We start from the raw sequence: 124,724 nt of genomic DNA, 5'->3' as shown, positions 1-124,724 counted from the left end.
TGGCTGTGAGAGTGACGGCTGTCTCTGTTGGTCAGTGAGGCCCTTCCTTGCTGTGTGTCTCTCTGCGAAGCTTAGAACCAGCTTATGAGTCTGTTCCTCCCAGTTCAAAAGAAAACCCTTCACGTCCTAGACTGCCATGCCTTTCCTTTCCCCTGATGTCTCTGCTTTTCTATACAGCACTTGCATGGATTGGGACTTTCATGGATGTTTCTTCTTGAATTTCACATCTTTGGTGGCACACACACACACACACACACACACAACACACATTGCCTAGTATACATGCTGTGACCACATAGAACACACACCATGTGTACAAACTGCAAGTAGCACAGCACACACAAACTCTACATATATGCATCTTCATATTAATTTTACTCTGTTTTAAAGCTCAGCTTCTGCCAGCTAGAGGTGGCGCATGTCTTTAACAGCAGCACTTGGGAGGCAGAGGCAGGTGGATTTCTGAGTTCCAGGCCAGCCTGGTCAACACACTGAGTTTCAGGACAGCCAGAGCCACACAGAGAAACCTTGTTTCAAAAAACAAAACAAACAACAACAAAAAACCATGACCACCACCAACTCCACTCTCATCAACTCTTTCAGAAAACCTCTCTCCTTCACTCAGTGGCTGACAAATGACAGTCCTCCGAGCTCAGAGCTGGGATCCACAAATGACAGTCCTCCGAGCTCAGAGCTGTGATCCGTGCTGTCTGCCAGCTCACAGCTTGTCCCAAGCTGGAGGTCATATGCCACGCTGCAGTTCTGGAAAGCTTTAGATTAAGAGCTTCTGCTGTAGAGTCAGACAGACCTGGATTTTGCACACTGGGTGCCACGAGAGTGGCATTCTCTATTCTCTCCCAGCCTCATTTCCCATCTGTAATGTCAGGAGAACAGAGTGCCTTGTGGGATTTGATGAGGACCATGCTACCTCCAGGGAGAGCTGTGGCCCCTCCCTGTGGTGCAGCATAGGCCCCTCCTCTCACTCAAGCTCCCTTTCACCTTAGCACACACCCAGGCACTGCTGGGTACTGGGAACATGATGATGACTAAGACATTGTACTTGTCCTCAGAAGCCTCATTAGCAGTAAATCTCACTGTCCCCAATGAGAAAAGGAGGCATCGTTGGGAAAGGAAGAAAATAAAACAAAGTATGGAGAGTATTGCACTTGGAAGGGATTGTGTTTGCTTCCCCAAGGTAAAATTCAAATGAGGGAATCATCACAGAAATGATTGACTAGATGTGAAGAGGCAAGCTGGGCTTCAGAAACTTGCCTTCCATGGTAGTGGGGCATTGGAGAAATGTTTTGCTTACCAGCACATGCACTGTTGAATTCAGGAAAGGAGGAAAGCTGTAAGAAATTTACGCAGTTAAAGCCAGTGATGGAGTCCATGCCTGCAATCCCCGTGCTTGGGAGACTGAGGCAGGTGCACTGTGAGTTTGAGGCAAACCTGGACTACAGAGCCAGAGCCAGAGCAAATAAAAATAAGTAACTTAGCTGCTTTTAAGGTACCATGGGGGACACAGGATGCAACAAAGCAGCTTACCCTCAAGATTACGGTGTGGTTCATAATGCTGGGGAGTGGGCATGATGGTGATGGACAACAAGGGCTCAAGAACCTGGAGTGTGATGTGGAAGAGAGTAACAGATGTGAGACATTCGAGTGCGAGCCAGCCAGCCAGCCAGCCAGCCAGCCAGCCAGAGGCAGACAGAGACAGAAACAGAGACAGACAGCCATAGACACATAGACAAACAAACACACACACACACACACACACACACACACACAGAGAGAGAGAGAGAGAGAGAGAGAGAGAGAGAGAGGCATATCGGCAGAGAGACACATGCACAGATAGAGATAGGTAGATAGATAGATAGATAGATAGATAGATAGATAGAGATAGAGAGAGAGAGAGAAAGTATGAGTGACCTTGATTCACAGAGAAGGTGGCCAGAAGCGGCTGGGACAATGAAGTTACATATGGAAGACTACTTGGAGTCAGCAAAGCTGGAGGAGCTATGGAAGGGTTCTCCCCTAAAGACTTCTCACACAGTGTGTCTCAAATGACAGCGGTCCAAGTTCTAGTGTCTAGGCCTGCAACAACACTACACTGATTTCTGTTGTTCTAGCCACTAAGCTATGCCAGTCCCATCACTGCTAGAAAACCGAGAACCCTGGGTCATTTAGAACAAGGGTCTTAGATGACTGAGCCCTACACCACTCATCTGAAAGGTGACATCCCAGGAATGTCACGAGGCCTGACATCTTGCTTACTTATTAATTCATCTTCTAAGAGGTGGGGAGGGGACGGACTGGACAGATAAGCTGGGTATGTGGAGCTTCAAGCTGGGAATTCAGGTGACTAATGTTCCCAAATAGGGTGTGCCCCTAACACGGCTTCAGGACGCCTCAAGGGCTGAGGAAGTTGGCTGGAACGGAAGGAGAGCTCCATGTCAGATGAACGGCAGGACGCCACTGCCTTGGACTGGACTGAGTGAGGTGGTTCATGCAGAGGGTCATCCTTCAGGGCAGATGAGGCTCTCTTAGGATGTGCTCTAGAGAAGATACCGAGAGCACGTGTGCATGGCAGCAGTCACCCCCCAAGTGGAGTACTAACAAAGCTGTAAGGCCTGGTCCCCACAGAGAGGCTCAGGGCCAGGCAAAGACGCCGAGCCAGCAGGCCAGGCGCATGTCCAGCATGATTTCACTGGAGTAAGGTTATAGGTAGGGAAATGCCTAGAAGACAGTCACAGAAGAGCAGGTGCCCCTAAGCCTTCAGAGAGCGGCTGAGTCAACCCGCAGAGGTGGAGAAATATGTACAGGGCACCTGTTTTTGTGCTCAGAGAGGGGAAACGAAATATATGCCAATCAAGGACTTGGGGTTTTCTGTGAAGGAATATACAGGCGATTCTCTCTCTCTCTCTCTCTCTCTCTCTCTCTCTCTCTCTCTCTGTGAGTGTGTGTGTGTGTCACTCTTCATGTTGGAGAACTGAGTACAGAATAGCTTCACATGTGAATGAGACAGCCAGACTCTTATCTTACTCCACATTTCAATATTTATGTTCCCCCAAATGGGGAGGCTGTCAGTAGCAGAAAGCATTTCAGAACACAGCAAGGACACCAAGCATCCTGGAGGCACACCCCCTTTCCACCTTCACCTAGGCCACCGGTACTTAGGGTTAGTGTGGCAGTGGTCACATAAGTAAACACCAAGCTGCCCCCTGCGTCTTTTAGACTATCAGGAGTTTAACCTCCAGATTTCCTGCCAGGAACATCACAGTGTCAGAAATACGAGGATTGATCCACTAGCATCATCCAGAGGCCCCGCGCTGGTGGCTGACTTGGAAGAGAAAATGGCTGGCTTTCATATCATTTTGGTGGATGTCCTTCTGGGGAAATGAACATCACCAAGGAAGGGCACATGTGTGACTACCAGAAAATGGACCTGGAACAAAGTGAGAGAAGACATTCAGCTTAAGCTATTGGCTTTCGCTTGGCTAAAAGACAAAATCAGATGTATCTGAAAGTAGTTGTTTCTTTCTCCATAAACACTAGACCAGTCAAAGCAACGAGGGGGGGAGTGGAAATCCTATTTTAAAAAATCCAAAGGAATTGCCTGTGATTCATATATTTGATTATAAGACGGGGCTGGTGGCCTGCATAATGTGTTTCAGTATTTGGAAACAGCTTGTGAGGACCTTGGGTTATGGGAAGAGTTAGTGAAACCAGGGCCTCAAGGTGTCTTTGGATGAGAACTGCAAACATCTAAGAGCGGAGCCAAGGAGGCAGGGAGTCCTGCATGGCGCTGCAGCAGCGGCACGGGGCGCTGGGAAGGGCACATGCGAACAGTCATGTGTGAGTTATCTGAGTCACCGCCAACAGACAGCTGATGGGGATGGGAGTGGCTAATGTTTATTTTGGGCTCTGTCACGTGGTAGCACATGTCCGTCTCTTGACTCCAAAAGATGACTCAAACTTAGAGGTTGAGAGGCCTTTCTATGCAAGGAATTATCCTGAACCTGACACCAAGTGTTATTTGCTCCAGGTACCTCAGTAGCCCAGTTTGCTACGGGTGTTGGATCATCATGGAGACCACAAGAGTCAGTGCGTTGTCACCTGGGTGCACATGTGGCAGTCACTCCATGGCATGTGGCATTCTCTAGCATACCCTTAGCGAAACTCACTTGCTTCAGGCTTTTGGCTTCTGCCAGGTGAAAGGATGTTTTTACAGAAGTGCTGTTGTTCCGTATCAGAGACCACTGCACTCAGAGTGGGAAGTCTTAGATGCCAGTCCAGGGGTTTTGCTATTAGTGAACTCTTAAACTCCTGACAAAAAAGAACGATGTGAACTCGAGAGAGTTTTTAAGATGACAGACTGGGGTAAGCGATAAAGAGTGGGCATTTCTTCTCTACAGGGTCATCAACACCCTGTGCACTTCGATTGTGTTGATGTTTAAGGGAGAGCCCCAGGCATCTCATTGTGTGGGGAGACCCGTGGGTTAGGAGGGTCTCTTGCTGACCACCTCCAGCTTGTCCAGCCTTGCCTAGCATAGAGACAGACACTGTTTTTTTTCTTTTTGCCTGCATTGCCCTGGCCTTGATTACTATCCCGCAGAATATATAAAGTCAGTTAAAAACATTAGCTGTTGGAAAAGTGCCAATGCCATCTCTTCTGCCAGCTGAGGAAGGGAACTCTTAATTTGATTTCCTTTGTTATGCCTTTGAGAGCCTCCTTACAGACTGTCAATTAGGACGCTATTTTTGGTCCTTAAGACAAGGATATTTGACTGATTAAAAACCCCAGTTTGAGGGTGGTCTGGTTCATTCCTCTGCTTTTGAAGAGAACAATGCATTATCCCGGAGACTAATGGACCCTGGGGTCTCACAGGTGTTTCTGTGAATAGGGCAAGATGTTTACCACAGAAGGCAGATGCAGGCTGTACATCTGTGTGGCAGGGGTGGTCAAACTTTCCTTTGGGCTGTCAGCTCCAAAATAACAACAGAGACTTATTATTAATTATGAAAACTCTGAGCTTAGGCCTGTCCCACTAGGTCTTATAATTTAAATTAACCCACACTTTCTAAACTACATTCTACCACATAGCTTTCACGTCCCTCCCACTCTGTGTGTCTGACTTGTTCCCCATCTCCAAGGTGTCTCCCTGTGCCCCTCAATTATCCTCTTTCTCTCTCTGCCCAGAAGTTCCACCTGCCTCTCCTGCCTAGCTATTGTCCATTCAGCTTTTTATTACACCAATCACAGCAACGTATCTTCACCGTGTACAGATATCCCACAACATTTCACCCCTTTTGTTTAAATAGGAAGTAAAGGTTTTTATTCTAACATAGTAAGACTGCATATAATAAGAATAATTATCAAATAAGGATTACATTCACAATGTCCAGTCTACTTGTGTTTGGCAAAATTGGAGAAATTACTCTATTACCTATTTTATCTGGATGAATCTAACATTTTATACCTAAGCTATTGTTTATTATAACTTGTATTACCATCCTAAAAATATTATTTTAGACCTTAAAACATTTTCTTAGATAAATAACTCAAGCTTCTGTATTTTCCAACCTTACAAACTTTACAACTCTTATGTAAGTTTCTTTTCTGAATTTGATAACAAGGACAACTATAACTATAACTATCAGGTTGTCAACCCCATTGAAGACCTGAGATGGATATAATATTACCTGAGTAAACAGGAAGTGCAGAACATGACCTACAGGTCTGGGATATCTGACAGACTTGTTTTTGAAGCAGGAAATTTTTGATGGATTGTCCTATCTTATCTTGGCAAAGTTTAGCAGTTGCCTTATTTTGTGTCCTGCTTGTCTAATTTGGGCAGATTTCTGTCAGCAGTGGAGGCAAGGGCAGTTTCTTGCCCAGTGGCTAACTTTGCCATGATAAAAGCAAACTCTATATGGAGGGTCTTTATTGGTGCTGCCAATAACAGATGTATCCCCCAGTTATTAAAAGCCTCAGATTATTAAGACATCTTAAATGTCATATTCTGTAGATCTCTGAAGTGTTCAAGGACCATCTGTCTTTTTAACATGTATCTCTGTTTGACCTTGGAAACCTACCAAACATGTCCACGATGACTAATTACTAACTGTATTTCTTAATTAACCTAAATAGTTGGTAAACATAACTTTCAAGGACTAGAAATTTACATTACATTGTTAAATGGGCTGCACAGGTACAACACAGTAAAGGAAAGTAGAGATATGCATATATATGCATATAAAAGAACAAAAATAACCTTAAATTTGTATTAATAACAAGATATCTTTTTTTGTTTTTGTTTTTCTTTTTAGACAGGCTTTCTCTGTGTAGCTTTGAAGCCTATGCTGGTACTCACTCTGTAGACCAGCCTAGTCTTGAACTCTGACTCCCAAGATTTGGGATTAAAGGTATGCATCATTAACGCCCAACAACAAAACTACCTTAAACAAGAGCAGAAACATATTTAGAGTATTTTCTAACAAAAATAACCTTAAATTTGTAACAATATACACAAATGAATACCAGTGTAAAATATTTGAGATTAATAGTTTGTTTTTTAGTTTAAAGTAGATTCAATACTCTACCCTTTTAACCTATCAGTCCTATAGCTCCCACTTTCCCACCTTCAGAAAGAGATCCCTGAATTTAATCTTCTTTGATTGACTTTTTTCATGACCATGACCAACAACTTGTAATAAACCTTCCTAAATGATGTCAAAAATTCATAATCTCCCAAATGAGCCAAACCTACCTACCCCACCTCTTGAGAATGTGGGTGTCATGTTCTCTAGACTATTATCTGTTTATTTGTGGGTTATGGAATCTTTGGGGACTCTGAGAAAATTAAGGTAATGTCAAGTCCTGAGAGAGCTAGCTGTATTATTTTTTGTTTAGTCTCTGTGTGATGGGAAAGTGTAGAGCTTATCTGAAGTCTTGACTGGATAATCTGTGGGGCTGGACCATCTCAGCTTGCAGCTTTGAAGTTGTTTAGGATGCAGAATTTTGAGGACACTGTAACAGAGGCATTCTGAAAGGCTGGATCACCTGGGCTACTTGTCTTTATTAGTGTCTGGTCGTTTTTTTTTTTTCTGAAAACACAAACTTTTAAAGATAACATATATATATCTGCATTAACACAAATATGGAATTGCAGTGTGCACAAGTCAGTTAAACATGATAATTTTTTGTTTTATGTTTGAACAGGTAAAAGCCATCTGTTAACTGTATAAGTTTGTTTGGATTGCATAACCAAACCCATAGGAAAGGATGGCATGTAATAATAAGTCATCAGGACTCTATAGCCAACAAGATTCATCCTGTCTCATTTAGCCTCAGAGCTGTTTCCATAGTAGAGGGATCAGCATACATGTCACCTGTCCTGTAGTCTTTCTTGGTTTCTTTCTTCATGTCTGTAGCCACAATTTTCAGGCGGTCTCCCCTGATCATGTTTTGTTTCCTGTAGAAGAAAGGTGTAATCTCTCCTGACTTCAAAAGCTGAGACATTTCTAAAGCACATAGGTTGGTTTAATTCAGCAGTCCCTTTCATAATTCAATGTCTCTCAGAAGTTGCTATTTGCTCATTAGCAGTCAAAAAATTCAAAATCAGCACACCACCATACAGGATCCAAATGCGTGTGTATTTCCTACCTTCATGTGCTTTTTTCTTTTATATTACTTTACTCTCTTTTTAAAGACTTTACTTTTAAACTACTAAGTTTTTATGACTGTCTACATTCAGTTTTTACTGTAGCTGTTTAAAGGTTTATTTTTCTTCAGTCTGGACTGCTTTGCTTCCTACCTGCAGCCTTCTCTGACCATGTGAACCAAGCCTTAACCCCATTGCAAGGCTCCACACATGGCACAGTTTAGCTCAAGCCTGTAGGCAACAGCTAGGAGCTACATCTGTGTATGTTGTGGCCTGCCTGAGGGACTGTGGGACTAGGAAGCTCCATGTTTGTGTGTTTGAAAGTTCTTTTAAACCTTTCTCAGGTCCTATGTGGAGATATGTGGCACACATTGAGCACCATATGTAGTAGGACTTTCCTGTGGCTCCCAAATAATGACAGAGACTTATTAATTATGAAAGCTGGGCTTTAGCTGAGGTTTGGCCCACTAGTTCTTATAACTTAAGTTAATCCATGTTTTAAAATCTTCATTTTACTACATGGCTTTTATCTCTTTCCATTTCTGTGTTTCTGACTCCTTCTGGGTCTCCATGGCATCTCCTGTTCTCCTGATTATTCTCTTCCTCTCTCTGCCTAGCTATTGGCTGTTCAGCTTTTTATTACACCAATCACAGTAACACCTCTTCACAGTGTATAAATATCCTACAACAGCAAGGTGGTTTGAAGACATGGGTGTAATGAGTTCATTAGACCCAAGATAAATGATAAATGGGCATTTATTGGGGAACACTTACACAGAAAAATACAAAGGACAGCCAAAGCACTTCTCTGCCTTTCCTACCAAGAGAAAGAGTACAAACAGAAGCTATGCCTCAAGCTTCCCTCCTTCTGATTCCATTCACTGAAGCCACACCCAAAGGGGTGTGGCCACTGCTACAGCTTCACAGACAGACCCTACAGTGGTGACAAGACCAGATGAAGTAGCTGAGATGGGGCAGGTTCAGAAATGCAGCCGTGTCCTGGCTGTCGTCATTCCTATCTTGGTAACTGGGGTAAGTAGGACCTTCAACTTTCTTTCTTGGGGTTGTGAGTGTGCGTGCCTGCGTGTGCATGTGTGCACATACAAATGTGCATTCTCCAGTCAATGTGTGCTTGTGAGGGAGCCACAAATTTGGTATTAAGTGTCCTCACTGATCACTCTCCCCTTTGTTGTTGTGAAACACGACAACTGAACTTGGAGCTTACAGTTCAGTTAGACTTGCCGGACAGTGGCGCCTCAGCATCCTTCCTTTTTCTGCCTACCTCCCAAGCTGGGGGAACAGGCCTGCTCTCCAAACTCAGGTCCTCATGGTTCTGCAGCAAGTGCTTTACTGACTGAGCCTTCTGCCCAGCCTTCTTCAGCTTTCTTTAGCCAGACTCTTACATCTTAATGAAGAAATTAAGTACACACATTGAATATGTTCTGTTATTTATATTTCTATTCTGTGGGCTTTCCAGAAAACATAATCTTTGGTCAAAATGTTCTCCCTCAGCAATTGAGAACAGGTCAAAAAATTACAAAAGCCTTTGGAAAGTTCTGAGATGGCGAGGTGTCCTGTGCTCTGTCATGCGGCAGGTCAGCAGCCTCTGCATTCTTGAGGCTTGTGTTGGGGCAATATTGCTAAAGGCCTCTTGTTAGGGTTAGGGTTAGTAATCTTGTAAGGTTGTGCCTAAGCTTCTCCACTCTCAATAGAGGGTTAGCCCTGCATGGCCCAGGCGTCCCTCAGGGCTATCTGAGGTGTTGGCGGTTGACTGCAGGACCTTGCATGTGCTGACAGTTTTCCCCCACTGGAGAGGCATCCCAGCTCTGCCCCAGGATGCCTGCGGTAGAAGAAGCCTCTTTCCTTTATGTGGTTCTTGCCCCTTTCTTCCTTTACAGCACACGAGCCAGGCGTCTCCTTTCCTGTTGTGATAGCTGACTCTGTGTTCTGCCTTCAAGCAAAGCCTTACTCTACTGAGCACGAGACCTTATCATCGAGGCTTCATCTGCAGTGTCACACGTCAGTCTTTCCTGGAGTGTGTTCTCCAGACCATTTGTTAATATGCATTTTAGTCAAAGACTGACCTTTGGGCACTCAACAACCAATTGTTGTGTTTTTCCCTAGGGAGGGTCACCTCTCTCCGTCCCAGCTGTCCTCAGTGGCCTGTTGTTCTTTGTGTAGGGCTGAGGCCTTGTGGGTTTTCCCCATCCAGTCTGGCATGTACACTGGTGTCGTCCTTGTTCAGCTCACATTCGGGCACTCATGCTGGTGAAACTTTATGGTTATAGCTTCTGATGTACAGTATATTTTGATCATATTCTTTCCCCTCTTCCAACTTCTCCTAGAATCCTCCCCACTTCCCACCCAACTTCACATCATCTCCTCACCCCTGGCAAACATCCAAACAAAAGAAACAACCAATAAGACAAAAGATACCAAAACAGAACAAAACAGCACATAAACACCATGTTTTATGTTACCCAGTTACTCCTTGGGCCTGTGCTAGAGTGTGGTTGGTACGCTCAGGGGTACTTGTTGGTTAGGGTTGGGAGTTTGTGCCCACTCCCCTTTCTCAGGGCTGGAACTTTTTGTGGTATGAACCTGTGTCGGTTCTGTAGATGGAGCTTCTGTTCCACCAGAGTTTGCAGCAGTTTGGTCCCAAATAAACACACAAATGTTTATATTAATTATAAAGTGTTTGGTCAATGGCTCGGGCTTCTTATTGGCTAGTTCTTTCTTAACTATTAACCCATAACCATTAATCTATGTATTTCTACATGGCCTTATCTTACTGGAGAATGCTTAGTGTCCTATCTTCCTGGCACCTATATGGTGTCTCCCTTGTAACTCTTTCTGTCTTCCTCTTTCCAGCATTCTTCGAGTCAGGTAGCCCTGCCTACATTTCTCGCCTGGCTAATGGCCAATCAGCATTTTATTAAACCAGTAAGAGAAGCATATATTCACAGCGTACAGAAAGACATTCCCCCATCATCTCTTTTCTGTCTAAATAAAATGAAAGGTTTTAACTTTAACATAGTAAGATTATATGTAACAAAATAATTATCAAGCAAGAACTATACTTAACAATATTTAGTACATTTACATTTGGCAAAATTTAAAAGAATATTCTGTTATCTATCCTATCTTTGTGAGTCTAAAGTTTTATATGTACCTGACCTTTTATCATAACTAAGGAACACCATAACCATAACTATCTGTCTTTAAATCCATTAAAGACCTCAGAAGAATAATATATAAACTGTAGAACTGACAGAGACATATCACTGCCTGGACAGTCACCCAAAGTTCCTCTGTAACATTGGGGCATCCATCTTCAATATATATACCCAGAATGTCTGGCAGACTTCTCAGTGAAGCAAGAAGTTTCAAACTGTATTGGTAGTTTACCTGTTTTTTCTCTGTGTCCTGCAGAATGTCTGTCAGACTCTTTCATGAAGCAGGAACCCTGAAGGACTGTCCCATCTTGTTTTGGCAAATTCAGCAGTGACTTTCCTGTGGGTCCTGCATGTCCAGTTTGGACAACATGCTGTCAAACAGTCCAGACAAGAGTAGTTCTTTGCCCGATAGGGCAGTTTTGCCACATTGAAGGCAAACTCCGTAATTAGTTTCTTTGATGCCCATCTTTCTCTCTGACATAATTGGTGTTACTAGGAGCATTTTCATAAGCCATTGTTCAATTACTATTCTTGCTTCTGTGTCTGACATCATTCTATTTACTGCTGACGTCAGTCTTCATAAGAAATCCGTGAGTGCTTCCTTTAGGCCCTGTGTAACTTTTATAAATGATTCAATTTTCTTTTCTGCTTCTCTCATTCTGTCTCAAGCATTCATAGGTGCTGCATGGCATAAACTCAAGAGGTGATCATCATATAGACATTTCCTTCCTAAAGTAGCATAATCCCCTTCTCCGAGAATTTGGTCTTGGGAGATATCTATACCTCTAGCTTTAGCCTGTTGTTCAATGTTATTAGCCTCTTCTCTGAACCAGGAAACCCATTGTAATTGTGGTCCAGGCTCTAGGAAAGCTTTAATCAAGTCTATCCAGTCTATAGGGATAACTCTATTACAAACTAACCACATGTTTAATGTTTATCATCTGCTTCACAAATGGTGGATGCATGCCATATGAGACTACAGTTTCCTTGAATTTTCCTAAATCTAACATTGTCATAGGCTTCCAAGTAGCTCTTATAGACCTGCTTTCATCTGCCACTTCCTATAAGGTTATTGAATATATTAGTGTTATCTCTCTTAAGCTCTTAGAGCACCCCCCTTTTTGAGACAGGGTTTCTCTGTGGCTTTGGAAGCTGTCCTGGAACTAGCTCCTGTAGACCAGGCTGGCCTCAAACTCACAAAAATTTGCCTGCCAAGTGTTGGGTTTAAAGGCATGAACCACCACTGCCTGGCAAGTATTCCTTTTTAACCCGAAAATGCAACGCTGAACTTGTTTCTCCATGTAATTTCTCAGTCTGTGCTTGAGTATCTCTATAGTTTGATTTAATACGTTTTTCTAAGGCCTGCATCTTAGCACTCATATCAGCCAGCTCTTTCAGAGATAAACCAAGAATTACCAAATCAACAACAAAGATTATCAAAATGACAATTAACAGTATGTCAATCCTAGTTAAGGTGATTATCCCTTCATTTAACTGTTCCATTTTTAAATCATGCATCGCATAATCATACAGAGATTTAACTCTCTCCATTGCAATTATGTTCCCCATTTTTAATGTGGGCAAAAACTCTCTTTCTGAATGAATACCTTCCTTTAAGAATTCCCAGTGGACTTACCAAATCTGTAGACAGTGTCAGTGAACAGGTATAGCATGTTTGAATCAGAGAACTAGCTTGTGGCCCTGAGCTGAAGAGTGTCTGCCCGAGGAGAGGGGCTGTAGGGAAAGCCTGAAAGCCCCCTGAGTTTGCGTGGCAGCTGAAGAGTACATGGGTATAGAGTTCAGAGGACACAGGTACAGAGCTCATAGAACATGGGTATAGAGTTCAGAGGACACGGGTACAGAGCTCATAGAACATGGGTATAGAGTCCAGAGGACACGGGTATAGAGCTCATAGAACATGGGTATAGAGTCCAGAGGACACGGGTACAGAGCTCATAGAACACGGGTATAGAGCTCATAGAACATGGGTATAGAGTTCAGAGGACACGGGTATAGAGCTCATAGAACATGGGGACAGAACTTGTAGTACATGGTTACAAAGCTCATAGTACATAGGTACAGAGCTCATAGTACATGGGTACAGGGCTCATAGTAAATGGGTATGAAGCTCATAATGCACTGGGGTAGAATTCATAGTACACTGGTATAGAAATCAAAGTGCAATGTGAAGAGTTCATAGAGTCTTGTATAAACCTGTAATTCTTTGCTAAGAACTCACAGCACCCCTGAATAGAGCACCACGTTCCAGGCTAGAGGAGAGTGCACTGCTTATGTCAGACAGTCCTGTAAAAAGGTCTGATGCGCAGGTACAGACATCACACTGTAGGCGTATACAAACCATAGAGCACATGTACATAGCTCCTGGAATCCATCCAACAACACAGTGTATCGTGTTCACACCATGCATCTGTACAGAGCTCATAGTGCCCTGTATTCATGTCACAGTACACATGCACACAACACACAGCACTCCATCTACACGTCAAGATAACCTGTGTTCTCCTCACAGCGCACCTGTGTCAAGTTCATAGTGTTCAGTGAGGACATCATAATGTTCTGTGTATCTGACAGAGCTCACAGTGTCCTGTCTCAGTATCATACTGCCCTGTCATGTCATAATGGACCTTTACAGATCACACAAGACCCTGTCTAGGCGGCATAGTGCCCTGTGTTCAATTTACAGACACACAATACCCTGTATAGACATCACAGTGTCTTGGGATCATGCCATTGTTCATGTATGTAGGGACCACAGTCTAGGCATCACAGTGCCTTGTCTGCATGTTACAGAGCACCTGCGATGTCCTGACAGGGTACTGCGCACTCTGTAGAGGTGCACTGTGACAAGGACATTGGGCACACATGTCTAGAATGGGAACTATTAGCTCAGTAAGATGAACTTTGATCTTAACATAAGTGTACCTTATAGATAAAATGGTGTCCTGGGGGTCATGACACAGTACAACTATGCAGAGGTCACAATAACCCATCTAGACATCATAGTACACTGTGTTTGTGTCATAGTACACCTGTACAGAGATCACAATACCTAGACATAACAGTGTCCCATTTGATGTCACAATGCGTCTATACAGAGCTCACAGTACTCCATCTAGACATCACAACGCCTGTATCGCTGTCACAGTACACAGTACACTGTCTAGCCATCCCAGTGTCCTATATTCATGTCTCGATGAAACTGCACAGAGCTCAGAGTACCCCAACTAGACATCACATTTCCCGTGTTCATGTCACAGTGTATCTGCACTGATCACTTAGTGCCCTGTCTAACCTTCACAGTCTATACTCATGTCTTAGGGAACATGAATAGGGTGCACAGTCCTCTGTATATATGCCACATTGTGCTCTGTGACCCTGTCACTGTGCACCTGTTCAGAGCTCACGGTGTCCTGTCTAGCTACCACAGTGCCCTGAGCTCATGCCACAATGCACCTGTAACAACGCTCCTTCTAGATCAGTGTTAAATACCAGTAAACATCTGTGTTTTCTGATGGTCATTGGTAACCCCTGTAAGAAGGTTGTTTGATCCCCAAAGAATTTCTAGTCTTTATGTTCATGTCACTGTGCTCCTGTACAGACCCCACATATATGATTCAGACATCAGAGCTTTCTGTGTTTGTGCCATGGTGCCCCTGTACCGAGCTCGCAGGAATGTCCAGACCAGTGGCTCTCAATGTTATCAGGGGACCTGTCCTGGGCTACCTTGGCGGATCCATGGCAGGTGAGGGTGTCTGAGGCAGGGGACAGACAGGCCAGGCAGACAGAGCTTAAGTGAGAAGTGTTATTAGGAAGGGGAGGGAGGGGTAAGGAGAGAGAAAAGAGGGAAAGGGACACAGAGGCAGAGGACAGAAGGAGACAGGAAAAGTCTTGTCTGCCCAGGGGAACCGTGGGGGAGAGAGCAGGAGAGGCCAGTGAGAAAGAGAGCTAGAAAAGAGAGGAGCAGGGAAAGAGAGCGTAAGCGGGCAGGGGTCTTTCTTTTAAAGGGGTCCTTTGTGCCTGGGATGACCAGGGTACTGCCTGAGTGCATTCTGCCAGGTGACAGGGGCAGGCCAGCATAATGCCTGAATCCTTACACTCGACCTGTGGGTAACATATCAGATATTTACATGATGATTCACAACAGTGGCAAAACTGTCATTACGAAGCAGCAATGAAATAATTTTAAGGCTGGAGGTCACCACAGAATGAGGGACTAAATTAAAGGGTCATAGCGCTGGGAAGGATGAGAACCACTGATCTAGACAATATAGTACACTCTGTTCTTGTGCGGTCACCCGAATAGAGCTCACGTGGTCCCATCCAGATATCAGTGCCCCGTGTTCATGTCATAGTACACACGCACATATGTCAGTTCCCATGTAAGCATCACAGTGCCACACAATCATTCCATCGTCATCTGCTCAGAGGACGGGTCCGCGTGACATCTGTGTTTATTTCACAGTGCATCTTTACAATGCACATAGTATGTACTACCCAGGCATTAGAGTACCGTGTCTTCATGTCACAGCGTACCTGTCTCCCCATCACGTCACAGCACTGTGATTATTGTCACAATGCAGCTGCACCAAGCTCACAGGGCTCTCCAGACATCACAGCGTCTTTATGTCATACCATGACAATGACCTGCCTTCACATCACAGTGGACCTGTCCGGAACTCAGTGTCTCATTTGACATTAGTGCTCAGCATTCATGTCTCAATTCACCTGTACAGAGCTCACTGTGCCCTATCTAGAAATCATAGGGCCACATCTCACGTCACAGTGCACTTGTCCAGGGCTCACAGCGTCCTATAGAGCTCATGGTGGACCGTGTTCACGTCACGGTGCGTCTACAGATGCGCCCCCATTAGGACAGTGTCCTGCCCTCCTGTCACATCTCACAGCCTCCTGCCTATACTCCCAGTGCCTTCTGCTCATGTCACAACATACGTGTTCAGGACCCAAAGTGCAGCAGCAGATCTGTGTATACGGGTGTATCTCATAGTGCCATGTACAGGGCTCACAGTAAGATGTATTGAGGCCATAGCAAGCTTTATAGAGTCCATAGTGCCCAGACAGAGCTCATTAGGACCCAGAAAGCACAACGCCCTTTAGAGACGTCAAGCCTCCCCATCCATACTCGTGGTCCACATGTAGTGAGAGCATAGTGCGCACAGAGTCCACAGTCCACCCTGACAATCTCATAGTGCCTCCTTTCACTCATACTATACTCACACGGCGTTCAGAGTGTACCTACTTAGAGTTTCTAGTTCCCGCTACACATTTCACAGTGCTCTGTGTGTGTGTGTGTGTGTGTGTGCGCGGTACACAAGCTTAGTGCATCAGAATAGAGCTCATACGGCTGCGTATAGGACTCACAGTGTCCCGGATGCAATTCTTTATGTGCTTGCATGCAGCACAGGAAGCACAGCCATACTCATCCTGCACATTACAGGCCCTGTATAAACCTCATATTGTCCAGTACCGTGCTAACATGGCCCTTTACAGACTCCACCATGTATGGAGCCCATCATGTTCCTGAACAGAGATCAGTATTCACCCGCTGAGAGTTTGACTTAGTTTTATATATGGTGGGGATCCAGTTTCATTTTGGTATATGAGAAATAGATTTCTCGTATAAACAAGAATTTATTTGGTCCCAAACAATAGAAACTGATGCAGGCTAGCTTTCGGAAAAGGGGAAATGGTGGGGGAAATGTTCGTAGTTCAAAGAGCTAAAGTAAGGCAGAGTGCTTAAACCTCTGGATGGAGAGGTCTTAAGGAGGCTTGGGAAAGCTAAAAATAGGACCTCGCAGATAGCCTCTTTGGGGATGTATTTATTGTGAGAATGCACTCTGGTGGAGAGAAGATGCAGGCCTGGTGAGTGTGTAGTTGACACATGCAAGGCCATGTCAAGGACTCCAGTGTCTCAGACCTATAGGAAAGGCAAGGCGTCCCCAGTGGGGTTCAGAGCAGTGGAAAAGCCCTGGTCAAGTAAGAATGTGGACAGTGTGTAAGAAAGTCCCAACCAGAACTTCCTCTGTGTGGTTGACTGCAGCCCCACACGGCTCCCTACCATCTACAGAGATGATCAGCATTATCTATACAGAGACACTCAGCCCGCAGAGATGAGGTGGCCACCTCCGCACTCAGCGGCGTGCACTCAAGTGTCGGGTTTCCAGGCTGTGGGTGCATTTCCCTCCCAGTGCAGGGCCCACCGGGTCCCAGCATTTCTGTGTCTGTTGCTGCTTCATTCCAGTTGCCCTGGCAGGGTTAATCCCAAAGCCATCCATAGGTCATGGCACAGCTCCAAAGATCCTCCGTGTGTATTGTGCACTGGGTGGACTCGTGGCTGGGAGGTGAGGCGTGTGTGAGTGGCCAGGCAGTTTTGTCCCTTAGTGGTCTCAGCAAACAGGACCATGAGAATCACAGGGCTAGGAGAGTAGAAGGAGGAGTGGCTTTCTAAAGGAGAACCTAAACCCAAAGGCCAAGAGGTTGGACAGCACCCTCCCCCCCCCCCACACACACACATACTGCTTCCCACCGCTGTGATTTCTTCCCTTTTCTTTTTTCTCCTCTCCACATTGTCCTTTTCTGCACTGCAGACTTTTTCAGAAGCCCAGGCTGCTGTGTGATTGGCAGGTGCCAAGTAGAGGGGATACTCAGGTCCCCAGAATTATTTTTCCAGAACCCTTAGGAACTGCGTGCTCACACAAATTCTGCATGCTGGTTAGTTTTATTTCTTTCCCCTTTCCTTTGTCACAAGCTAGGGTCTCTTGGGAAGAGGGATCCTCAACCGATTAAATGGGTTTCTTGATTAATGATTGGCAGATGTGGCAGGACCCAGCTCACTGTGGGGGGCGCCGCCCCTAGACACCCAGGTGGTCCTGGGTTGTATAAGAAAGCAGGCTGAGTGGGAAACACTCCTCTGCAGCCTCTGCCATAGTTCCAGTCTCCAGGTCCCTACCCCGCCCCTCCTTCATGGTAGAATACATGATAGAATAAGCCTTTTCCTCCACAAGTTGCTTTTGGTAGAGGTGTTTGTCACATCAATAGAAAGCAAAACAAACGCACTCCTAACCCAGCTTTGGTTAACTGCTCTAGACTTCTGGGATGGGGGTGGGGTGGGGGGAAGGCCTGGTTTGGCTCTGGAGGCAGGAAACAACAACAAAACAAAACAAAACTATCTTTCAATATTAGTAGCTTCTTGTCCAGCTTCCAAAAGATGTCAAGAGCATGCAATCAAACCCAGTCCATTTTCCACTCAGTGAGACAGGACATTCGGCCTCATAGAGCTGTGTTCAGAGGCTTCCGTGCATCGGAAGAGAGTCTAGAAGGCGTGGCCTGCAGGTGTCAGCCTGACTGGCTAGGCGCCTGGTGTGCCATGGCTGGTTTTGTACCCAGTCCCCCACTAGAATGGATCAAAGGTAGAAGAGGTAGGAATGGGCAGGGACCTGAAGTCCCAGGGAACAGCTGAGTCCCCTGGTTATCTGCAGAGCTTTGTGACATTTGGAATTAGTGCCTTTAGACATCAGCGATTCAGCGTCTCTCAGCAGACAGCAGAGCCTCTAGCATCTTACACATGCTGCTGCCCTTCACACCAGGGAATGGTCTCCCACCAGGAGCAGCTCCCTCAGCAGCAGCAGATAAACAGGGAATGGTGTTAATTCTAAGCATCAGCACCCAGGGATGCCTGGGTGAATCAAGCTGTCTGGAGTCTCTTAGGGTCCCAGCCGCTTCCTAACTGTGATCTCGGAACTCACCTTGCAGCATAGAGACACAATCTGGAGGTTGCATTCTACACCCTGAGTGAAAGCAGCTGGGCCAGGACAAGTGAGAACAGAGTCCTGGAAGTGAGGGTGATATTCTCTAGAAAGTGGACCAGGAAGTGAGCTGGAGCCCCCAGCACAGTACCCGCTCTCCCTTCCAGAAGTGATTACTCACCTCTGTGCTACAGGACACTTGTCCCTATGGTTAAGAGAGTTAGGCTAAATGCATTTATTCACAGCCAAACATTTACCAGGCTTGCCGTGTGCCCTCGTGACATGCCTTCAGGATCTATCAAAACCTGTAAAACTTGCTGCCCAATCTGCAGAAGCCCTTGGTCCAGTGCAATACCAGACCACATTGCGGGGCAGGTTTCCCCCCCTACTGGCTGGAGGCCCAGGGACTTGTTCAAGGACCCATGGCTGATTCCAGTCATTTGAGTCTCAGGCCTGACCATTCTACTCTGTAGCTTACACTCATGGGTTCTAGCCCTCCTCCTAGATGTTTTCCACCTGAAACCATAGATATTGTTCTCTACCCACTTTGTGTCCTGTCACAGGCATTCTGCCAAGAAGGCCACATCAGAGTCACAGCGCCGATCTCAGGTCTACACAAGGCTGCAGTCAAGCTGCCCTGCACAAGAAGATGGGCGGGCTCTGCTCTGTCACAGGGGGAAGGGTCTCTTTGGTAGGGTCCTTCCTGATCTTACCCTGGAAGAAGATGGTCAGTGCAGTGGAGTTCAGGGTTCTGGCTGTGGGAAGAACTTTCCAAGGCCTGTCCCTAAGTTAAAGTCCTAGAATGCAAGGCCTTTATGGGAATGCACATGGGTGTTCAAGGTTCAAAAATCATTCCAGATGCAGGCCTGCCCTGCTTCTGAGAGAGATAAAGTAAACTAGCTCCCTTGCCCCTGACCTTGCAGCCTGAGCTCCTTCACCTTCATGACCCAAAGGCGGGTTCTTCCTCCATCCCCTGTGAGACCTCTGAGGTTGTATAATCCTCAGTGCAGGGCTTCTGCTCAGCTCCACACTGTCATATGGAAAGAGAGGGCATGCCCCACCGCACAGGCCTGAAGAGGGTGGAAAATAACTCAGTTCCCCATGAACTACTGACCCTCAGCCTCAAGAGACAGGTGGTCTACACAGCCCACCTGGCTCATGCCTGTCCTGTGTTTTTAGACACAGTTTCATCAGCAACACCCAGAGAAGCAAAGAGTCTATTGCACAATGTGGAGCCTCGGGCTTGGAGTGGAGCATTAACTTAGCCGTAGATGCATGGGTAAGGCAACTAGATGACTGTGGGTCCCAAGGCAGAGCCCATCTATGATACCACACAGTCTCCCCCCACTTCCCCAGTTCTGGATTTTTCTAGATTCATAGGCTTAAAGTCAGGCTGTCTATGCGTTGGAAGTGAGGGAACCCCTGACCTCTGCTGTGGGTGTGTGTGGTGGCCGAGGATGGGTCCTAACTGTTTACTGAAAGTTGAACCTGGGTTTCTATCAGCCCCCAAGCAGCTGCGGTAAGTGTGGCACAGGTAATGTGTGGGATGCAGGGAGTCTCTGCAGGGACCTTTAAAGGTAGCCAGCATCGGGGAAGCAGCCATGGTGGAGTAAACAGATCTGCCTGGAGACCAATCTGCTGGGCGCTGAGGAGGTGATTTGATGGCTGTGCAGTCGGTCTCAGTGTGACAGATGCCAAGGGAGGTCACAGCTGCCACAGAGATGGAAATGAGGACTATCTGTGAGTCACCGGAGAAGGGACTCGGTCATACCCTGAAACCTGGGGACAAAGACCAAGCTGTTCCCACAGCCAGCTTCCCACAAATGCAAGGCTAATTCTCACACAGAGAGGCCACAGGCCAGGACTGCGGTCAGCCTGAAGCTGAGGCACAATATTCAATTACTCTTTACCTGCTTGGCCTGCTGTGCTGAGGGCAGAGCCCCCTTCCCACTGTGAGAACCAAACTCTGCCTCAGGGACTGCAGCCCCATCCTGCAGCCTCCAAGCCACAGGAGAACTGACTTGAGGGCTTTATAAAAAAAAAGAAAAAGAAAAAGAAAAAAGACAGGCAGAACATTGGTGGTGCATGCCTTTAAACCCAGTACTTAGCAGGCAGAGGCAGGCAGAGGCAGGCAGATCTCTATGAGTTCGAGGCCAGCCTGGTCTATAGAGCTAGTTCCAGGACAGGCTCCAAAGCAAGTCTCAAAACAATCAATCAATCAATCACTCAAACAAACCAAAAAGAAATAAAATGACAAAGTTCTAGCGGGTGGGGAACATTGGGGCGGTTACCCTTCTGTCCTGGAGACCCAGGCAGCCCGGATCAAGCCTATTCCCTTGGACCATGGAAAAGAACTCAGGTGGCTTTTTTCTCACCTGGGGATTTCCAGCAGCAGGAGAGAGGGTGAGGACAGTGTCCTGAGATTGGCTGTGGCCACATGTCTTTCTCCCTTCTCCTCACAGAGAGGCAGGGCTCTCTCACCTCAGGGGAGGCTTACTCTGCACTTGGAGAAAAGCTTTGCTAAGCAGGAGATGTTGGGTATCTTCACCTTTGCATTGCTTCTTTGCAAAGACCAGTCATGCCAGCTGAGGGCGGGACAGGTTTCTGAGTCTCTCAGCCTATGGGAATCACCTTGTCTTTAGCATGTCTCTATGGATGACCTACCAAAGGCCCCTCCAGCTCCCGTGGCCCCTCCCATCGCACTCCTTCAGTCTCTCGGTTGCTTCTGAACACCTCTCTGACCCTCCGTTCCACCCCCTCCTACTTCTTAAGGCCCTGCCTTTTTGCTTTCTTCCAAGGAAAACGTCAGCAAGCAAGATGTTTACTAAAGAGCTGAGCCTCTCTGGGGAGGGTCCAAACCACCCCCAGCACAGACCAGATGACATTGAAAACTGAGCATCTGCCTGTGTGTCAGTCTGTTCTCACCACAAATACCCACGGATCCCATGCTCATAGCTCTGGGCGTTAGCTATTTGTAATCTGTGAGGTGAACTCGGGGTTCGGCTGAGGGTTCCTCCAGGTGTTCAGTTATCTCTGGGCCATGTGCTGCTCTCGCTGGGACTCAGCTGTGAGACTCAGCTGTGATATGTATATCCACTGACTGGGGAACAGGCGCTCACTGCCTGCGGTGCTGAGCAGGACTGTCTACAGTGTGGTTAAAATCTAAAACCTAAAATCTAAGGGAAGATACTGAGTCAAAAGGAAATCTTCACTGCAGGAAAACCAGCATGCCCACATCTCAGTTAGGTTCCTCAGTAGATCCCCTATGATGTCCTGTAATCTCAAAGTGGTTTTATAATTAGAACACAGTATGGCAGAGTGGTTAAGCTCTTTGCCTTGAGAGTCAGATTTCCTGGCCATAGCAGGCCCCTGGCGGCCTCACTCGGTGTGAGTCCGGTTCAGTTCCCCGGGCCTGAGCAGTGAGAATTACAGCATGTATCTCAGAGCCTGCCTTTTGCAGACCTGGATGAGTTAGTATCATTTCTTCCTGGTGCAGATTCTCTTCCCTTGAGTCCTTACATGACTACTGCTTTATTGCTGGTGGTGTGAGTTCAGAATTAACATGCTGCTTTTCTGCTTCCTACTCATTACTTCTGGATCCAAGGGCTGGGGATGCTTCTCTATGGCGCTGATTTAGTACTCGTATAGCTGCCTCGGCAGAGGTTTATCTCCTGCACTGTCTTCAGCTTAGCTGGGGTGTTCAGACTGTGGGCAACTGTTCACTGGCTGGCTGAGGAAGGAAGGAGCAAATCCTTCCCATGCCGCTCTCTCTATGGGATGCCGTGCAGAATCCATCATCTCTTACCGCCCCTAGTTTAGAGCCATTCCATGGGCTGATGGTTGCCCATCATAGCTGTACCTGGGCACTCAGCCTCCCCTCCATCCCTCCCTCCTCCCGAAGATCAGTGGCAGAATAGATAGGGCATGTGTATCCCCTGCTGATATACTAGGCTAGTGACAGGTGACAGATCTGTAGTGGGATCACCTCTCCAGCCCAGACGCCAGCAGGAACTTTAAGACCAATGGCAGGAGCTTCCAGAGATGAATCTAAGGATCTGCAGAATATCATATCCTGGCTCTACTTTTGACTACAAAAGATACTACACGCTAATTCTTACCAATGCATTTCTACAATCAATCTAGTATAATATGATCACAACAGTCGTTACCAATGCACAGTCAAGCTCCTTGAATGTGTTATTTCACTGTGTGTGTATGCGTGTGTGTGTGTGTGTGTGTGTGTGTGTGTGTGTGTGCATGTGAAGGCCTTGGGTGTTGTTCCTCAGGAGCTGTCCACCATTTATTATTTTTGAACAGGGCCCCTTTCTGGCCAGTAGCTCACCAAATAGGTTAGGCTGGCCAGCCGGTGAGCCCCAGGGATATGCTTGCCTTGCCTCTCCATGCTGGGCTTACACACATATGCCAACATGTTTGGCGCTTTTTATGTGAGTTCTGGAGATTGGAGTCATGTTCCCAGGCCTGCAAGGCAAACACTTTCCAGGTGAGCTATTTCCTTAGCTCTGCATGATTGATTCCTTAAGCATAAAAACTCTTGATGCCAAGTCCTCACTGACTCAGTGAGCCTGTCTGTGACTCGAATTTGTCCCGCCATACTTCCTCCTAGAAACAAGGCAGTGTTAGGGAAAGATTGCCTTCCACCATTTAACAGCACATTCTTTCCAGGCCAGTTGTAAGTCTGATTCTCCACAACCCATGAGATGGTAACTGGGTATGGTGACCCTGTTTAGAGCCAGGGTCAGAAAAGTTGGCATGGTCAAGGAGTGTTGCATTCTGGGAACTCAGGTATTCTGTTTCTGTGGCTGTCACTGCTGCTTAACAGTTTGTCAGATTAATTCAGTGAGATGCATTTAACATCCTGTCTCTTTGGATAGAACTGCATCGTGATGATGAGTCATAAGCCTCTTACGTTACCCAGCTGCCGTTGGGTCATCAGTCATCAAATTCTCAATGCATTCTGTCATTGCTTTCTCATCAATAGGGTGCTAAGTGCATGATCTGTTATTGATTACTTGCCACACAGGAAGGGGGCTACATTTATTTGGCATATCAATCATCGCCTGTTTAAAATAGAAGGGAAGCAGCCGGGAAGCACACTCCTCTGCACTCCTCTCCCCCAGCCCCTGCCCAGCCCCTGGAATGCTCTTACCTGCTGCTGAATGGGCTGCTCTGGGCTGCTAGCTGTCTTCTGACTCACTGGCCTTTCCAGATAGCCAGGCTGCCTTTGTGTTCCAGGATTAGAACGGTTATGAGGAGTTCCTCTGTGTGTGACTTCTGAGCAGAGACACCAACCAGTTGCATCTGTAGAGCACTGTCCCATGCCTCACCAAATCTTTCTTATTTAGAAAACTATGCTCTACCCCTGTCATCACGGCAGAGGACCAGGTACCATGGTATACAGCGCTAACTCACAGGCTATCATTAGTGTAAAAGCATGTAACTATTGTCAGGCCATTTCCTATGTAGCGATTCAGACAAAGCTTCCCGTAGCCCTGAGACATCCCCACAGCTCTGGCAAATCCCCAGGCCTAGCCTGAAGAGGATGTCACCTTGAGCTTCCAATGTCCTCTGACTGCCCAGCCCCCAGCTTCTTTGCCTGCTTCACCCTGATGGGGCAGGACACAGCTCAGGCAAGGGACCTCATAGTTACAGGACTCCTGGGAAATCTGCATCACGGTTCAGTGTTCCAGCTTCCCAAGGTGGTGCCCTGACTCTAAATTCCCCTGTCTAGTTCAGGAATCCATATTCAAGCTTTCCGCACAGCACGGAGGTGTACGTGACACATGACAGCGTGGCTGAACTATCACTCTGCACTCACTTCCCCAAGGAAGGTGGCGGAGTTATGAAAAGAAAATGCATCTCTAGGCCTCTGTGAACCCAGGGGAGGGATGTGGGAAGTACAGGCGTCCATTTTTATGTTTCAATGTTCTTATTTTTCAATCTAAAATCCAAGGTAGAATATTCGAGTGTATCCTCATCCACCTGATTTTGGGCATCAGTTTTTGCCAGACCTTTCATCTCTGTTAACCATCCACCACTGTCCCCACCTGAATGGGTCCTTTTGAGGCAGAGCCAAGAGTAAAATCCATTTCATCTGCAACCGTTCCTATGTCTATTTGGAAATCAAAGTTTCCTGAGACACAGGAGGCTGAGGTGCTATGGCTTGGGTGTGGCTTTCTCTTCAATGGTGGGTGCTCATGGGTCTCAGTCTTGTGGGGTCAAAGTGCAGGAGGCATTAAGAGGTGGGGCCCGTGGAGGGGGGTTGTGTGTTGGGGTCATGATTGCCCTTGGATTTTTGATTTGTGTAGTAAAACCTCGCAGGCTCAGGATGTCAAGGTAAGACTACCTTAAGAGCTTGGTGTCTTTATATACACCACTTGTTTTTAAGCATTTTCATGCTCTCTCTCTCTCTCTCTCTCTCTCTCTCTCTCTCTCTCTGTGTGTGTGTGTGTGTGTGTGTACACATGTCTGTCTGGGCCATGGCATATGTGTGGAGGTCAGAGGACCTATGAGAACTAGTTCTCTCTTCCACTATGTGGGCTCCGGGTCTTGAACCTGGGCCATCAATTTTGGCAGTAGGCTTCCTTACCTACCAAGCTGTCTCTCAGGCTCATTTTCTTTTCCTTTCCTCTGTTAAGAAGTGGCATATCCTGGGGTTCTTGCCAGGATGAGGTCACTAGATGCTGTACCAAACAGACCTCCTTGCTTTATAAAGCAACTGGGGGATGCTACTTAGCTATATGATAAAAAAAATAGACCAGTATAATCTATTATTTCATAATTTCTCCATTTGTTAGCTAGAAGAGTCCCATAAAGAATAACTTTCATTAGACACTATTTGGGGGCTAGTAAGTGCACTGGTAGTTGAGAAGTTGAGAGCTGGCTTGGAGCAGTTGGTGCAAGGCCCTCAATTCTACCTACACTATGTCACAAGCTAAAACAAAACCTGTCTGGTTACTCTGAGACAGTTTTATTAGCCAGTATGCTTACAATGTTTTTATTCTGCTCCGTATTTATGCTTTTAGAGTGAGAAGTGGGTTGCCTGGCATTCTCCAATGGCATTTAAGGGGCGTATATTATCGAATATAGTTGTGATATCATGGATGCTTAGCATATTCAATGTATTAAGTTAATTGACAACATTACTCCTATTCCTACCCCCCCATTTTCTTGAGGCAAGGTCTTTCTACAAAGCCCAGGCTAGCCTGGAATGCTGGATTCTCCTGCTTGGCCATTTGAGTGTGGGCATGGTGGGCTATCGTGCCTGGCTTGGAATCATTTTCCCTGGTTCTCTAACTTCCTATAAGCTTCTCCAGGAGTGTGTCTTCTGGCAGGCTTCTGAGTGGACGGTATGCTCAGGTTTAAAAGCTTTCTCAGTGTGATGCTGACAAATGCCACAACACATCTTGTATGATTACCTTTCCAGACCAGTGGCCATCAACTTCTCCAAAGAGATTGATTGTTGTAGAATATCAGTTAAAGATGTGTTATATTTGTGTATGCTGTGGAACATTTGTTTAATGATGCAAAGATGTGTTGCATTCTTTTACATTGCATTTGTCTAACTTTGAAGCTGTGATTCTTTGCCTACCTAAAACACCTGATTGGTCCAATAAAGAGCTGAATGGCCAATAGCAAGGCAGGAGCAAGGATAGGCGGGGCTGCCAGGCAGAGAGGATAAATAGGAAAAGAAATCTGGCGGAAAGAAGGTGCTACCCAAGCACACATAGTCAGACACAGAATAAGAAGGAAAGATATACAGACACAGAGAAAGGTAGAAGCCCAGAGGCAAAACGTAGATGGACTAATTTAAGTTAAGAATGGCAAGAAACAAGCCAAGCTAAGGCCAGGCTTTCATAACAAAGGATAAAACTCTGTGTGATTTATTTGGGAGCTGGGTAGGGGGCCCTCAAAGAGTAAAGAATTTAAAAAAACCCAACTAATAACCATTTCTTTATCTTTTAAAAATGAGATTTAAAAATCAGCTGGCAGAAGGGCAGCTTATTGCTGAAGAGTTGCTCATCATTTCTTCATGTGTGTGCGCATGTATGTGCATGACTCTGTGTGAGTACACGTGAATGTGTGTGTGCACATGTGTGTGCATGTGTGAGTGTGTGTGTGTGCACATGTGTGAGTGTGTGTCTGTGTGCATGCATGTGTGCATGTGTGAGTGTATGTGCATGTGCGTGCATGTGTGTAGAAAGAGAGAGACAGAGAGGGAGAGAGTTTACATGTGAGCACATTGGAGGCACAGAGCTCAGTGTTGGGTGTCTTCCTTTTTGTCTTTTGAGATATGGTCTCTCAGTGAACTCCTTGTACACCAGTTAGCTCTACCATCTACTAGCAAGCTCTGGACATGCTCCCTGCCAGGGCTAGGGTTGTAGACATGTGCAGCCATGCCTGGCTACTATATGAGTGCTAAGGATCCACCCTCCACTCCTCATGCATTCACAGCAGCCACGTCTCCTGCTGAAACTCTCCCAGGCCCATGGTAATCATTTCTAGTCTTTTCAGTGTGAGGAATTAATAACAATGCTAAAGATTAAATTATCATGAATTCATACTAATATTTTGAGTTTGGCAGTGCAGGCCTTGTTTAGGAACAAGAGAAACAGTTATTTACCTGCTTTACTGTTACACCTTTCACAAAGGTATACCAGGCCTGCAGGAGACAGTATGGTTTCTGGAAACAGCTTAAGAGTTTGCTAAAGTTATTTTAATTTTTTCTTAAGGTCTTCCTCATAGATACAGTCAGATAACCATTTCACATCTCATTTAGATTAAATCTTACACAATTAGACATCCAGCTGCCGTTGTGAAGCTCCTGTGTCCGGCCTTAACATTGGTTCTTAGGAACTTCTTCTTTCCTTGTTGAGTTAAAATCTTATACTTATATTAGCCACTGGCACTGGCAATGGGAACTCTATAGAGTACATTGTTATATTCAGAGAAAGTCCAGCTTCTAGCTCTGTCCAGATGGTCCCTTTCTTGTTGTGGTAATTCAGCAAAGCAGGTAATCTTTCTGTTTCTTAAGGCAGAAGCCAATGCATAGGCACACATGAACTTGTGTACTATTTATACTTGTTCTCACCCCTATATGTGACACCTTATTATGCATACATATTCAGGTATTAAGGGTCAAGCCCTGGGCCTCACACTGCTAAGCGCAGGCTACTACTGAGTCATATAATTTTTATGCTATATTTTTCACTTAAGAGTATAGCTCGTGTTGGTCTCACCCACATGGCGGTCCTTCTGCTTCAGATTCCCTTGTGCTGGAATTACAGGGTTCGCTTTAGTGTGGCATTGCAATCCATGTATATAATGTGTGATGATCATATCCACCATCAGACCATGTTTACAGTGTATGATGGCACACCCATTACTGCAAATTCTCATTTCTTTGTTCTGAGAGCTTTAGAAATCCTCTTTATGAGAGCCCAGAAGCAGCAGCAGAGAAAGGCCTGAGCTTCAGGCCTGGAGCAGCGTCAAGGGAGTCATGAACCTCAGACCCGGGAACGGTGTCAGAGGAGGAGCATCCATCCGAAGCTCTGCTTTACTTGTGTCTGGGAGCCACAGCCCCCAACTATACCAATTGGAGAAAGAGAGACCCCCCCGAAGCACAAGCATCACCTATACTAATTAGAGGAGGAGACGCGAAGACAACAAGGTAAGAACACACTCAACAATATAGAGAGCAGTAAGGCGCCACGAGGAACTAGTGGTACTGCAACAGCAAGACCTGAACATCCCAACACAGATGAAGAGGAAAAACGCAACCTAAAAATAACTCTATGAGGGTGATTGAGGCCCTTAAAGAGGAGATTAAAAATTCTTTTAAATAAATGGAGAAAAAGACAAACAAAAATTGGAAGATATCAATAAATCCCTTAAAGAAAACAAGAAAAAGCAATCAAATGAGTGAAGGAAATGATTCAAGATATGAAATCTGAAATAGAGGCAATAAAGAAAGCACAATCCAAAGAAATTCTGGGTAAATGATCAGGAACCACAAATACAAGCATAAACAATAGTATACAGGAGATGGAAGAGAGAATTCCAGACAATGAAGATAATTTGGTTCATTGGTCAAAGTAAATTTTAAATCCAACAAATCCTTAACATTAAACATGCAGGAAATCGGAGGTACCATGAAAAGACCAAACCTAAGAATAATAGGGACAGAAAAAGGGGAATAAGTCCAACTCAAAATCATAGATAATATATTCAACAAAATCATGGAAGAAAACAATCCCCAACCTAAAGAAAAACATGAAAAAGGCTTACAGAAAACCAAATAGACTGAACAAAAAAAAAAAAAAAAATAGTTCCCTTGCCACATAATAGGACAATAAACTTACAGAATAAAGAAATAATGTCAAGGGATGCCAAAGAGAAAGGCTAGGTAACATATAAAGGCAGACCTATCAAAAGTATACCTGGCATCTCAATGGAAACAAAGAAAACAGAAGGTCCTGGTCAGATGTTATACAGACACAAAGGGACCTCAGATGCCAGCCCAGACTACTTCACCTAGCAAAGCTTTCAATAACCATAGAGGTAGAAAACAAGATAACCCACAATAAAACTAAATTTAAACAATACCTAGCCACAAAACCATCCCTACAGAAAGTACTAGAAGGAAGACACCAACCCGAGGAAATAACCTACGTCCACAAGAACACAGGACACAGAAAAGAGCTTACAACAGCAAAGAAGGGAATTGAACACAAATGTCATCACCACCAACAAAAACAAAAAATAACTGGTCATTAATATCCATTAATATAAATGGTCTCAATTCATCTATAAAAGGACCCAGACTGAGATTGGATATGGAAACAGAATCCATCCTTCTGCTGAATATAAGAAACACACTTCAACCTCACAGAAAGAAGGGTTGGGAAATTTTTTTCCTATCAAATGGACCTAAGAAATAAGCTGGTGTAGCTATCCTGATATCTAACAAAATAGACTTCAAGCTAAAATCAATCAAAAAAGATAAAGAAGGCCATTTCATATTCACCACAGGAAAAATCCATTAAGAGGAAATCTCAATTCTGAACATCTATGCCCCCAAACAAGGGATTCTGCATTTGTAAAAGACATATTGCTAAAGCTTAAATCACAAATCAAGCCCCACACACTATTACTGGGAGGCTCAACACCCCATTCTCCCCACTGGACAGATCTGCCAGACAGAAACTTAACAGAGAAATAAAAGGGTGAACAGATATTATGACTCAAATGGACTTAACAGACATCTAAAGAACATTCCACCCAAACACAAAAGAAAATACTTTCTTTTTGGCACTTCATGGACACATACTTGATAACAAAGCAAACTTCAACAGATACAAAAATAAATGGGATAACCACCTGTCCTATTACTTTACTACAGCTTAATTTTAGAATTCAACAGCAACATTAATTTCAGAAAGCTCCCAACCACATGGAAATTGAACAATGATCAACTGAACCACCATGGGTCAAGGAAAAAAACAAGACCTCCCTCCTCCCTTCCCTCTGTTCCTCCCTCCTTCTTTCCCTCTCTCCCACCCTCCCATGCCCCGTGACCAGCCAACCCTCCCCCCCCACTCCACATGTAGGGTGATGCCTTCCAGGAGGGGTCATCTAAATCTGTCAAGTCATTTGGAGTAGGAACTAGGCCTTCTCTCCTGTCTCTAGGTTAAGGCAGTATCCCTCCATGGAGGATGTGTTCGCAAGGTCCTTTTATGCACTAGGAATACATCCTGGTTCCACTCTCTGAGGTCCCTTAGACTGCTCAGTCCTTCTGGCTGAGACCCATATTCTGGGGGTCTGAGTCAGTCCCATGCTGGCTTCCCAGCTATCAGTGTGGGGGCCTGTTAACTCCTTCTTCAGGTCAGCTGTCTCTATATGTTTCTGCAGCCTGGTCTTGTCTTTCCTCTCTGCATCTGGATTCCAGTTCGGCTCAGTGTTTAGTTGTGGGTGTTTGCTTCTGTTTCCATCAGCTGCTAGATGAGGGCTCCATGATGGTGGATAAATTAGTCATCGATCTCATTATCAGTCTTGTAGGTCTCTGGACATTTCTCTAGGTTCAGTTTTCTCTTCAAACCTATAATGCTATAATGGCACCCTCTTTTATGCTCTCTCTCTCTCTCTTCCTCTTCTCTGTCTTGTATTCCTCCCCTGACTCAATCTTCCTAGTCCCACATGCTTTCCTCTCTTCCTCTTCTCTTTCTCCTAGTTCCCTCTCCACTCTCTGCCCCCCTCCCCATATGCTCTGGAGATATTGTCCCTTCCCCCTTCTGTGAATCTCTTAGGATCATCCTTGTATCCTAGTTTCTCTGGCAGTGTGAATTATAGGCTGGTGATCCATTGCTCTATGTCTAAAATCCTTATATGAGAGAGTACATACCATGTTCCTTTTTTTTTTTTTTGGACTGGGTTACCTCATTCAGGATGATTTCTTGAAGTTCCATCTACTGATAATTTCAAGATTCCATTGTGTTTTTTTTCCCTCAGAGTAGTATTCCATTGTGTAGATGTGCCACATTTTCTTTATCCATTCTTCAGTTGAGGGGCATCTAGGTTGCTTCCCAGATTCTTGTTATTACAAATAATGGTGCTACAAACATAGTTGAACAGATGTCTTTGTTGCATGGATCATTTGGGGATATGCCTAAGAGGGGGATTGCTGGGTCCTGTGGTAGACTGATTCCCATTTTCCTGAGGAACCACCATACTAATCTTCAAAATGGCTGTATGAGTTTGTTGCACTCCCATCAGCAGTGGAGGAGTGTTCCTCTTTCTCCACATCCTCTCCAGCATAAGCTGCCATTGGTGTTTCTAATTTTAGCTATTCTGGCAGGAGTAAAATGGTATCCCAGAGTTGTTTTGATTTTCATTTCGCTGATAGCTAAGGATGTTGATCACTTTCTTAAGTGTCTTTTAGCCTTTTTGATTTCCTCTATTGAGAGTTCTTTCTTCAGTTCTGTACCCCATTTTTAAATGGGGTTATTTGGTGTTTTGTTGACTAGTTTCTTGAGTTCTTTCTGTATTGTGGAGATCAGCCCTCTGTCAGATGTAGGGTTGGTGAAGATCTTTTCCCAGTCTGTGGGCTGCTGTTTGGTCTTCTCAACTGTGTCCTTTGCCTTACAGGAGCTTCTAAGTTTGAAGAGGTCCCATTTATTAATTGTTGATCTCAGTGTTTTTGCTACTGGGGTAATATTCAGGAAGTGGTCTCCTGTACCAATTTGTTTAAGGGTACCTCCCAATTTGTCTTCTAAGAGGTTCAGTGTGGCTGGATTTACGTTGATGTCTTTGTTCCATTTGGACTCGAGTTTGTGAATGAAGATAGACATGGGTCTATCTGCAGTCTTCTGCACACCATCATCCTGTTGTGCCAGCACCATTTGTTGAAGATGCTTTCCTCCTCTCATTGTATACTTTAAGCTGTTTTGTCAAAAATCAGGTGTTAGTAGGTGTGTGGGTTAATATCAGGATTTTCCATTCAATTCCATTGGTTTACTTGTCTATTTTTGTGCCAACACCAGGCTGTTTTCAGTACTATAGCTCTGCAATAGAGCTTAAAGTCGGGGATGGCGATGTCTCCTGATGTTTCTTTATTACACAGGGTTGTTTTGGCTATCTTTTGTTTTTCCATATAAAGTTGATTATTATCCTTTCAAGGTCAGTGAATAATTGTGCTGGGATTTTAATGGGGATTGCATTGAATCTGTAGATTTCTTTTGGCAAGATTGCCATTTTTACTATGTTTATCCTACCTATCTAAGAGCATGGGAGATCTTCCCATTTTCTGGCATCTTCTTTAATTTCTTTCTTTAAAGACACAAAGTTCTTATTATATAGTTCTTTCACTTGTTTGGTAAGTGTTACTCCAAAATACTTTAAGTTGTTTATGGCTATCGTAAAGGGTGATGTTTCTCTGATTTCCTTCTCAGCCCCTTTATCATCTGAATAAAGTAGGGCTACTGATTTTTTTTTGAGTTTATCTTGTATCCTGCTAGTTTGCTGAAGGTGTTTATCAGCTGTAGAAGTTCCCTGGTAGAGTTTATTGGGTCGCTTATGTAAACTATCATATCATCTGCAAATAGAGACAGTTTGACTTCTTCCTTTCCAATTTGGATCTCCTTGATCTCCTTTTGTTGTCTTATAGCTTTAGCTAGAACTTCTAGTACAATATTGAAGAGATATGGAGAGGGCAACCTTGTCTTGTTCCTGATTTTAGAGGAATCGCCTTAAGCTTCTCTCCATTCAGTTTGATGTTGGCTGTTGGTTTACTGTATATTGCTTTTATTATGTTTAGGTACGTTCCTGTTATCCCTGATCTCTCCAAGACCTTCATCATGAATGGGTGTTGAATTTTGTCGAAGGTTTTTTCAGCATCTAGGAAGATGATCATGTGGTTTTTCTTTTTCAGTTTGTTTATATGGTGGGTCACATTGATAGATTTTGTTTGTTAAAACATCCCTGCAACCCAGGGATGAAGCCTACCTGGTCATGGTGAATGATTTCTCTGATGTATTCTTGGATTCGGTTTGACAGTATTTTATTGAGTATTTTTGCATCAATGTTCATGAGGGATATTGGTCTGTAGTTTTCTTTCTTGGTTGTGTCTTTGTGTGGCTTGGGTACCAAGGTGATTGTAGCCTCGTAAAGAGTTTGGTAATGAACCTTCTGTTTCTATTTTGTGGAAGAGTTTGAGGAGTATTGGTATTAGTTCTTCCTTGAATGTCTGGTATAATTCTGCACTGAATCTATCTGGCTCTAGGCTTTTTTTTTGATTGGAAGGCGTTTGATGCCTGCTTCTATTTCATTAGGGGTTATAGGTCTATTTAAGTTGTTTGTCTGTTCTTGATTTAATTTTGGTAAGTGATAGTTATCCAGAAATTTGTCCATTTCCTTTGAATTTTCAAATTTTGTGGAGTACAGGTGTTCAAAGTATAACCTGAAAATTGTCTGGATTTCCTCAGTGTCTGTTGTTATGTCCCCCTTTTCATTTCTGGTTTTCTTAATTTGCATATTCTCTCTCTGCTTTTTGGTTACTTTGTCTATTTTGTTGATTTTCTTGAAAAACCAACTCTTTGTTGCATTGATTTTTTTTTTGTATTATTTTCCTGCTTTCTACTTTATTGATTTCAGCCCTCAAATTGGTTATTTCCTGGCATCTACTCCTCCGGGGCAAGTTTGCTTCTTTTTGTTCTAAGGCTTTCAGTTGTGCTGTTATTTCTCTAATGTTAATCCTCGTTTTCTTCATATGGACACTTAGTGCAATGAACTTCCCTCGTAGCACTGCTTTCAAGGTGTCCCATAAGTTTGGGTATGTTGTGTCTTCATTCTCATTGAATTTTAGAAAGTCCTTAATTTCTTTCTTTATTTCTTCTTTGACCCAGGTATGGTGCAATTGCACATTGTTCAGTTTCCATGAGTTTGTAGAGTTTCTGCAATTTGTGTTGTTGTTAAATTCTAACTTTAAAGCATGGTGGTCTGATAAGATACAGGAGACTATTCCATTTTTTTTTCTTTTTTGTATCTGTTGAGGTTTTTTATGTAGCCCCTAGTATGTGGTCGATTTTAGAGAAGGTTCCATGTGGAGCAGAGAAGAAGGTATATTCTTTTGTGTTCGGATGGAATGTTATATAGATGTTTGTTAAACCCAATTGAGACATAACTTCTGTTAGTTCTTTTGTTTCTTTGTTAAGTTTCTGACTGGTGGTCCTGTCTAGTGGAGAGTGGACTGTTGAAGTCTCCTACTATAAGTGTGTGAGGTTTTATGTGAGTTTTGAGTTTTAGTAGTGCTTCTTTTATGAATATGGATGCCTTTGTATTTGGGGCATAGATGTTCAGAATTGAGACTTTGTGCTGATGGATTTCTCCTGCGATGAATACAAAGTGACCATTTTTATCTCTTTTGATTAATTTTGGTTTGAAGTCTAAGTTGTTAGATATTAGGATAGCCACACCTGCTTGCTTCTTGGGTCCATTTGATTGGAAGATCTTTTCCCAACTGTTTACTTTGAGGTCATGTCTATCTTTGAAGCTTAGATGTGTTTCTTGTAAGCGGCAGAAGGATGGATTCTGTCTTCGTATCCATTCTGTGAGCCCAGCAATGGGGGTCAAAGATCTGGCAGGCAGGGACTCAGGATGGTCCAGCGGGATAGGCGGATCTGGCAGGGGCCTGGAATTCTCCAGCAGAGGACTGGTGGTGGAGGTCAGAGATCAGGCAGGCAGGCAGGCAGGCAGGCAGGCAGGCAGGCAGGCAGGCAGGCAGGCAGGCAGGCAGGCAGGGATTCTGACATGGACAAATTTCTAGATAAGTACCACAAACCAAAATTAAATCAAGAACAGATTAAACAGTTCCAGGGGATCCAGGGCCTGGCCTCTGGGGGTACCAGGAACTTTAAGTGGTGCACAGTCACACATGTAGGCAAAACACCCCAAAATAATAAAGCAATAATTATAAAGAATATCAATGTGTCTACTCCAGTGACGTTCTCCCCAACCGTCCTTTTCACTTTGTCCTGTTCTAAGAATTCCGCAGCTACCTAGGTGACTATTTCACTCAGAGGTGGCCCAGCCACTGTGGCCTGAGGTGTGTGGGGAGGGGACTCCTCCCTCCTCCCTCCAGCTGACACCATTTGTCTATCCCCCACAGCTCTGTTGGCATGGAGAGGGATGTAGCATCACCTGAGAACCGGTTATTAAGAGCACTCTCCGCTGGCGGGGAGGAAGGTCATGTCCCACCACAAGGAAGAAGTGGCTGGCTCAGCTGTAGCTGAGCTGTCCGAGCATGGCTGGGCAACACTGCTTAGAGCCATTTGCAACATCAGGAGCACCTTGTTCCCAGGAGTAACTGATTGCAGCTGAGTCGTGGATTTCCTAAAGTGTATTCTTCTCCCAACCTTGTAGCTCTAGGCTGGAGTAGGGCGTGGTTCTTGATGTAGCAGTGCTGGGGCCTGGGACTTTTCAAACAGAATCAGAAAGTATCATGAAGCCTATGTACAATCAATCACTCTGTGTCATGAAGGCTCAGCTTGTTCCCTGTTTTAGCCATACCCCTCCCCCCCCCAAAGCATCCAAATTGACCTCTTGGATGGGGGAAGCAAAAAGCAGAAGCTTTTCTGGAAGTAGCTTCATGAGGGGAAATCCAGTGCTGGTGAGGGTGTGGAAAAGAAAGCTCTGATGGTGGATCACATGGTAATATTCACAGACAGACGAGTAAAGAAAATATGGTGTATGCATGCAGGTGAGTATCATTCAGCTATGAAAAAGATCGAAACCCTGGCATTTATGGCAACTTAGATGGAACTATCCTGAGTGAAAGATTAATACTGCATGTTCTTACTTATGAAAATAGATAAAAATGCCAACAGTTAAGCTGGGTGTGGTAGGGCATGCCTTTAATTACAGCACTCAGAACGCAGAGGCAGGTGGATCTGTGAGTTTAAGGCCAGCCTGATCTACAGAGCTAGTTCCAGGACAGTCAAGGTTGCAAAGCCACAGAGCAACCATGTCTCAAAAAACAAAACAAACAACAGCAGCAACAACAACACAATAGCCATATGGATGTAACAGGTAAAATAGTGGTCACCAGAATCTGGAAGTAGTAAGGGATAGGGTTGGAGGACAGTTGGCAGGCATGCTTGAATAGAAGGACTAGACTCGAGCATTCTACAGCCTGGCAGGTATGATTGTGTAGTATGCTTCAAAAAACTAGTAAAGAGGATTTCTTTTTTATTATTATTAATTTATTTTTACAATCCCAGTTCTCCCCTCTTCTCCTCCCACTCCCCCCCACTAATCTCCACTTCCCATCTGCCCCTTGGAGAGGATAAGGCCTCCCCTAGGAAGTCTAAGTCTGTCCCATCATCTCCTTGAGGCAGGACTAAGGCACCTCCCCACCCATCCCCCACAGCCCTGTGTCTAGGCTAAGCAAGGTATCTCTCCATATAGAATGGGCTCTACTAAGTGTTTGGGGATTAGTGTTAGATCTTGGATAGTAGCCTTATGTATTGTCCCAGTCACACCATTGTCACCTATATTAAGGGAGTCTAGTTTGGTCTTATGCAGGTTCCCATTTTTCAGAACTGAGTCAGTGATCTCTCCCTAGCTCGTGTCAGCTGATTCTGTGGGTTTCCCCATCATGGTCTTGACTTCTTTGTTCATATTATTCATATTTTTTTATTCTTTTTTTATTTTTTTAATTTTATATAACCAAGTCCATTTAAATGAAAACAAACATTTATACACAATATTTGGGAATTTGGGCATCGTTCTTTCCAAACTACTTCCTGCTGGTAAGGGGCGCTGTCATGGGGGATTCGAAGAAGATTCAGAAATCCTGGCTGTAGTCTGTAAGGCTGCTTTGTCCAGCTGTTTTGAATGTAGGAACACCTGGTACTCAATTTCAGGCGGTCTGGCTTGATCAAACCACATTAGTCTGGAAGGAATCTACATCTTTTCATTTTCTGTGGAAACAAAAATAGAAATCCTTTTCCCCAGTAACTTGTCCTTGAACTTAAATTTTGGAGTCAAAGCATTTTTTTTAAAATTTAATTTATTATTTTACATGTCGATCCTATTTCCCTCTCCCTCCCTCCCTCCCTCCCAACCTCTCTCTCTTTCTCCCTCCCTCCTTCCCTCCCTTTTACTCTCTCTGCCCTCTCACCTGCACTCTAACCACCTTCCCATCCCCCCACCCCAATTCCATATGTAGGGCAATGTCATCCAGTTGGGGTCATGTAGATCTGACAGGTCATGTGAAGTAGGGACTAGGGCTTCTCTCCTGTCTCTAGATTAAGGCAGTTATCCCTCCATGGAGGATGTGTTCACAAGGTCCTTTTGTGCTCCAGGGATATATATATATATATATATATATATATATATATATATATATATATATATATCCTGGCTCCACTGTCTGAGGACCCTTAGACTGCTCAGTCCTTCTGGCTGAGACCCATAATCAGGGGGGGCCTGAGTCAGTCCCATGCTGGCTTCCCAGCTATCAGTCTGCTGGCCATTAGCTCCTCCTTGTTCAGGTCAGCTGTCTCTCTGTGTTTCTGCCGCCTGGTCTTGTCCTCTCCCTCTGCATCTGGGTTCTAGTGCGACTCAGTGTTTATGTATGGGTGTTTGCTTCTGTTTCCAACAGGCATTAGTTGAGGGCTCCATGGATAAGTTAGTTGTTGATCTCACTCTCCTGGAAAGGCATTTATGATAGCCTTTCCACGGGAGCTGAGATTGTTAGTTGGCAGCAGTCTTGTAGTTCTCTAGACCTTTCTTTGTGTTCAATTTTATCTTCAAACCAATATTGGCTCCCTATTTTATGTTCTCTCTCTCTGTCTCTGTCTCTGTCTCTCTCTCTCTTTCCTGTCTTCTATTTCTAACCAGGCTAAATCTTCCTGGTCGCACGTGTTTTCCTTTCCTCCCCCTCATTTTCTCCTACTTCTCTCTCCATTCGCTGCCCCCCTCTTCCCCTGTGCTCTGGGGGACTTGTCCATTACCAGTTCTCTTAGAATACACCTTGTATCCTAGTTCCTCTGGTGATGTGAATTATAGGCTAGTGATCCTTTGATCTAAGTCTAAAATCCATATATGAATGAGTACATACTGTGTTCCTCTTTTTGTGACTGGGTTACCTCATTCAGGATGGTTTCTTCAAGTGTCATCCACTTGCCTGTGTTTTTAATTCAATTCTGTTTTTGTATTCATACTTTTTAGCCTGTTTCTTTTTATAGGCAAGTTAAGACCATTAATATTGATGGGTATTAATGACTATTAATTGTTAATTCTTGCTTGTTTTGGATTTGCTGTTGGTGGTGGTATTGTGTGTGGATTTTTTCCCATTTTTATTTTGGCTGTTGGTAAAGTCGGATTATCTATTGCCTATGTTTTTGTGGGTGTAGTTAATTTCTTTGGGTTAGAGTTTTCCTTCCAGAACTTTTTGTAGGGCTCGATTAGTTGTTGTGTATTGTTTAAATATGGTCTTGTCTGGAATATCTTGGTCTCTCCATCAATAGTGATTGAAAGCTTTACTGGGTATAGTAGTTTGGGCTGGGATCCGTGATCTCCTAGTGTTGGCCGGATATTTATCCAGGACCTTCTGGCCTTCAGAGTTTCTATGGAGAAGAAGGTGTAATTCTGATAGGTTTGCTTTTATGTTAGTTGACCTTTTTCCTTTGCTGCTTGTGGTATTTTTTCTTTGTTCTGTGTGTTTGGTGTTTTTATTATTATGTCGAGGGGACTTTCTTATGTGGTTCACTCTATCTGTTGTTCTGTAAGCTTCTCATACTTTAGGTAGGGTAAGTTTTTTTCTATGATTTTGTTGAATATATTTTATGTGCCTTTGAGTTGGGTTTCTGTATCTTCTTCTATACTTATTATTCTTACGTTTTGCCTTTTCACGGTATCCCATATTTCCTGGATATTTTGTGTCAGGGATTTGTTGGACTTAAGATTTTCTTTGGTTGATCAATCTATTTTGTCTAAGTGTATCTTCAATGCCAGAGGTTGGTTATGCTTGTATCTGTAGTTATTGTTTGCCTATCTTTTCTACTGCCAGCATTCCCTCAGACTTGTGTGTGTGTGTGTGTGTGTGTGTGTGTGTGTGTGTGTGTGTATGTGTGTGTTTCAGCTTTCAAACCTTGCACTGTTTGAATTGTTTCTTGTAAATTTTTGTTTGTCTTTTCCTACATTTCTTGAATTTTTTCTTCCATTTCCTTAAGGATTTTCACATTACCTCTTTGAGGGTCTCTATCATAGTCATAAAGTTGTTTTTAGGGCCATTCTCTTCTCTTCTGCTTCATCTGTGTTGGATGTTCAAGTCTTGCTGGTGTGGCGTCCCTAGACTCTGGTGGTATCATATTAATCTTTCTGTTGTTGACTGTGTTCTTATACTGTTGTCTACCCATCTCTTCTTCCAGTGCATACTTTCTCTCTTCTGGTGGTGCAAGCAGTTTCAATACTCTGATGACTCTCCTACTCCAGTGGGTGGTGTTGGGACTCCTCCCGTGGTTTGAGGCTGGACCAGGATCTTGGCAGACTCCAGATGAGCCAGCTGGTCCACTAGGGTGGGCTTCCCCGAATGCATTCCTCAGTTCTCAGATGTCAGGACTCCAAACAGGGCACGGGAAGGCAGGCCAGAAAGAGGCCTATATTTACCTCCTCCCATGGTTGGAGGTGGGACCAGGACGCTGGCGGCCTCCAGGTAGGCTGGACCACTAGGGAGGCTCCCCTTCATGCAGTGCTCAGTCCTCAGTCCTCAGGACCCATTTAAAATGTTTTAAGAACTTAAACTTTTCTAGACAATGAGACATGTCTGCTCATGGTAACACCAATCTACTTCAATGAAGATGATGGGCATTGAAGAAACTCCATGTATAGTCTGTTTTCTTTACTGCAAAACGTAGCCACATAGGCAAAAATATGTCCTTGCCTGGACTCTTATATGCTGTTCAAGCTGGATGTGCAGGACTCACAGGGAACTGACTGCTGAACTTGCCAAAATAAGATGGGGCAGTCCTTCAGGATTCCTGCTTCATGAAGGAGTCTGTCAGACATTCTACAGAGAAACAAATGACTGACAAACTGCCTGTATAGGTGGGACAGTTTCAAACTGCCTGTTTCATTGGGAAGTCTGCCCCACACTCTAGGCCTATAGGCTGAAGATGGATGCCCAACGTTACAGAAGAAATTTGGAAGTTTCATACAGTGTACTTCCACTTTACTTAGGTAATATTATATCCTGGTGGAGTCTTTGATGGAGTTGAAGATTGATAGTTATAGTTTTTCCTTAGTTACTATAAAAGATAAATTAATATAAAACTTTAGACTCACAAAGATAAGTTAGATGATAGAGTATTTCCTGTAGTTTTGCCTAATACAAATAGACTAAATATTGTAACTGTAATTCTTGCTTGATAACTGTTTTGCTATATGTGATTTTTCTATGTTAAATTAAAAACCTTCCTTTTTAATTAGACAGAGAAGTGGAGATGATATGGGATGACCTTCTGTATGCTGCAAATAGGCATTGCTTTTATTGGTTGGTGAATAAACCAATAAATTGGTTGGCTGATTTGGCCAATGGCCAGGCAGAATAGAGCCAGGCAAGAAATCTAAACATAGTTACAGAAAGAAGGAAGGCAGAGTCTGAGAGATACCATATAGCTCCTGGAGAAGCAAGATGTGAGGTAACAACCCACAAGCTTCATGGTAAAATATAAACTAATAGAAATAGGCTAATTTAACTGTAATACACTTGAGCCATTGGCCAAGCAATTATAATTAATATTAAGCCTTTGACTGTTTATTAGGGAATTGGTAGGAGAAAAAGAAACCTCCATTTACAACCTCTGTCTTATGGTTTGGTTGGATACAATCTTGGTTCTATGAAATTGTGTTTCCCATGACTGGAGGGGCAGAATTGGAAAGGCCCCAGAATAAAAGGCCTTTCTCAGAAGTATGCCTGACCAGTCAAGGTTAAACCAGGTGGAGTTTACTGGGGCTCAGCATGTACCTAGGTGTGGTATTATAGGAATATGACCCAGAAATGTTCCTCTTCCTTCCTTTAATGGAGGGCCTATGGATCTCCTTTACTTGGGGAGCTGAGTAGGGGATAGATATGAAGTTTTAGTCCCTGTCACATAGGGTCTGGCAAATTCTGGTTCTAAGGTAGAGTGGTAATTCAGAAATTTTCCTGGGCTGATGTGGACACTGGACTTACTGAACTGGAGGACAAAAGGGAGGAGTTTGTATCCTTAGTTTCCTGAGTTATGACACAGAAGATAAATAACCCTGTTAAGGGCAAGAGTAATGAGCCATTTGCAGCATGTTGTCTGGTTAAGCATGAGCCCCAAGGCCTGCTGGGACTATCATGAAGGAGTAGTGTGGAAGAAGGGACATGTTGTAGAGGAATTAGAGCAGTAACGTTGGGGCTGGAGAGATATCTCAGTGGTTACGAGCACTTGCTACTCCTGCAGAGGACTGAAGTTTGGTTCCCAGCATGTACATGGATGAATTCACAATTGCCTTTAACTCCAGCTCTAGGGGATCTGATGTCCTTTTCTGGTCTTTATAGGTACCAACACACATATGTATATAGACACATAAATGCATGCACACACACACACAAAATAAAAAAATAAATCTTCAAAAGATGTTAACTGTGGATTGTGGAGTTTGTTGTGATTATGGGATGTAGATACAGCTGTGGGTAAATAGATGGTCAGACCTCTGACCAGAAGAGAAACCTGAGCTGGAGGGAGAAATTTGACACATCCAATCTCCCAGAATGAGTTACAAGGCAAGATAATCTGGGTTGGACCCAAGGAGTCCCACATATGCAGTTGCAAGGGATTGTCTCCAAAGGCAGAAGAAAAGCCAGGACAGTTCTGATGAGGTCACGCTGGGAAAACGGAGATTCAGTGAGAGTTGGTGATGGTGTTGAATGCTATGGGAGGTTGCAAAGGGAGAGCACCATTCTGATTTTCACAAGAGAGGGGTCGGTCATCTTGGTCAGTGCTGTTTCTGTGTGGTGATGGAGGAGGATGTCAGATGCAGAGATATGAGCACATAGCCAGATGAAAGCAACAGCTTGTTTGGTGAAATGCAATGAGCATTCTCAGAAAACCAAGATCTCAGCCCTTGGGATTTAAAGAACACACAAGGTCAAATCAAGAGTTTAGCTCTCTGTGAGAAAAAATGTTTGTGGCTTGTTGGGTATGTTGTGTCTGCCAGATCCGGCCTGATGGTTCCTCCATGGTGGGAAAGTGACTCAACAAGTACAGGCCTTGCTGAAGAGTGTCTACTGGTAGAGAGGGAACTGGGCTAGTCCAGCTCATGGCAGGGCTCCCGACACCTGTGTCAGTAGTCGATAGAGTGTTGGGACAATGCCAGTTCCCTGGGGCCCTAGACCTACTGAGCTAGCACCTCAGGATGTGAGCTAGGCTTGGAAAACTCTTCAGGTTCGGAAGGCCCAGCAGGCATCTGTGCAGTACACAGCTGGGGATAGGAGCCCTTATTACCTGCTGTTGAGTTGCCTGACATGGGTGCTGGGAACTGATCTCCAGACCTCTGGAAGAACAGTGTGACCACCCAATTACTAAACCATCTCTCCAGCACCCAAAGTGCTCAATTTTAGGACCCGTTTAAGGTGGCTGTCAACCACAAGTTTTTCAGCAGCCCTGTGGTAGTTTGAGTGAGGATGGCCTCATAGGCTCATAGATTTGAATGCTCAGTCACCAGGGAGCAGCACTGTTTGAAAGGATTAAAAGGAATAGGAGATGTGGCCTGTTGGAGGAAGTGCATCACTGGGGGTGGGCTTTGAGGTCTCAAAGCCCATGCTGAGCTCTCTCTCTCTCTCTCTCTCTCTCTCTCTCTCTCTCTCTCTCTCTCTCTCTCTGTCTCTCTCTCTCCCTCCCTCCAGATCAGGATGTAACTCTTAACTCCTTCTTTAACACCATGTCTGCCTGAATGCCACCCAGCTCCCTGCCAGGGTGGTAATGAACTAAACCTCTGAAACTGTAAGCCAGCCCCAATTAAATGCTTTTATAAGAGTTGCCTTGATCATGGTGTCTCTTCACAGTAACAGAACTGTGACTAAGATAAGTGGTATGTATGGGTCCAATGCTGTTTTTTAGCCCATGATTCAAAATTCTTTAATGACAGCCATAGTCATTAAATTTAGAAAATTTCCAACAACCAAACCAAGAACAAGAACAACAAAAAGAACCCAGAAACAAACTCAGAGCCAGGTATAAGAACTATGGGTAAGTGGAAAGGGTTGTGTTTAAACCTGTGACAAAACAGACCCTGTTCTGGGTAGCAAAGGAACTAGGAAAGATTTGGTTTCATCTTAAAGTACTGACTAGTAGGAAATCAGCTTAGCTGCATCCAACTGAAACAAAGAAGAATAACAATGAAAACTAGTACTTGAAAGATGTGCAGCGTCTTTTTATTGTCTGGGTTCCTGCCAACTGCTCGAGTCTGTAGATGAGAAAACTTCACTGTTTAAAACTATTGGCATATGTAACCAAAGGGCATTCTGGAAGGTGGATGGCAAAGGTTTGTTTTTATATCATTAAGTTAATAGATAGCGAGTATTGATAGGCTGATGCACTGTACACAACTCGAGATTTAGAAAAATATTTCAAGTGCTTGAAAACAGAAAATGTGGGCACTCATTGATTCCCATTTCCTGAGTTTTAAAGGGTAAATATAACAGAAATGTACCACACTTTAAAATTTAAGAGCAATTCTGTTTCCTTATTTTTCTACAAGTCTACCTGTACTTTTGCTAACTAACATTATGATAAATGAGATGATATTTTTGCAATTTCCATGGCTAATGTTAGAGGAGTGGCTAAAATATCATTACAGACAAAAGCGCTAAGATGTTTTACTTTCATGAATCTATCTACGATTAAAAGCATTTGGGAGGCAGGATTCCAGGCAGGGTTTGTCAGTGTAGCCCTGGCTGTCCTGTGTAGATCAGGCTGTCCTTGACCTCAAAGATCCTCCTGCCTGGGATTAAAGGTATGCACCACCACCACTTGGCTAAAAGCATTTTTCATACCCTCTTGTTTACTCATTTTTTAAAATATAATATTCTGATTAATATTTTGGAAGTTTCACATATGTATACAATGTATTTTGATAATATTAATTCCCCACTCCCATCCCCAACTCCTCTCAGATCCAGCTGGCACTTAATGTGTGTATGAGTGTGAGTGTGTGTATTGTGAGTGTGTGTTTGTGTGTGTGAGTGTGTGTATATTGTGAGTGTGTGAGTGTGTGTATGAGTGTGTGTGAGTGTGTATGTGAGTGTGTATTGTGTGTATGAGTGTGTGCGTGTGTGAGTGTGTGTATGAGTGTGTGTGAGTGTGTATGTGAGTGTGTATTGTGTGTATGAGTGTGTGCGTGTGTGAGTGTGTATGAGTGTGAGTGTGCGTATTGTGAGTGTGTGTTTGTGTGTGTGAGTGTGTGTATATTGTGAGTGTGTGAGTGTGTGTATGAGTGTGTGTGAGTGTGTATGTGAGTGTGTATTATGTGTATGAGTGTGTGTGAGTGTGAGTGTGTGTATTGTGTGTATGAGTGTGTGTGTGTGTATTTTGTGTGTGTGTGTGTGTGTGTGTGTGTGTGTGTGCTGCTCCTATACTCCTGGATGCGGTCACATGCACTGGAGTAAGTGTAGGTCAACCTTCCAGGGCTCTTTCTTTTCCAGAAACTACCTCCTGTTCGCAAGTCCTAGATTATGCGGCTCCTAGGACACCCTAGCTCCATGCTGGTGTGCTGCCTGGCTTGACCCTGTGTAGGCAACCACAGGGGCTGTGATTTTGTGAGGGCAGTTTTCCTTTCATGTCTAGAAGACACTATTTCATTCCAGACCTCCCTGGCCTCTGGCTCTTACAATCATTCCATCTCCTTTCTCCCTATGGTCCTTGAGCCTTAGGGGTGGGACAGTGACATGAATGCCCCATTTGTGGCTGAGTACAACACGGAGGACAGTTGTTAGTTTCTGAATTAGCCTCCGTCCACTGCAAAAGGAAACTTCTCCGAGGCTTGAGTGCTAATCTATGGATAAAGAGATAAAAATGTAGAGAGTAGTTTGGTATTATGTTTATTTAGCAAAATAATAGTAGTAACTTGCCCCTGGTCCTATGAGTCTCCCAACTTTGGGCTCTTGGCCTGATTACAGTACCAGGTACACGTTACTTCCTGTGTGGCAGGTCTTTCATATAGAGTGTGTTGGTTACCCTCATGATATCTGTGCCATTCTTGTGCATATCTTATCATGTTGTTAATGCAGCTCTCAGGGGTGCATCTGGGTGAAACCCTCGGTGACGTTTCTCCCCGGAAGCCTTCCTAGCATCTTCTAGTACTATTAAAGCTAGCTAGTGGAGAGAAAGATTCCTGGTCAGTGCCAAGTTGATTCCCCCCCATGTCCTGGTGACAACAGTGTGTGGAGTCTTCAGTGAGAGGGCCTTAGCAGAAACTTCTGGTGAGCAGCTAATCAATAGGCTGTGTTATGGATCCCTCAGGACACCCGTGACCAACAACTTATCCTACACTTGATGAAGGGTTTTTTGCTTTGGCAACCTATGGTTTATAGAAGGAACACTACCCCGTCTATAGGGTACCAACCTATGGTCTATAGGAGGAACACTACCCCCTCTATAGGGTACCAACCTATGGTTTATAGGAGGAACACTGTTCGCTCTATAGGGTACCCAAAATTCAACTCTTCATATGAATATTCGTTTTTCATGTGTGTAGTCATGTCTGGTGTGTGGGGGTATGTATGCAAGTGGGCACCTCAGGAGTTTGTTTATTTGAGACAGGGTCTCCCAACTGGGACTAAGGGCAGGTTTTCAGAGTCGCACCAAATAACACTCAGAGACACTGTATTAGATATAAAGCTGTTAGCCTATTACTAGCATTACCTATTGGCTAGCTCTGTCTTCAATATTAACCTATTTCTATTAATCTAAGTATTTCCACGTGGTCTTATCTTACCAGAGAGAGAGCCCGGACCTCTGTTTTCTCAAGTCTCTACATGCTGACTCCTCCTTACTACTTCCTTGAATCCTCCTTGTCTCCTAGTCCCGCCTATCTTGCTTTCCTATTGGCCAACAGTGCTTTATTCATTAACCAACATGAGAAACATATTTACAGAATGACATCTCCCATCAGGCCAGCTGGTTGGCCAGCAAACTCCCGAGATGCTGATGAACATTGACATTGCTCTCAGAACCACATGGACCATTATCTCAAAGAACAAAGGAAACAACAGTCCAGAAATTCAATCACAGGCCACTTGGAACGCTATTTTGAACTCTTCAGAGTTGAATCAACCAAATCTGAGTTGGGAGCCAAGGATAAAAGCAGCATAACATTGGGGTGCATTGACCGTCTCCCAATGTCACTTTGTTCTCCACATGGGGCTGGAAGAAAAGAGTTGGACACACTAGGTAGGACAGAACTGTGTTGCCCAGGCTATGTGATTCCACCCAGAAACCAAATCCCTTCCTAAGCCAGGATGTACTCATAGACTTGAGAAGACACCTTTGACTGATGTGCCCACATGCCATGGACATGGCAGCATGATATTAGTACTGAAAACAGCAACGATCTAGAAAGCTATCCATCTGGGACTTTTCTGGAAAAAAAAACCCACAACTTTGCAGATTTAAAAATTAGTTTTTGCACCCATTATGCATTATTGAAAGAGTACTAGGCAAGAAGCTGGCTCCTTCCAGAGTAGAGCGGCGATGGGTGTTATCTAAATGACAGATTTCAGGAAGTGAAACATCAGGCAGGCTGATGCTTCATGATTTCATGGTCATTTTGTCTAGCTGATGGGAGAGCAGAGATGGTAAAAAACTTAAGAAGTTCTTGGCCATGCTAATCCTACTTCTCTAAATTCCGTGGGACTGAAGAAGAAAGACTATTCATGGACACTCTGCTCTACCACAGATACTGATGTTGTGTGCGATGGTATGGTTCCACTTCTCAGATACCCGGTGTGGAGTGTCTTCCCATCAGTGGTTTAGAGGACTCAGGGAAGCTGCTCCGGAGATCTTGGAGGGAGGGGCTTCCATCAAGAGCAGGCCTGGTCTTTCAAGGTCCTGGACCCAGCAATAGAAGGAAAAGGCAACAACTCAGGAGACACCTAGACAAACTTCCAAAGATCCCCAGAAACAGGAAGAAGTTTGACATAGTTTGACATGTGTGACCTCTGACTGAAATGGCTTCACATTTTCAGGATGGCTTCCCAGAGCCACTAAAGTATGGGAATTAGCCATCAGTCAGAATAAACTTGACTTAGGACATCTGTGGCATTAGCTTAAAAACAAAGGCAAACTATTCTACAGCCTTTTGACTAGAACACTTGGTAAGACTGAAATAATCTTAGGTAAGACCATTCCCTGAATTGTGTGTGGGGTTAGCTTGTGTTTGGGGGAAAGTTTTAGTTGTTTCGTAACTAAAGTCTTTGAATGGAATCCTTGGCTTTCAAAAGTCTACAGCACGGTGTCTTTTAGCATGCCACCTGGTTCAGCTACAGTCTCTCTTGCCAGTGGCGGTCAGCGGACTGCATTGTCACCCGACTTGGTGCCCTGTCTTTTGCGTTTGCATGGAACCTATCCATACATGTACTTGTTGCACGGTCTCCTTTGCTGAGACTGCACTAAGTGTTGGCGTAAAATGTAGACAACTCTCTTGGATGTCACAGGGCTCACACTCCAGAGATAACTGAATAATCAGCCAGCTTCATCATTCTAACTTCTTAACTTCTAATTTGCTCATGTATTAGACAACAGCAACAATAAAAGCCCGGCAATGAGTATGAATGGAATCTTTTGGCATATAAAGTAGCTCCTTTCCTGGATTGAATATAACTATACCTTTTATGGTACCCAGTGGCTCCTGGGGATCAATAAAAATGTTTGTGGTTAATCATTGACTGGAGGTTGAGGGAGAGGCTAGAGGGACAGAGCAGTTAGAGGAAGTGTCTCCTGGGGTTCTTCAGCCACAGCAAGCAGCATTGCTACAGCTTAATGGACGACAACTTCTAAGCACCATTTTCTTACTTACGGGAAGGTAAGGATGGATCATCCTCGCCATTGTTTCAGTAACATTTATTTTAAGAATGATAACTTAGATGATGGGGTGGGAGTGTGGAGAGACTGAAGAAGGGCTGGATAAATGTATTCTTCAAGGTGTAGTGCTACATCTAGAAAAGGCGCTTCTCCTGGTGTCACTGGCTTTGGGAAGGACTCAGTTTCTTTCTCTAATAGTCCTTTTCATGAGTCTGTATTTCAGACGTGCGCTGGATGAAGTAGCTCTGGTTGGACTGAGCTCAGAGTGGAATTAAATGAAATTTAATTAAATCATTAAATTAAATGAAATACTAGGTGCTCTGAAGTGTAAATGAGCATTAATAGCCATTATTTGTAATTAGCATCTAAAACTAGTCTGACAACACTCTAGAACTCTTACATTGCAAAAACTGGAGTCAGACTGGTCACTCAGATGTCTTCAAAGATTGTTCTGTCTCCTTTTCAGAGAAGACAAATCCAGTGTCTGATTCTTAAGACTGACTGGGACATGGTGGGAAAAGATGGTACAGAGGAGAAAGGAGACTTAAAGAAAGTTCTATAATATGAATTGAAGGGAGAGAACCACCAGTTCTGCCACATAGCACAGTCAGGAAAGGATGGCTGGTGTGTGTGTGTGTGTGTGTGTGTGTGTGTGTGTGTGTGTGAGAGAGAGAGAGAGAGAGAGAGACACCACAGAGAGTGAGAGAGAAAGAGAGAGACAGAGAGAGACAAACAGACAGACAGACAGACACACACACACACACACACACAGAGAGAGAGAGAGAGAGAGAGCTTTTGGTTCCTCTCATGGCTGATGATCTGTTTGCTCATGAGGGATTCTTGGGGTGTCATGTATTACTTGGAATCTTTGTGGTTTTGGTCATTGCCCTTGTTTCTTGATTCCAGATGACTTTATAGGGATGAAGCAGAGGCCTCCTGTAGTAGGGTGAGACAAGCAGACTGTTTGGGCAATGCCTTCTCTGATACTTTTCTGTCTTTGCTTTTTTATAAGAATGTACGTTGAAACAAGGCATTGTTTAAAAGAAGAGAGTATACATTCAGATAACAAGAAAATCAGGCAACATTGAGGCTTTCTAAAGACATAAAAGGCGTACTTTTTTTCTGGGAGTCCACAGTTGAATGTGAGACATATACTTTATGAGTCTTTGGGGTTGGTCAGTTGGGTTGGGCCAGTTTCATCATTGATTGGCTACAGAGCATAGTACTTATGCCCTCTGAACCCTAATCTTTTCCATTTAGATAAAAGATAACCTGCCTAAATGGGGATCATGAGAAGCAAATACATAGGTAAAGTGCTTGCTGCAATGGTAGACATTCAGTGAACATTGGCTTCTTTTTCCAGGAGAAAGTCTGGGTAACGGAGACAGGTCAAGTTGAGGGGTCGCTGTTTGCTCTGTAGGGGAAGAAAGATGAAAGTAGCAATGCTGCAGGAAACAAAGTCTTTTTAGGTGGGAGTGCAGGCCACCCTTGAGCTTGTGAGTCTCCTGCATGCTGGGATTATAGGTGTGTAACACCACACCCTTCTAGAAAGATCTTCCTACATCGAACGTGTACACACATACATGTACACACACACACACACACACACACACACACACACACAGCTATGCTAAGAACATGGGATCTGACATAATAATTATAAACTGATTGGCATCTGATAGTTAACACTCAAAGGTTAAAAGTCCCTCAAGAGGTTCCCGTGTAAATCTTGAGGGTTGAAGATCACTCAGATCTGAAGGAAGTTATTGCTGTTGAAAATGAACATTACATGTGCAGTAACTTCTTCCCCTTACAAATGTCAAAGTATAACCTGTGTCCTACTGTCAAAAGAGGGATTTAGAAAGAAAACATGCTCCACTGTTTTTGTCAAGAGAGGTAACTCTGGGAAATGCTGGCCATTGTTTTGTTCCTTTCTCATAAGGTCCACAAAAAAGAAAGAAAGGAAGGAAGGAAGAAAGAAAGCAAGCAAGAAAGGAAGAAAGAAGAAATAGTCAACATGCACACATGCACATAGGAGTAGAAATATTTGTTTCGTTTGTTGGCATAAAATTGTATTCATTCAGAAATCTCTGTTGTTTAATTTAGAATGAGCGTAGACGTTTAGCCTTTCTGTGGTCTACTCATTGAGTAACTAAACAAGGGAAGATGTAGAGGGCTTTCTTGGGGGTAGATCTAGTTGCCATTTACAAATTGTGAGAACAAACAGAAATATTTACTTCACTTTGAGCTACATTAACTTACCATAATCAGATAGTCACCAGGTAGCTCAAATACTAAATATTTTAAAGCAAATATTCTTCATGCAAGCAATATATAACAGACTAAGCTAGCCTTGGTAGTTGCCTAGGTGGAGAAAGAAAACCTTAAAACCTTAATTCTTCTTAAAATATTCTGTAATGATGACAATTTGAATTTTATTCAGAATACTCAGATTCAGTGATTTCTTCCCAAATTTAAAAGATTATGACGTCCAGGTGTTGTTTTCTCTGATGCTAGGGATCAAATCTAGGGCCATGCAGGGTAGGCAAGTACCACATGCAGTTCCTGAAATGAAGAGAATCTTCTTCTCATGCATGCTGCCTAGGTGTGGCTCCTTCTCAGAGCTTTACATCCAGTCAATAAAACCTTTCCTTAACTTCCATGAGTTTAGTTTCCTGACTTGTCTGATAACAGAATCCACATAACAGGGCTATAGTATTTAAATGAATGGATTTTCCAAAGGGCATTGAGTAAATGCAAGCTTTAAAAGACATTTGATTCATTATAAATCTTTTAGGGTTGGGTACACTTCATTAGGCAGAATTAAGTTAATTTTTTTTTCTTCTCTGTATAGCCATCAGTTAAAATGAAATGACTGGAGGGAGACTGCCAATCTCCTGCACTTGAGCACGACTATGTGTTTGCTTGCATATTAGCTAGTACAATAGCAAATGGTGGCTTTTTAAAAAATTTTACATCTTTCAATATCTCAGTTTTGTGGTATAGAATGGAATTTAGAATTACCTCCTAATGGATTCTGTAGGCCAGCATGTGTGATCTTTATGTTTCATTCACATGAAGAAATGCTGCTTCATACAAAAGAAACTTCATAAAAAAAAATCAAGCCATCTTTTATGAGAAATAGCAATCCCTACCCGTGTCTTTAGGGCAGAGAGGATCCTCATGGTAGTTGTCTACTATATACGGAGTACTTGGCTCCCCTCCCAGTTCACCTGGGTTATAACCTGCTCCCACCAGGGGAAGCAGGCCTAACTCCAGTCTCCTGGAGTAATATAGGTGAGAAGCACATTGCTGTGCATACATCAAAGTCCCCATCCTTCTGATGACTTGGGGGACTTGGGGCACCTTTCCTTTGGGGACTAGAGTATTAGATATTTTCTCCAACAGTTACTGTTCTGTTGCTGTGATAAACTATCAAGACAGCTTAGAAGGAAGTGTTTATTTGGGTTTATGGTTTCAGGGAAGGGGACTCCCTAACGGGAGGGGTTAGGTGGGACTTGGCAGTAGGCATGGTGGCAAGAGAAAGGATCTGAAAGATTACATCTCAACTGCAGCATGAGCAGAGTCAACTGGAATCAGGGCAAGGCCGAGAACCCTCAAGGCACACCCTGAGTGATTGACTTCCTCCCTCTAGGCTGCAGTGCTCAAATACCCGATCCTCTGGGTTTCTCATTCAAGCCACCACAACTAGTATGTCCCATGAGACTTTAAGTGGAAACTGTTTCTTCCCATCTGGTCTAGTCCCATCCTTGTTTAGTTTGTGGGCATGCTAGGTGAAAAAGAGACCATGATAGTGATCCTCAAAATAGTCTCAAGAGCTCTATTTTTTCCTTTAATAAAGGTAAATACATTAGTGACTCCTATTATAATTAATCTTGTAAATTTAAATCATTTTTAACTTCTCCAGGGCACTATTTATCCTCTTATGAATCCATGCATCCCATCATAAACCTGCTGATAAAATCATCACCCCCAGTTTTGGATACCCAAACCCAGACTCTCATATTCAGAGACCAGTCTATCCACACTGTGAAGTTTAGTGAAACCAAACAGCTTTGTCTTTGTGGTGTAGATGTGAGGGTGTCTTCTCCCCTTCCTTTCCCTTTCCTTCTTTGCTTTTCCTTCAGCTCTAAGCACACAGTGCTGCCGCTTCCCACCTCGGGAGCCATCGGTCTGCAGCGTGAGGCAGCAGACCTCATTTTATGCCTGGGTGCTTGTTTCTAGCTCATTAAGAGTTGCCTTAATTGGGGCGCTAATTTGTCAAGAGTGCAAATTGGTCAGCCCCTAGTTAAGCGAAATAATTGGTGCCAGTGATTTGTGAGGCAGAGCAGAAAGACGGGCTTGGGTGACCTCAGCATGGCTGGGTGAACAATGGTGTGAGCCAACTTTAATCTGATCTTTATTCATATCTGGCCTTGCCTTAGAATTTATGCTGCTCCTAGCAATATACAATGCAGCTGTAAAACAAATGGTACACATGCTAAGCAGCGCCGTTTAGTGCTGATGGTGTTACGAGTCCAGTCACATCCTCTCCTGCCCGCACCACCCTGTGATAAACTAATTTTGTGCCCTTCTCCCATACCTTCCTTGCTTTTGGCATGGCTCATTTTTCAGTTTTGAATAAGTTATTTCAAAGCCCATTGGTGACACTCTCTCCCCTCAAAAACCCAGATGAAAAGGGCTAGAGACCTTATTTAAGATTTGTTAGCACTTGGCTTTTCAGCAGGTAGGTGTGTGTGTGTGTGTGTGTGTGTGTGTGTGTGTGTGTGTGTGATGTTTGCATGTTGAGTTTCTGTAGGGCTGGACCTAGAAAGTCCCTGTAATTACTCAGAAGAAGCAGAGAGATGATAAGAGTGTCTTCACATGGTGAAAAACCTTTTAGAAGCCTTAGAGGCCAGCAAGAGAATTGCTCATGCTTGTGTCTCCAATGTCACCTTGGGGACACCATAATATGTGGAATAACGTATTAGCATTGTAACGTCTCCTTTGAGGCCACCCACCCCAGGATGGCAGCACCTTGTTCAGTCAAAGTCAGGAATGAGTGGCTGAAACAGAATTCCCATGTCATGGTTCTGGAGCTCAAGCTTAAGACCTAGGTGTCTGCAAGGTTCCTTCTGAGGTCCACGGAGGAAGTTCTGTTCCACGCCTCTCTTCTGGGGTTGCAGATGGCTGCCTTCATGATCAAGTGGTTTTCTTTCTTGTCTAGGAATCTGTGTCCAAATTTCCCATTTTTATAGAGACAGCAGCACCACCTTGGGTGAGGGCCCACCCTGTGTCTATGAAGAATCCCAAACAAAGTCACATGTTGAGGACGTAGGTAGTTGGCACTGTGGCATATGAACTTGGGAGGAAGATACATTGGGGCTGGTTAAAAATTGGGAGACTCCTCAGGTAAGGCTCAGAGGGGATGTGAGGAAAGAACAATACACAAATATGTTCCAGACAAGAACAAAATTCTCAGACTGACACACTTTTGCCTTGGCACGCATGGTATGAGGCATGTGTGTTAGGGCAGGGCGAGCTACGTCAGCGTAGGAAAAGGAAGAACAACCATGAAGCACAAGCTAAGTCTTAAATTTGTGGAAGGATATAATGCATGAAGGCGCAGCTTGCTGGCTAGAAGGGCCCCGTGGCTGAGAGCACAGGGCTGGAAATGAACGTGGCAGTGCGACTTCCGCCAAGTCTCTTAAGCTCTCAGACTTTTGCCTTTTGATATTTTCATCTCAAATGCACGTGGTATCTGCTTCACAGGGTCCCCCTGAGAAAACCATAGGATAATTCATGTGAAAGTCTCAAGTGCTGTGTGGCTGTGTGTTGTGGTCTCATACAGTCTGCAGGAATGACTGTGACTTCCGGGCTACTAGACTATAGTAGACTCAGTGAAGGCAACTCCCCTGGAGAGTTCCATATTCAAGGTCAAGGGCCTGAGAAGCCACCTGCTGGGCGAGGTGACTGAGGTCTTCTATTCAAAACTCATTAAGAGCCAGGAGCCTTTGGTCTTTGTCACTGTAGGTACACTCGGTCTTTCAGTCACCGTAAGAACTGTCTGAATTGGCCTTTGCACCTGGGAGACCCTGGCAATAGCAAAATTTCCAAGTAGATGGTTGGGTCAACCCTTCAGAGGAGATGCCACTGAGTTATCTGAAAGTCAACTAAGCTCCGTCCAGGTGGTATCTCTGAGTTGTCCTATGATGTGGATGTCTCAGCTGTAGGCATGACCCAGGGTCTGATAGCACCTAGTGAGTCATGTTCCTGCAAAGAGGAAGTCAAAGAAAGACCTGTCTGAGAGAACAAAGTTCTTGGACATAATTCTATCCTTGGCATGGTTTGCTCTGAATCATTTGTGGAAAGGCTTTAACTTGCTGTTCCATTTCCCTGTTTGGAGACAGCTTAGGGGCTGTTGCTTGAGGAGTGGGGCCATCAGAAAGTGGGCGGTGAAAGGAGATATCCAGGCCAGTGTTCAAGTTCTGACTGAGAAAGTGCAGATTGCAGGATGACACACCCTTCCTGGTATTAATCCTTGACTCTTGTAGCTCTCAAAGGCAGATACCCTCACTGCCCGGTGACCCCAACCCATTAGTCCCCAGACTCCATGCTTCTTACGACTTTGTGGCATGGAGGATTGTCCTCAAATATGTCATGACACTCGTTACAAAGATGTGGCAAGTGGTTATTTCTGTTTCTCACAGGAAACGGTCCTGTGAGAGGTAACAGTACATGCAAATGGTAAACTAGTGATTTTTGATCACTATCTGTTTTAACTCCCTGACAATGATAGGAATTCATTTTACTAATGTTGATTTTTTTTTCTGTCATTCAATTTGTGTTTCTTTGCAAGACTCAAGAGTCCAAAAAGGAAAAAAGTCAGTTCAGTGTGAAAGAGGACATATTCCAACTGTTTCTCAACCATTTATAGGACTGCTTTTATCAATAAAGAAAATGAATTGCTGTACTATGCATTAAGATTAGTTTTTAAATCTCAAATTAGTGAATGGTTATTTTATGAGAGTAATATTTATTCTGAAAGCTTATAGATGAGAACAAATCAACAGGCTTTCCATGTTAGACAATGATGAATGCTGTAGGATTTAACAAACATCTATTGAGATCTTAATATATGTGAGCTATGGTATGAAGCACTTTGGGAGGTTAAAAAAGTAACAAGATCTCTACTGCACAGGATTTTATGTTTTAGTAGAGGCAGTAATGCCAATAAATAAAGCATAGACAAAACAATCAATCAAGTAATTATGAATAACAAGAACAGGGAGTTCCAAAGGAGGAGGCCTCTGTCTGGAGTCAAGGATTGATCCCTGAAGAAGGTAGGAGCAGGGCCCAGCTCTGCGATGGCAGATCTGATCTCCTTGTTTTGGGAGTCCCTAGCACATTGAAGAAGTCTGACTCAACATCTGAAAAGGAATGAGGTAGCTGGACCATCACCCTGGTGATGGTGAGCGAGGATGGAGCCCATAACCAGACTTTGTTAGGCAAATTCTTGTGGCTTATTGTCTGTGTCCCAGGCCTGTGGCAGGCGGGAGAGCATTGAGTGTGGGACACAAATCCAGTGATCTGGGCAAAGTGCATAGCGGCCAGGGTGTGGGCAGGGAGTGGTAGATAAGCCCGAGAGAGTTGGCATAGCCTGTGAAGACCCTGGATGGGGAGGAATTTGAAGACTGGGACCCAATGCATCAGTGCTGTTGGTTGTAGGTTGATAACTGTCATGTGGATTTTGTTCATGTTTAAAGGGTAGTTAAGCTTAAGAATACACATCCTCATTATGCTTGAGGGTCCCCTTGATATCTAGGACTCTACACTTATCAGATCCAGGCCCTTAGGTAAAAGGGTGTGATACTGCAGGTAACCACACACCTCCTCCTGTACATTTTAAACCCTAAATGCATAATTAGTTTTAATTTAAAAATAACTAACTTTTAAGGTTAGTTCCAGCTGTTTTCCTTTCTCCTTCCTGTTGGTCTTCTTGACTGTATTATTTTGCTCTATTGCCCACATCCTTTAAACTCTCTTCCTTCCCTCTCATAATTGCCTTTCTAATTTCATGACTTGCCCACACAAATGCATAAGCACATACACATGTATTGCTTTCTTGTTTTGCTTTGTCCTTTTGATACAAGGTTTCTGGAACTCTCTGTGGAGACCAGGCTTCTGCTTGCCTCTGCCTCCCGAGTATGGGGATTAAAGGAGAATACTACCACCATTCAGTGTATTGTGTTTTAAGATTGGGCTTTTGCATATAAGAGAAAACACTCAGCCTTTGTCTTCCAAGTCTGCTGTACTTAGCTTGACATCATGATTTCTAGGCGCCCATTCATGGCAACCTTATTTTGCAGCACCACACTTTCCTTCTGGGATATGTCACCAACTGGAATGCCCCGTTTGTTGTAAATGCCACAGGGATCACTATCATCTTGTCCTGCTTTGGAAATGATAAGAAACAACTTCCTCATTTGTTCAGTGCTGACACACACTCCCATCTACCTCCAACATTTTTTGTCTGTGGCTAGTTGAATCTGCAGATAAGGAGTTTGTGGGTATATGGGGCTGCTTGTACTTCCTCTCATACTACTCCAGAATATGGAAGATTCATAATTTGTTTTCCTAAATCAAATAAGTATTTCTCAATAGTTAAAAAAACATACATTGTTTGTATTTAATTATAGTGAGTTTAATCTAAGAGATTTGGCATGTCTACCAAATTTATTCTATTATAAAAACTAAATTTTAAGCAGTCAAGGAACTAACGAATCTTAGAATTCTAGCTTTTTCTTAAACTGGCCATGGGAAATTAAGAGTGGGTTGTTTAGATGGTGTGTGACAACTGTGCACTCTATAAATGTGTCCACCTGTGTGGCCATGTGTGTGCCTTTGTTACTATCACATCGGTCACACCGACATGAAGAGGGACAGGAAGAAGGTTTGGAGTTTGGAGTTGACCTACCTTGGCAGATGCCCACCCATGCCTCTTCTTACCTAAGGGGCTTTAGGCATTCCTTGGCATTCCAACAACAATTCCTTATTATTCCTTACTTCATGCCTGTTACTATGGCATTTTCCTCATGGGGAAACTGGGGGACAGAGCAGCGAAACTGTTTGCTTATGGTTGGAATAGAGCAACAACGTGGGCAGCATGGCTCTGTGCCAGCGTCTGGCATTTCACGATGACGTTCAGGGTTTCCCAAGCAGGAGGTCTGAAGGTGGTGACACATGTTGTTTCTATCGCCCAGGGCTTTTGTGAGGTTAAACTGGAATAGCATGCTTCTCTTCTCCAGGGCATTTAAAAGTTTTATAACAATTAAAATTTTAAACATTTTTCTATGCTACTGGTATTAGTAATACATGTTCAATGTAGACAACTTAAAATAAATGGAAGGATGAACTAACCCGGTGCCATCCGTAATCCCCAGGTGTAATAATAAAATGGCTTGGAACACTAGTGAAATGAATACATGTTGGCTCCTTGCTTGTTCTTTTAAACTTTATTTATTTTTGACTGTGTTATCATAACAGGCAGCCACATTCCTTTGCAGGCCAAGTGGAAATTTCATTTACATACTGGAATCAGTTAGTCACGACGCATGTCAGGGGTGAAAGTTAAAATTTCTGTGAAATGTGCAGCTTTAAGGAGGGGTGGGAAAATAGTATGTGTTCTTTTGGAGCAATCCAAAGCACAGTCTATAATAGTATTCAGAAGACCGAGGAGGCAGCTGGAGAGAGGTCTCTGAGAGTTGTCAACAGTCTTGGCTCCCCTGCACTTGAGGAATCTCAGGCATTTGCAGCTTTGCACCATGGCAATTCTCTGACCTAGCATCCCAGAATCCACCATTGCACATCTCATCTGTGGGAACCAATAAAATCATAAGGCAAACACAGAGCAAACATGAGTGAAAGAGATACGTTATGCCGCTGATTTGAGACACTCCAGTGAAGTGAGGCCATTACAGAAATGAAATTACAGAGCCCAGTTGGAGATGTTGACAGGTGCAAAGCCATAGACGGGGATAGAGCTGGATGATTGGCCATTCCACACAGGGGAGAGTGGGCCTAGAGGACCCCATTTAGCTGGATTTGTGACAGAATGTCACCCAGATTCTGACTGTTGGGAAGATGTGATTTAACAGTCTGATGACTATCCCCTTTATCTCCAGTTCACTCACAGGAGTCCAAGATGACCTCCGCCCGGCTTTACTCCCTGTGTCTTCTCACACTTTACTTGGTAAGCACAAAGGGGGTCTGGAGGGTATTCTCTGACATCTTTATACTCTATATCACGGAAAGAATGGTTGTCCCCACTTTCTTTTGTATCTTTAAATGTAGCCTATCAAAATTAAGTCGTCATAGAGAATGGATGCGCTATGTTCTCACGTGATGTATCTAACAGAGTGACTACAAGCCCCATGGTTGCCCATCAGCTGAAGGGGACACTTTATCCCAGTTCTTAGGAGGCAATAAACCATATAATGGGCGAGCCTTAGCACGATGTTTGTGGTTTTATTTGTTTATTTTTATGATACCCAAACCCAGGCCCTTGTACATAGACAAGTGTTACACCACTGAGCTACAGCCCTGAGTTTAAACTTGACCCACCCTTCACCTGTGGCCTCTGGCTGAAGAGAAGAATTGCAGTGATGTGTCTATTAGTCTTTGTCACTTCATCTTAACTTTTAAAAAATCATGAAAGCCAGCCACAAAGGCACAAGAAATGATATTTTTCCGCTTTCACCATTGTGTACTCTGTATTTTTATTTTCATAAGTGGCTCGGAGGTTCCTAGTTAAATTTGTCTTTAGTCATGTCTCTTGTGTTGTTGTTACTGTCTCACAGGCTTTGAACATGGAACTAAAAGGAAACTGGCCTCCAGCTACTGAGCTTGGCTAGACAGTATATACCATCCCTGCTTTAATCACAAGGCACCTGAGGTGCAGAAGGTTGTCCAAAATTTCACTGTTTTATGAACCAAGATTTTAGGAGTATTTTTGATTTTATTTTTCCACAAAAGGAAGTATTTAGATTGCCTCACCTAAAACATTGCATCCCTTTTTTTCTGGTATCTCAAAGCAATACACCAAATTTTAAGTCCTCAAAAGCCTCATAGGGCCTGTATAGTTTAACTTTTTTAATGTTTTTATTCACATGCATTACACATGTAATACATTTTAACACATACACGTACTGTCTTTCCATCACTTCTCCATGCCTACCTTTTTCTTTTACATTGTGAAATAGAACCAAACCAAGCTTTCCAAAATCTCCTTCACGATTGAGGAATTCCTAGAATTCTCATAGCCTGGGGGTATGAGCATCCTCATTCGACTCTTGTTCCTCCTGGCTTTTCAAACATCCTTTTCTACCTATATTATCATAGGGGACAGTAAAGTATGAACCAGGTTCTAATTTGAGGCTGCCACTTGCCCACGATAGGAAATGGACTTTAGACTTCAAACCTCAGTTTTCTATCCTTTGGGATGGGTTTAATCTTAGCATTTGACTTATAGGAGCTTTTGGATCAAGGAGCAGCACAGCCTAAGCACTGAATAGATAAGAGCCACGAATATCATGACATTTCAAACGCCCGGCATCTATAACTACATGGACCCTGACCTCCATAATGAAGGTGGTTATTTTAGCTGGCTCTGCAGCCTCAGCACCTAGCACAGAGCTAGGAGTTGGGGTAGAAATGAATTACATGGTTATGAATAAGGAAGCAGCATTGAGATCTAAGAGAGAACGACACTCGGTTGTAATACTTTGGTGATGGTGCCTGGGAAGGCGACTTGCATTTCTCTTTCCTTTCTGGATGAAGGCTGTTTTGTCTTCTCGTCACTTCTACCATGCCATCCATCTCAGCTCTGGCAGTGTGGTTTGGTGACTCATAGTGTACACATTCAATTGGAAACCTTTATAACCCCAATCGTCATATTAATGGGAGGGAGGGCAGATTTGTTGCCCCGATATGAGGATGCAACTTTGAACCCTGGAACTGCCTCTCCTTCCTAGCTTGTCTGTATGTGGAAAACACAGCCTTGCTTGTGAGGTCTGTGGCCTAATGAAGTTTCCACTGGTGTGGGTAATTGCAAGGCTGATTGCTTGCCGGGTGGTCTCAGAGGCAAGCCTTGGAGCTTGCCGGTAGAGCCTCAGAAAAATGCTGCCCTTGTCTTAGACCCACCCACCTTAGTGACACTGGACGCCTATGCCATCCTGCCTTACTTTTCGTAAGTAATGGAGTTGGAGAAGCCGTGACAAGAAGAAAGGGAAAGGCCACAGAGGAAGTCAATCTCAGAGAGGAGGAGGCAGCTAAAAGTCTAGGAAATTATTGTGGAAGGTAAAAATGCTTTTAGCTGCAAATAACAGGAAACTGGGCTTTGGAGCAACTTAAATAAATGGAGGGTTATTTCTCATAGTTAACAGGAAGTCCAAGTGACAATACAGACCAGGAGTGCTTTTCTCTTTGGACCACTATCATTTTAGCTGGTTCGTTTCCTCATAGCCCAGGGTGACTGCCCCAGTTGCTGATAAAAAGCCAATTGCCTCTCAGAGAGCCACAAGGAAGGGTGAAAATCCCAGCCATACCTGTCCTTTCCCACCAGGAAACAAAAGCCTGGCTTCTTTATCTCCCTGCCCATCTCCCCATTCCTGTCGTGAACAAGAAGTATTCCACTCAGCTTCCATGTGCAAGGGAGCCTGGGAAGGGCCCCTCGACTTCCCTACCTGTGTGGGGGGATGCCGCAAAGAGACTAGCAGTGGCTAAGGGCAGCTCTTTGAGGAAACGCCGCACAGAGGGGAGAGAAGACCAAAGTCCCAAGGCCTTCTATTTTGTTTGTTGTCTTTTATCAGACGAGCAGTGTCAACTGGTTCAGTTCCTGTGGCTGAGGTGCAGTTTAGGACCTCTCCCTGTCTCTTGGCCCCTGACTGTTTGGATTACTCCCAGGTGGAAGCATCTTGGTGACAAGCATCCACTTGTTCTCCCTGAAGAAGCAGAAACAGAACTTGCCATTAGCAAGTTCTGTGTGATCCAACTTAACCCAGCTCACCCCACCACACACTGGAGGCCCAGAGAGCACCTAGGGAGGAGACCATGCCAGCAGCCCGAATATGACACTGAATTCTGGTGTTGGGTGTAAGGCTGGCTGCCTCTTTCTCTACCCACTTTACTCTCTGCCCCGGTCTGCCTTCAGGACAGTAGTGACGACAGCCATTGGCTATGGACTGATCTCCAGGGTTGGAATGATGGAAGCCACACCTTCAGGCCCTACAGTAGCCAGCTTCCCTTCCATCATTTTTTCACCCCCCCCATGGGCAATAATGCCTATGGGTTGAAAAGGTTGGTTCCAGAGTTGCAGGTTCAAATCCGGCTTCTGGTTACTCTGTGGGCAAACAGCTTTTCTATATTTTGGTCTCAACAGGGCTTACTGGCACTATACTTCCCCAGTAGGTAGGATCATTGCCAGGATGAAATGTGCTTAGGCCAGATTCCCATGAATACTAGCTTAGCAATTACAAACTTTCCTTACTGGCCTGGATTCCAGTGACCCTGGAGGCTGCTTAGATTTCTAAGGTCTTTGGACTTTAGAACCATGTAGGATATCTGCTTGGAGTAAACACTTCATGATTTTATTATTTTTAAGTGAACATAAATTGCTAGTCAGTTGTGAGTGTACTTTAAGCTTCTCTTAATGTGACACCTCTAGTTTGACTAGAATTTACCATGTGACTACGCGCTAAGGAAGCTTTATGTTAAGCTATCTATCTACATACCCTTCCTTCCCTCCCCAAATTCTGTCTTAGACATGGCTATAAACTTCATTCATGATACTGGGAATGAGGCACAATGCTGTCAGAATATTCAAAGTGATTCCCAAAAGCTGGTGTAGCCATGGATGATTTAGAAGGCAGAGGGGAGGCCACACACTTGTTAAATTAGGTCAAAGCGTTAGGTCCCTGTCTCTCACACCCGTGTTTCATGTGGGTTTCATTCTTGGGAGTTTCCTTTGTGGCATGGGAGTTAAGATACTTCCCATAGGATGGCAGCTCTCATGGTTAAATGAGAAACAGCAATGTGAGGCTCCTGGCAGATTACGTTGACAGGGTAGGAGAGTCTATTGATGAAACTAGACCACTTTCTGCCCTGATCGGGTTTACATTGGTTTTGGCCATTGTTTCTGAAAGTCAAATAAAACCATGAGTGACATGCATGCATTCACAGTAAGTGCTCATTTTCTCTTTCTTTATTAACAGACAAGTGGATATGGCCAAGAAGGGAAGTTCAGCGGCCCCCTGAAGCCCATGACGTTCTCTATTTTTGAAGGCCAAGAACCCAGTCAAGTCATATTCCAGGTAAAGGCTGCCTTTCGTATTTGCCATCGTGACTTCTCCTGCCCCCAGTGGACCTTTGTTCCCAACTCTACTGGACATCAGGGAGTGACACAGAGGCTGGCAGTGCTTGTCACCCGTGACTCTGGGCGCTGAATGGCAGAGGTGGACGGGTGTGGTGCCCCATGAGTTGGACCTGGCATCCTCACACAGGCGTCCTTGACTGTGCCTGTGGCCAGTGCTTCTGTTCCTCTCACAGGGAGTTGGTATTATGGATTTGACACATTAGTCTGTGGGTGGCATTTCACATTCAAATGACAATAACGACCAACTCCAGGAGGTAGAGGGCAAATGACTTAGAGAGAACAGATTATGGCTCATGATGACTTGGCTCCGTTTCTCTGGACCTGTGGTAAGGTAGGGAGTGGTAGAGGAAAGCTGCTTGGCCTGTGGTGGCTGGAAGCAGAGATGGCTGGAAGGGTCCAGATAAGCTATGTGCTGTCCACTGCTGAGGTACTCGCCCAGTGACCCGTTCCTCTCAGTCCCCACTTTCTAAACCCATTCAGCAAGGGAACGCATTAATGAGTTAGTCTACTGATGACGTTCACACCTTTACAATGCAATCCCATCAACAGCATCACCAGCTGGGGACCAGGCCTTCCACACCGGAAACTTTGGGGGCAGGTGATTCATATTCACGCTGTAACCCTGGGGGGGGGGCTGGCTAGGTGCCCAGGAAAAGCAGCAGGGGCTGGGGAGGACACATAGAAAGGGCCAGATAAAGTGGTTCATACCTATAGTGCCGTCACTGGAGAGACAGAGGTGGGACAATCCCAGGGGTTTGCTGGCCCAGCTAGTGTTGCCAAGTCAGTGAGTTCTACACTCAGTGAGAGACTGTCCCAAGGCAGTAAGGCAGAGAGCAACAGGCAAAGGGACCCCGTGCTCTGCACTAGATCCCTGTGTGTGCAGGGACATGTACACTGCACTGCACGCACACACACTCATGTACACGTACTGTTTGTCCCGTGTTATAAAGATGCTTGCATCATTGAAACAATGTGGAGAATAGGAGAGCCTACTGATGTTGAACTCTTGCCACACACACACACACACACACACACACACACACACACACACACGAGAGTGTGCACACAAAACCACATACACATGCACAACATAGCACTGAGGATTAGCCTGAAGGTGGAGTGAGGAGACTCAGCTCCCCAGGGCACTGAAATACCCCGTAAATGCATCAGAGTGTGCAGGCAGAGCATTTTGTCTACAGATCGAGAATGCTCCTCTGTCTTCTCTTCCTACTGCAAGCATCTTTATAACACGGCGGGACAAACAGTAGTGACCTTGGGTGAGAATAGCTAGCTTGGCTCTTGTTCTCAAGGATGCAGTGTTTTCAGTTTTGTGCTATTTTGCTCTCCTTCTGCCTCCTCGGTTCAGGGTCAAGGAGGCCAGCTCATTTCCAACAAGCCTTAGACGACACGAAACAAACATGCTGGGATCTGGGACAGGAACTCTCCTTGCTCCCAGAGTCTGTGTTCAACAAGCTTAAACAGCATATGACAATTCACCAGTACCCTGTACATCACAACAGGCTTGACTTAGTTTCTGGTCAGAAAGAGCTCTCCTTTGGCTGGAAGCTGGGCGGGGCCAGGGGGATGCAGACTAGGAGTCTCCAGCCTACAAGTCTTCCTCATTTCTGGCCCTGCCCAGGAGTCATCTTCACTAATTTCCTACACATACAATACTTTACAATCTGATAAGATGTTTACACACTACACACACACCACACTGAACTGATTACTATACATATCAGCTCACATATTATTTTTGTGATTAAAAGCTGTAAAAGAAAAATTGATTGTCCAAGGAAGATGGTAGTAGGTGAACAGGCAGGTTTCAGCATCTCTGAACTGAGGGAGTGAGTGAGGAGGTACAGAAGGCAGCAGTCATTGGGTCAGCACGGGGAGGATGGTAGCAGTGTTTGTTTAGCAAGACAGTGACGGACCGTTCAGAGCTGAGGATGGAACCCTGTGAACATCAAGTCTGCAGACTGCTGACTCAGCAGACTGGATTGGCCCTTCATTCTGTGTTCACTACTAGGTACCGCTGGTGGCTTTTGGAAAGACATTCCCTACATATGTTCATCAGTGAGCCCGATGAACATGGAAGGCTGAGGGGAAAGAGCGGAAGGAAGGGTCCGGAGACTGCAATAGTTCAGTGGGAAGCATAGGGCACTGCTTAAGGGCAAAAGTGTTGATGCTTCTCCAAATGCATCTGATGAATCCGTTCCCATGTGGTCCTATCACGACTTAGTTCTTCTTAAACATTGTTTTGTTGTTTATTTGTGTGTGAGTGTACATGATGGGGGACAGGCCTGATGACCCGAGCTGATACCAGGAACCCATTTAAAGATGGGAGGAGAGAATCAACCCCACAAGGCATCCTCGGACTACTTGTTGTTGTTTAATGTGGGGTTCTCAATGTGTCACAAAGCTACAGTACCATCACACCATCACATTTCAGGACATTTCACCAGCAACAGGAAGAACCTTGTGCCATCAGCAATCCTTCAGCCCTTCCCTGCCTCAACTCCTGACACCACCATCAGCCTTCAGATTCCCCTACTTAGGCCCTTTCATGGAAATGAAACCATGCTACCCGAGGTCCTCTGCACGGCTTCTCTTATGGATACAGTGTTTTCAGTGTTTATTCAAGTTACAGCATGTGTCTGAACTTCACTCTTTTGAGTGGCTGAATATTGCCTGGCTGTTATACCATGTTGAGAATATTCACTTATCAGCCAATGAATGTTTGTATGTTTTTACTTACAATTGTAAAGGACAAGCTGCTACGGATAACCACTCATGTACAACGCTTTGTAAGAACAACTTTCCTATCCTTTCGGAGAAACCTCAAATTCCAGGCTCACCACTTTTTCCATATGTATGTGTATGTGTGTGTGTATGTGTGAGTATGTGTACATGTACATATATTATACTGATTAGGGTCTCCCCTCTCTCTGCCTCTCCTAATTCCTCCCCACCTCCTCTCCCATACATCCACACCCTTTCTGTCTCATTAGAAAACAAACAGGTGGACCAGGCGGTGATGGTCCATTTTAATCCCAGCACTCAAGAGGTGGATCTCTGTGAGTTCCAGACCAGCCTGGTCTACAGAGTGAGTGCCAGGACAGCCAGGCTACACAAAGAAACCCTGCCTCAAAAAAACCAAAGGATAATAATAAAACAAAATAAGATTAAAAAAAAAATCAAAAACAAACTAACAAATCAGAATTGGAAAAGAGCCCAAGAGAAGGTACAAGAAAGAGACACACTTGTTTTCGCTCCCAGAAATCCCATAAACCCACTGAACTACATCTGTGGGGGGAAAAGAAGAATATTATATACATTTAAAAAAGAGAATAGCCCCGACACCACACTGTGAGACAAGGACCCTCCGAAGATGCCATTGAGTTACTTTTTTGTTGGCCATCTTCTGCTGAGAATGCAGCTTACAGGTTCATTTTATGTTTAACTTTTTGATGATCCACAAAATTCCTCATGGGCAATGAGTCATTTTACATTTCTGTTAGCATTGTCTTCCCGCATCTGCTGCTTTGCTATTCGTGATGTCTTATTTCTTTGTAGTTAAATTGCTTTTCCCGTTGTGCTGGCTGGCTGGTTTTTGTTATCCATGTCAACTTGACACAAGCTAGGGTCCTCTGGATGGGAGGGAGTTAATGGGTAAGACAAGTGAGTGATGAGCAGGGCCAGCTCAAGTGGCCAGTATCACTCCTGGCCAAGAGGTCCTGGAGGTCTAAGAAAGCAGGCTGAGCAAGTCACGGGGAACAAACCATTAGGCTGCACTCCTCCATGGCCTCTGCGTCAGTCCCTGTTTCCAGGTTATAGATGGAAGCTTTTGCCCCACCCCATCCTGCAGCCACTCTGTCCCAAATGAACACACAAAGTTTATACAACTTAAATTAACCCATAATTCTTGTCTATGTTTGGCCACGTGGCTTGGTCCCTTTTCTCAGCAAGGCCTCCTCAGCTTGCTTCCTCTGTGTCCGGCTGGTGACTGTGGCTCTGCCTTCCCCTTCCCAGAATTCTCCATGTCTGGTAGCTCCACCTCTACTTCCTGCCTGGCTATTGACCAATCAGTGTTTTATTCAACCAATAAAAGTGACAAATCTTTACAGTGAGGAAGAGCATACCCCACATCACCAGGTCCCCGCCTTGAGTTTCTGCCTACCTTTGTAGGGAAGTGTAGGCTCCCCAAGCTGCCTTTGATCATGGTGGTTTACCACTGCCACAGAACTTGAGACATCCAAAGACTACTGGTGACTGAATGTGTCTTCATGGCTCTTGTTTCCTTTGGTGAAATGTCTGTTCAGATCGTTGTGCCTTTATTAAGTAGCATTGTCCTATTTTTATTGACAGTACCATATATTTCTCTCGGGGGATCCTCTGTCTTCATCTCTCCACATTCTGCAGGCTCTGCTTTCATTTTGGGGATAGTGACCTTTTAATGCGAGTCTCCGTTTTTTATGTGGTCTAATTGATTTTGTCTTCTGTTCATGGTTTTTCCATCCCAGAAACCACTGCCCCCTTTGAGACAAAGGGGTTGTGTGTGGCTTCCTCTGTGCTCTATAGCTTTATTCCCTACATTTAAGGCTTTGTTCATTTTCAGTTTGTTCTGGAACAGGTTGTGAGGTTGGTCCACCTTCCTCCTTTCGCATTTAGATATCCAGGCACTCCAGCATAAGATTTTGCAAACACTATTATTTTTATTATTATTATTAAATAAAGTTTATTCTACTGCAAAAAATGCCTGTAAATTATAGGTCCACTGCATACATCGCTTTTCTTTTAAAGTTCAGTTTGATAACCCCACTGGACATTATTGTTAGTAACTGCGTTATGCACTTAAATTTATCTTTAAATAATTCGAAGCAGGAAATTTTTAACAGGCACCTTTTAAATAATGTTAATTGACTCCAAAGCCAATTATGCCTTATTTTAGTCTCTCACAGAGTCAGATTCCTAATAATTGTCTTTTTGTGCAATTTAACCATTTGCATTAATTTTTTGAGATTATGGTGTAACTACATTATTTCTCCCTTCCCTTTCCTCCCTCCAAACTCTCTCACATATCCATCCCCACTCTACTTCAAACACATGGCTTTCTTTTTCACTGACTATGATTGTATGCATACATGTACATACACTCAGATAGTCCAAGTATAATCTGTCCAGTATGTTGATGTTACTAGGAGACACAGTCCACAGTAAACTCCCTGATCCTCTGGCCCGCAATCTTTCCACAATGTCCTCCACATGTTTCCCGAGCTTTAGGAATGGGAGTGGCAAGCACTATTCTTTTTCTTGAAACAAGCTTGTTTTACATGTCAATCCCAGTTCCCTCTCCCTCCCCTCCTCGTCTGCCCCCCCAACTCCCTATCCCAGCCCCTTTCTGCTCCCCAGGGAAGGTGAGGCCTTCCATGAGGAGTCTCCAAAGTCTGCCATATCATTTGGAGCAGGGCCTGCCCCCCCCCCATGTGTCTAGGCTGAGAGAGTATCCCTCTATGTGGAATGTGCTCCCAAAGTCCATTCGTGAACTAGAGGTAAATACTGATCCACTACCTGAGGCCCCATAGACTGCCCAGGCCTCCTAACTAACACCACATTCAGAGGATCTGGGTCAGTCCTATGCTGGTTTCCCAGCTATCAGACTGGAGTCCATGAGCTCCCCCTTGTTCAGGTCAGCTGTGGTCTTGACTCCTTTGCTCATCACTCCTCCCTCTCTGAACTGGATTCCAGGAGTTCGGCGCACTGTTCAGCTGTGGGTGTCTGCTTCTGCTTCCATCAGCTACTGGGTGAGGACTCTAGGATGGCATATAAAGTAGTCATCAATCTCATTATCAGGGAAGGGCATTTAAGGTAGCCTTAATCTAAGCCACTATTGCTTAGATTGTTAGTTGGGGTCATCCTTGTACGTCTCTGGACATTTCCCTAGTGCCAGATTTCTCTTTAAACCTACAATGGCTCCCTCTATTACAGTATCTCTTTTCTTGCTCTCCTCTATTCTGCCTCTGCCCCCAACTCAATCTTCATGTTCCCTCATGTCCCCCCTCCCCTCCTTTTCTCCCCTTCTCTTTCTCCTGACTCCATCTCCTCTCCCCATGCTCCCAATTTTCTCAAGAGATCTTGTCCCTTTCCCCTTCTCTGGGGGACCCTGTATGTCTCTCTTAGGGTCCTCCTTGTTTCCTAGCTTCTCTGATGGTGTGGATTGCAGGCTGGTGATCCTTTGCTCTATGTCTAAAATCCATACATGAGTGAGTACATACCATGTTTGTTTTTTGTGACTGGGTTTCCTCACTCAGGATGGTTTCTTCTAGTTCCATCCATTTGCTTGTGAATTTCAAAATTCCATTGGCAAACACTATTCTTTATCAAACAGAATTACCATGCCATCCAGTTATGGCACTTCTGTCTTACCAGAGATACGTGTGCACCCATATTTATGCTGCTCTATTTAAAATGCAAAGGAAATGGACTTATAGGCTAGGTGCATTTCCACTTAGATTTAATCCTTAGCCTGTGGGTCACGAGAGCATGTTGTTATTTTACATATTTGTAAATCCCCTAGTTCTCTCTTATTATTAATTTCTAATTCCATCCCATCGTATAAATGAAAATATTTTTGTATGACTTGTATACTTTAACATTTTTCAAGATTTTATCACCCGGCATAGGATCTATCCTGGGGAATATTCTGTATGGTTGGCTTTTGTTGGATGGAGTACTCTGTGGATATCTGTGTTGTTATTCAAGGCTTTACTTCCTTGTTGATTCCCTTTGTTCAATTCATTATTGAAAGTGAGGTCATGAAATTGTCAGTGATGACAGTTTCATTTCCTGTTTCTGTCAACTCAGTCTCTGATGCATTTTAGGGACTGTCAGCAGGCATGTGCATTTTAACGATGCTATATTTCCTGGAATATTAACCCTGTATCTTGCCTTTCCTTTTGAACAGGATGTCTGTAGCTCAGGCTATCCTTAACTCACTGTGTAGCCCAGGTTAGCAAGTTCGTGGCAATCATTTTGCCTTAGCTTCACAAGGGCAGAGGTTATGGGTATGAGCCATCCTGCCCCACTCCCACATTTTATCTATAACAACACAGTCTTTTGTCTGATTTCATAGCTCAACGTCACTCCCGTTTGAAGAATTGTTTTATTGGAACCAGGGCCTTACTCATTCATCTTCCGGTAGCACTTGGGATATGTGACTTCACTGTCTTCAGCCGTATTGAGAACGTTTTTTCATTTCATTGAGAAATTCCTGTGTGCCATGAGTCATCGATTTACTACAGTCCTTCCTGTTGTTTTCAAGATCCTTTGCCTTTCAAATACTTGACTGCGGTGTATCTAGAACGAGGTGGCTTCGACATCACCCTTCCAGAGATCATTGGCCTTCTTGGATGTGCATTCTGTCTTCAAACCGCCTCGTGTCCCCTTGTGCTCTCCCTCCCTTGTGGGACTCTTACACACGTGTGCATTTGTTTGATGGTGCCTTTTCCAGGCATTCATTTTTTGTTGATATCGATGTCTTCTTTTTTTCATTTTAAGGTAGATAATCCATTTCCAAGTTCTCTGATTTTTCTGCTAGGTCAATTATTCTTTTGCTCTCCCTCAAAATTTTATTTCAGCTAACATATTTTCAAAACCACAATTCCTATCTTTTTTTTAAAAGCAAACTTTCTTTGTTTGTACTGTGTATTTGGTAGGACATTGTTTCCGTCTTTCCCTAGTCCTCTAGAGATGGCTTCCCTTGGCTCTGGAAGCCTCTAGAGATGGCTTCCCCAGGAACAGTTTTTATATTTACAACGTACAATAGTTACTTAGTTATTTAGTTGCACAGTCATTTGTTGAAGACTGGACATTTTAAATAATGCAATGTGGCAATCTAGACATCCTGGAGCATATTGCTGCTGCTACTTCTTTAGTGACTTTTATGAGCTAAGTCTGCCGAGTGAGTCTTCATTGTCACATTTGTGAAGTCCCTTCTCAGTTAATGACAGAATGGAGATTATCTTAGGTGCATTGGACCAATAAAGCTCAGCCTTTAGCAATGGGCACTGGGAGCATGCTGGAGCACACCTTCAGGAGTGGCAGGCAGCTCCCAGCTCTTCATTTCCCTTCATTTCCTGCTTGTGCAGTGCTTCAAAGTCAGCCAGAGGCGGGAGGTTAGGGGCTCCCTGGGCCTTTTCTGGCCATGCTGGCAGCTCTGCTGGTGGACGAACCTCCGGGAAGTAAGGACAGCTCCTTCTCCCGCGGACAGCAAAATCCCTGGCTTTTCCTTTAATGCTTCATCAGTCTCTCATTAGCTTCAGCTGTGGTCCCTGCCTCAGCTTCAAAGTCATTGCGGGCAGTTCTTAAACTTCTTTATATTGAAAATGTTTGCATTTATTCTTTGAAAGCTTTACATGTTTCTTAATTATATCTATCCCCCACTCTCCACTGCAGTCCCCCTCCCAGGACTTTCCCAACATACCTCCCAAACAATTCCATGTCTTCTTTTTAAATGTTTATTTTCAGTAACATTACTGTTAACCCCCTGAATCTAATTAGTACTGTCATTGTATGTGTGCGTAGTATGAGGTCATCCACAGGGACATGGGCAACCTACCAGGGACCAGCCCTCTCCTAAGAATAGCGAGTCCCTCCCCACAGCAGCCATCAACTGTCAGTAGTCAAAGCCAGTAGCCCTTCCCCCACCCACGATAGACTTTTAACTCCGTTCATGTGTACAGCAACCATGCCGTGTGAAGACAGCGTTTTCCTTTTATCCCACAGTGCTTAACACTTTTTCCTTCTCTCTTCAGGGATGTCCCCCAAGCCTTGGCAGGGTGTTTATTCCTGACAAAGGCCTTGCTCTGTGGCCCTTGGTTGGACAGGTGCTCACTATATATCCTAAGATAGCCTAAAACTTGCAGCAATCCCCCTGCCTCAGCCTCCTGAGTGCTGAGATTGCAAACTTGCATTACTATGCCCACCAGTTGTTGATTCTTTTCAATAATTGTCCAGGGTACGTTATAGTGACAGGGCACTGACTGATTAAACAAGGCACCCGCAGGCTAGGTGACTGAGGGCTCCCTGGCAGTGACTTTGGGAGCTCCTGTCCCCATCTGCCCTTTGTCACACCACATTGTTCCTTTCTGCCCCCTGTCACAGGGCATTGGTGAGGCTGTCCTGTCCCCTTCTGCCTCCGCCACCCTGTGCTGGTGAGGTTGTAGGTTTCCAAGCCTACTTCTGATTTTTAGAAGGTCATCAGGATAGGGCAAGTTAAAACAGCACAGTTTGGTGCTTATTGCTATCTGGTAGGGGTTTGGTTAATTCCTGATTGTCAGAACAAAGTCACCAAGTTGATGTTTACAGCTTTCTAGAAATGTTCTCATTGCTTTTAGGGAGGATTGCCGGTCTCACGCCATCTTCCCTGCCGACAACAGACTGGTCTTAAAACACTCTAACAGAGACACTTCTAGTTTTTAATAAGCCATGTAATGTCAACAAGCAAATTTGTAAAGCCCTGCCTACCTGTGCTGTTCCCACTTGATTTGCATGCCAGGGACTCTTGTATATTTTTATTTCTTGCTTGCTGACATGTACAGTTTTGGTTCTGGGACAACCATAGCCTGGCTTACTCTTCTGTCCTTTTGCTATTTACACAGCAACAGTGCCGCCTTGTTCCTTCATAATGAAGCTTTCACGAATTTATAGACATGAGTTTTCAACTTTGCTAGTATAGGAAATAATTCCCCTTACACTTTGTGTCTAAAGATCCTAGGACAAATTCCGGACAGCATTATTTACTATCAAAAACTATACTTTATGCCCCAAGTCATTTCCAGAGGGGTCATAAAAATTGTTCCCTATCAATAGTTTATATATTTCTTTATAGCCTAACACCTATGAGGTATATGTAAAATTATTAATGAGGTCGAACAACTTTTACACATTCTGAGTCTCACGTAAAATTCCTATTGTTTGCTGTTGTCCTAAGAGGAGGTACAACTACCCTGTGAATAGTGGCTTATTAATTCTTCCATATCGTAAAAAGCCACCATGAGATTGCCATTCAGGAGCATGTGACATGGAAGGCCCTTAAAGACTCTTTTCCTTAGCATTAGCTTGTACCTTCATCCGTGCCACACATTTTAAAGAATTTAATGGCATCTTTTCATTCTAACTATAAAGCTAGAATTTTTAATGTTCCTTAGATGCCGGTAACATCTCAGCTCTCAGATATTCAGTGAAGAATGTCCTCAGCCTTAGTCACAGTTTACAGCTTTACGACCCTTGCTCAGTATGTTGAATGGTGGGACACTTCACTGGGAGACACGTGTTCTGAATGCTATATATAGAATGCACAAACAAGCTTTTAGAACACAGCATTGTAAAGGGCCCAGGGTTTCTTATTCAGGTTCTGTACAAACGAAACCCTGAAACTGGCAGCGTTCTACAGGTTCTACAGCCTATGTAGGGCCTGATCCGTTTCTACAGCCTATGTAGGGCCTGATCCGTGTTTTGCAAACCCTGAAACTGGCAGCTTTCTACAGGTTCTACAGCCTATGTAGAGCCTCATCTGTGTTTTGCAAACCCTGAAACTGGCAGTGTGCTACAGGTTCTACAGCCTATGTAGAGCCTGATCCGTGTTTTGCTTTTCTCAGTTTAAGGCCAGCAGTCCAGCGGTGAGGTTTGAACTAACGGGGGAAACAGATGGCATCTTCATGATAGAAGGGGATGGACTTCTGTATTACACCAGAGCCCTGGACAGAGAAACAAGGGCCGTGCATCATCTCCAGGTGAGCTGCGTCCAGTGGGATGGAGCGCCAGCCGCCACAGCACCCTTGCTCCTGGAGTCCCCCAGAACCTCCTGAAGTTGGTGCAAACTGTCCAATCTTCATGTGACCTTCCTCCCTCCCATCTCCTTCCCCCTGTCTCCCTCATCTGCCCCCTCTTTAAAAACAGCTACAGAGAGGTGTGGCGCTGCATGGCCAAAGTCAGCAGATACCTGTACTCATTCAGGTGCTGGGGCTGAACCTAGTGGTAAGCCTCTGGAGTGCACGGATGCTTGGCCTGTGGCTGTTGTGTGGGTTCCACACCTACAGTGAAGGCAGCATCAATGCTGGGCAGAGCCACTGGGACCCCAGAAAGCAGAAGGAACTGATAGTCGGAGGCCTACTGGAAATGTCCTTCCTTTCTTTTCCCATAGCTTCCCAGTGGGGGCCTGAAGAGCTAGGAATGGCAGAGAGGTAGCTGAAAAAGCCAGCAGTTGTCTGTCACCTTCTGCCATGGGCGGACCACTGTGCCAACTCTGGGGAGTCATGGCATACCATCATCTATGGCAGGATGTGTCATGGGTCTAATACCTTTCAGGGGGGGGAGTAGTTGCTATCATCATGCTGGCTTAACTGATTGGACCCCTATTTTAGCAGCATACAATTTGGGATTTTGTGGTACCTGGGTCATTGGTCTTTAGAGTTTTAATGTCCTTTAGGTGACTTTTGGGCATGTGATCTGAAGTCCAGGGGCACTAAGGAAGTCTTCTTTTCTTCAACAACAGCTTGCAGCCCTGAATTCTCAAGGAGGCACAGTAGAGGGCCCCGTCCCCATCACCATAGAAGTCAAGGACATCAATGACAATCGACCCACATTTCTCCAGCCAAGATATGAAGGCTCTGTGAGGCAGAGCTCTCGTCCAGGTAATAGACAGGAGCTTGAATATGTCTGTGGACTAATGAAAGGGCAAATGATAGAAGTGTGGCATCGTGTGGCTGACAGTTGTCACCATCACTCCTCAAGAACTTACTGTCCTATGTAAACTTCCTAGTGATCTGCGTGTTGTTTGTTGGGAACTATTGCTCTGGACCAGAGGCCCCCATCCTTGGTCCTGTTGAGTAGTCTTGTGTAATGTAGGATACCCAAAACACCCCTCACTCTAAGCTGTGACAATAGAAATGTCTGTAGGAAAGCTAGGCAGATAGGTCAGCAAGAGCCCTTGCTTCCCTTCTGCTGATCTGAGTTGAGTTCCAAGTCCTCAGGATGGGTGGCTCCCCATCACCTATAACTAGCTATGGGGTCCAGTGCCTTCTGGCCTCTGTGGACACCCACGTTTGTATGCACACACTCACCCTCCCCGCATAATCAAAAACAAAGGAAATCTTTAAAGGTGTCTCCAGAGCTCACCAAATGCACAGTGAGAGGCAGAACTATGCTTCCTTGGTGAAATCTCAAACACCATGCAGCTAAGCTCTAGAATACCCGAGAATTGTCTGGAAAGATGAGCTTGCTCTCCCGTAGCTTATGGGATGATTAGAGCTGCTGTTGGTTCCTTTGCTTATGGCTGTCACCCAGCTGTGACTAACTCCTTCTCTTGATATTTCTGTCAACTCATATCAAGTAACTATTTGTGTTACTCAACCTTTTCCTCTTCTCAGTCTTCAGTAGCCAAGTGTAAGCATTCAGTGATAGCTGCACTGTCTCTGTCCCTTGTCCCTGAGTTGGCATACCGAAGAGTCATTATGCAGAATCTGCCAGACAGTGACATCTTTTTTCTCCATGAATCAAATCTTCTAGAGAAGTGATTTTCAAAATGGGGGGGGGGGCTCAGGACTTTTGTGTTAACTTACAAGTTGGGGGGGGGAACTTACGCAAACTTTTAAACCTGTGAATTACACCTAGTGGCGTCCTGGGCAGTGTTTATCAGCGGTTTCTTCTGGGGTGGGTGAGAAAGAGATCTGTGGCATTGGTCAGGTTTCATGGTACAAATACTCTACCATGTCTTGTCTCAAATTACCAATGCTATTAATAAGTGAGTTTTATGGGTTTCGGGTCTAGTTAGCTTTAGTGTATGATATTTGTATTTGTATCATTTTTATAATTAACTTCATGAAAAATAACTGACTCAAGAATTTCTGGAAACTCAAAGTTGTGCTCTCACAAGGTGAGCCCAGTGCAGCACTGGGTTAGCATCTGCCAGCACTTACTGTCTTAGGAATTAAAATGCTTGCTTATTAAACAATTTAAAAGAACACAGAGAGTTTAATGAAAAGTATACTTTTCAAGACAAAAACAAATTAGCGAGAAAAAGGTTTGAGTCGTTGCAAATTTCTTAATGGTCTGTTTCTACATTCATGATGTTACCACATGCTATTTTGTTTGAAGTAGTACATGAGAAAAACTTAGTCTCACGCACATCTGTAGTTTAGGAAAAGAATATTTAAACAGTAGTTCCAGATATTGTGGTCATTCTCTGATATAATACCCAAGCTTGAAAAGTGGATGTTTCTTGAAGATGAGTAGCAATCGTTAATGGTGTATTTCATGCTGTTTTACATCAAAACCTATCAAATTATCTTGTTCTTAAATGGATATTTTCACTTGTGATTTCCAACATCACAAACGTCTTGAAATATGCCCAGGGACTCCCATAGGCTGCTGGACCATACTTTGAAGAAACCCTGTTGTAGGGTGAAGAACTCGGCACTTTCTCCCATTTCATCTGTGCATCTCAGGAGGCCATCACGGATATAGATGGTCTAAGCTTTAACTCTCTTTCTGTGTGCGCTTTGTTACCAGGAAAGCCTTTCATGTATGTGAATGCTACAGACCTGGATGATCCAACTACTCTCAATGGCCAACTTTTTTATCAGATCGTCATCCAGCTCCCCTTAATCAACAATGTTAGGTACTTCCAGATCGACAATAAAACTGGAGGGATATCACTTACCCAAGAAGGTAAGTCAAGGCAGGCCCTGGTGAGCCTCAGCCCGAGGAAGGGCTGCCATCTTTGGAGACGTGTGCTTTCTTCTTCTTCTCCCCTGCTTACTATAGGGTCCCAGGAACTGGATCCAGTTAAGAATGCTTTCTACAGTCTGGTGGTCTCAGTGAAGGACATGGGGGGCCAGAATGAGAATTCCTTCAGTGACACCACGTCTGTGGATATTACTGTGAGGGAGAACATCTGGAAAGCACCAGAGGCTGTGGAGATTACAGAAAACTCAACTGCTCCTCACCCCATCAAAATCACCCAGGTAGTGTCCAAGTGGCACCTACAGTTGACTGAGATCCATACCCTGTGGTGTAGGGACCTACCTTTGTGGTCTTTTAATTGTTTTACTAGACACATTTTGCATCATGTAATTGCGAAGCAAATTAAGTAACCAAGGCCCTACACCTCTGGAGTTTATCATCACTAGCAGAAAACTTGCCCCCCCCACACACACGTGTGCAAATGCGCATAAACACACAAACCGTCAGAGAGGAGACTTCACTCACACTCACTTTAGGAGATGCTGTGGTGTTTTGTTGTTCACATCAAGCAGTGTGAAATATGGCTGCTTTGGCATGTGGCATGTGGTAAACTCTCAATACATGTCGTTAGTAGCAATATCAGAGAAGCAGGCCCATCTATGTATCCGGTCTGATATAGTACTTCTATAGAGGGCTTTTTGTTGTTTGTAAAATAGCTCTAGAGGTTGGCAGCTCCTTTTCCCCCTGAAATCCTCCAGACTTAAATATCTGAGGGAGTGAACTCACTTGTGTACCATGTATCTGGACAAAACGAATGAGGAAGAGTCTACCGTCTCAACCTGTGGGGGTTGAACGACCCTTTCACAGGAGTTAATATCAGATATCCTGCTTATTGGATATTTACATTACAATTCCACACAGTAGCAAAATTACAGTCATAAAGTAGCAACAAAAATAAGTTTATGGCGGGGGGTCACCACGACCCGAGGGACTGTATGAAAGGATCGCAGGGCAACGATAGGAAGGTTGAGAGCCACCAGTCTAAGGTGTCTTCTATTGATCTCAATTCATCTGAATGTGGGTTCTAGAAGATCATCACGCATCATGGTTTAGTCATGGAGTATGCCAGCTGTGAAGTACACTTTGCTTTGTAAATGGATCTTACATGCCATCAGAGTTCTAGAAGAAAACCACCTACAGACTCTTCCACGTGTTTGCAAGGAGTCATTCCCTTGTCTGCGTGCTTTTAAAATTAGTTTAGGTTGAAAAACATTTTAAATGTAGCTCAGTTGTCCTAAGAAATCAGTGTCCTGCAGACAGACGTGTGAGAACTTCTGAAGTGAGAATCCAGGAGTTGCTTATTGCCTTTCGGGCTGTTTGTCCGATCAATCTCTGCTCACCATCCACTTTGGTCATGCAGGTGCAGTGGAACGACCCAGGTGCTCACTATTCCTTAGTCAACAAGGAGAAGCTGCCACAATTCCCCTTCTCTATTGACCAGGATGGAAATATTTATGTGACTCAGCCCTTGGACCGAGAGGAAAAGGACTCGGTAAGTAAAGTAAAGCGGAAAGCATCACAGGCATCAAGACAGATTCTGTGTCTGCTTTCCATTGAGGACAAAATTGATTGTACATTACAAACAAACAAGCAAAAAGCCTGTGTTCTAGATCCTAGAAGTTTATGGGTTCTCAAAGACACAATAATTTGATAACTTTCCTACAAGCTCAACACATTTCACCCACCCACCCCTATTTCAGTTCTAAGTACATTTACTCTAAGGCAAGCAGCGTTGGCAAATGCAACAGTTCTTTTTCTCTAGCTATTCAAGTGGACAGTGATGGACAGTAACTCTGACCTTCATATTACAGCATGTTTTCTTTGCAACTGCCAAGGATGAGAATGGAAAACTCCTTGCATTCCCACTGGACATTCACGTGAAAGTTATTGACATTAATGATAACCCACCAACGTGTCCATCTAAGGTGACTGTATTTGAAGTCCAGGAGAATGAACTAGTGGGTAAGAAAAGAGAACTGTCGGATGCCATGTGCCTGTCTTCCTTCTGGGAGCCCTTTCTAGCCTGGAGTGTCGGGTAGCTCTGTTCTTCAGTCCACTGCCCACATATAGTGCAGCGTAGACATGGAAGGTACCATGTGGATCACACGGGCACGATGTTTTGAACGCACAGTATCTCTAGTCCTCTTAAGTTGGGACCTTTTGTAGCTGCCACCATCACTGTTGTTTCAATGGCAGTCATCAGCAGTACTGCCCACCATTCACCACTGCACAGCAGCATCCTGTATACATTTACAGGAGTGGCCCCCTTCAGTTATCTCATTTGACTGCGAAGCAACTCACTGTAAAGAGAGAAAACCTCATCCAACTTGCAAAAAAACCAGATCATTTCTATCCACAGTCAGGCATTCCACAATGAGTAGGTAGAACCAAGATCAACTTAACCCCGCGTCTCCTCTCTCTAGGAAACCACTGGTAACCAGGGAAGCTGGCAAGTTAAGCCCCGGGCATGCTTGCCCATTTGATCTTTCTATGTTTGAAAAAAAAAAAAAAAAAAACTGTCTCTCCTGACAGCTTTAAGTCTGTATAAGGACAGCACTATAAGAATGTTAATGGTTTCTGAGTTTGTGGTCTCTTCCCTGGATTTGGGATTTTTGTCTGTTTCCTTCTTGGAGTTGAGCCATTGAGTAAGCTGGTGTTTCTTATGTGTTTGAATGGTATGCTTTCTAGTTTTACGAGACTGGCCACTTTGCTCTCCTCATGGGTAGGGCCTTCCTGTCTAGGGATGGACATTCTCACCAGTATACTTCTGTTCTGGCAGCAACACAGCTTTGACTCAGCAATGGCTTTCCTGGTGGCTTGGCAGGTTTTCCTCCCTTGTGGTCATTCTTTTCCTCCTGGGGTTAGATGTCACCCAAAGGTTAGTATCAGTGTGTCCTGTGGAGGTCTTCTTCGTTTCATCTATTGCAATTCTTGCTTCATCAGGAAGGATTAGATCATAGCTTGAATAATTTCCATAGATATAAGGAATGAAGTCACAGTGAGACTTTATTTTGTAAAAGTATTTCATGAAGTATGTAAAGGAAGAAGAATTCTATTAGAAATCAACTGGATATGTTTTCTATATGCAGCCTGTGAGAGGCATAGACAGCCTCCTTCCTGGGGGTTCGAGCCTCAGGTTAGCTATCAAGACATGCACAGGCAGAAACATTAACACACAAAGCACTGACCTATTTCTCCTAAGGTTACAGTGTCCTCTTGGTCTCTTTGTACAGTCAGTATCTTGTAAGACTTGTATTCCAAAATCTTATCAGCAGCAACTGTAATTCCTGAATCTCACTTGGAACCAAGACCAGGAATTTCAGCTTCTCATGAGGTCCTCCCACCTTAAAAAAACTTCTGGATGCTGGGTACATCCCCAATCAGCACAGGTTGTCCCTCGTCTTGACTTCACTCTCTCAAAGGCAGGGTCCTCGGTTCACTTCTGGTTCATCCAGAGCCCCCCTCCCCCGCCCCCGGCTCTCACCAAGCGATGTCTGTGATGCCAACAGTCCTCATTATGTCTCTGGCAGCTGGGACTTTCCTGTGGAGAGAACAGTGTTGCTTTCACAGCATCGCATGTACTTGCCTAGAGGAAATGTTCAAAATACTTTCCTTGTGAGAGGACATGTATTGCCACAAACTGTCCTTGGTTGTGACGCGCTGGGAAAGAAATAGCTGAGCCCAAACTCATAATGGTCCCTAAGTCCAGCCCTTATGCCCTGTGGGTGCCCAGCACCACTGCAGAAATAGTACTTCCCATTTCCACCCTCCAAAACCCAGCCCGGTAAGAGTCTAGAAAAGCCATTGGGGTAAGCTGATGCAAATGAAGGGTATGATCCAGGTCAAACAAACAATGGCTTTAATTCAAATACAACTCAGGAGGGATTCTTACTGCATGTCAGGAAACCCACAGTTCCCCTTCCCATTCTACAGATCTGGGTGGGCCCAGAATCTATGAGAACTTGCTCAAAGCTGGTGGGACACAGGATCACATCTACAGCCTCTGGAGGTCCTGGGCCAAAACCCTCACAGGCTGGAATACACAGGGTCCTGTCATATGGGGGGGGCAGGTTTGTGTGTGTATGTGTGTGTGTGTGTGAGAGAGAGAGAGAGAGAGAGAGAAGAGAGAGAGAGAAAGACAGAGAGAGACTATTGTTTGTGTGCTGTCTTTGAAGTGGAGTCAGCCTCTGTGGTTGTTCATGAAGCTCTCAGAAGCATCCAGGAGTGATTCCTTCTACTTTAGCTGTGCGTTATCTAGTATGTTAGTGCCTTGGGGCTCTGGTAATGAAGCATCACAAATTTGAACCTCTCCGTTCTTGCTGGTGGGGAGTCTGAAGTCATGGTGATAGGATCTTTTGGGGAGAGCCCGTTTCCTCTTCGGACTTAAGCTGGCTGCTGACTGCAGTCTGCAGCTCTATTTCCTTCTCTTCCTCCCATCTCCCTGTGTCTCCATATCCTCTATTCTTGTAAGGGTTGACTTCTCAGAAACCCAGCTGGTTATGTCTCTCCAATAGCCCCATTTTCAAATAAGGTCCCATAGTGAGGTTTCGGGTGGACGTCAATTTCTTTGGTTGGGTGAGAAGCAGGAATTATATCATGCTGAACTGTCTCTTAGAGTTAGGATACCAGCACATAAGTTCCTATGTGGGCTAAATTGTCCCCCTCCACAGCATCTGATAACGTCCTATTTCCTAGAACTTCAGAATAAGGCTTTTTGGATAGAGACTTTTTAAATAGGAAACTAATGTAGGATGAGGGGGCTCAGAAGACAGCATAGTCAGTACATTGCTTGCCTTGAAACTATAAGACCCAATTAAATCCCTTGACACAGATGCACAAAGCCAGGCATGGTGGCACATACATGGGGAGGAAGAGACAGGTAGATTCCTGGGGTTCACTGGCAACTTAAACCTACTTGGCAAGGTTTTACACACACACACACACACACACACACACACACACACACGGGCAGAAAGAGAGAGAGAGAGAGAGAGAGAGAGAGAGAGAGAGAGAGAGAGAGAGAGAGAACCCACCTACTTCAAAACAAACAAAAGAACGGGTAAAAAGCAAGATTGGTAGCTTCTGAGGAATGATGCTAAGATTGCCCCCTGACTTCCACATCTACATGTATGTACATACACCAGCACACACAGAGGCATGTAAGGTGAGGACCCAACAGTGGGCCTTAATCTAATCTGACTGGAGTTCCTATAATAAATTTGGATGCCATGCAGAGAGAAAATGCATTGGGAGGAAGAAATAGCCAAGGGAGAGGAGTTTGAAGGAAAACTACCTTCTTAACCCTCGATTTCACCTTTCCAATCTGCAGGACTCTGAGAAAGCAGGTTTTTTTTTTTTTTTTTTTTTTTTTTTAAAGCCCCTCAGTCCATCATACTTTATGTCAGCATTGGCGAACTAATCTATCAGTGTTCCATGGAAAAATACAAGGAGCCAACACAATTCTAAATGTCTTTGTCCACCACCCCAAATTGCTCCCCATGTTTTCTAGGAAGCTGGGTTGTGAATTGCATGGAGCTGGTGTGACTGGGGGTCCTTTCCTCTCCACAGGTAGCAGCATCGGATTCTTTATTGCCCACGACATGGATGAAGCAAACACCGTTAACAGTATTTTGAAGTACAAGCTTGTAGACCAAACCCCCAAAATTCCTTCAGATGGGCTCTTTCTCATTCAAGAATATGAGGGAAAGGTCCAGTTAGGGAAACACTCCTTGAAGAAGCAAGACAATCCTCAGTACAACTTGACGGTCGAGGTGGCTGACAAAGGTGAGTCCTGCTCCTGTGTGGTGAGTAGACAGTGACCCTCGTTCTACTTAAGATCTCAGAGGCCTTTCACATGCCGGTAGACTTCTCTGCTTCCTTTGTGAGTTCGAGAAACCCAGATGTGGTGTTTTCACAAGAGACATTTGTGCGGATCAGGCAAAATTTTGTTGTTTTGGGTCCTCTGAGAACCAAGAGTCAAGAGGGATCTAGTGATGTCTCAGAGGGGTTGCCTTTGAGGAGAATGGGAGTGAAGCTGTGGTGTCTCAGAGGTCACCAGACAGTAACTCTGACTTGCTCGTCATGGAAGGAGCGCTGATGGGAATGTTCTGGACCAGGAGAAGTCTGAGGAGAATTCCAAATGGCTGTCTGGAATTCTTCAGTGCATTACCTCTGGGGATGGGCCTGTCTTTGCATCACAACTGGCTCAGTAATTGGCTGGGGGGCAGCCAATGGGAGATGAGGCCTTGGTGCAAAATGCAGTGTTGGCCACAGTGTAACAGTGTGGCCAGCAGGTTATTAGTTGAGTTGTTAAAAGTCTGCCGGGCACAATCTCACGGCTACCATAATCACAAATCAGGAAAGCAAATTCTCTTTCCCTGCCCTCACTTTCAGACTCAAAAGATCTGCAAATGAAAGTGGTGGAGAAATATGTCTTTGGAGTGTTCTTCCTTTTCCTGTCAGCTTCTCACTGCGTGCTATGCAATACCATGTGCCTTCCCTTAATCCTTGTAGACTGTCAAAGCTGGTCGCTCTTAACGTCTGTTGGGGCAGAGGAATCTTTAAGACTCTCTTGGAAACTTCCCATTCTCAAACCCATCTCCACACCCACAGACGAATGTGCTACTCTTTCTGGGACATTCAGATTCCTCCGGGTAACTGCTTCATGAAATAGGTCTGCAATTGTTTTCTAAGGACTGCAGCTTGCATAGGTGTGGCAAAGAAAAGGACCCTGGTTCACATGTTTAATTCACGGTTTGCATTGTCGATGTCCTGGGAGAACTCGAGTTTAGCAGGCTCCAATACAAAATGCCTGTCTGCCAAGTTTCCAGGAAAGCTGCTAACTTGGTGCACAATGGGGGCCCGATGCTGTTTAGCACTGTTAGAAGGCACAGTGAGGTGAGTGTAATAAACTACCCTATCTGTGGGAAAGCAGCAGATTCTCACCTCCGGGTACCCATGCTTTCAGCATCTGATCGTTTGCTTTGCAGAAGTAGCACACAAAGCATTGGGGGCGCGCAGATGAACAAGACCCTGTGTCTTGGGGCTCTCATTTGTCAAGAAAGGTGGGCACAGAAGTCAACAAGGTGTAGGGACACACACAGGGAATCCCACGGATGAGGGAGAGAGCAGGTAAGGCTGTCTAGAGCATTAGTTTACCTAACTTCCAGTTTAGGTGAGCAAAGTTTTGAGGATAACTTATGGAAGGGTGGGGATTCCATGTGCAAAGACATAAGAACCTGAAGTAGTTTGAAGTGTAAGCGTAGAGGGGGCTGGAGAGGTAGCTCAGTGGTTATAAGTACTTACTGTTCTTCCAGAGCGACCATGGTTTTGTTCCTAGGACCCATGGTGGGTGGCTCACAACTGCCTGGAACCCTAGTTCCAGCAGATCCAACATCCACCTCTGATTTCTACATGCATCCATTAAACAAGCAGCTCTTTGTCACACACGTCTGTAATCCCAGTCCTGGGAAGTAAGAGACAACAAACTTCTCGTCAGGACTCATGCCCAGCCGGCTTAGTCTGTTTGTCATGTTCTAGGCCAGTGAGAGAGACAATAGCAGGAAGAAAAAGGTGGATAGCATCTGAGGAATGATACCCGAGGTTCACACACACACACACACACACACACACAGAGGCGCACACACACATGAATGAGTACATGTGCTCGTGCACACAAGAAAAAGAAGGAAGAACCTAGTAATCAGGAAACCCATCACGTCCCAAACAAGGCTTTTGAAGACTGGAGCCAGTAAGTTCAGAGCTCTAAACCAACCCATTCCTATCTGCAGATGCTCTGGGGGATCAGCTCCAACTTTCATCAATTTCTGTTTGGTCATAATCAGATTAGAAATTGTATTCATGGCTAATGCACTGAGCCCAAGCTCTGGGGGTGATTATGTGGGCAGATCAGCGAGGACGACAGCTGGAAGTCGAAGGTTTTCTCAAAAGGCCAAAATAGTTTAAAGGAAGCACAGTTAAGGGGAGCTAACAAGGGGTATGATGTGGGGACGCTTCACCACCCTGGAGCCCGAAAGGACTTCAGAAGACGGGAAGACCTGTGCTCAGACAGGGAAGAGGGACATACCACCACTTTCTTCTTGTCCTTCTTCCGGTCTCCTGCCAAGTCCCCATTGGCAGAACCTAGGTGTTAGTGGAAGAGCGAGGGCATCACCCATGAGGTTCAGACAGCCTGGATCCGAACACAGAGCAGAATAAAAGTTAACAGGAGAAGACAAGGGAATACTGGCCCTACTGTCACTTGTGCGATCTTAGGCGGGTTTCCTAATGTCTCTACTTCCTGGCTTCTGCATTAAAAAGAAAGTAAATGAGGATGATAATGGCATGCACATTATGAAGTGATTATGACAAAAGAGGAGTAAGGAAGACGAGGCCTGTCACACAGGGCTTGGTACATTTGTGTTAGGATGGGGACCTTGGTTTTGTTGTTCCTCACACTGTGGATACGCTGATGGGACACAGACACATACAGTGACACTCTCATGTTCTCACACTTCTGGTATATGGAAGAGCCAGAATTCAAATAATGGGGTTCCAGTGTATTATAGTTTCAAAGATGGCAGCACCCTTCTTCCCCAATAACTTACTCTCCTTTGCCATTCTGGCTTTCTTCCTAGATAGCTTCCCACAGCACGCCTGCCGGCCATGCTCATCTTGGACCCAGAATCCAAGTACTAGTTCTAACTGGTCCTTGACTTGTCAAGCCACGCTCAAAGCTTTGCATTTCCCAGGGTTCTGTGCGCCACCTCTTAGCCTCCCTTGGAAGTGAATTATGCTACTTTCTCTTTTACTTGGAGGAGAGGAACCCTGGTGGCCTTGGACCTCTCCAGTGTGCTAGGGGATACTGATGCTGGACAGAGGTACTCAGAGAAGGAAAGGCAGCCTGTGGGATGCTCAGCAGCATTGCTGCAAGGGACAGACTTTGCTTTGGACATAACATCTGCCTGTCCCAGAAGGGAGGCTGCTTCACAGGGAAGCAGCCATCTTGCACGGCGATAAAGCCCTCCCCCGGATGGGGCAGGAGGAAGCTCAGGGACCCAGCATCTCAGGGCCTGGTCTGGCTTTCACCTCCTCTCCATGACCTGCTTGTGGGTAAGGTGGGGAGCATAGCAGCCTCCATTCACAAGGACTGTGCACTTGTCGAAGTGGCGGTCAGATCATTTGCCAGTATTTCCTTACCAAGTCCTGGTACCAGTGCATGATTTTCAGTGAGAATTTTGTGGTGTGACTTTGGTTTTCAGATTTCAAGACCCTCTGTTCTGTGCAAGTCAACGTTATTGATATCAACGATCAGATCCCCATCTTTGAAGTATCAGATGTGAGTGGATGTCACCATTTGTTTTATCTTTATTTTGGTCATATTACTGTTTAAATAAAAACACAAAGTGCCAGGTAGCCTGGGCAATGTGCCAACAAAAACTAGGTGCCACCTTTAGCATGAGTCCTCGGGGACACTAGGATATACTGCTAGTATCTGGGAATGTCTGTTTATAATCTTCTTCAGATTGAAAGATGAATGATGGCTGCTTGTAGCTTGTCATAGGTTTTTTTTTTTTTTTTTGCATGTAATAGACAGTAGGTAGAGTGCTACTTGATCTTTTCTAAGCATTTGGGATAACATAGTACCATCAGAAATATTGACAACTTTAACTCATTTTGTATTTAACCAGGTAAGAGGAAAGGGAAAGAAAAAAGCAAGTCTCTGGCTTAAGTCTAAAAAGAATGTGTTCCATGTATTTGCAAGAATTAGAACTGGGCATAGAAAAGGAGTATCAATCAAAAAGACATCAAGGCAAATGCTATAGTGATGGTGTGGCATCATCCTCATTCCCTTAAAAGGGATGTCCTAATTTATTTAGCTCAAGGGAGAGTGAGGACCATTTGACTAGCTTGTTATGGTAGCAGTCAGTTTTGAGGCAGCCCAGAGCCTTCTGATGATGTTCATAAATCAAAACAGAGACAAGGCCGAGAAAAAGAAAGGAACTGATTTATGGTGGGTCTCAGAACCGTAAGAAGTGTGATGGGACGTATCTTGTTTAACAGGCACTGAGGTTAAGTAAGCATGAAATAAAGAACTCGTTTCGTCTCAGCCTCGACTCTCCAGGTGTTGGGGCTTCCCTGCATTTTACCAGACTTTGGTCAAGCAGAAAAATTCTGCAGTGGGGAGTTTAAAAGCGTGGAGATGCGAACCTGACCAGAGAGGAAGGGGCTGGCTTATTCTGTTGCCAGTATCTTCTCTTGGACACTGGCTGCTACCATTTTTGAGATGGTGATGCAGAAAGAGTGGATCTTGGGGCTTCAGGGGAGTCAGGATGCTTTATAGGAGTATGAAGAACATGGGTTTTGCAAGTTTGGGTTTTATCATACCATGCTGGCCTGGGTGGGGTTTACCATGCCAACCCTTGGCTCGTCTGTCAAATGTCACTGGTAAGTTTGCTGCCCTCTGGGGTATTTTAGTGCTCATCTTTCACAAGCATGGTGTGCCAGCCATCCAGGGCTTTACATGCATCATCTTTCTTAAAATGGTAGGTTGCATTTTGCTGTCAGACAAGCGATCAAGCCCACGTTTAAAGAAATGTGGTAACTACGTCATCCAACTGGCAAATAGCAAGTTTAGGATTTGTAGCCAGTTTTTTTTCAGTGTTTTGAGCTCCTAATCTCTATTCCTTAGTTGATTCAAGAATTAGAAGTATCTGTCACATCAGAGGCATTTCACATATTATGGCTATTTATGTCATTATTATTCGAATATTTGTAGTACTTAAGTATGTTGGGTGTTGGAGGGGAAATCCATGTTAGAATCCTTCTAGAATGTCTAAGATGTTGTGTTCCTTGGTATAGCTTTCAGTTCACAGGGACAAATGATGTTAAAACCAACCTATAACACGTCCATCAAGAGAAAAACTGTGCTGGGTGTTAGTGCCAGCAGTGACCTCTGTCCTGAACTGAGACACTTGCCTTTTGGCAATTAAGCTCAGTGACAGTGGACATTCTGCTTCCTTTCCCTTCCCTGTTTCTTCTTTAGTATGGAAACATGACTCTCCCTGAAGACACAGCCGTTGGATCCACCATCTTAGTCATCCAAGCCACGGATGCGGATGAGCCCTTTACTGGCAGCTCTAAAATCCTTTACAAGGTTGTCCAGGGAGACCCCGAGGGAAGACTGGAAGTCGTCACAGATCCCCAGACCAATGCAGGATATGTCAAGATCAAAAAGGTAGACAGCCACTTACTGATTATTTTTATTAACTAACTTTATTCATTTAATTTTTCATCCTGACTGCAGTTCCCCCTCCTTCTCCTCCCATCCCCTCCCCCACCTCATCTCTGTTCCCCGCCCCCACTCACTTCTCCTTTGCTTCTGTCTAGGAAGGTACTGGCCTCCCATGGGTATCAACAAAGCATGGCTTAGCAAGTTGTAGTAAGACTAAGCTTGTATTAAGACTGGGCAAGGGATATGTATGAGGAATAGATTCCCAACATCCAGCCAAAGTGTTAGGGACAGCCCCTGCTCCCACTGCTAGGAGTCCCACAAGTAGACCAAGCTACACAAGGGACCTAGGTTGTTCCCATGCAGGTTCCCTGGCTGTCAGTCCAGACTCAGTGAGCTCCTATGAGCCCAGATTCATTGTTTCTGTCTGTTCCCTGTGCCATCCTTCAACAACAACAACAACAACAACCACATACACACACCCATTCACTCGTACAATTCTTTCTCGCTCTCTTCAGCAGGATTCCCTGAGCTTGGCCCAGTGCTTGGCTATGGGTCTCTACATCTGTTTCCATCAGTTTCTGGATGAAAGCTCTCTGATGACAGTTGGAGTTGTCACCAATCTATGAGTATAGCAGAATATTGATAGGCATCATTACATTGGCATTTTATTTTTTTCTCCAATCATGTTTGATTCTATCCCAGGTCTCTGGACCATCCAGCCTCTAAGTCCTGGCACTTTAGTCAGTGTCAAGGGTGAGCTCACTCTAGTGGTGACCAGTCATTGGTTGGCCACTCCTAAAATCTCCACACCACCATTAACCTCCCCCCCAGCCCCAGCAACACACACACATATCCCATAGGCAGGACAGACTGTAGGTCAAAAGAGGTTGTGGCTGGTATCCTAAACCCTCTACTGTAAGTCCTGCCTGGTCACTGGAGATGGGCAGTTCAGGCTACGCATCACTATTGCGAGGAGTCTTAGCTGGGTTCATCCTTGTAGATTCCTGGGAGTTTCTACCTGACCCCGAAATGCCCCACCCTGCTTTCCAGTCATCTCTTTTAGTACCCTCCCCCTCCTTCACCCACACCAACCTGATCCCTCCTGCTCCCCTCCCCATCCAACCCCAGTCTACCTACAAAATCTCTTCTATTTGCCCTTCCCCGGGAGATCCATGCATCCCCCTCCGAGCCCTCCTTGTTACCTAGTCTCTCTGGGTGTGTGGATTAGGGCATGGTTATCTTTTACTTTATAGCTAATACCCCCTTCTGAGTTAGGACATACCATGTTTGTCTTTCTGGGTTACCCCACTCAGAATGATATTTTTTCTAGCTCTATCCATTTGCCTTCGAATTTCATGATATCATTTCTTTTAACAGCTGAGTAATACTCCATTGTGTAAATGTACCACATCTTCTTTATCCATTCTTTGGTTGAGGGGACATCTAGGTTGTTTCCAGGTTCTGGCTATTATGAATGAATAAAGCTTCTATGAACATAGTTGAGCAGCACTTAATGATTAGCAATACAGTAAATAAAGCAGATGATAGTCTACTTGTGATTGTGCCAGGACCAATAGGCAGAGGCGACCTAGTCACAGTGTGCTCTCTGGTTTGGCAGATTTTCTCTCATTCTTGCCCCTGGAAAGAAAATCAAAGTTCTAGTTGTAATCTGTCATTAACTGACCAAGTATTTAGTGTTGCCAGTTGGGGTTCCTAAATACAGTATGAACAATTTTTAAATATAAACATGTCTCACTTTATATTAAAAGTTTTATATTAAGACCTCTTTATCTGAAATGAAGGGACTCTTGATTTTTTTTTTCTGAATTTGGCAGCCATGCAGTAGTAGGGATGGAGTGAGCATGTGGGTTTCACCCCCCCTTTTAGGTGGAAAACTCTTGTACCAGCTTACCTGGTACAGATGATTGTTGAATAGGATGGGGATTGTGGATTTGTTCATGGTTTGATGGACAAGTTTGTTTTTTAGCCCCTCACCTTGCAAGCGGAGTCCTAGGCTGGGGGTGCCATTCTGGGGAGTCTGGCCACCCTCTATGAAAACAGACAGTAGCAATGGTGAGGGGCAGGAAAGGATCTTAACCAGCAGGTACATTGGGAAGACAGATATGCTTAGGAGAACTGACAGAGGAGGAGCAGGGGCGAGGGGCATACATAATTAAGTGGTCCCAATCACCAAAGGGAGCCATCTGGTACCCATGTGATGATATCTCCTGCTTAGCGCCGATCTGTTTGCAATGTCTACTGTTTTTAGATTTCAAGGTAGCTGTGAGCGTAGGGTTAGGACAATGAGTGACACTTTCAGATGCATTTTGGGATGATCTGGAACAAGATGCTACAAAACCTGGCAGGAAGTTGCCTCAATTACTCTTACCTTGAATGGGGATGAGAATTTTAGATTCATTTCTAATTTTTAAGTGTGTGTGTGTATGGTGTGTAAATGCCCATGGAGTCCAGAAGACATGGAAACAAACTAAGGTCCTCCATAGAAGTTTAACTGCTAAGCCTTCACTCCAGCTCCAGGGGTGAGACTGTGGATGCAAGCTCCTTAAGTGATTGACATGGCCCCACACAGAACAGAGCTGAGCCGGAAGCTGATCTGAAGTTCTAAGACAAAAGTGACAGATGGGAAGTGGGGGGGGGAGGGGAGTAGGGGGAGGCAGATGACAGACTTTTACCCTGCTTTTAGCTAGCATGTGAGTCCAAATGAGGGGTAATGCTTTCACAGAAAGTAGCTTCTGAGAACTGAAGCTACACCCTGCTTTCCCCCTTTCTAGAAAGACCAGAGTGTTTGGAGACGAGTTATCAATTCATAGTTCCCACTCTTTCTCCAGGGTCCCTCCAACTTTCATCCATTTCGTGTACAGCCTACTTCCTTCCCTCACCGTGTACCCGAGTCTTGAGCCTTTCTTCTGTAGCTGCTTAGTTTGTATTAGAACCCATAACGGGTTTACCAGATGACTCATTTGGAGCCAGCACTACTAAACATCATCCAACACATGTTGAGTTAAAGCACTTTCCACAACGGGAATGTGAAGCCTCCTGGTTAAACGGAGGAGAGGTGCAACAGAGGATCTTCTTGGTGCTGCTGGTTCGTTGGGGCTGCAAAAGAAAAGCCAAGGGCAGTTTTGAACTGGAGTCATGGAAAGCTGAATTACTGCTGAAGCTGAAGTAAATGCTAAAATGAAGGTCAAGTAGAATAGTTGTATAGAAAATGAAAAAGAACAAGGGAAAAAAGAATGGTGGCTCTGAGCCAATCCACAGGCGGGCACCTGCTATTTGAATGTGAAATGCGGCCCAGTCTTGTGTGTTTGGACTCTTGGTTTCAAGCTGGTGTGCTGTGTTGTGAGGGTGTGGAATCTCCAGGGGGTGAGGCTTTGCTGGAGGAAGTATGTCACTAGGGCCAGAGCTGAGAAGGTTTCAGACCAGCCTTACTTCGCTCCACTTCTTTGTTTTCTGACTGCAGACATGATACGGTCAGCCACATCTTCTTTGCTGTGCTGGGCTTAGCTTAAGCTGTTAACCGAAATGAGCCTGTTCTCCCTTACATTACGCCATATTCAGTATTTGGTCACAGCAACAAGAAAAGATGGCACAGTTGTCACTTCTACCCCATCTGACAAAGGTACGAGCTCAGCAGAGTTCAGTGTGTAAGACCCTCAACCTTCTGTGACGTCCGGTATTTGGAGAAGCTGCCCTCACAGACTCCCCTTCCATCCCTGGCTATCTCCGTGGAGGGCGAACCTGGAAAGGATGAGGGAAGGGGTGTTTTCAGAGTCGGCAGTGGGTAACCTGCAAAGCAAAGTATGACTCTTTCTCCTCCTACCACTCCAGGGACTGAGGGCAGATGGGGGATGCCTGTCTCAGTGAACAACTGCCATATGCTATTTTCTTCTTTGTGGTATCTTATCATGTGCCACCCACGCTAACGTGACTACGTGTGGTGATTGGAGAGGTGTAGTTGTCTATCCACATTAGCCTTGTATAAGGTACCATTACAGTGGCCACTCACCAAACCCTTGTCATCCTTATTTTGCATGTTGCGGTACTTCCCATGTCTAGAATACTGTTTGACACATGATACGTGAAGGTATCGAGTGTTCCTTGACTGAATGAATAATTGAAATTTGTTTCGTGTACAATTACTAATAGTCACATAAGCGATTGTTGAACCTGCATGTTAGGGCCCTGAAGTCTCAGCTCTCTGTCCCCCAGGCACTGTGACAGCAGGACTTGAGTGACAGAATGTGGCAGGCTGACCATGGGAAGGTAATCTCAGAACACAGCTGGAGTCCTGAAACTCTGAAGGGCACAGACTGTACCAGAGCCTTAAACTCCTGTTTGCAGTGATCAAGACAGATACTGTGCCCAACTAAGTTCTTAAATACCCTCTCCCCACATCACCAAGCATACCTCTGCAAGAGCATTTTGCCAATGGATAGACACGGTGCTGATGGACAATGTAGCTGGAGGCTCCGGTGGCTTCCTCTGCAGCATGGACCCAAGATTAGGGTCTTTAAATGCTAAGCTACAACAAAACCCTCTGGGATAGAGTTTTGCTTAGGATGCACCAACTTTTAGCCCATTGGATATAAAATGCATACGACAAATGTATATATTCACAATTTGTAGGTTTGAATGTGTAAGTTGTATAATGTATACACATGTGTGAGAGCGCATCCAGGAAGCCAGGCAAGGGTGTTGGGTATCCTGTTATATTATTGCCACCTTATTCCCTTGAGACAAAGTCTCTCATTGAGCCTGGGGCTAGGCTGGCAGCCAGCAAGCTCCACAGATATCCCTGTCTCCAGTTACATATGTGACCATTCCTAGCATTTTTAAATATAAACACTGGAGATTGGAGTTCAGGTTCTTGTTCAGCAAGCGCTATTATCCACTAAGCCATCTCTCTGTCCTTACCCATAATGGTTTTGCCAAATGGTGGTTTATATCTGTTATAGACTCTATAATGCTGTTTCTTAAGAATGGCTCAGTCTTGCTTGCACGCTCTTGCTTATGGATATGCAAAGGGCCAGTTGGCTTCAGTTGCTTTTGAAGATCAGTCACGCTTGGTATACACCAGGGGCTGTACCACAGCTTCTTTAGAGGAAAGCTCGGAAACCTGGAGTTTTGAAAAGCCTCCTGTGCAGTGCTTTGATATCTACAGCTCATGGAGATGATCCATCTTCTCTGAGTTTCACGGGATACTGGATGGTCATGTTCTCACAGCTGAGCTAGTGTCAGTAATGAGAGATGGTATTTGTTACTGTTTATTATTTTAGTTATTCCTGCTACATCAGTATTTTTCCTGAGACCTCTTTTCTTGGAATTCAGAGTTTGCTTCGGTTTTTATTTTTATATAAAAGTTTGCCCCTTCCCCATTATGGGTAGTCCTTTTGAATTCTCGAGGCATGGATATTTTAACTAATGCAGGCACCAGCTGGAAATTCAGGATGGGTATGATTTCTGTGTGGTGAAAGGTGAAATGTCCTGTCCTGGACCCTTCTGTCAGCATGTTATCTATTTACAGATTGAATCTAAACCCATGACTTGACCTTTAAGGCAGTTGGATGCAGAGGGCAAGTCTGGACAAAGGAAGTCTTCTGTTTATCTGATGAATGTGTCCCCATGGATCTCTTGACTTGGCTTTTAGCCACCAGTGCTATGAAAGCCTGCATGGATGGATTCAGCTGTGTTTGTTCAGAGTTGCTCATCTAGTGCCTTCTAACTTTTTGTTGTTGCGAAAGGTCTTGTTGGGCAGTAGTCAGATGTGCAAGTTAGGCAGAGAGCACAACTGCTCAGCAGTAGACTGCTCCTTTGTTTCTTGTCACACCATTCAATAGGCATCGAGGGAACACTTCTGAAACACAGCCTGACCTTGCAGGTCAAGAATAAAGTCCCTTGTCTTTGGCTTGATGTCTAGCACTCTCTGTCATCTTTCTCATTTTGCCTGTGTGTTCTGTTCTAGCACCGCAGGCTCCTCTTCATCTGTGGACACAAGGGCACATTGCCTGACCCCTTAGCTCTAGGGCTGTCGTTGTGGATGAAGAAGTCAGGCAGGAGACTCAGGGCTTGCGTGGTGACAGGGGTAGACAGGCTTCCCTTGCCTAGGTGTGTAGACGGTTGTTATGTCTACTCGAGTCTGGGTTAGTGTCACTGTTGTGGCAGGCTGGTACATCAGTTGGAGTGCCATCTACTTTTGTCTTCTTGCCTTGACTTTCTAGGGTCTTCTTCCCTGATGTGTGTACTGGGCACCAACCTTAGTGGGACACTCTTGTTGTCACCCTCTGGGGTTCGGAGTGACTCCCAGGACTGCTGAGCACAGAAGGGCCCTGTTAGATTATCGATCATTAGACCAATAGGCTACTGAGAGTCCGTGCCCAGCAGCCAGTGCGTCCTTATCTCTATGAACAGCTTCACCTTTTATATTCACATGAGTAAACAAATGCCATTGATTCTTATACTTTACTCCATGTGACCATGACTTTTACAATTCTCTCTCTTGGGCTGCTCATTGTGTTTATGAGTTATGGGTTGAGATGCCAGGATATGTGTATGGGTAAGGGGTTTCTGGGGAGAAAGGGTGGTCTTTACAATTTTCTTTCCATCCAAACTCTCAAGGATCTATGTATCCTCTAACTGATGTACTGTGGGTACCGTGTGCCAGGGAGACAAAAAGTAAATGGAATATGCTACAGTTTTATCTATGTATCCTCTAACTGATGTACTGTGGGTACCGTGTGCCAGGGAGACAAAAAGTAAATGGAATATGCTACAGTTCCTTCTCTCAAAAAGCTGATGGCCAGTGATGAGACAAAGCAAAAACAACACAGCCAAAGCTCTGGCTTGGACACCGTGTAGTTGCAAAGAAGGAAAAATTTGTCTGTTTCAGGCTATATAGTGGGATGAGGGAAATGGATGAGAAGAACAATATTGATCAACTCCTGGGGGAGAAGAATTCCTTCAGATGTCAGAAGGGCAGGCTGACTCAATGCATGTGTCTGTCCTGCACTCCATGAATGCATATCACTACCTGTGTGACTGGTGGGAAAATGATAAAAGGTTAGGCTCAGCTGCCTCAAGTCTTCCAGAACTATGCACTTGCATAAAAACACGGTGCTACTTCCTTAATTTATCACATCCCTTTGACTTTGCATCGGTCCTCCCTCATTTCTGAGGTTTTGGGCCCTTTTGGGAATTTGACTAGCTGGCTGGGGCTGGCAAGATGGCTCAGTGGAAAAAGGCACTTACTCCACAAGTCTGACAACCTGTTTGATCCTTCTGACCCATGTGGGAAAACTGAACCCCACACATTGTCCTTTGATCTTGGTACATATGTCATGCATGCATGCACCGATATGCATGTACTCATCCAAACAAATAAAGAATGGGATTTTACAAGCCCACGTGTCCTCACCCTAAAATAACAGCACACACACACACACACACACACACACACACACACACACACACACAGAGAGAGAGAGAGAGAGAGAGAGAGCATTTAGATGTTAGTGTCCAGTGGTTCAGGGTCCTATGGGACCCTTGAGTCTAGAGATAGCAGCCTATGGTATGGGCTATCTCCACTTCTTGGCCTTTTTCCTCTTGTAAAACCATAGCTTTTGCTTAGAGCAGGCATGGAACGCCCTAAGGCCAGTTGTTCATAGGATAGCTAAGTGTTCCTGTGCTGGCACATGCAGTGAAGCCTGTGCTGGGAAGCTTCCAGAACTGGGAATGGACTGTTTTCTGACTCAGCTCTTCTTTCTTCTTAGGTAGCCTGTTTGTTACGTTCTCCCGCACGTGAGCCATAAACAGTGTCCTCTTTGTATTTATGGTCCTGGCTGGCCAGGTGGAATAGGAACACATCCCTTCCTGGCATGGCCTCTCCTAGAATGTCTCATTTCTGAATTCTCCCCCATACCATGTGGCTATCTCTGTTGAATGAATATTTTCCTAGCTGCCATTGCCTGAGAAGAATCGAGGTTTCGCGGAGGGAATGAGCCGGGTGCCCCAGGGTTAAATGAACCTGGGGGTGGGGGGCTGTGCTAGAGTCTCTATTCCAGAACAGTCCATGAAAACACTCCGCACCTGACAAGACCTGAAGGAAAGCTGTGTATTTGTTTTCCCTATGGTTTTCTTGAGAAGCAGGTTTCAGTTAAGACTGTGAGTTTTTAAAGAAGCCAGCCACTCAAAGTTAATTTCCCCTTTTTCTCTCCTCCACAGCCTCTCGATTTTGAAACCGAACCAGTTACCAACATTGTGTTCAAAGCAGAAAACCCTGAACCACTGGTGGCCAACGTATTGTACAATGCTAGCTCTTTTGCCTCATTCAAGCTGTTTGTGACGGATGTGAATGAAGCGCCTGTGTTTCCACAACGCATATTCCAAGCAAAAATCAGAGAAGATGCCGCCATAGGCACTAAAGTGGGCAATGTGACTGCCAGGGACCCGGAAGGCCTGCCTGTGAGGTACAGGACAGTGTGGCTGTGCAGGCCTATTGCATGGTGCAACCACAGCCAGGGGGCTAAGGAGTGCTGGGAGGGCGAAGCGGCATGTACTGACTTTAGGAGAGAGCCATGGAGCAGAAGTCAGAAGCAAGGACTCTGGCCTTGGTTCAAGGTTTCAGACATGTGGCATCGGGGTGCTGTTTTGTCCCCGTGTTGCAGGCCTCAGCTGAGGTCTGGTAAAGTCAGGAGGCGCCCACCCCCAAGACTGGGTTAGCCACAGCCAGGCCCAGGTCTGAACTGTTGGGGTTCTGGGGAAAGTGGACTGGAGTTGTGGAGAGGTAAAAGTCTTATAGGCCAAAGGCACTGTCTGAGATGTAGGGATCTTGGGCTCTCCCTCTGTCCAGAGAGCTAGTGAGGTAGCAACACACTCCTCTCATTCCTACAGGGAATAGTGTTCATGGTGAGATGTTAAACATTGCATAAATATTTCTTCTCAGCCATTCTCAATCTTTGTGTGTGTGTGTGTGTGTGTGTGTGTGTGTGTGTGTGCGTGCCACAGCCCCCACACACATTTGCTTCACTTATATGCAATGATTAGTTTGCTTATAATGTACACATACACACACAAACCTGTGAGCATAGATAGGACCTGAACTCAGATATTCTGCCTGTCTTGTACAATGTTGTCAAGAATGTATATGGCAAACACATACTTCAGCATGACTTAGCTGGTGCAGGTAGTTACAAATGACACGATTTTATGTTTCTCTGCACATTTGAGCGAAATCTTATGTCCCATTGAGCTGTCCTGTAGACACTTAGGTTCAGTTACATGGACTTAACTGTCTTACATGGGGTAACTGTGTTACTGGTTTGCATACTATAACAAAAGGCATAAAGCAGATAACTTTATGTTTTTAAAAAGGGCAGTTTCTTTAGCTTTTGGCTCTAGACATTTATGGGCACAGCACCAGCACAGGCAGGCTGTGAAGGCCTTGTGTGATTATTAGCATGACAGCAACATCAGCAAAGGGAAAGAACAATATTGCAGACAGGACTCTGGAACACACCTGGGTCTCCCAAGCTCCGCAAGGGCTTGTCCCTAATTGACCCAAGGATAGCCCATTTGGCTCTGCCTCTCAAAGGTCCTGTGCGTGACAAATTCACCACCTGAGAATGAAGCTTCTAACATGGGAACTTTTTTTTTGGAGGGGGGGAAACACTCAAATCATCCACATCACACAGAAGAGTAAAGTCACTTAACTATTAGTGAGGGTTTTACTGCATTAGTCAGTGTGGAAACCACGCTATACATCCGAGTCTCATGTCACGGTGGGATCCGAAGTATCTAAATGTCACAATGGGATCTGAAGAATGTAAATGTCATGATGGGATCTCAAGTATTTAAATTCCACGCCCATTATTCTCTAAGAGATGCCTCTGCATCTTTCATGAGAATGCTACAAACATTATTGGTTGTGATTAAAATATAAAATATTAATATAATTACTGGACAGAGGCATGCGTATGTCAGCAGGGAGCAAACAGAAACAAACACTTAAGGAAATCCCTCTGGTGGGGCAGAAACTGGTATGGAACAGAGAGCCACGAAGTTGCAGTCAGAAGATAGGGGCGGGACAAAGGGAGATGGAGAAGGGTTGTTCTATAAAGTCTGTTTCTAGAAGGCAAACAAATGAGGAGTAATCAAGCCATCCCGCAAAAATGCACATGGTGTGCAAGGACTAACTTTGCAGACTCCAAAGCTGTGGACTGAGATGTTTAACTCCATCTGGGTAAACTAGAGACCCACTCCAGCCCAGCCGCAACATCATAGACCCTGCTGCTGACACAGATCCCGAGCCAAGTGTTTGTGACTACTTCCGGTGTGGTCCACAACATTGCTGTTTAGAACCCAGCATTTCCACCAGCCCCTACCTACCCCCTCTGACTCAACGTATGCACTGATGTCCACAAGAGAGGTTAAGACAAAGCAAGCAGATCGTCCAGCTATTCTTCTGATCCTGCCTGGGGGGGGGGGGTCTAACTTCTGTCAGGGGGAGATCCCAACTACCAAGCAGCCCTTGTTTATCACCCACACACAAACATAAATGCAGCACTTGACATATACAACACACTAAAAATAACCTGAGGAAAATTAATTCGACTGAGTATAGTTTTAATCATTCCTATTTCTGGACATGTGGGCTAACAGAATTTTAAAAACCGTAGATAGTCTTTTGAAGCCATGCATGCATGTGGTTCTTTAACTCCTTTTAAACTTCTATTGAGCTGACCTTTCCAGGAGAGGGGCTAAGTGGTGTACCTCTGTCGATGGTTACGATGTGACACTTTACAAAGGGCTAAACTCACTGGTTTTCCTCAGACAAGACTTGTTTCCCTCAAATTAACCTTTCTACATTTACCAATGACGCGCACGGGTCACCTTTCCCCTCAACACAGCTTGATGGCTCCCTCTGGCTCCTATGTCTGGCTCTCTCTGTCTCTGTGGCCTCGTCTTTCCTGTCCACCGCTGCCCACGCATGTCCATGTGCTGTGCACTGCACCAGGACTGTCTTGCTCTCTCTGTTCTGGCCTGCATTATCTTTGAGGCTCCCTTCTTGCCTGTTCCAGCATCTCCTCCAGAAAGGCTTTTCTCGGTCCAATCAGTCTTGTGATTCCAAGCACAGAACTGTATCCACCACACTTTACTGCGATTTTCTGTGTGTCTAAGGCCACTTCCTGTCTGCTGAAGTTGATGTTTCTTCAATGAGGGTTCACTGGGCCACCAGCAGCCCAGGTCTCCAACACTAGCTGCTCATGTTTCCTTAGAGGGGGGGTGTTGTGCTGAAAGGTTTCAGAAGGCAGTGGCCTCAACTCGAAATCTTTGCTTGCTGGAAAAGTATAACTTTTCTGTCAGAGTCTGTCACTCTGCCACACATAATAAAACAATCCCAGAAACGGGCTGTGGAGCAGCGATTCTCAACCTTCCAAGTGCTGTGACCCTTTGATACAGTGCTTTATGGTGTAGTGACCCCCAAACACAAAATTATTTTCATTGCTACTTTATAATTGTAATTTTGCTACTGTTATGAATCACAATGCAAATATCCTTTTCCAATGGTCTTAGGCGGTCCCCGTGAAAGGATACCTTGATCCACCAAGGGGTCACGACCCACAGGTAGAGAACAGCCGCTATAAAGGCAGCTCTTCTTCTGAAGAGAGCTATAAATGAGAAGCTAACCTGGTGGTTCTGCTCCATGGTGCATGCAAATGATAATGGTATATTGTAGTGTAAATGCACAGACTATCTTTCATTTTTGTTCATAGTAACACATTCTCTTCTGCTCTTCCCTTTATGAAGTTACTCACTGAGCGGCGATAAGAGAGGTTGGCTTAAAATCGACTCTGTCACCGGGGAGATATTTAGCGCGGCTCCGCTGGACAGGGAAACAGAAAGTCTGTATCGGGTACAAGTGGTGGCCACTGAAATAGGTGAGCAAAACCAAACCAAACCAAACCAGATTATCATCAATAAATTATCAATAAAACTGAGAGGGAGGGCAAGAGAATTGAAGAGGTTAAAAATCACTGCTGAGTATAACCAAGAAGCCAGGTACAAAAGCGTGTGTGTGTGTGTGTGTGTGTGTGTGTGTGTGCGTGCGTGCGTGCGTGCGTGCGTGCATGCGTGCGTGTGTGTGTGTGTGTGTGTGTGTGTGTGTTCAATCCTTAATGGCTGTATTAGAGAACACTTGTGACATTCTGGGTTTCTACTAGGCCGAGTTTCCCTGAGGCTGGCAGGGTATCAGGGATGCTGCCAGCTCTAACTCTCTACAGGGACCAGAGCCTCTTGTAGGAAAGTTCTAGAGTCCTTAGCTAACCTCCCTCACTACTTTCTCAAAGGGGATTGAGGGCTTCTACCAATTATGCAAAGCCCACTCAGTGCTCATGCTGTTTTGGAGCAGAAGGTACTTTATGCGAGGATGTCCACCACAGAGCTTGTACAGTAGTGACCAGGGAGTCCATCCTTGGGGATTCTCACTCAGCAGGTGTCAGGGTGCTGGGTTTCTCCTGTTTGGATGAGGTGGGACAGAGTTCTGAAAGTGGAGACAATTGCACGGATATGCCCGGATGTTCGAGCCATTCCTGCATAACCCTTGCAACCTATTTAATTCAGTTGTGACACAAGTTGTCTATGGGCTCTGAACATGGGGTTCCAGGAAAAATTTCAGATTAAAATAAAGATAACTGACAGGAATAGTATGCAAACCAGCAATAAGGCTGGTAATTAAAACACTGAGTATCTTTAAATGGAATTTTTCATCTCGTGGTAGGAATTCTGTTGATCTTATGCTGATTAAGAACTCTAATTAGCTAGTAATATGTCTGCATAGCTTATAAAAACGATGAGTGGAACAAATGACTACCAAACAAATACAGTTTTAGACCCCAAAATAATAAACTTTAAAAGCACAAAGCCCCAAATTAGAGGCGGGCACAGAGAGCAGAGAAAGGAATCATAAAAATGTATGGGAAAAGACGGAGAAAACCAAAATGACTATAGGCATGCTGAACTCCAGCAGGCAGACACGGACTGCAGGCTGTTGTTGGGAGGGAAGTGGGGTGGGGTGGACAGGCCTTGCTGAGACAGGCAGCTGTCTTTGTCGCCTGCTGTTCTTTCCACTATCCCGTTGTGTATGTTCAACTGGTGATTTAAAAGCTCCCAGTAAGTCTGCAGGAGGTTTCTGGCTAAACCGTGATGCCATGTCCTCCCCTTGAACCCACGAGGATCAACACTTCACTTTGCACAAGTTTCCTAAGTGGCTCTCACATTTTAGAATTTTCAAGGATTGTGACCATGAGCCAAACCCTGTTCCATTTTCAGTTGTTGGCACTGTAATCATAACGTAAATAGACCAAACGACTTCAAGGACACCAGTGGACTTGTCTCTGGTTAAAGAACAGTCAGACAGTTCTCTGAAGAAACAAGGCTTCCTGGAATCAAAGCTGGGTCCCGAAAACAGCTGAGGGGAAGGGAAGTAGAGTCCAGCCATCGATGTGAGGACAGCCAGGGTCTGCTGTACCACAGGATGCCTCCGTGTGCTCCTGTTCCTGACCATGCTTTGTGCGTTAATGCACCAAGGCACCAAGTAGTTGATTTGCCCAAGTGTGCACGGCTACCAATGGGTCAGACAGCAGAGGCCATGGTTTTCACTACTATAGTGTAACAGATGACATGTGTGCAACCGTTTGCTGCTTTTGTTTATGTGTGAGAGCTTCACAAAGCCACATGCGTTTCAGCTGAAAAAAAAGTGACGATTAGGAAGCTGACTTAGGATGCCTAAGGCAGCAGTAAGTGATGGAAGTAGTAGCCTCCTGGACTAATGACCTCTCCAGTGTACACTAGCTGTGTGAGCTTAGCTAAGTTACACAGAAAGAGTGTCCTCTCTCTCTCTCTCTCTCTCTCTCTCTCTCTCTCTCTCTCTCACACACACACACACACTTGTGTTAGTATTACCACTTAAACATTTAACACATGTTCATTGTATTTTAATTGTGTGTGTGTGTGTGTGTGTGTGTGTGTGTGTATGTGTGTGTAAATGTCAAAGATGAATCTGAGGGAGTTAGTTCTTCCTCCACGAGACGTTCAGGGATTAAACACGAGTCGCCACCAGGCTTGGCAGGAAGTGCCTTTACCCACTGAGTCATCTCGTAGGCTCCATTTAAGCATTTTAACCAGTACTAAAATTAGGCCTGTAATTCTAAAGAGCTTCCTTCTACCACTTTAATAGACCTGGCTATTTAAGTATTGGTTTTTTTTAAAGGAATGAGAAACATGTTTCTGTATGAAGAATGATGATGATGTTTGGAATTATGTTCTAACCTTTCAATTTCTCAGGTGGGTCCTCTTTGAGCACCACGGTAGAGTTCCACCTGGCCCTCACAGATGTGAATGACAATCCCCCACGCCTAGCCAAGGAGTACACAGGCCTGTTCTTTTGCCATCCCCTCAGTACCACCCAGAGTCTCATCTTTGAGGCCACTGACGATGACCAGCAGTCATCTTGGAGGCCACAGTTCACATTTGCCCTTGGCAGAGAAAGCTTACAAAATGACTGGGAAGTTTCCAAAATCAATGGTGAGTTCTCAAGTACATAAGGAGAAAAATCAATGATGGATTTACAACTCAACACAGAATAATTTTCTTCTTGATCCAAGAAGGCAGCCCATGCCCGAGATACACACAGGGCAAGTCTTCAAAGGCCCAGGCTTTGTGGGAAGGGAAGCTTGACACCATGCACATCCTGATTGGTGGATGTGCTTAGGTGAACAACTTGAACATCAGTTGTAAATTGCCAGTGATGCCTGAGAAACAGATTTTATAATATATGTTATCAAAACACAATTACCATACAGCAAATTACATTTGATCAATATGTACAACTTTACAAGAATATATATATATATATATATATATATATATATATATATGTATACATATATACATATACACACATATATAATTATATGTGTAAGATCAGCACAATCAAGTGAATATTTTGCCACTCTCAACTTTTTATCTTACCTTATTTTGTTTATTACCCCTGCTCACCCCACTAAGCCCACTCCATTTTCTCAGCCAGCAACCAGTCTTTCTGTTGCTACAAGTCTGTGTTTATTTTTGTAACTTCACATTTTCTTCCACTCAGTATGATTATTCAGGGATGCATTCTTGTTTTGGGTTCTAGAATTCCATTTCAATATTGTGCAGTGTAATAAGACAATTGAGTGCCCATTCTCTCGAAGACTGGTAGCTTTTGGGTGCGTGTGAGGCCAAGTGTTCAGTAGGAGCATACTCTTCCATGTTTCTTAGTTGAACACCAGTGAGTTGAATGACCATATCACATGGTAGATTAAGCTTTGCTACTTGAGAAAAGGTCGAACTATTTCCCAATTTGTCGGTAGCATTCTACATCCTCACCCTTGTATGAGCTCAGCTGCTCAGACCTACCAACACACATCTGTCCTGTCTTTTTTCATTACAATGCTTTTAAAAATCAGTTTTTGATACCAGTAGCTGCTAATCTAAAAGAGTAAGTTAGGAGGCACCCCACCTATTCAATCTGGAAACCTGTGTATGTGAAACTGGCATCATTTCTTCCTTAAGATTTGGGGGAATTTATTTGCCAATGAATACATTTGGCAATAGAAAGCTGTTTTTGGTGGAAAATTTAACTGTATACTTCATTTCTTTGTTAAATAAGTCTTTTCAAGTTCATATTTCTTCTTGGTTGAGGTTAGTCTGTAGTTTCAAATATTTGCCTAGTTTATTTTGTTTGTCTAATTTATTAACATTCTGTCCCCAGTGTCTAAAGATATATAGCTATACCAGTTCATTCTGAGATTGGCAAGTTTTTTCATGTTTTCTCTAATTAAGTGGGGGACAAGTTTATTTATTTTGTTCATAGCTTCACAGAACTAGCTTTTGGATATGAGTTTGCTCTGTGTTTTTGTATGTCCTTGCCTGGGTCTTACTTTCCTTATTCCTCTGCTGTGCTTTCCTTGTTCTTATTTTATACTTACTAGGCGGAGTCTATGGCAGCTAATTTGGGATATTCTTTGTTTGTTAAGATAGGTGTGTAGTGCCACAAACTACCTCAGGGTCGCTCTACCTGCATTTCACAGCTTCAGTAGTTTACAAAACTACACAATTACCTTTTGTGCGCTATGGGTTGCTTAGAAATGTCTAAAAATATTTTGCAAATATACGTCGATTTTTTTTTCCTGTTTTCTTTGTGTGCTTTATACTCTGGGTAGTTTCTACTTCAATGCCTTTGGGCTACTGATTTTTTCTGTCATATTCTATTTTCCACTTATTTCACCAAGTATATTTTTTCACATCAAAACATTTTAGCTGTCAGAACTTCAGTGTCTGGCTTCTTGAACAGATGACTATTTTCTTGTCCTTATCCGCTCTCACATATGTACTTGGTTAGTTTTTCTTATTATTCTATTTTCTAGCATGTTGACAAATATTGAGTCTTACTCTGAACTGCGAAGTCTGGTTAGCAATTTGAAAATTCAGTGCTGGCCCTGCCTGAGCTGAACTGAGCCCCGAGGAGCTCAAGTAGATATCCTCATGAGCTACAATGTTTTTGACTTTGGTTTGGGAGCAGGGACCCACCCTGAATGCAAATGACTGTTCCATTGTTCTTTTTCCCCTTTCATTAATTCTGTGTAATTGAAGCGGCAATATAAAGTCAAGCTCAGTTCCTCTTCCCTGCAGAGAAACTAAAGAGCTAACAGCAAGCTGGAGGCAGTTGTAGGACTAATGCCATTTATCTTCTTTCGCATCCAGTGTCTTCCTATATTTATCTGCTATTTTCATCTACTAGCTAAAGCTTGTAAACAAAAAGTCAACGCTTAATGAAGCTTTAACGCTGACATCCACTGTCACAACAATGAAAAATTTGAGTTACTAGATAAATAAGTACCCAGCCACAGCTGAGACAAGCGACACTGTCCTTTTGCTTCAACTTAAGGAGTGTTCTTTCTATAGTCTACTTTGGGGCTTAGGTTTGCCCGTTTGTGCTTTCCATTGAAGATTTTTTTCTCTTCAGTAGACAGCACTTTCTCCTCCTTTGGAGCCATTCTAGTGTTCCTAAATGGAAAGAAGTTGTGATGTGTCTGGATGCATTTTATGCGGACATAAGTTATAGTTCAACTGGCCAGGAATTCAAAGTCAATGTCTTAATACATGTGAACAAGGTAGCTTTTAACAGAATCATGCAAGAAACAAGTTTACTCATTTATCACTTGATTAAAACATTGTGATTAAAGGTCACAGAAACTTAAACCCTGCATTTCTCTAAGGAACAATAGTTCAGTATTTATTAATTTAGCATTTGGGACAGATTTATAGAATGGCTGTTCTACCAAGAAACTGTGAGTTCAAAACTGAAAGGATAGTTTTATTTTTTGAAATGAGTTCTTTGAGAATTTTGTACAATGTATTTTGATTGTATAATTAAGTGCTAAGTCCATTTAAATCGCTCCCCTAGAACTCATGACATGTCTAGCCACAGGTTCTTGGACCCAGGATCCAATAGCAGTGCTAGGTATGGGTTTCATCTTATGAAATGGCCTTAAATACGATCAGAACATGGTTGAATACTCCCCTGGCAACCATGCCATTATTGTATCAGTGAGCATGTCTTGCCAGGTTGGTTGTTATTGTAGCACATAGGGTTCACAAATGGGTAATACTTATCAGTATTATTTTTCTCCTCTGGAATTGTGCATAGTGCCTTCTATTTATTAAAGCTATCCAGTAGGTATTAAAATTCCAGATGAATACTAGATCGATTTCTTCATGTTCTATGATTTAAGTATGTGCTTTATCCAACAATAGGATCCCACTACTAAGTTCTGGGTAATAACCAAGTGTATTGGCAATAGCCTGTAATGTTTGGTAATCTATAAGACATTACTGTTCAGCAACTTCAACAGTGATAACACATCCCTGGTACTTGGAATTTTATTTGTTAGCCTGTAATGTTTAGCATGTTATGTGTTATAACCATTTAAAATCTCTTATGTATTTATGTATACATAAGACATTTTTATAAGAGTAGGTTTCTATATGACTTACAAAATAACTCAACCAACAAGTTATTCCAAAATTCACAAATACCAACACAGAAGCAAAATTAGCATGGAAAAATAATCTATTTCCAAAAATACAAGTTTCATAGTAATGGCTCCTAATGAAAATGATGTAGAAGGATATCCAGACAGAGAATTACAAATAAGGACTATAATTATGTTCAAACAACTCAAAGACAAAGAGCTGAATGAAACAAGGAAATCTAAGAATGAATATAGAGTTTGAATCCTGAAGAAAATCCAGCTGAATGAAAATAAAAATCTCAGTGGAAGGCCTCACTAAGAGATGGATCATGCAAAAAAATAGAGTCAGAGATAGAAGAGAAAGTAGAGGAGTTAGAAAGAAAGGTTGATGAGAAATTTTTTTTAATGGATAGAGCATGGGAGAGTTTTGGGATAATATAAAATGAACTAAACTTTGAATTCCGGACATAGAACAAGGAGAATACTACAACAAAGCCATAGAGACCATCTTCAGTAAAACAATAGAAGAAAATTCCCAAGCCTAGAGAAAGAAATGTCCATCCAGGTATAAGAGGACTGCAGAACACCAAACATATTGAACTAAAAAGAATCTTTCCAACACATTATAGTTAAAACATGAAAAACACAGAGTAAATAAAAGGTATGGAGAGTTTCAAGAGAGAAAGGCAAAGTCATTTATAATGGCAGACCCCATACATAGTTGAAGTCCTGAGAGACAGCAACTCTCAACTGGCACTACTGTGCCCAGACACACTGCCCACTGAAATTGAAGGAGAAACAAACTTTCCATGATAAAACAAATGAAAAGAATTTATGACTACCCAGCCAGCTCTACGGAAAATACCAGAAGGAGTACTTCAATTTGAGGAGAAGGATAAACACAACTTTTCACAAGGAATAAATAGATAATACACAGACACATAATCAAAAGAGATCTGAAAAACAAACAAACAAAAAACCCCAGAAGATTAACAAGATGATAGGAATTAACATATAACATTCAACAATAATCATGATTATTAGCCATCTCAATTTTTCAATAAAAATGGAGTTCCATCTTTTTGATGCTTCTAAGAGACAAGCCTCATCATCAATAATAGGTAACGATCTCAGGATAGAATGATGGGAAAAATATTCCAAGTAAATGGAACTAAAAAACAAACAGGTGTAGCAATTCTTTTTTTGTTTGTTTTTGTTTTTTGAGACAGGGTTCATCTGCATAGCTCTGGAGCCTGTCCTGGAACTTACTCTGTAGACCAGTCTGACCTCGAACTCACAGAGATCTGCTTGCCTCTGCCTCCCGAGTGCTGGGGTTGAAGGTGTGTGCCACCATTGCTGGGCAGGTGTAGCTTTCTAATATCTGGCAGAATGACTTCAAACCAATAGTAGTCAGTTGAGGTAGAGAAGTGCAATTCATGCTCATTAAAGGAAAAATCCACCAAGAAGATGTTGCAGTTCTAAATATCTATATACCAAACACAGGGACACCCGATTTCATAAAAGACACACTACTAGATGTTAAAACCACAAATTGATCCCAACACAGTGAAAGGAAAATTCAATGCCAGTCACTTTAACAGACAGGTCATACAGAAAACTGCTAGAGTTAGAAGTCATCAAAATACAGTACACCCAACAGAGAATGTTCTTACTAAATTAAAGGATGCACATTCTTCTCTGCAGCCCACAGAACTTTCTACAAAATTGGTCACATATTGGGGCATAAACAAGTCTTAACACAGGAATAATTCAAATCACACCCTGCATTCTATCTGACTACAAAAGATAAAGCTGATTATAGAGAAAGTACATTAAATTCATAGAAACTAAACACACTACAGAATGGTAATGAGTGAAGAAAGAAATCAAGAAAAAAATAAACCCCAGAAACTTCTATAATGAAAAATGAAAAAGAAAACACACCCATACCAAAATCTGTGTGGCACAATTTGAAAGGCAGTTCTAGAAGGAAAGTTTACAATAATAAGTGACTTTGCCAAAAAATTTTTAAAAATGAGATTGATATACCTTGGAAAAGAACAACCATCACTCCCCAAAAGTAGATAAGAAGACTGGATAAAGAGATGACAGCAATAACCAACACCCCTCCTCCCAAAATAAGGAAGATGGAAAAGAGAGATGACTCAGCAGGAATCAACACTCCCCAAAATAGATAAGACAATGAGATAAAGAGATGACTCAGCAATAACCAACACCCCTCCTCCCAAAATAAAGAGGATGGAATAGAGAGATGACTCAGCAATAACCAACACCCCTCCTCCCAAAATAAAGAGGATGGAATAGAGAGATGACTCAGCAATAACCAATACCCCTCCTCCCAAAATAAAGAGGATGGAATAGAGAGATGACTCAGCAATAACCAACACCCCTCCTCCAAAAATAAGGAAGATGGAATAGAGAGATGACTCAGCAATAACCAACACCCCTCCTCCCATAATAAAGAGGATGGAATAGAGAGATGACTCAGCAATAACCAATACCCCTCCTCCCAAAATAAAGAGGATGGAATAGAGAGATGACTCAGCAATAACCAACACCCCTCCTCCAAAAATAAGGAAGATGGAATAGAGAGATGACTCAGCAATAACCAACACCCCTCCTCCCAAAATAAAGAGGATGGAACAGAGAGATGACTCAGCAATAACCAACACCCCTCCTCCAAAAATAAGGAAGATGGAATAGAGAGATGACTCAGCAATAATCAACACCCCAAAAGTAGATAAGACAATGGGATAGGGATGACCCAGCAGTCCAGAGTGCTGGTTGCTCCTTTGGAGCCCTGAGTTTTGACTCCATCACTGACATGGCAGCTCACAGCATCCTGTCACTCCAGTCTCAGGAGATTTCCTCTTCTGACCTCTGTGTTCACTGAATGAATATGGTGCACAGACATAAATGCAGGCAAAACACCCATACAAAAACAATAAAGAATGAAAAAAGATGGGCAATGAGAATCAAAATCAGGGCTGAAATCCATGAAAGAAATAAGACTGACCTTTTACCAAAATACCCAAAATCATAGAATTCGACATGGAAAGGAAACATTACAATAGACACTAAAGAACTTCAGAGAATCTCAAGGACATACTTAGAAGAAAATCCCTTCTACCAAACTGGAATCTAAAAGGAACTGATGAATTTATGGCTGGCTGGCCTACCAAAGCAAATCAAGGTAAAATGAATAAGTTGACCCCGACATCAAATGAGACAGAAGCACTAAATAAAAATTTCTCAACAACAACAAAAAGTGCCCAGGGCCAGATGGATGGAGTCAGCACAGAATTCTATAAGACCTTTGTAGAACTAACAGCAATTAGATTAGTCCATAAAATTTTTTAAAAATGGAAAATTATATTTTCTATGAAGCCAATTTTATCCCTATGAAAAAGCCATTCAAAGACCCTCTCTCTCCATACATACATACATACATACATACATACATACATACATGTATACATACATACACACACACTTGGAAACCAAACTCAAGAACATGGAGAGCACATTGGTCAAGTCTGCTTCATTGCAGAGATTTAGGGATGGTTTCACATATGTAAATCAATAAGCATCATATAAATAGACTCAAGGACAGAAACCAATAATCATCTCATTAGATATAGAAAAGGCCATTGACAAAAATCTAGCATTTCTTTATGATAAAAGGTGTGGAGAATTTACACAGTATAACATACAGGGAATTCACTATAACAAAGGCAATATACAGCAAGCCCACAGCCAACATCATGTTAAATGGAGAAAATCTTGAAGCATTTCCACTAAAATCAGGAACAAGACAGGGATGTCTCATGCTCTTCCAACTCCTATTCAATCATAGTTCTTGTAAAGTTCTTGTGAAGAGATACAGTGATAATAATGGGCAAGGGAGAAGTTAGGGATGTTTTGGTTTATTGTTAAGGTAAGTGACATGGAAAAGTATGTTTAGTTATGCAAAGTATCATCTATGTCAGACTACTTCCCAGTCTATCTGATTACATGCGATGCAAAAATGAGCTTCATTTCTGCCGGGCAAGGGTTCTGAGTTCTTTTTCTCTCTGTCCTGACAGGCACACATGCTAGACTCTCCACCAAGCACACACGCTTTGAGGAACGAGTTTACGAAATCCCAATCCTCCTCAGTGATGCGGGGCAGCCACCCATGGAAGGCACTGTTTTCTTACCAGGTAGGCACTTTGCATAGGCAACATGGAAATTCTGTTACCGGGGGCAGGTTAAGGAGCGCTTGTCTTTAAAATGGGATTCAGCAACTAGTCACTTGAAAACTTGCCCTACCAAATACTGTTCTGCTTTTTAGTTACTTTCTGCCAGTGTGTGGAAGGAAGCTGTTTCCGGCCAGCAGGCAGCCATGATGGGATACCCACGGTAGGCATGGCAGTGGGTATACTTCTGACCACCTTTCTGGTCATTGGTGAGTATGACTTCTTGGAGCCAAGGATTCTTGTCCCTGGCTTGAATGTGAGCTCATCATATCATCTTACTTAGTGGTTTCCTAGCTTGGGTAACTAACTGAGGATATGTCCCCAGTCAGTCACGTCCAAGTGTCCTGGTTGGGAGATACTATGTTGGAAGCAGCCCTCCTCCACCTGCCCTTTCTGTCCTTAGATTTTCATGCTGACATTTATACCATAGGACTCTTTGTATTAATCAGTATTTTTTTTATGTATTTAAGTAGCAAATACATGAGATAACCAACTTTTAAAAAAATGTTCCCTTTTGGCTCATGGTTTCAGAGGTTTGAATTCATAACTGACTGGCCTGATAGTTCAGGGTCCATGCCAAGGCAGCTCTTTATTGAGCAAAGCTTCCACCTCCCAGTGGGAATAGATGAGAGAAGGGGCTAGGGTCTTACCGTGCCTTTGGGGGTATGTCTTCAAGAGGACTAGGGGGAAGTCTCCTGATCTTTAAAGTTCTTACCATCTGCTGGTGATGCTGAATTGGGGACCTTTGGAGTGCAGTCAAGACGGAAGCCGTATGAAGCTCTACACACAGATTGGTGTATTTTGAGCCTACTTACCATGCTTTTCTGAAGGAGAAAAACTTGCAGTCTATGCTCTGGTGTGTCAGGCATTGGGCTTATTGGGTTGGTATTGTGATGGCAAGGCCCACATGATCCTTTACTCGAGAGGTCACGGGCTCTACTGCCCATGTTGGAATAGGTAAGAGGGGAATAGGTAGGAACAGGTTGGAATAGGAATAGATGCTGTGACATCTGAAATATTGCAGAGTTTGCTTTGAGTTTTTTTTTTATACAGCTCTGGACGCTGGCTCTTCATAATCCAGAGTAACTCCATTGCATCATAGCCTTGACTCCCTCCCTAGCTGGAAAGCAGCTCTCTCTTGTAGCGCCTTATCTCTCACAATAGTCATGCTCTCTCCATAGCTGTCCTCACAGTGGTTAACTAGAGGAATATTTTAATATTCATGTGCACACGACTGAATGGCTTACCACAGTCTCACATTGTTTCCCGGAATAATCCCCATCTCCTCCTTTCTTTGAAGTCTTAACTACTCCCTTTATGCCTAGACATTTGTTCTCGTGTCCCAAGCGGTCACACTGGACTTTAACACAGTCCTGTCTTTTCCTCATCCTCTTCAGTGCAAACTCTCACATGGGTAACGTGGAAGGGCCTGGGCAGCCTGGCTGCTACTCACTTTACCATGCATGGTGACCAGGTGGCCTCCTTGAAAGCCACCATCTGCCGTTCACACATCATACCAATAGGGATGAAGTTCCTTCCTTTTGAGAAAGGGACTCTCTTTGCAGCTAATTCTGGCCTTGAACTCGGACAATCTCTCTGCCTCAGCCTCACAGCTAGGTATGTGAGATATTATTTACTAAACTCCTTCTGCTTTTATTCTTTGCATTGTTTTTCTTACCTACCTTGGAAGGATTGAGTTTATGCACCAAATTTCAGTTTTCTCACATAGTCTTATTTCTGTGACCCTAAGTTAAAGTTTTGAGAACATGTAGAAATAGAATTAACAGGGCCTTTCTCATTTCATACCTTTATTCTTCTCAAATGGGGGCGTGTGAGTTATTACAAGATGGTTAACATCTAGTCTTCTCCACCATGGTGCCTCCTGTAATTACTGATGAGCAGTTTCTTTAAGGTAACTCTCCTTGTCCTAGCGGGCTCTGATAATTCAGATGTGTGTCAAAAGCCACAGTGTGATCTTGTAACAGTTCAGAGAGGTGGGAGAAATCAGAAAGGGTAGGCAGTCTACTCAAGGTCCCCCGGGATGACTAGCCCTGTTAGGAAGGTACCCATGGTGTGTACTGCCAAGTGTCTACCACTAGGTTGCATGCCAAGCTCTTAACAGTGAAATGAAAACTGTTTTTGAATCCCAAAATGATGCATGTTTGATGGGTACAATGGAAGCAGGCTCCAGTGGGTGGATATGTCTGACAGCTCCCTGCTTCTGATTTAACTCCTTTCTCCTAACTCTTTTTGGTACATGCAAAGTTCAAACATTCTTCTGCATGATTTTCTCCCAGAGGAGTTAGGACATCGGCTCCTCTATTCCCCAGTAGAGATCCTGCCAGAGTCCAGATGAGTTATACCTTGGGGGCTTCCTACACACTGATAGCAAAGTAATTTGGCTACTCACACAAGAGAGCCAAAGCCCAGAGTTCTGTACTCATTTGTTAGGGTTAGGGTTAGGGTTAGGGTTAGGGTTAGGGTTAGGGTTAGGGTTAGGGTTAGGGTTAGGGTTAGGGTTAGGGTTAGGGTTAGGGTTAGGGTTAGGGTTAGGGTTAGGGTTAGGGTTAGTGTTTCAGGGTTAGGGTTAGGGTTAGGGTTAGGGTTAGGGTTAGGGTTAGGGTTAGTGTTTAGGGTTAGGGTTAGGGTTAGGGTTAGGGTTAGGGTTAGGGTTAGGGTTAGGGTTAGTGTTAGGGTTAGGGTTAGGGTTAGGGTTAGGGTTAGGGTTAGGGTCAGGGTCAGGGTCAGGGTCAGGGTCAGGGTCAGGGTCAGGGTCAGGGTCAGGGTCAGGGTCAGGGTCAGGGTCAGGGTCAGGGTCAGGGTCAGGGTCAGGGTCAGGGTCAGGGTCAGGGTCAGGGTTAGGGTTAGGGTTAGGGTTAGACACCATCAAACCCCACTAGTGGACATTCGTTCACAAGTCATTCTCTACTCCTGCCCCTAAGACACTGTGGCAGTGTTAGTACATCTAAACTGTACTTGTTTGACCCTGAGTTTTCTCTTTGCAGGTATAATTTTAGCAGTTGTATTCATCCGAATAAAGAAAGATGAAGGAAAAAATAATGTTGAAAATCCCCAGTCCCCTGAAACTAGACCTCTGAGAAGCTGAATTTGAAAAGAAACGGTCAAGTTTATGCATCAAGTGCTTCATCAGTACCTTGGCTGTCTAATTTTATCCAAAATGTGAACTGTAATTGGTGGAGTGTATGCATCACGCACTATATCAAGGCCCCGGCTGTTCAATCTCACAATTTTATCCAAAATGTGAACTCTAATTTCTTTGATAGCATGCCACTCTTGTCTTGTAATATTTTATACTACTGCGATATTTTATGTGCTGTAGACTTTAGACTCAGTTTCCATCTTCCCATGGCATTTCCTCTTCCACAAAAGCCCCTTAGCTACATAATCTAAACTTTCTGCTCTGGGACAGATGAACTGATTATGCTTCCTGTACGCTGTTGCTTTAGAGACCACCAGTTACCCATCACCAGACTTCCCAGATTCCATGTCTTCTTTTTCGATTCCACCGTGTCCCTTCATCTTTTGGTGTTACACTGAATGTAGAATATGTCACACAAGAGAACAAAGTGACGTCCCAGGAAAAAGAAAAGTGGGCAGATTTGTTCCTTAGCATGAAAGGCTTTTCTGTGTTATTAACCATCCTTAATGGAGGTTTTCCAACTTGGCAATGGCACAGACCCTGGGGATGTATCAAACACAGTTGCTCTGTTTCCAGAGAGATTGACTCCATAAACTTGGGCACAGGAACTGACGAGCTGTCTAGGTTTACTCACTATTACATGCTTACATACATGCTGCATTTGTTTTATTTGTATATTTGAAGTTTTGTTATATATTTATCATGTGGAGGAAACAAGAATGCATGGAAGTGGTGAGGAATGTCAGAAATAAATGTTGGTTTCATTTGTTTTTATTTCCCTGATGTGCCTGTTTCATTTAGTGTGTGTGTGTGTGTGTGTGTGTGTGTGTGTGTGTATGCATGTGTGCATGTGCTTGTCTGTGTGTGCATGCGTGGTGGATGGGTGCGTGTGTGTGTGCGTGCGTGCGTGCGTGCGTGCGTGTGTGTGTGTGTGTGTGTGTGTGTGTGTGTAGGCAGGCAGATAGGTCCAGAAAGCAATGGTTGTTGCTTTTCAAAAGTTCTGCCATATGGAGTAACTTTAAGAGGAAGGGTATACAAACTTACATCACTGTGCATGTCTGAGCTTCCCACAGACGAACTTGGGACTCGGGGAAGGCACAGGCACTGCAGCTGAGAAGTCATCCCTCCCGCTAAGAGATCCTTCATCCAAAAGCGTCTGCGATCACGCTGCTGTCCCCAAACCCGTGGACCCCATGCTGCAGAAGACGAACTGGCCTCGCCCGTTCCCGCTATTCCCTGGTAGGTCAGAGTCAAGCGACCCAGAGGCCAAGTCTCTCTCCCTCAGAAGAGACTCTCAAACATGATACTTTCACATGTTCTTGGAGAAGTGGCCATTTAATACAATGTTTTAAAATGATAGTTTTGTAATACGATTACTTCCTATTATTGATTTACCCATGTTTGGATTTTCTCACCCAGCCTGGCATAGCTCCATTTAACATTTCTGAATGACTGTGTCAGTCATTTGTAGGCTACCTGGGCTTGTAAGGCCAGGAGGACAGCTTTCTGAAGTGATTTTGGGGAGTAAGGACTAAGTCACGAGGGCTAAAAGTTCAGGTTTCCATGTGTTACCTGTCCTGAAAGTCACTGGTTTCTTTGGAGAGAAACGAAAGGCCCCCTTTCCTGAGGGTTCCTCACTCTGAGAGTGCCAGCTGAGGGGATGGAGGGGCAGGAAAGTCACAGGAAGGTAGGCTCCTGGAGCCAGCACTCATCTGACTGATGCAGGGGAACATTTCCACGTTTGTCATCGCAACAGCTGGGCTCACGTGGGTGGCTAGCATCCGAGGCTCCATTTGGAAAAGAAGGGGCTGTATATGGGTGGGACCAACAATAGCACATGTGTTTACCCTGCATTGGTAGTTACTCTTAAATTAAGTCCAAGGCTGAGAGGAAACATTGGTATTTTTGGTAGCACAAAACAACACTGCCTCTCTGGCACTTGGCCAAGAGTGGGTCCCAGGGGCAGAATTTCCTGGGGCTTCTGCTCATCACAGCCAAGGGTGCTCATTGTCTTGGTTTATGGGGGACACTGGGAATCAGGGAAGATTGTTTGAGTAGCTAGGTCAGGATGGGAAAGCCCTGGCTAATGTTCTCCCTCCTGTGAGGTCTCCGATGGCTTCATGTAGCATACAGGAAGGGAGGAGGGACTTGCCTGTAAACAAATGCACCTAGTTCTAGTGTAGTTTTTCTTTACCATTGGCTCCCAAAACTTTCACAGTATTTAAGTTCTTCATGGCTGTCTATCCCTCTCCTCAGGCTAGCTTCTTTGACAGGGCCAGCCACAACCATGCAAGAAACTTTGAAATTGTTATTTGGGCTCCAGAAGACACCAGTATGTTCTAAGAGGTTCTCTAATAGGCCAGTCTGGACCTTCAAGCAGCAGAGGCTCTAAAGAACAAGAACCTATAGAGAAAGGGCCAGTGAAGATGCATAGGTCTTTAGGAGTAGGCGGGAAGAAGGGTCATCAGAAGTCTCAGGCCATCGCATAGCTCTAAGACTGAACAAGGCAGATGTAGAGTCCGGCTATTAAATGGTCTATTGTGGGACCACTGCTGGGAAGGAATCACTCAGCTCCAGGATGACCACGTTTTGCTGGGAGTATAAAGCACTGGTCCCAAAGTTATAGCAGCAGGAGACCACTAACCTGCCAGCAAGGTCTGTCTGTCTGTCTGTCTGCCCTCCTCCATCCCTTGCTGTTATTTTCCTTGTTTATTTGTGTGTGTGTGTGTGTGTGTGTGTGTGGTGTGTGTGTTGTGCATCTGTCTACTGTAAAGGCCAGAGGTTGACATCAAATGTCCTTCTCAATCACTCTTCATCTTATTTGATACTGGGTCTCTGACTAGCTTGAAGTCATGAATTGAACACTAATACTCAGAGAAACCCCCAAGAACGTATCCTTCTTAGAGCTATTTTGTAGGTAAGGAATTCGTGACTGAAGGAAGGGTTAAGTGATTTCCCCATAGCACACACGCTTGAGGCCAGAATAAAGATCAGGCAGTTTGGCTCAGGTTTCAGACCTGACCCACACACTGGCGTGCCTTTCAGAAGGGAGTCAATGACAAGTCCCACCCATCCCACCCATCCGTGCCTCCTCCCTGTTGGCCACCCATCTTCATCTCCATCCCCTCTGTCCATGTGCTGCTTCATTGAAGCCACGCCCTTTCTGCTTCTATTCAGCAGTCTCTGCCTGGAATACTCTTGCTCCTTCCAATCCCTCATGTGGTTGTTTATGTTTCCGATCTCAGTGTAAAGTCCTTCCCAGGGACATTCTTCCTGTCTCTTTCCAGGATAGCACACTGTGAATTTCTTTCCTGTGGCATTCCACAGCGTGTAATTACATCTTATATTAGTTTGCATCTTTGGGTCAGGGGTTGCTGACTGTTATCTCTCAGTGGGAAGTATGGTGCCTGCCATATACAAGGAACTCAGTTGTGAATTAACAGCCAGCTTAGTTAATTTGATTGTAGGGCTGGAGAGATGGCTCAGTCTGTAATGTGTTTGCCTTCTAGCATGAGGACCTGGTTTAATCCACTGAACTCATAAAAACATGGGCATGGTTGTGTGATGATAATCCCACCACTGCGGAGGGACAGCAGCTCAGCCTAACTGGTGAAGTCCAGGTTACTGGGAGACCCTGCCTCAAACGCAAGATGGTATTTGAGCAACAACAGGTGACATGTGGCCCCACAATGCATCTGAACACACATGAACGCAAACACAAAGACTCTAATCATGGGCTCAAGATGTACATACGACACAGGGAACAATTCACTGGACACTTAAAGAACTTGTGTGTGCTAAGCTACAAGGATGCCTTACACCTGTAAACACAGTGGGCAAATCCAGAATTAGGGGTGGCCAGAGAGGAATCGCCCCTGGTTGGGGCAGGGAGAACATCCCATGAGGGGATAAGGGCAGTTTTCTGTTCCCTGTGGGTTTGAGGCTCCTTCTTTATTTGGATCCATCCTGACTCCCATGATCACCTGAGACCTCCTTTCCTTGATTGGAACATGAAGCTAAGACCTTAGTGACATATTTGGCTCTTTCCAGTGTAGTTTCGGGGACTCCCTTGAGACGGCACAGAATTGAGCTCGTTTGGGATCCTTGTCATAATAAGGGGAATGTTCTGCAAACACGATTATGAATGTTCTCCTTACTCATGTCACATGACAAAGAAAGTTCCTGTGTCCAGAAAAGACTCCCATGTGGCTGTATTTTGGACTTTATTCAAGTTGTTAGAAATACCGATAGACCTCACCAATTACAGTCTGTTCTGCTAGTCCTTTTTTAAAAATTCCATTTTTAACACAGAAATGTGCTTCTGATGCTTTGGATTTCCCACATCATAGAATTTGAAGGTAAGAAAACATCAAGATTTGTTATCTGTGGTGTCCTGGTTGGTGCTCAGTAGATCGTCATTTTCTTTAGTTGTCTGGAGGGATGCCTCTTCATAGTTTTCTTTAGTTATCTGGAGGGATGCCTCTTCATAGCCCTTCAGGTCTTTATGTAGTGAGATAGTCCTTCTGTGGCACTGACCACACCCATTGGGGGGTGGAGCCATGGGCGGAAGTGACCTGTGGAAGGAGGTCGGAGGGGGCCAGGGAAGGCGCTCTCTTTTCTGGCGTGACTCGGACAGGAGAGGATCGGGTTGAATTTCCTGGTGTTCATCTGTCTAGGTTGTAAGTTATTTCTCCCTGAATAAACATCTATTCGGCCTATTTGTTTATCCTGATCCTTATTTACCGCAATATCTTTATGTCACTATTTATTTGTTCACTTGCTCACCTCCCCTGCCTCACCCCATCAAATGCACATTCTGAGCTGTTGAGGGTAGGAGGTCATGTTTCATTATCTTTGTGAGTTTTCCATGGCAGGGTTTCATTGTATAGACTCGGCTGTCCTGGAACTCGATTCTGTATACCAGGCTGGCCTTGAATTAACACATATCTGCCTGCTTCTGCCTCCTGAGTGCTGGGATTAAAGCTGTGTGCTGCTACCACCCATGGAAGATTCTTTAGTCTGACAGCTGCCTGTTAAACCTTGAATGAAGCTGGAGGATTCCAAGGCCTTAGAGAAGCTCTGTTCTTTGCTTTTTTGACTATGGCAGATTGTTTCTAGTCATTTGAGTTCAAAGTTGTCATCTGTTAACCATTTGCTATATATAGTTTGAATCTGAAGTGTCCCGCAAGGCCATGAGTTGAAAGCTCGCTCGCTCTACAGCCTGTGGTACTATTGGGAGTTGGCAGATTAGGAGGTGGGGCCTGATGGAAAGGATTAGAGTGTGTGTGCCCTTGCAGGAGATAGTTGGACCTTTTCTACTCCTCCCATTTCAACAATTCCTGAGCACCACTGGTGAGCAGTTTGTTCTCTCTTCCACAATGCGCTTCCTGCCACAGACCTCTAAACATCAACGCCAACGGACAAGAGATCAAACCCTCAGACAAGCCAAAATAAACCTGTTTCCCCTTGAAGTTTATTTTCTCAGTTATTTCCTTATACCGATGGAAAACTGGTTGAAACATTGTATCACTCCAAACCAGCCACGCCTGTCCAAGACAACTAGAGAAGAAACTGATTTGTGTTTCCGTTTCAGCATCCATTCCTTATCCCAAATTAGACCTCGTTGGACAAGAGCAAAAAGAATGCTCCCAAAATAACTTTCAGCTGGACTAGAACAGTTCAAAGCTCCTAAAAGAATCTGGCCACGTTTAGATGATTCTTGCTGTTTCAGAGTTTGAAGGGAACATTAACTGCCACATTTCCACCAAGACCAGGTCATCTGACAGAGCTAGGAAGGAAATCATTCAGGTATGAGTTTTCTGGAACTCTGCCCTGAATGATTTTCCTTTTGACAGATGTTCAGACCTTTAAAACAGCTGAATATTAGTAACACTCATAGGGGCTTTCCTGAGTTAAATAATATTTAGAACACAAAGGAAGCACGGCAAAATAAACACTCGGGGTGAGGAAAGGAGAGAGAAAAGAAACCAAGACCGTGAGCAGTCTGTAGTGGCGGGTGATGCCCGCTGTCAGTGGGGCATACCCAGGAAGCTTTCTTAGTGGCCAGGGTGTTTGCCCTGTCATCTAAGGAACCTGTTTGGGTTTCCACAGCTGGACCCTCAAATGACCTTTATTACCTTCTTATCCCTCAGAAGCAATCACAACAACTTTGCTTTTACTGTTCCTTCCCATTCACTTTGCAGCCCTACCTGGTCTTTGTGTGAAATTTTGGATTTACCCAGATTCTGGGTTCAAGAATTCTCCCCCTAAATAATTAGTTCATATTTACTCTGTTGTGTTATCCCATCTTGGGTCACTCTTATTTCTGGTATTTTACCAGAGCCTCATTCTAAGACCGGCAATTAAACATCATTATAAAAGCCCATCTCTGTGAGATCCAGCTGTGAGACGGCAGAGGGAGTTAGTAAAGGCTACTCAACAGCTGGGAACAGTCACTTGAGTGTAACAAAATTCATAAACCATGTTAAGAGTTTTAGTGCCCTGGAAAAAAGCTCCCAAATGTTCCAATCATTAAATTAGTTGCCTTAAATCACTTTCAGATGAACAAATTTGGGACAAACATTACCAACTTTTTAAGCTGAATCATATGTTCCAAGAGTGAAATGGAAAACACAAAAAAGATGAAGAATCCGTTCCTCCCCACCTGCTTCTGAAGATGCTGCCAGATGGGTAGCAGCAGGATGGGTCAGCAGACATCTTTGTCCTGTCTTCCCTTGGGGGCTGCAGTCTGAATATATATAAGCCTCAGAGCGCCGATTCAAAGGAATTTAATCTTTGAGATGGCTGTGTCATCTAAAGTAATTGATTTCTGGGTCTCTAATGCGTATTGGATGATCAGTAAATGTTCACTTAACGGGTAAGTGATCACATGAACTATAACTTCCCTAGAAGAGGATCAGGTGAGGATATACTCTGAAGTTTGTCCTAGTCCCAGACTCTGTGCATGGCTGGGGACAGTGGCTGAGAGTGAGTGCTCACAGACTGAGCACTGATGTCACAGACTCCTTCCTTCAGTGTGAGAAGCCCATCAGTGTTGACACAGAGGAAGGAGCGCACATTGTTGCTCTACCACCATCTACCAACAACAACTGGCAGTCCTGCAGACGAGGGAAGACCAGAAAGCATCACTGCCTAAAGGACCGTTGACATGGGTGTCTCCATAGAGCTAATCTAAACTTCAGTCTCTCCATTCACGACGTTAGGGTTTGCTGGGAAGATTCCGATCTGGAGCTGCCTGTGGTGATCAAACAGTATTCTCAATACTTGTGAGGGAGAGGCAGGAGGTCAGTGTCAAGCCAGCTCCACAGCCATTTCAAGGCTGGCCTGGACTGCATGAAACCTATTCTCAAAAACAAACAGAAAATTCTAATAAATGCCAATCTAGCTTGATTAAATAGACAAAATAGGCAGCGTGTTGTCAAAACTCCAATAGTTCTCAGGTTGTGACCCCCGGCCCATGCCCCATTGGTCTTGCTTTCCTTTATTTACCTCTTGTCTGACCCTGAAAATCTCACACGTGAGTAGGCGTTGCGACCAAGCCCACGCCCATCTACTTCCCGTTCCTGCCCTCAGCACCTTTCCCATGCATTTACCCTGTCCCCTGAGCTGACCCTGCTGTCTGTGCATGGCTGTGGGACTATCTTATGGAACATGCGCAGATAGATATTCAGGGCCCACATCCCTGATGAAGATTTATTCTCCCTCCCCTGGCAGAGCCATCGTTCCCAGTAGCATCTCCATTGGGGGTGGGGCGTCATGAAATTTTGACTCTGTTGTGGTTTTTTGTTTTTTTTTAAACATGGTATTTGCTATAAATTCACTTTCTCTTTCAAAAAGACACCCAGAGAAGAACCCTTTGAGACTTGCTTAGCAGCTATGACAAGGCAGTTACTCTGACGGGGAAATAACAGAAGTCTTTGACATCTGCCTTTTGAGACTTCCTGTTTCCCGGGAGCTGAGGGCGGAATTGAGCATGTTATGAACACTAGGTGAGTACCCGACCACGGAGCCATGTCCCCAGCTTGATTTTTCAAAACAAATATTATAAACTCACCCAGGACTCCCAAGCCCAAAGAGTACCACAGAACACTGTAATGCACTCCTAGAAAGTTTAATGATGAGGCTGAAATTTGAAGGTGGAGGGGATACAGAAGAACAAAGATACAGTCTTGGCATCAGAAACCATGCTGACCAGAAAACAATGGAAATTTCCAAGTGTTGAAATAAAACCTATAATTGAGAATTTTATGTTCAGAAACAAACAAAAAAACAAAACTCACCAATCAACTTTCAAAAACAAGAATAGAGTAAAGCTGTTTCAGAGAAACAGGAGATAAGGGATTTGTTACCAATAATATTTCTACTAGGAATCCTAAAAATTGTTAAGATAGCATTTGGGAGATGAAAGGAAAAAATTAATTTTTTACCACAAAGGTGTGGTAGTGATCTCATTTGTCACCTCGTTTAGGTTAGGTGAGTCACCTTGACTAGGTTAGGCAATCCCCAGGTCTCTGGTGGAAACTCTTTCTGGGTGTGTCCCTGGAGATGTTTAAGGAAAAGATTAATGTCTTGATCTGTTTGCAAAGAGCCTTCACTAGTGAGGCTTGGGGTCATCTAACTAAGGTGTGCATGAACCAGAAAGGCAGAGAAAGGACACTATGCTTCTTCTGCCTGAGTGGGCTCTCTGTCTTCTGTCCTCAGACAATGCTTCTTGGGCATCTGACTTCAGCTAGGGTTTGTGCCCATGTCTCCCTCGGGCTCCTAACCTTCTGATTTGTGCTAGAAGGACAAACCACTTTCCAGGACAAGCAGTTTGCAGATGGTAACTCATAGACCTTGCCAGTATCCATAACCAGAGGATGCTGTAAGTTGGCAATGCATATTCTCACCCTCATGGCGTGGAGTCCCTGCTGTGTTATAAGACAACACACAGTCATTTGTGGGGGTTCTGGTGTATATAAACCCACTGCACTGCTAGTTTGTAAGAGAACAACAATGCAGTTATACACAGCACATGGTACTGAAGCTTTCTTTCTTAATTAGGTTTGTACTGTCCCTTATCATTAGGATGTGTTCATATTACTCATAAAAACATTTACTGTATGCCATGTTACACCAGCACCACACATGTGCACCTTATGTTTCTATATTTTTCTATATATAAGGGGGCTATACGAAGTCTTTTTAAAACAAAAAGAGAAAAAGAGCAAAGTATAAATGGAGAAAGTAGAAAACATATAGTCAAATGGTAGCTTTGAACTCAACTACATTCATGATTAGAAAAGATACTCTAAGAAGTACAGATGGTATATGGCCAAAAAGAAGACCTCTGCATATTGCTAAACAGAATAGTACCTCACTAAGTTGTAATCATTGCAAATATTTATGAACTATGTGTTAATGTACCCAATTTCATCAAAAAACACTGGAGGACTTTTAAGCACAATATCAGTGGGAAGCTCCACAACTCTCCTAATCCCAGACTAAAACCAACCAACCAACCAGCCAGCCAAATAAACAGACTCATCAACAAGGAAGCATCAGACTACTCTTATTAGATGCCACTGAATGTTCAGTCCCAAACCTACAAAATACACATTTGTCTCAGCAGTCCATAAAACATTGTCAGAATAGATTATATTTCCGGTCATAAATTTCAATTCAAAATAAATATTTAAAAAGGCAAAGATGGTTTCCTTATCAGGTGTTGCTGGGCAGCTGTGGGCAGGGGGAGGGGCTTAGAACCCCAGGATGAAAGGAAGTGAAAGGACAAGAAGGTGGCACCTGCAGCTCTGGGAAGTTTCACTCTGAGTGTCTACGATAGACACATCAGAGGCTTTAGGTAAAAGTTTCACTCTGAGTGTCTACAATAAACACATCAGAGGCTTTAGGTAAAAGTTTCACTCTGAGTGTCTACGATAGACACATCAGAGGCTTTAGGTAAAAGTTTCACTCTGAGTGTCTACAATAGACACATCAGAGGCTTTAGGTAAAAGTTTCACTCTGAGTGTCTACAATAAACACATCAGAGGCTTTAGGTAAAAGTTTCATTCTGAGTGTCTACGATAAACACATCAGAAGCTTTAGGTAAAAGTTTCACTCTGAGTGTCTACGATAGACACATCAGAGGCTTTAGGTAATCTGGTCTCATGGTTGAAGAACCGGAACGTGCCAAACACACTAGAAGGGACTAGATGAGCAAAGTTCAGACAGAAATGAATGAATACAAAAATAGATCGGGGAAACAAGGCCGTGGTCACCAGGAAAAGAGAAGGAACTAGGCATTAGTGCAGTAAGCCAAAGGGCAGAGAAGAGCCAGATGGGTAATGTGGACATGAAAAGGTGACATCACACATGTATAACAGAGCCTGGGGATCGTCATGCTCTGCTCTGAACATGTAATGAGACTGGAGGAGGAGTAGTCAGGACTACGTGGATTCATTGCTGAATTATACCAGAAACATGAAGAGCAAACGAATATATGCTGGCTCCAAAGGCTACCTTAATATGAATAAATAAGTTTTAAAAATTGATTAAGAAAAGAGGGCTGAGGAGATGGAATAGTCGGATATTATCAGCTGCCGAATCTGTTATGTGAAAAAGCTCCATTCCTTTAAATACCTATTAAGTTCAGCTTTCATTTACTTGCAACCACATATAATCATGCTAGGAGACTATGTCACATAGCATATATGCCCCACCACCAAAAAGAAAAAAAACAAAAAACTATCAGACAAGGCAAGGGGGTGGGGGAATATATCTGTTTCGCCCTTTCCTTGACTGATGCTGTTCCTTAGCATGAGCAAACCCCCTTTTTGATATCACATAGTAACGAAAGAAAAACCATCTGATAAAGATGGAGCTGAGAGAGGGGGTAGACATACAGAGGCATCAGGCTCTCCTTTGGTCAGTAGCTGGAGGCTTTATTATACAGAAGAACCCTTATGTATAGGCTGTGAGTCTCTGTGCTGAATAAAGGAACTTCATGCGCTACTCATTTTAGCGTGGTGATGATCGGCTTGCTGGAATTCCTAGAGGAACATGCATTGAGGGGGAGCCAGTTTTTCAGATGAGCAGGAGCATACAACTAGACAGTATTCTACAAGGAACCTGTGTTGATGCTTCATGTGACTCATTTGCAAATCTCATGATCCATGCTGCTTTTCAAATGATAAACCACCCAGACACGAAGAAAAACTCCCCATTTAGCAGATATTTGTGGCAAGGTTTAGAGATTGTGCCCGTAATTGGCTTCTACTCTATTCATTTAGAAACAAACGCTCACAAAATTCCACAAGCCATCTACCACCCAGGAGACACCATGGCCACCCAGGGGACAGCAAGTCCAAGGAGCAAGGCTGAGTTACACACCCCTTGCAATGGGGAAGGGTGAGCAAGGGTGTGGTGTGCACATATCCTGGTACCTTACTTTTCTTTCTCAATGCCTGGAGCAGGTGGGTCATCATTCCAATCAGTTTCTTAAA

The 124,724-nt window shown here is 44.1% G+C and overlaps 1 protein-coding gene across 1 annotated transcript; it reads left to right on the top strand.

Moving 5' to 3' along the window:
• The first annotated feature begins 57,442 nt into the window (after positions 1-57,442).
• Cdh17 (cadherin 17) lies at positions 57,443-113,215 on the top strand. Its single transcript, XM_051199286.1, has 18 exons — positions 57,443-57,515; positions 58,430-58,497; positions 62,516-62,614; positions 73,335-73,469; positions 74,231-74,369; positions 76,246-76,404; positions 76,501-76,700; positions 77,840-77,971; positions 78,291-78,441; positions 82,048-82,263; positions 85,740-85,816; positions 87,524-87,715; positions 95,951-96,195; positions 99,536-99,666; positions 102,071-102,310; positions 109,908-110,024; positions 110,156-110,269; positions 113,066-113,215. Exons 1-18 carry the CDS (start codon positions 57,443-57,445, stop codon positions 113,164-113,166), a joined length of 2,589 nt encoding a protein of 862 aa, XP_051055243.1. The 3' UTR covers positions 113,167-113,215.
• Positions 113,216-124,724: the final 11,509 nt, after the last annotated feature.

Source organism: Phodopus roborovskii, unplaced genomic scaffold, assembly GCF_943737965.1.
Source record: "Phodopus roborovskii unplaced genomic scaffold, PHOROB, whole genome shotgun sequence".
NCBI lineage: Eukaryota > Metazoa > Chordata > Mammalia > Rodentia > Cricetidae > Phodopus > Phodopus roborovskii.
The sequence above is the reverse complement of the archived record's forward strand: the minus strand, read 5'-3'. Positions and strand labels throughout refer to the sequence as shown.

Excerpts from the sequence above, each read along its gene's own strand:
- Cdh17 (XM_051199286.1), top strand. The coding sequence starts at position 57,443 with ATGACGTTCAGGGTTTCCCAAGCAGGAGGTCTGAAGGTGGTGACACAT. Across the intron at positions 73,470-74,230 it reads GGGCCGTGCATCATCTCCAG|CTTGCAGCCCTGAATTCTCA; the intron begins GTGAGCTGCGTC and ends CTTCAACAACAG. Across the intron at positions 96,196-99,535 it reads CCGGAAGGCCTGCCTGTGAG|TTACTCACTGAGCGGCGATA; the intron begins GTACAGGACAGT and ends CCCTTTATGAAG.